At 46.5% G+C, this 144179-nt stretch overlaps 1 protein-coding gene across 1 annotated transcript; it reads right to left on the bottom strand.

Moving 5' to 3' along the window:
- Nucleotides 1-43617: 43617 nt before the first annotated feature.
- Nucleotides 43618-140295, bottom strand: LOC146024552 (BOS complex subunit NCLN-like). The gene is made up of 15 exons (XM_083155457.1): nt 139870-140295; nt 138726-138918; nt 97590-97734; nt 93364-93458; nt 90892-90975; nt 85800-85903; nt 81369-81457; nt 79208-79347; nt 77429-77610; nt 73341-73428; nt 68861-68899; nt 66989-67152; nt 62771-62824; nt 44747-44825; nt 43618-44655 (listed from the first exon to the last, which is right to left on the bottom strand). Exons 1-15 carry the CDS (start codon nt 139971-139973, stop codon nt 44596-44598), a joined length of 1620 nt encoding a protein of 539 aa, XP_083011583.1. The 5' UTR covers nt 139974-140295; the 3' UTR covers nt 43618-44595.
- Between the last annotated feature and the right edge of the window lie 3884 nt (nt 140296-144179).

Raw genomic sequence — 144179 nt, 5'->3', positions numbered from 1 at the left:
TCCTATGTTTTCTTTACGTTGAACCAAAGTTTTAATTGTTAGCCCCACCTTAGGGGTGTGTTGTATATGAATATGCATGTTTTTTGTACTAAGCACTCCTTTATGGGAGTAAAGGAACAGTATCTTTATGGTATAAAAAGGCAACGAGCTGATAATAAAACACATCTTCTTCTTGAACTTCTGTCTGACGGTCAGCGTAACTGTGTGGTGTGATGTCTAAAGTACTAAAACTCTCCGGGGGCTCAAATTACAAGCCATCAATTGGGGGCTCGTCCAGGATGGAAATTTGAAGGTATAGAACTGTGTATTGTTCTCTGCTGAAGTTACGTTACATATCTGAGTGAGTACAATCTGTTTTTAATTATAAGACTCGCTCAGATCTGTTAGTTACCTATGTAGTAAGCAGAGTATAAATGTACATTTCAGTTCTTCCTTGTAGACTTCATTATTATAGAACCAGAGGTACTTCGATATCGATATCACACAACATTAAGTATAGCTGTAATATTTTTGTACTGTGTTTGTACTGTGTTTGTATTGTCATTGTTTACTGTGTGTCAGTATCTGTATGTTTCATATTGAGTGATTGGAAAAAAAACAGTCATCTTCACGAGACTTGCAAGTGGAATAAACCAATCAGATATTACTTATGGTTAACGTCTGATCCGGAATTCCAAAGCGGATTTGTTTGTTTGTCTGGTAAACACAATATAAGTTATAAGGTGTATAAGGGTTCGGAAGAAATCAAAGACATTCCTTGGTATATGCTGTTATAGGCCTGGTCCTTGCCTTATGCCAACGGTTGCCCCTGGGGTAATTTTGAACCATATAGGATACAGCCCTTATGAAACTAAGAGGTGTTTACGTACATGTTATGTGTGCCTGAGTGTCTGTCTATTTGTAATTTAAACATCAATAAGCGTAAGGTGTAGTTGAAGACAGACCTGTCTTAAGACTTTTTTGTCAGTTTTTTCCTTTTTTTAGCCTCTTATGATAGTGTCTTGTGTTTATGTCTCTTGCTGTACCACGTAGAATATGTTTTAGAATATAAATGCAGCATAAAGTGTCATGTCCCCAACTTTGAATATATAGAGCCACATGTGCTTGCAGTAATACAGCAAGTACTTTTAGAGTAATAAGTGGAAGTATTGATCTAGATGACACAGAGTTTACTTTAAGAGTGGGGGGTCATATTGCAAGAGGCTCTGCAACAGTTAATTGGAGAACATTACCCAAGCTGCCTTGAATTAGTACCAATAGAGAAGTGTATTTTTCCAATAATTTGCCCAAACAGTTACTCTGGGTTGACACTCACACACGAGATAACATTGTGCAGACTTTGTTTAAGTGACCAAACAAACTCATACTTCAGCAATTGTTATAAGCAGTGGAGGAAGTGCTTAAATAGAAATAGACGACATCAGCACTTTGAATTAAGGACACAACACGCTCTAGATCATATTTAAACTGCTCAGAACAGGGTGCCTGCCCAAGTTATAAAAGTGGTATTATATTATTGTCCTGATAAGTGGTTATATTTTGGCTAAGATTGAAAACAGGGATCTGAAAGCCGCATCTATATTAAACTTCAGCCAATAGAAGCACATTTTTTTTTACCTTTCTGCACAACGTTACACGCCGCTTTACGCACATGGATAAAGGCCACACCCATAGGGGGTAATTGACCTATGGGAGTGAACGGTGGAAGGTTAATGGAGCACTTCCCCCTAGAGGTTGTGGCAGAAAGGGAAGGTAAGTAATCGATCAAATCGATCGGTTCGATTTTAAGAAGGGCTAATTTTCCGAAGGAAGCGATTCCAAGTGACGAACGCTCATTGGCTGCAGAAGAAGGGTTATATAGATACAGTTAATATATGGCTTACAGTGTCACAAGAATTAGATGATGAGAAAAGAAAAGTTAAGGAGTTGTCATTTGAGAGTCCACCACCATATCACTTACCAAGACCTAATGCACCACCACAAGCAGATAATCAGGTAGATAATGCACCATTTGTACACCAACCACCACAGGTAATTGAGCAACCCCAGGCAGTTGGGGGGCAGAACATAGAAGAACTAGACTTGTTCGCAGCAGGGGGCACCACACCCAAAACCACAATTACAACAGCAGGTAGAAACACAGCTGGTATAGCCAGGTCAGGCATAGGGACTGAGGAATTGTATCCAACTTCAGATTTGCAGGCCCTTAAAATTGAAAAGTATTGTCCACAGAGAAAGTGTCCATTATGTGTGTTTTGTATACCAGAAGGAGGCACAAAATTTCCTAACTGTGGGAATGGGGTAGGGTCAGAGGTTTCTTTTTTATCATGTGACCCAGAAGTAAGATCTGTAAAAAGGCTAAAAGATTATAACCAAAGTCCACCCAAAGATGGGTTATCTGAGGCTAGGACACGCAAGCCACTAAGAATAAAAATAAGTATCTTAAACAAAGACAGACAGGATAAAAATAATGGCAACTAAAGTAACTATAAAAAGAAATTAAAGTTTTGTTTTTTTATTTAAAAATCCTAGGAATAAATAAATATGTGCCCAGATCAAATAACTGATCTGAGAAAAAAAATAAAATGCTTTATGTTTGAAAATCTGCAAGTTGGTGATTTTGGAAAATATCCTGGCCAGGAGAATAAATGAATATCTTAATTTTCCCTATATTACCAATGAGCAAAATCAAATGTACAGTTTTGTGTTCAAAGTAATGAACTAAAATTACCAAGTTTGTGTCATTACATGTGTGTAATGTTTAATGTACATTTCAAATTCATATGTATGCAATTATGATCTTTGCATTTGGTGAATTTTAATACTAAAGTGTATTTGAACATTCAGTATTTAACATTTAAGCATGTTAAGGATTTAACTGACTGCATGACAGCCAAAGGTCACAAAGGTCACGTAGCTGCTCTATGTTTAACATGCAGTGTGTGTAACAGTGAATGTCTTTTTATGTTCAATGCATGTGAAGTCGACAACAGCTGCTATTGCAGTAGGCTAGTGCTAAAACTAAAATTGTTTTTTGTTATTTTTCTTTTAGAAATCTGATCAGTATTTAAGTTGTATGTTTTATTTTATTTTTTTTAAAACAATTATGTGACAGTAACATTTGTTTTTTTGTCTCCTTAGTAGAAAGTTAAAGATACAAGCTGACTGTTGCTATTTCTGTTCTCTTTTGTTGAAGCGTGTTGTTTTACCCCACATAGTGCTATTGCCATGCCCATGCAAGAAGGACATTTACCAGAAGTATTATAAAAGATATAAATATTTATTTATCATCATACACAAGAATGTAATTCAATACAATACCACATAACAAGACATCTTCATGTCTCGGCTTCCCCATCACAGCTTCACTCCTCTCCTTATGTGACACCCACGACCACCATACGACAATCTGAACCTTGGGTGCAGTTGTGACTAGTTTTATAAGTTGAGGATAAGGGTGGACACTCTCACAGCTATCTCGTCATAACTATCGTTTCCTAAGTCCAAGTATGGTATTCTAACTGCGTATTCTATTGGCACTTATTGTGGCTGGTCTTATGACTTTGTTTCAGTGTGTGTGTGAAGGGTCCTTTCCAAAGATTATTCTGGAAGGATCATTACATAACATATCCTGTTGTTTTCAACAGAACATCTGGTTTTCATTAGTTAACTAAAAGATGCATGTCATCTGGTCCACCAGGATCCTGGGCTGGGGAGATACATAATTATAGAATGGCTTGAATCATATACCTTTAACAATTCCACCCTTTGATCAGGGACATTATACTGTACATGTTCCCTATCACTATCAAAATTGGTATTTTATCACAAGAATAAACTTTGTCACTGAACATCATTATTCTATTCTTGGGAAACATGGCCTATGATCTACCCATGACTATCATGTATCATTTATAGTATTCTATCATTATCTATGTTTCTCCTTCATATCAGGAACTTGTAACATTATCAGTCAAATAGTTACAACAACATTTACTTTCAAACATTTAAACAATATTCTCCGGATTGTATTGTTAAATAGTCCATTGCTTTTAGCATTTAGATCATGTCCATCATATTTAAAAATGTCCTGTAAAGTTTAGTAACATTGTCCAGAAATTGTGCAAAGTCAATAATCTCTTGTTGATTGTCCAAATAACCACCATTTCCATACGTATAGATATTTGCCAAGGTGGTATCCATATGATTTTTACTTGAGAATCGATAAATGGAATATATTTCCTTATAGCCGGAATAAAGTCTTTTAAACTGTAGTATTAACCTGTGAAAAGACTCCTTTCAACTCATCATGGGTTATGGTATTAAAACTTTGGTACGTATTTCTTTTATTCCCAAATAGTAAAACCTTCAAACTTTATTGGTAATCATTTCAAAACACATTTCCCCCAATATGGTAAATATTGTTTTAGCATAAGGAAAAAAACATCAAACTTTAGAACTATGGTGTAAACCATTATTCCTAACTTATAAATTTGAACTCTGGAACATTTTATGTTGAGCCTTCATATGTAGTGTAAACTCAAATAATTTATCATTTCAATCTAGGGTGCATGTGATAAACTTAAAACCTTGAAAGTTAGTTGCACATTGTTCAGCGCATCGCGGAACATATGGCTTATGCATTGTGACAATTTTGTCGCAATATCCTACATCAGCTTTTATCTTGTATGGCTCTTCCTGATAGTGAAAGTGTATACATTCTGTTTACCTAAATCTGGTTTCATCTCACTTATGATTTTGCTGAAACAAAATAATGATATCTTATATCAATCACAATCATTTTTCACTAATTTTCTAAAGTAACTATTTAGTTTTTTCATTATATAAACATATGGTGACATAGGCATGTTATCACTCATCAATGGTGTGTTAATGCATACGCAACAATCAGTTGCATTTGTAACCTACAGTATCCCATCAGTGAATGATACTGTTGACTTACAAATTCTCTTGAATAATATACCACTTTATCCATACATCAGAGTATATCTTTTTTCTCCTCTGATACGATCACCACTTCATCTTTCAAAGGGTATTGTACCCTATTCCTTATAAACGTTATTAAATGTTCGTGTTGACCTGCTTAGAAGGGACAAAGGAATTGGACTTCGTGAAATAACCCCTATCCATGCTACTGGACAGGAACTCAGACCAATAACCTCGACTAGGCCTCTCTCCAAGGTAGATCATTATAAATGCTGCAATGATGTCCATGATTACTCCACTCAAATGACTTGAATATTTTCCTTAACATTGTCCCGTAAGTATACAGTCAGTTAAAAGTGATGCTTTCCATCTTGATTGAAGAACTCTTATTAATATCAAATAAGTCTCTGTTTAAGCACACAACATAGTCTCTGGTGATTTTGTAAACTGGAACACAACATAGCCTCTGGTGATTTTGTAAACTGGAACACAACATAGTCTCTGGTGATTTTTAAACTTGAACACAACATAGTCTCTGGTGATTTTGTAAACTGGAACACAACATAGTCTCTGGTGATTTTTAAACTTGAACACAACATAGTCTCTGGTGATTTTTAAACTTGAACACAACATAGTCTCTGGTGATTTTGTAAACTGGAACACAACATAGTCTCTGGTGATTTTTAAACTTGAACACAACATAGTCTCTGGTGATTTTTAAACTTGAATCTCTCACCGTCTTTCCATACGACCTGCGACTCCAGGTTGATGTCCTTCTCAATAACTTTTATAGCCGTATCTGTTGTCAGCAATACTTGTCAAGGACAGTCCCATCAATCTGCAAGGGAACCTGAATGCAAGAAACTTCTCACCATAACATGGTCTCCAGCCTGTGTATCGTGCTCTGGACCAAATGAAGAAGTAGAATGGATCTCCTGTTGACTCGACGAAGGACTTGTAACTGCATAACATGTTCTCCCAGCTGTGTATCGTGCTCTGGACCAAATGAAGAAGTGGAATGGATCTCCTGTTGACTTAACAAAGGTCTTGTAACTGCTTAGATAGGTGGATAACATATTGAACAGTAAAATTATGTTGCAATTTAAAAGTCAGTCTTTAGATTAGTACCATATCTGGTCTGCCATCCGACTTTATGTGGAGAGAGGTTAAGTGAAGGTACAGGTGTGGTATGAATACTATGAAGCACTATTGCAGTGCTTCCGGTCATGCCATTCCTTTCTCCATTGTAAGAAACCTTCCTAACCACCCTTGGATAATCCGATATCTTTATATTGATTCTATTCCCATCCTTTCACACATTCTTTGAAAAACATTTCCTATAGTTCCTTGGTCATTTTCTATGACACTTGATAAACCATATCTACATACCAATTCTTGTAAACTCTTTTTTTCTGTCAGTAAACTGCTTAGTTTCAGACGCTTTAGGTCACGCCTCTAACATATAAACACTTTCATATACATACAAAAACCTTCTTTTCTGTACTGAATAAAATCAATAATCTTGATCTGCAACCTCTACAAATGGGACAAAAATTTTAACTTAATAATTGAATTTCTCTTATTAAGTACCATTGTCTCTTAATTATTTCTTAAACAAATTGTACCTTTTATACATATACATTTATTCATTTTTATAACTCTTGGTAATTATTCTGGTAATTATTCTGATTATTCTTTTATTTTCTGTCTTTATCCCATATATGCACTTATAACACTGAATAAAGTATCAGATTTGTTAAGACAACTCATATTGATGTTGAATGTTGTATGTGTCATGACATGGGAGGGACCTCCCTCAATTTCAATCAACCAATCATTCGTTACCCCTAGAAACAAAAGTATGATTTTGGCATTTAATAACTGCAAACTATGTTTCAGACTCTTATGTTTCATCAATGCTATTACAGTTTGTGAATGTGCATTATGATGCTTCCAATCAACACCAAACTCTTGCACTACTACTTCTTATAATATTGTCTTAGCAAATTTATTTCAGCAATATGACATTTTTTATTTTATTTTTTTATTACTGCTGTTAATGACCTCATGTGGAGTGAACCCATTGATCTCTCTTCTTCCCATTCTATGAATATTTATATATATCCCCCATTTGGGAAGAAGAAAACAATGTACCCTTAAATGTTGTTTTCTGCTAAAAACTTGCTAAAACCATTCTTAAATGCATTGATAATACCTGCCAGTAGTACCTGTGGCAGAGAGATTTTTAAACCTTAATGATCCTCATTGTAATATATAATTTCCATAGGAATCACTCTGAGGATTCAAAATCAGCTTTTAATTACTGTTGTTCTTTGCTGGACAATTTCTAGTCTTATACTGTTATAACTCAGAGTTGCATCCTGAACTCTATTAGGCCTAACCGGTGTTTTATAAATTGGCACAATGCCTTACCTTGCTTCTATGCATGTGTGTATTATGGATTTGTTTAAAGGAATCATAAACAACACCTCCTACCAATCCTACCATGTTCTGTCTGTGCATTGTTTGGCATTTGTGTGACTGCATGCAGAATTTTTTTTAAATATAATTCTTGTTGTCTCCACAACAAATCTAAGGTAATATCAACCAATGGCAATGGCTCTCAGCCATGTATAGCAGATAATACTTTTCTCTTTTTTTTTCTCAAACTCCGTGCATATGTTTAAGTAAACATGTTATACATATGCTGGCTCGTTACACAAACCATCTATATACCCTGTCTCTGTAAATCCTATAACATCATTAGAACATCACATTAGAGCAGGCGATAATCTGGCACAGTTCCAAATAACAAAAACTTTTTTTTTTCTTTTAATATGAATGTAAATGTCTGTAACATATCAACAGATGTCCTGCAAACTTTTATCTAATACATATATATATATATTTATATATATATATATATCAAATCAACTTGGTTCTAGGGAGTCCACAGCGGCCATCCTGGCTGGTCCGTCCAACCCTAGAATCCCGTAAAATCACGGACGGGGTATTACTCCGTGTTTTATTTCAATCTGTTGATTTTTTTTTCCTTTACATGCAATAACTCTGCATTAAATCTTCAATGAATCTATGTTAAATGTTCCCTCGTACCACCGCACTGATGCCAAACTCAAGCATGATGGGTTTAACCCCTTTTTAACCATTTACAATACAGGCATTAGTATCAGCCGAGGAAGGGGGGGTGCACTGGCCAGATACACCATCCCTGCCAATGTATTTGCAGACCATTATGCCATATCACATTAGTTGAATTTGATAATATTTTTTTTCTATTACATGAAACAATGCTCTGGAGGTTTTGACACACATTGTGGCATTAGAGGGAATATATCCTTCTGACTTGCAGAAGACCAATAACTAATATGAGCTGTCAGGCAATGCACCTTAACTGTCAGTGAATATTCATATCAGTTACATAAACATTTCACGTGTGATTTCGATGGTCTGTCATATCTACTCCCTAGATCTTCTGTTTTAGCCAGATAAAACAGGATAAATCAATAACCCACCCCGAGGGTAATAATGCATCTGCTAATTTATCAATTCAACACTATGCATCATAGTATCGAACAAAACTAGAGTTTTGCATTATTCCAAATGCCCAATTGGCATACAATCTGCTTGCCCCCCCAAATGAAGATATATTCGATCATTGTGGCTGTATCAATAAAAACTTCACGGTACGTCTACCGAATTGGGCGGATAAACAAGCGTAATCAAAGATACTCCCAACAGCTAGAGTACCACTCTGTCTACACATCAGACAGAAATCTTATATAATACGATATCCTCTACCAATATCGTATTGGTGCACAGCTGCAGTTCTGTGCCCAACAAAGGTTGCCATACACAGGCAGATCCATCTGCAGATCTGTCCGGTCAGAACAAAAATCTGGCCATGGATGAGAGCAAATGACAGCTGACCATTTGCTTGGACCTTACCAGTGCATGGGCACCTTAAGACAGACACAAAATCACACGTTCAAATGTCAGAATATGAACTACAAAATGAGTATCTTTTATCCATTCTAAAATTGGAATTCATTCTTAATATAGCAGGATGCATATATAATATTTGTTTCTCTCATAAGACAATAAAATGAAACACAGAGATTCCTGTCTCTTGGCTGATTTGTCTCATACTGACAATACATTACATAATACACGTAGCACTTAAGGAGTTGCTACACTATCTTTCCCAAATACAACGGCATCAATTAATTTAAGCATGATAGCAATGTCATACTTTCCATGGTTCATGATTAATAATTTCACCAATTTACCTGATATATATATATATATATATATATATATATATATATATATATATATATATATATATATATATATATATATATATTTATATACCTAGTGTATTCACCTTATTTATTTTTGCAATCACCCATTTTGCTTTCCTAAGACTTATGGGATGGTGATCTATGTGATTTTACATTTTAACGATGGCGGTACTGTCTTAACTGACTTCACCTTGCCGCGTTAACCATAAGTAATACGGCAAAACTGAAGATTGAAACTTGCAGACCCCGTGAACGGCCGGTCCAAGACATACATTCAGTCACTCAAACCAAGCATACATATAAGGTGAACACAACAGGTACAGTATTTTCAATTTTAAATCATTTTTTTTTTTCTTCATGTTCCTTCCGACATGAGCCGTGAAACAGCACTTCGGTCCCTCAAGATTCTATTTGGCATCATCTGAATTCTCACAAAGCAACCCTCAAACTGGTATCACATTACTGTTGGTATACAGTATTTGCTTTAAAATTCCCCTCTTTGAGGAATGCTTTATAAGAATTCAATTTGCAAACTCCCACTTTCTTTTTCGAGCCCCCACTGTTGAAGCGTGTTGTTTTACCCCACATAGTGCTATTGCCATGCCCATGCAAGAAGGACATTTACCAGAAGTATTATAAAAGATATAAATATTTATTTATCATCATACACAAGAATATAATTCAATACAATACCACACAACAAGACATCTTCATGTCTCGGCTTCCCCATCACAGCTTCACTCCTCTCCTTATGTGACACCCACGACCACCATACGACAATCTGAACCTTGGGTGCAGTTGTGACTAGTTTTATAAGTTGAGGATAAGGGCTGACACTCCTAGTAATACGTCATAACCATTATTTCCTAAGTCCAAGTATGGTATTCTAACTGCGTATTCTATTGGCACTTATTGTGGCTGGTCTTATGACTTTGTTTCAGTGTGTGTGTGAAGGGTCCTTTCCAAAGATTATTCTGGAAGGATCATTACATAACATATCCTGTTGTTTTCAACAGAACATCTGGTTTTCATTAGTTAACTAAAAGATGCATGTCATCTGGTCCACCAGGATCCTGGGCTGGGGAGATACATAATTATAGAATGGCTTGAATCATATACCTTTAACACTTTTTATAGAATCATAGCAAACTTTTCAGTACAATGAAGTGTATTTTATTGCATATAAGATATTTCTTATTTTTCATTGGATATTACTACTTGAATTTTTCCTTAAAGTAAGAAAATATGTGGATATATGCACACATACTCAAACACATATGTGTGCATTTAATAAGAACATAGTATTTGAAGGGAACGTTATACTTCTTTACTATGACATTATTTGGAAATTTAGTTTTTCGTTAAAAATGTAGTGCTAAGATAAACACAGTTCCTATTGTTGTTCATGTGTGACTATGTTATCTTTCATAGCCTAATATGAACAATGATACTTTACTGGAACATTGTTGCAAGCCTCAGAGTGGCTCATTCCTGTTTTGGATATTTAGTTAAAAATTTTATGTTCTGTGTTTAGTTTGTATGGTGTCTCCGGATAAGCTTTCTAGGTTTTGCATTAGCTTTTGGGGGTTTGCCTTATTCACTCGTTCTTGTATCTGTGGGCACAACTGTTCCTGTGGATCTATAGCTTGAGTGTTCTCTTGCACAGGTGTAGCTTGTGTGCTCATTAGTGAACTTTATAGTCTGTTTTGTGTCATTTGTGGGTTTAAGCAGTTTCTCTCTTATCACCTAAAAGTCTCCATTGTTACTTTGTATCAAATATAAATCCAATATATCCAAGGACTTACTACCTCAAATAGAGGCAGCTGTGTATGTGTTTCTCTCCCAATCATCTATTACAGATTCTGCTGAAGTTATCCTCCCAGACTGGATCACATCCCAAGTACCGGACAAGCTGTGGTCTAAGGGGAAGATAGACACTGGCAAGCTGAACGTACAATCTGTCCAACTGCAACTAAAGCCAGGAGCAGTGCCAGTATCCGTAAAACAATATCCACTGAATCCTGATCAAAGAGTCGCCATCACCAAGCAACTACAAGCTTATCTACAGTCCGGCATCCTTGTTCAATGTAGATCCCCATGGTCGACGCTTTGTTTCATGAATGATTCATGACCTCAGAGAGGTCAACAAGAGACTGTTAATTAATTGTCCCATTGTGCCTAATCCACACACCTTGCTGAATCAGATCCCACCATCAGGGGCCTGGTTTATGGTGATAGATCTGGCAAATGCTGTGCCTATCACTAAAGACTCTCAAGAACTGTTAGCTTTTAAACACGATTGCAAACAATACTGCTGGACAAGATTGCCTCAAGGGGGCGCCACTAGCCCCAGTGACTACTCTGAAGCAATGTCACTGGTTCTCCAGGCTTGGAGACCCTTTTACTCAGAAGAAACTCAGCTTATCCAGTATGTTGATGACCTCTTGTTAACTACAACAACTCAAGACAAATGCCAGCAAGAAACAGTGTCTCTACTCAAGTTCCTGAGAGAACAAGACTGCAGGGCTTCAAAAGACAAACTACAGCTCTGTAAACAAAAAGCTGTCTTCCTTGGACATTGTATCTCTCAAGGCATCAAACACCTGACAGAAGACAGGAAGAAGCTAATACTACAAGCTAAAATACCAAAGACTGTGAAACAAGTCAGGTCATTTCTAGGCCTGGTGGGCTACTGCAGGGACTGGATACCTCTTGCATCAGTTTACATGCAAACACTATACAATGCAATCAAAACAGATGGTCCGCATCCAACAGATGAAGAAATGGCTCAAGCGGTTCAGCAATTAAAGTTGGCCATTGCCTCTTCACCTGCCCTAGGCCTACCAGACTATTCTAAACCTTTTACCTTGTATTGCCATGAGGAAAAAGGACATGCTTTGGGAGTGTTAACACAGATCCACGGAACAAGACAAAGACCTCTTGCTTACTATTCCAGCAGGCTTGACAATATCATTCAAGGATCACCTACATGTATTAAAGCTGTAGCAGCAGCTGCTGTATTGAAGGATAAGTGCATAGACATTGTTCTTAACCATGAACTAACCATACAAGTACCGCATGCTGTAACAGAAATCCTACAACAAGCAAGAACCAAACATCTTTCAGCAGCTAGACTCACCAAGTACGAAGTGTCCCTATTGAGTGCAACCAATGTGACAATCAAGAGGTGTCTCACTCTAAATCCCGCAATGCTCCTACCAGCCCTGTTGCCAGAACAGAAGGAATATGAACAAAATGTTCAAAAGGAGGGAGAATAAGGGAACAAACACCTTCTGTCAGCACAGTAACATCTACAGCAGCTCAGAGAATGGAAGTAGATCCAGAAGGTGAAGGTGAGGATAAAGATGAAAATACTTGTACTCAAAATTTTTCTCATGACTGTCTTGCTTTGATGGAACAAGAAACCCAGACATTGCCACACGTCCAAGATATGCCCATACCCAATGCTCATTACGAACTATATGTTGATGGGTCCAGATACTATGAAAATGGCACACCCTACACTGGATATGCCGTCACTACCGACACTGAAGTAGTAACTTCTGGAGCCCTACCAGCACACTTATCAGCACAAGCAGCTGAACTTGTGGCCCTTACTAAAGCATTGGAGCACGCAGAGCATACAACAGAGAACATTTATACAGATTCCAGATATAGCTGGGGAGTGACAATGGACTATGGGTTGATCTGGAAAAGCAGAGACTTTAAAACAGTTACAGGTAAACAGATACAGCATGCTGACCTCATTAAAAAACTTTTTCAAGCATTAATGAAGCCACACAAAGTTGCCATCATCAAGCTTCAAGCACACACAAAGAATCAAACAAAAGAAACAAGAGGAAACAATCTTGCAGAAGCTAAGAGAGCAGCAAAAGCCCAGCCAGTAGGAAAAAGACACAGATTCTACAGCAGAGAACAATCCTCATTATCTCCAGCCAGGAGATTGGGTGTATCTCAAAAGGCACGTTCGGAAATCACTTGAGCTCAGATATGATGGTCCCTTTCAGGTCCTACTGACTACACCAACATCAGTGAAGTTAGAAGGAAGGGATACTTTGGTACACTCATCCATCCCATTGTAATCAATTATGAGTTAAGTTTGAAGATGCAGTTTGCTGAAATGTTATTGGGGCCCAAATCAGATAAAAGTCTATGGGGATGTATTCTGTGTTTGGCAGCCGCAATAGTGGCAATAATATGGTTATGTACAGTACTAGAGACACCAGATTATGTTAATAACAATAGCACAGTACACAGCACCTCCATAGTCCATCCCAAACCACATTATGTGAGAAAAAGGGAAGTAGTAAACCCTAGCCATGAATGTAGAAATTTGACACATAATTCAAGGTGTATTTGTGAGTATTGTAGACAGTCACCTGAGGAAACATGTATAGAATGGTGTAAGGCCCCTACGGGAGAAAACCGAAATATGTTGTTGCAATTACATAATTTGGTAGGGAATGCCCTTAACACTACAAACTGTTGGATCTGTTCACATGGTCCTACTTCAGGAGGGGGAGGAGAGTGGTTATTTATCCCCATCACATTTGAAGAATGGCCACTATTTGAAGATAACCGTGAAGATAGTGAACCATTCAAAGCATCAGTAAGCCAATACTTACGCAAGGAATCCCCTAAACTGCTAGCACACCTAATTACTCCAAATGTATCTTTTTGCATTGAATTTTAAAAAACAAAGTGAAACCATACTTGGCTTTAATAAACAAAAGGTTCCCCCCTCAAACACCTACTTAAGAACATTTCATCCTTGCTCAAAGGCCCCTTTTAGAGTTGGTAGTGCCCCTGACACCTTCGAATCAGGAGTACCTCCATACCAAATGTTTTTAACACCATATGATGATAAACCTGCACTAAGGGAAATGTTAAATATTGGAGTGTGGCCAGGGCCAGGATTCCCTAGTTGGATGAATGAGACAGGAAGCAATCCTGACTAGTTCGTAGTTAATGGTACAGTAGCAGGAAAAGGATTGGTTAACCTAAAACAAATGTGGGATAGCATACCTCCAATTCTCCCAAATAATTTGTATTTTTTATGTGGGGAAATACGCCTACAAGTGGCTTGTTTATGGCGACTATGGAAATTGTACACTAGGACGCATAGTACCTGCAGCGCAAGTGATAGAGCATGAAGATCTAAAAAACATAATCAAAGGCCAAGAAGGCCAGGTAGGGAAGTATAATCCCATACACAGGGACAGAAGGGAAATAAAAGAAGCAGGGAAAAAGGCAAGAAAGCTAATCTACACACCCTGGCATGGGAGAATGGGATTTTTGGACCTATTTGGGTCAAAATCATATTATAGAGTTGAATCACTTGCAATGTTATTAGATAACATTACTGAAATATATGATAACACCTTTAGATATGTAGGTAGAGAAATCCAAGAAGTAAAAAAAGAACAGTTACAACACAGATTAGTTCTGGACCACTTAACGGCACAGACAGGAGGCTATTGTATGACCTTATATACTCAGACAGGAATATTGTGTTGTACATTTATTACCAATGAGACTGACAATGCTCAAGAGACAATAGAAAAACATATACAAGAGATAGAAGAGGATAAACGGATATATGCCACTGAGCATAATACACCTGACACTCTAAGGAAATTGGGGCTGGCTATCATTCTTGAATCCATCCACATGGTTTTCAGGAATCAGTGGATGGTTTACGGGAATTCTCATGTTCAGCCTAAAAATTATAGGATAATGCATACTGGTTTATATTGATGTCAAGATATTGATGTGTGTTTTCTCTGTCTGTTTGAAACAGTGCCAGTCTGCAATAACTACAACCAAGTTCAAGAAACTCATATCTGGAAGGACACAGAAAGCAGAGGATCAGTCTATTCCGATGGATGTGAGCCAACGGCCAGTTGCCCTCTGACGACAGGGAGAAGCTACCCTGTCTCAGGGATATAACCCACTAGACCCATCTGATGTGACTAATCCTTAGCATGTTTAGGCAGTTTGTATTGTAAGATGTCCAACCACTATGAGTTTTTTCTTACATTTATAATAATTTTTTTGTGTTTTGTTTACTACTGTATGTAAACAATGTAATCTCAATTGTAATGTTTAATTATTATAAAAAGGAGGGAGAATTATTATAAAAAGGAGGGAGAAATGTTAAAGTGAATCTTACTAAATACTATATTGTCTATATAAGCAGAAGATTCCTTTAAGTACAAAGTATTAAGGATTATGTGGTATGTGGTATAAGAATTAGAACAAATGTATGGTTCTATCTACAAGGAGTTGAAACAGTTAATATGAATGTATGGTCTGTATAAGTCTCTCTTTGTCCTGAGAATCCCAATTAATTTAGATTTAAGCCAGATGTGGAATGTATGCCACAACTGCAGAATAGACACATTGGGGGAAGAATATACATTCCCTTAAAAGGCAAGATTTCTAGAAGGATCTATACATTCTATGGGAGTTAACAGTGATAGATAGCATCATATAGAAGCTACTCCCAGTCTATAGAGGTTCACTCCCTTAATGATGTAAGAGATACCATTTATCCTACGTATTCCTACGTTTTCTTTACGTTGAACCAAAGTTTTAATTGTTAGCTCCACCTTAGGGGTGGGTTGTATATGAATATGCGTATTTTTTGTACTAAGCACTCCTTTATGGGAGTAAAGGAACAGTATCTTTATGGTCTAAAAAGGCAACGAGCTGATAATAAAACACATCTTCTTCTTGAACTTCTGTCTGACGGTCAGCGTAACTGTGTGGTGTGATGTCTAAAGTACTAAAACTCTCCGGGGGCTCAAATTACAAGCCATCATCTTTTACTCCTGACACAATACTAGAAACAAATCTAAATAATGCCCTTGCACATAAATATTTTGTAAAATAAAGTGATACTCATACAGAGGAAAAAATATAAAAATGCTCATACTCACACAAGCTGGAAATTGGTCCATTGACTAAGGCTTCAGTTCAGTTCAGATGTAAAGTCTTTGGCATTTTGCTATCCCAAATTCCCAAAATGTTTTTATTGGTCCAAATAAGAGGTCAAGACAAGCCATTGTCCACAGAATAGTCATAGATCCAGGAAGTAATTCACATAACTGAAGCAGGACCACTTTAAATATTATGTGTTTGAAATATAACTAAAGATTGAAAAGCTGAACTTTAACCTATTGGAAATATTACAGTGATGAAATAAACACAGAGTAATAGATATTTTTGCTTTGATTTTTCACGAAGATGTTGATGAACACTCTCTACACTTGTAGTATGTTGGTATCCTATTTCTCAGTGAAAGACAGGCTACATGGTACCAATTTCTACACAGGCAGCAAAGAATCATGCAGTCATCTGTGGAGTAGTTTCCTGGGCACATGGTTTCTTGGCATGTGGACCATCGACTGTTATCCTGGTTAACAATTGCTGTTAAACATTTCACCAGTGGCTTTTCATCCACGTTGACATCCATCTTCATTTTTAGCAGAGCGCTGTGCATTTTACTGTATGTACCGTTGCATGCTTCAAATGTTATTTTTTTTTTACAGTTGCACTGTTTGTGCTGAATGACATTACTCCCTATCCACATTCTAACACAATCACTTTTTATGTCTTGGTATTCTTTTCCAACAATTACAGAATAAGCATTTAGCACTGTATATACCCCACAGTCATATGAATTATTTTGCTGAATTGCGTCTTTGCATAATAATATCTTCCATTCTTCTTTATTAAAAGGTACATGTGCCAGCTGATGACAGACTGCTGCAATGGATAAAATAACCTCACCGTGGGTTTTTACTCTGTTTATCTGTTTCATTGAGTCGATTATGATTACTTCTCTGGTTTTAAAAATTAATGACACCAAGACACCAATGTATGCCAGGCCCATAGGCATCAGTGTTTAAAGGAAGTAGGAGAATGTCACAGTTTAGTGCACTGTTTTTCTCAAGGGAACTATAGAAAAGATCTGCCCGTCCTTTAAAAACACTCTGATATATGTAAGTTGGACAGGCTAATATTTGTTCCTTCAAACCTCTCTGGCATATTACATTACATATGGATTCCTCAATAACTTCATCACAAAGCCATTGACCCGATTCTAAAGTTTTTAGTTTATTCTTCTCAATGTCACTCAATAGTTCTATTTGCCATGGTACTAGTTCATTATTCCAAAGAGATGTGTCAGCGCCATCATTTTTTAATGACTCTTTTGGGTTTGGAGTAGAATGTTTAGGTGATGCAGTCATGTAGTCAGTCATGGCTAAAAAAACTATCATTATTTTTCCTTGGTGGGCTTAGCTCAGATTTGTCGAGTAGTAGAGTGGCTCTTTCTAATGAGGAGCTAAGAATTGAGTCTGGTGCCGGTGTGCAATTGTAATCAAAATCATCTCTTCTTGGTCTTTTCCGTCCAGATTTAGTTTTTTTTCACACCTTTTTTTATAGAGTCTTGATAATGAGTATGAGTGTTTATCCACATTTTCTTTGTAACCAACTGACAATTGTGCTGCTATAATATGATAGCATTTTCCTGTACTTGGGCAAGAGCATAAAGATGGTTCTGGCAGTAGTCTTACTGCCTCTGATTGTGTTCCCTTAACATTTCTTACCACAAAAGTTGCTGATTGTGGACATAGACCAACTCCACCAGTGTCTATACAGTACTTGGCTAAAGATGTTTGGCTCATTCTATAATATTTTCTTTTCTCCATTCCTTTGACAGGAAGGGGACTAAGGGACTTAATCTTATCAATTATTGACTCTAGTGGGAAAAATTCTGGAAAGGTCAAGTCAGTTACAGATTTTTTGAGATTGGAAAATTGGTCTTTCAGTTTGTAGTTTCCAAGCTGACAGTATGCTCGTTGAAATTCATACAGGTAGAAGCATTGCATATAGAACATTGCTAAGACAATAGCATCAACGGGAACTTCTTTCCAAGCTATCTCATCTTTTATTACTTTGTTGAGACTCTCGCTTATATTATTTGTTGCCTTACAACCATGTTGAAAAGCAGCATACTTTGAAGTAACAAATCTAGCTGAATTTCTAAGAATGCATCTCTTTAACTATTTGTCAAAGTAGCTTTTGAATGCTTGGCTCCACTGTATGCTGAAATGACTGTATGCTGTTTCCAAAGATTCAGGCTTGTCACTGTTAAGCAATTGTGCAACGTGATCTTTTAAAACCTTTTCGTCATCCTTTTTCCCACCATGCTTTTTTATCCAGATTCCAACATCTGACAAAATATGGTTAGTGCAAAAGATGTGTGGCATTCTTGGAAAGTAGGTTTGTAGAGGCTTCACAATACCCCACTCCCTGTCTGTGACAATGGGAACTCTTGTGATCCTTTGTCGATTTAAACACTGCATAAGTTTACACAAAAAGTCTTGATGGTAAGATTTGAATTTTTTTGCATGGAGAAGAAAAGCCACTGGGAAAATAGGATCATTGCATAGTTATCCACATTTGTAATGAGAAATGTTAAAGTAAAAATCACCTACATTAAAAGTGGTATCATAGGAGAGGAGCTGTGGTAAAGTTGTATTTTCATTTGATATGTAGAGAAGACAAAACAATTCATCATTGCAGATGCGGTTTTTCTTATTCTCTTGATATGATACATTTTGTACCTGTTTTAGATTCCTAGGACGGTTCACAGCCATATGTTGTACATTTCCAATAAGTGAGTGAGTGCTTTTTAGGGTTTTGTATGTTTTCATTGGTCCTTTATCCAGTTGAGCTGTTTCTTTTATTTCTTTAATGGCACTTTTCATTGTACCAACAAAAGTATTTGCATTTTTACTATTTCCGTGGCAAGAAGGTTGGAAGAGTGTTTCATCTCCTAAATAATGTAAAACATATAGCTGTTTATCCCCTGTGAATGTTCTTAAACAATATACATGTTTGCGAAAGCCATTAAGGGATTCTTTCTTTTTTCCACTGTGATCTTTTAAGTAGTAGTATCTCTTTAGTACAACAGGTGGATTTTTCCGATTAGCATGAAAATTGGAACCTTTCGATATCCATCTATACTGATCATAACGAAAATCAAGCTGTTGATCATGATCAGAAGAAGGTGGTGAATATAAAAATACTTCTCCACCCTTAGGTTGAACGGGTGGCAAAGAAATTATTTGATTTTCATTTAAGTCTGTCTTACAATCTGCTAGACTTCTGTCATAGGTAAGTCTGTGTGCTGGCCACTCAAATATGCTCCATTAGAGAGAGACATTTTTGTAGTTGATGTCTTTGGATATATTCAAATATTATATTTGGTCTTTAACCCCTTCACGACATTTGACGTATATATACGTCATGGCCGGGAAGTACTTCCCGACACATGACGTATATATACGTCATGACTTTAAACTGTCACTGCGTCTCGAGACGCAGTGACAGAGGGACGATGTCTGCTGTCCCTGACAGCAGACATGTCCCTGCGTGCCCAGGGGGGGCTGCGATGCCGCCCCCCCGTCGGCGATCGCTGTGATTGGCTGTTCAGTGTGAACAGCCATTCACAGCGTTTTCCTGTGTTACCAGCGAATCAGACGCTCGGTAACACAGGTGTCAATCACCGCCGGGCGTCAGGGGGCATGAGGGGGTCATCGGTGACGATGACACCTCACCCCACCCTCACCCCACCTGCCCCCAAGGCTGTGATTGGTCCGTGGGACCCACGGACCAATCACAGCCAAGGCGCGACATTTAAACTAACGGTGACTGCGCTGCAGACGCCATTCCGGTCTGGAATAGCGTGCAGAGCGGTCACCGTGCCTATCTGCCGTGATACTAACCTGATCCTTGCTAATACTTACCTGATCCTTGCAAATACCTTACCTGATCACTTGATCACTGCTTGTAGCGTGCTGGACGCTTCCTGGATCTGACTTCCTGAGACTTCCTGCTGCTGCTGCAGTGTGATAGAGAGATAGAGAGATAGAGAGAGAGAGAGAGATAGAGAGAGATAGAGAGATAGTGACAGAGAGAGCTATATTTTGTGTCTGCTACCCCCCCTTTTTGGGGGTGCAGGGGTTTTTTATATATAAATAACTGTCAGTGCTGCTGCTGCAGTGTCATAGAGTGATAGATAGTGATAGATAGTGATAGATAGTGATAGATAGTGATAGATAGTGATAGATAGTGATAGATAGTGATAGATAGTAAGAGATAGAGAGATTTGTGTCTGCTACCCCCCCTTTTTGGGGGTGCAGGTTTTTTTTTATATATATAACTGTCAGTGCTGCTGCTGCAGTGTCATAGAGTGATAGATAGTGATAGATAGTGAGAGATAGAGAGATAGAGAGAGATAGTGACAGAGAGTGATAGAGAGTGTATATTTTGTGTCTGCTACCCCCCCTTTTTGGGGGTGAAGTTTTTTTTTTTATACATATAACTGTCAGTGCTGCTGCTGCAGTGTCCTAGAGTGATAGATAGTGATAGATAGTGAGAGATAGTGAGAGATAGTGAGAGATAGTGAGAGATAGTGATAGATAGTGAGAGATAGAGAGAGATAGAGAGAGATAGAGAGAGATAGAGACAGATAGTGACAGAGAGTGATAGAGAGTGTATATTTTGTGTCTGCTACCCCCGCCTTTTGTGCTGATCACTATATCTGAGGTGATCAGCAACTTTTTGGGGGCGCAGAGGTTTTTTTTTTTTATATATACCTGTCAGTTGCTGCAAGTTGCACCAAAGGTTGTGCACCTGCTGCCCCTCACTGGTAATCAGTGTCGCATCACTGATCACCCTTTTTTTTTTTTTTGTGGGTGCTGTGTGGTCTTTTTTTAATTTTTTTTTTACACATTGTGATTGTGATTTTGTGGGTGTCCTGTGGCCACTGTGCGCTGATCAGTGACGTACATCACTGATCAGCTTTTTCGGCACAGGGTTGATCTATTTTTTTTTTTTTTGATCAAATTCCTGTTGCCTTTGAGCGCTGTTCAGTGACGGACGTTACTGACCAACATCTGTGCTCAATTTTTGGCGCAGGACCTTTTTTTTTGTTTTTTTAACCCCTTCAATTTTTTTTTTAACCCCTTCAATTTTTATTTTTTTTTAACCCCTTCAATTTTTTTTTTTTTTTGTATAAAGTATTTTTTTTTTCTGCACTACATACACACTACACACTACATACCCCCCGGGTTGAAATAAAGTTTGTACCCCCCCCTACACTATACACGTGTTGAAACATTTCACTACCAGTAACACAAAAATAAAAATGTCATCCCAAATGTCATCCCAAATGTCATCCCAGTCATCCAGAAGAATGTATTCAGTGGAGGAGGCATATGCCATGCTTGCTTCTGATTCTGACACAGCCAGTGAGGCAAGCGGGGAATTTGAAGGATTCGTCTTAAGCTCCTCTTCCTCCTCTGGTGATGAGGGACCCCCTCAAAGACGCCCCCGTAGAGCAGCTGAGACCCCCCCCCCCAATAATTGATCTCGTATGGACCCCACCACCAGACAATTTTGAGCCCCAGGTTCCTGAGTTTTTGGCCATGCCAGGAATCCAATTTGATTCCACAGAAATTGACTTTTTCAAATTATTTTTCTCTGATGATTTTATAAATTTAATGGTGGACCAAACTAATTTATATGCCCAGCAGTTTATTGCTCAAAACCCCACGTCATCATTTGCTAGGTGGACCCCTGTAGATGCAGTAGAGATGATGACGTTTTGGGGTCTGGTGTTTCATATGGGCATAGTAAAAAAGCCACAAATTAGGCAATATTGGAGTACAGATGTTCTGTACAGCACCCCATTTTACCGTATGGCCATGCCCCGGGCTCGTTTTGAGGCAATCCATAAATTTATACATTACACCGATAATGCACAGTGCCCACCCAGAGATGATCCCACCTTTGACAGGCTATTCAAAGTCAGGCCGGTCATTGATCATTTCAGTGCCAAATTTGCAGAGCTATACATCCCTGATAAATGTATTAGCATCGACGAGTCCCTTATACATTTTAAAGGAAGGGTTAAATTCCGCCAGTACCTTCCCAGTAAGAGGGCAAGGTATGGCATAAAAATGTATAAGCTGTGTGAAAGCACCACAGGGTACACCCACAAGTTTAGGGTATATGAAGGGAAGGATTCAAGAATTGAACCGCCAGAATGCCCCCCCTCCCTCGTAGGTGTTAGTGGAAAAATTGTCTGGGATTTAATGCACCCCTTCCTGGATAAGGGTTATCACCTCTATGTGGATAACTTTTACACCAGCATCCCCCTGTTTAAGGCCCTTGGTTCAAGAGGTACAGCAGCTTGCGGTACTGTGCGTAAGAACCAAAGAGGCCTCCCAAAAACGCACATTGCCCAAGTAATGAGAAGGGGTGAAAGCAGGGGAATATGCACCGAAAATATGTTGTTGGTCAAATATAAGGACAAGAGGGATGTCCTTATACTGACAACAATTCATGGAGACAGTACCACCTCCATCCCTGTACGAGGTACCAGTACCCACACCTCAAAACCAAATTGTATCCTAGATTACAATAAGTACATGGGAGGAGTGGATCTTTCAGATCAGGTACTGAAGCCGTACAGTGCCCTGCGGAAAATAAATATCTGGTACAAGAAGCTGGCCGTGTATATCATCCAGATGGCACTGTATAACGCTTACGTGCTATTCCGTTCCACCGGCCAGAGGGGGACATTTATGCACTTTCAAGAGGAAGTCATAAAGGGCCTAATATTTGGGAACCAGCAGGCAGAGGGCCCCAGTACTTCTAGTACTGGCCCCCGTATTGTACCAGGGCAGCATTTTCCCAACGAAATCCCCTCCACTGCAAGAAAGGGCAGGACACAAAAAAGGTGCAAAGTTTGCTATAAAAAGGGAATAAGAAAGGAAACTATTTTCCACTGTGAAACTTGCCCCGACAAACCCGGCCTATGTATAAAGGAGTGTTTCAAAATATACCACACATCTATGGATTATTAGGTTCATCATTTCACCGTGCTTCGGGGGTCTTGCTAATGCCACATAGCACCCACCATTCATTCCACCAGAATCTGAGCTGCAAAATCCAAAAATCACTCCTTCCCTTCTGAGTCCTGCCATGCACCCAACTGGTATTTTTTGGTCACATGTGAGGCATTGCCGTACTCTGTAGAAATGGGGGCACAGATTTTGGGGTGCTTTGTCTCCTTCATTCCTTGTGAAAATGAAAAATTTTGAGCCAGAAGTACATTTTTGTGTAAAAAAAATGTAATTTTTCATTTTCACAGCCCAGTTGTACCAAAATTGGTGAAACCCCTGGGGGTTTGAAATGTACACTATACCCCTAGATGAATTCCCTGAGGAGTGTAGTTTGCAAAATGGGGTCACTTGTGGGGGGGTTCCACTGTATTGGTAATGCAACATGGCACCCACCATTCATTCCACCAAAATCTGTGCTCCAAAATCCAAAAATCACTCCTTCCCTTCTGAGTCCTGCCATGCGCCCAACTGGTATTTTTTGGTCACATGTGAGGCATTGCCGTACTGTGAGAAATGGGGGCACAGATTTTGGGGTGCTTTGTCTCCTTCATTCCTTGTGAAAATGAAAAATTTTGAGCCAGAAGTACATTTTTGTGTAAAAAAATGTAATTTTTCATTTTCACAGCCCAGTTGTACCAAAATTGGTGAAACCCCTGGGGGTTTGAAATGTACACTATACCCCTAGATGAATTCCCTGAGGGGTGTACTTTGCAAAATGGGGTGACTTGTGGGGGGGTTCCACTGTATTGGTGCAACATAGCACCCACCATTCATTCCACCAAAATCTGTGCTGCAAAATCCAAAAATCACTCCTTCCCTTCTGAGTCCTGCCATGCGCCCAACTGGTATTTTTTGGTCACATGTGAGGCATTGCCGTACTCGGGAGAAATTGGGGCACAGACTTTGGGGTGCTTTGTCTCCTTCATTCCTTGTGAAAATGAAAAATTTTGAGCCAGAACTGCATGTTTGTGTAAAAAAATGTAATTTTCCATTTTCACATCCCAGTTGTACCAAAATTGGTGAAACCCCTGGGGGTTTGAAATGTACACTATACCCCTAGATGAATTCCCTGAGGGGTGTACTTTGCAAAATGGGGTGACTTGTGGGGGGGTTCCACTGTATTGGTGCTTTGGGAGTCTTGCTAATGCAACATGGCACCCACCATTCATTCCACCAAAATCTGTGCTGCCAAATCCAAAAATCACTCCTTCCCTTCTGAGTCCTGCCATGCGCCCAACTGGTATTTTTTGGTCACATGTGAGGCATTGCCGTACTCGGGAGAAATTGGGGCACAGATTTTGGGGTGCTTTGTCTCCTTCATTCCTTGTGAAAATGAAAAATTTTGAGCCAGAACTGCATGTTTGTGTAAAAAAATGTAATTTTCCATTTTCACATCCCAGTTGTACCAAAATTGGTGAAACCCCTGGGGGTTTGAAATGTACACTATACCCCTAGATGAATTCCCTGAGGGGTGTACTTTGCAAAATGGGGTGACTTGTGGGGGGGTTCCACTGTATTGGTGCTTTGGGAGTCTTGCTAATGCAACATGGCACCCACCATTCATTCCACCAAAATCTGTGCTGCCAAATCCAAAAATCACTCCTTCCCTTCTGAGTCCTGCCATGCGCCCAACTGGTATTTTTTGGTCACATGTGAGGCATTGCCGTACTCGGGAGAAATTGGGGCACAGATTTTGGGGTGCTTTGTCTCCTTCATTCCTTGTGAAAATGAAAAATTTTGAGCCAGAACTGCATTTTTGTGTAAAAAAATGTAATTTTCCATTTTCACATCCCAGTTGTACCAAAATTGGTGAAACCCCTGGGGGTTTGAAATGTACACTATACCCCTAGATGAATTCCCTGAGGGGTGTACTTTGCAAAATGGGGTGACTTGTGGGGGGGTTCCACTGTATTGGTGCTTGGGGAGTCTTGCTAATGCAACATGGCACCCACCATTCATTCCACCAAAATCTGTGCTGCCAAATCCAAAAATCACTCCTTCCCTTCTGAGTCCTGCCATGCGCCCAACTGGTATTTTTTGGTCACATGTGAGGCATTGCCGTACTCGGGAGAAATTGGGGCACAGATTTTGGGGTGCTTTGTCTCCTTCATTCCTTGTGAAAATGAAAAATGTTGAGCCAGAACTGCATTTTTGTGTAAAAAAATGTAATTTTTCATTTTCACTGCCCAGTTGTACCAAAATTGGTGAAACCCCTGGGGGTTTGAAATGTACACTATACCCCTAGATGAATTCCCTGAGGGGTGTACTTTGCAAAATGGGGTGACTTGTGGGGGGGTTCCACTGTATTGGTGCTTTGGGAGTCTTGCTAATGCAACATGGCACCCACCATTCATTCCACCAAAATCTGTGCTGCCAAATCCAAAAATCACTCCTTCCCTTCTGAGTCCTGCCATGCGCCCAACTGGTATTTTTTGGTCACATGTGAGGCATTGCCGTACTCGGGAGAAATTGGGGCACAGATTTTGGGGTGCTTTGTCTCCTTCATTCCTTGTGAAAATGAAAAATGTTGAGCCAGAACTGCATTTTTGTGTAAAAAAATGTAATTTTTCATTTTCACTGCCCAGTTGTACCAAAATTGGTGAAACCCCTGGGGGTTTGAAATGTACACTATACCCCTAGATGAATTCCCTGAGGGGTGTACTTTGCAAAATGGGGTGACTTGTGGGGGGTTCCACTGTATTGGTTCTTTGGGAGTCTTGCTAATGCAACATGGCACCCACCATTCATTCCACCAAAATCTGTGCTGCCAAATCCAAAAATCACTCCTTCCCTTCTGAGTCCTGCCATGCGCCCAACTGGTATTTTTTGGTCACATGTGAGGCATTGCCGTACTCGGGAGAAATTGGGGCACAGATTTTGGGGTGCTTTGTCTCCTTCATTCCTTGTGAAAATGAAAAATTTTGAGCCAGAACTGCATTTTTGTGTAAAAAAATGTAATTTTTCATTTTCACTGCCCAGTTGTATCAAAATTGGTGAAACCCCTGGGGGTTTGAAATGTACACTATACCCCTAGATGAATTCCCTGAGGGGTGTACTTTGCAAAATGGGGTGACTTGTGGGGGGGTTCCACTGTATTGGTGCAACATAGCACCCACCATTCATTCCACCAAAATCTGTGCTGCCAAATCCAAAAATCACTCCTTCCCTTCTGAGTCCTGCCATGCGCCCAACTGGTATTTTTTGGTCACATGTGAGGCATTGCCGTACTCGGGAGAAATTGGGGCACAGATTTTGGGGTGCTTTGTCTCCTTCATTCCTTGTGAAAATGAAAAATTTTGAGCCAGAACTGCATTTTTGTGTAAAAAAATGTAATTTTTCATTTTCACTGCCCAGTTGTATCAAAATTGGTGAAACCCCTGGGGGTTTGAAATGTACACTATACCCCTAGATGAATTCACTGAGGGGTGTACTTTGCAAAATGGGGTGACTTGTGGGGGTTTCCACTGTATTGGTGCAACATAGCACCCACCATTCATTCCACCAAAATCTGTGCTGCAAAATCCAAAAATCACTCCTTCCCTTCTGAGTCCTGCCATGCGCCCAACTGGTATTTTTTGGTCACATGTGAGGCATTGCCGTACTCTGGAGAAATGGGGGCACAGATTTTGGGGTGCTTTGTCTCCTTCATTCCTTGTGAAAATGAAAAATTTTGAGCCAGAAGTACATTTTTGTGTAAAAAAATGTAATTTTTCATTTTCACAGCCCAGTTGTACCAAAATTGGTGAAACCCCTGGGGGTTTGAAATGTACACTATACCCCTAGATGAATTCCCTGAGGGGTGTACTTTGCAAAATGGGGTGACTTGTGGGGGGGTTCCACTGTATTGGTGCAACATAGCACCCACCATTCATTCCACCAAAATCTGTGCTGCAAAATCCAAAAATCACTCCTTCCCTTCTGAGTCCTGCCATGCGCCCAACTGGTATTTTTTGGTCACATGTGAGGCATTGCCGTACTCGGGAGAAATTGGGGCACAGACTTTGGGGTGCTTTGTCTCCTTCATTCCTTGTGAAAATGAACAATTTTGAGCCAGAACTGCATGTTTGTGTAAAAAAATGTAATTTTCCATTTTCACATCCCAGTTGTACCAAAATTGGTGAAACCCCTGGGGGTTTGAAATGTACACTATACCCCTAGATGAATTCCCTGAGGGGTGTACTTTGCAAAATGGGGTGACTTGTGGGGGGGTTCCACTGTATTGGTGCTTTGGGAGTCTTGCTAATGCAACATGGCACCCACCATTCATTCCACCAAAATCTGTGCTGCCAAATCCAAAAATCACTCCTTCCCTTCTGAGTCCTGCCATGCGCCCAACTGGTATTTTTTGGTCACATGTGAGGCATTGCCGTACTCGGGAGAAATTGGGGCACAGATTTTGGGGTGCTTTGTCTCCTTCATTCCTTGTGAAAATGAAAAATGTTTAGCCAGAACTGCATTTTTGTGTAAAAAAATGTAATTTTTCATTTTCACTGCCCAGTTGTACCAAAATTGGTGAAACCCCTGGGGGTTTGAAATGTACACTATACCCCTAGATGAATTCCCTGAGGGGTGTACTTTGCAAAATGGGGTGACTTGTGGGGGGGTTCCACTGCATTGGTGCTTTAGGAGTCTTGCTAATGCAACATGGCACCCACCATTCATTCCACCAAAATCTGTGCTGCCAAATCCAAAAATCACTCCTTCCCTTCTGAGTCCTGCCATGCGCCCAACTGGTATTTTTTGGTCACATGTGAGGCATTGCCGTACTCGGGAGAAATTGGGGCACAGATTTTGGGGTGCTTTGTCTCCTTCATTCCTTGTGAAAATGAAAAATTTTGAGCCAGAACTGCATTTTTGTGTAAAAAAATGTAATTTTCCATTTTCACATCCCAGTTGTACCAAAATTGGTGAAACCCCTGGGGGTTTGAAATGTACACTATACCCCTAGATGAATTCCCTGAGGGGTGTACTTTGCAAAATGGGGTGACTTGTGGGGGGGTTCCACTGTATTGGTGCTTTGGGAGTCTTGCTAATGCAACATGGCACCCACCATTCATTCCACCAAAATCTGTGCTGCCAAATCCAAAAATCACTCCTTCCCTTCTGAGTCCTGCCATGCGCCCAACTGGTATTTTTTGGTCACATGTGAGGCATTGCCGTACTCGGGAGAAATTGGGGCACAGATTTTGGGGTGCTTTGTCTCCTTCATTCCTTGTGAAAATGAAAAATGTTGAGCCAGAACTGCATTTTTGTGTAAAAAAATGTAATTTTTCATTTTCACTGCCCAGTTGTACCAAAATTGGTGAAACCCCTGGGGGTTTGAAATGTACACTATACCCCTAGATGAATTCCCTGAGGGGTGTACTTTGCAAAATGGGGTGACTTGTGGGGGGGTTCCACTGTATTGGTGCTTTGGGAGTCTTGCTAATGCAACATGGCACCCACCATTCATTCCACCAAAATCTGTGCTGCCAAATCCAAAAATCACTCCTTCCCTTCTGAGTCCTGCCATGCGCCCAACTGGTATTTTTTGGTCACATGTGAGGCATTGCCGTACTCGGGAGAAATTGGGGCACAGATTTTGGGGTGCTTTGTCTCCTTCATTCCTTGTGAAAATGAAAAATTTTGAGCCAGAACTGCATGTTTGTGTAAAAAAATGTAATTTTCCATTTTCACATCCCAGTTGTACCAAAATTGGTGAAACCCCTGGGGGTTTGAAATGTACACTATACCCCTAGATGAATTCCCTGAGGGGTGTACTTTGCAAAATGGGGTGACTTGTGGGGGGGTTCCACTGTATTGGTGCTTTGGGAGTCTTGCTAATGCAACATGGCACCCACCATTCATTCCACCAAAATCTGTGCTGCCAAATCCAAAAATCACTCCTTCCCTTCTGAGTCCTGCCATGCGCCCAACTGGTATTTTTTGGTCACATGTGAGGCATTGCCGTACTCGGGAGAAATTGGGGCACAGATTTTGGGGTGCTTTGTCTCCTTCATTCCTTGTGAAAATGAAAAATTTTGAGCCAGAACTGCATTTTTGTGTAAAAAAATGTAATTTTCCATTTTCACATCCCAGTTGTACCAAAATTGGTGAAACCCCTGGGGGTTTGAAATGTACACTATACCCCTAGATGAATTCCCTGAGGGGTGTACTTTGCAAAATGGGGTGACTTGTGGGGGGGTTCCACTGTATTGGTGCTTTGGGAGTCTTGCTAATGCAACATGGCACCCACCATTCATTCCACCAAAATCTGTGCTGCCAAATCCAAAAATCACTCCTTCCCTTCTGAGTCCTGCCATGCGCCCAACTGGTATTTTTTGGTCACATGTGAGGCATTGCCGTACTCGGGAGAAATTGGGGCACAGATTTTGGGGTGCTTTGTCTCCTTCATTCCTTGTGAAAATGAAAAATGTTGAGCCAGAACTGCATTTTTGTGTAAAAAAATGTAATTTTTCATTTTCACTGCCCAGTTGTACCAAAATTGGTGAAACCCCTGGGGGTTTGAAATGTACACTATACCCCTAGATGAATTCCCTGATGGGGTGTACTTTGCAAAATGGGGTGACTTGTGGGGGGGTTCCACTGTATTGGTGCTTTGGGAGTCTTGCTAATGCAACATGGCACCCACCATTCATTCCACCAAAATCTGTGCTGCCAAATCCAAAAATCACTCCTTCCCTTCTGAGTCCTGCCATGCGCCCAACTGGTATTTTTTGGTCACATGTGAGGCATTGCCGTACTCGGGAGAAATTGGGGCACAGATTTTGGGGTGCTTTGTCTCCTTCATTCCTTGTGAAAATGAAAAATGTTGAGCCAGAACTGCATTTTTGTGTAAAAAAATGTAATTTTTCATTTTCACTGCCCAGTTGTACCAAAATTGGTGAAACCCCTGGGGGTTTGAAATGTACACTATACCCCTAGATGAATTCCCTGAGGGGTGTTCTTTGCAAAATGGGGTGACTTGTGGGGGGGTTCCACTGTATTGGTGCTTTGGGAGTCTTGCTAATGCCACATGGCACCCACCATTCATTCCACCAAAATCTGTGCTGCCAAATCCAAAAATCACTCCTTCCCTTCTGAGTCCTGCCATGCGCCCAACTGGTATTTTTTGGTCACATGTGAGGCATTGCCGTACTCGGGAGAAATTGGGGCACAGATTTTGGGGTGCTTTGTCTCCTTCATTCCTTGTGAAAATGAAAAATTTTGAGCCAGAACTGCATTTTTGTGTAAAAAAATGTAATTTTTCATTTTCACTGCCCAGTTGTATCAAAATTGGTGAAACCCCTGGGGGTTTGAAATGTACACTATACCCCTAGATGAATTCCCTGAGGGGTGTACTTTGCAAAATGGGGTGACTTGTGGGGGGGTTCCACTGTATTGGTGCAACATAGCACCCACCATTCATTCCACCAAAATCTGTGCTGCCAAATCCAAAAATCACTCCTTCCCTTCTGAGTCCTGCCATGCGCCCAACTGGTATTTTTTGGTCACATGTGAGGCATTGCCGTACTCGGGAGAAATTGGGGCAAAGATTTTGGGGTGCTTTGTCTCCTTCATTCCTTGTGAAAATGAAAAATTTTGAGCCAGAACTGCATTTTTGTGTAAAAAAATGTAATTTTTCATTTTCACTGCCCAGTTGTATCAAAATTGGTGAAACCCCTGGGGGTTTGAAATGTACACTATACCCCTAGATGAATTCCCTGAGGGGTGTACTTTGCAAAATGGGGTGACTTGTGGGGGGGTTCCACTGTATTGGTGCAACATAGCACCCACCATTCATTCCACCAAAATCTGTGCTGCAAAATCCAAAAATCACTCCTTCCCTTCTGAGTCCTGCCATGCGCCCAACTGGTATTTTTTGGTCACATGTGAGGCATTGCCATACTCGGGAGAAATTGGGGCACAGACTTTGGGGTGCTTTGTCTCCTTCATTCCTTGTGAAAATGAAAAATTTTGAGCCAGAACTGCATGTTTGTGTAAAAAAATGTAATTTTCCATTTTCACATCCCAGTTGTACCAAAATTGGTGAAACCCCTGGGGGTTTGAAATGTACACTATACCCCTAGATGAATTCCCTGAGGGGTGTACTTTGCAAAATGGGGTGACTTGTGGGGGGGTTCCACTGTATTGGTGCTTTGGGAGTCTTGCTAATGCAACATGGCACCCACCATTCATTCCACCAAAATCTGTGCTGCCAAATCCAAAAATCACTCCTTCCCTTCTGAGTCCTGCCATGCGCCCAACTGGTATTTTTTGGTCACATGTGAGGCATTGCCGTACTCGGGAGAAATTGGGGCACAGATTTTGGGGTGCTTTGTCTCCTTCATTCCTTGTGAAAATGAAAAATGTTGAGCCAGAACTGCATTTTTGTGTAAAAAAATGTAATTTTTCATTTTCACTGCCCAGTTGTACCAAAATTGGTGAAACCCCTGGGGGTTTGAAATGTACACTATACCCCTAGATGAATTCCCTGAGGGGTGTACTTTGCAAAATGGGGTGACTTGTGGGGGGGTTCCACTGTATTGGTGCTTTGGGAGTCTTGCTAATGCAACATGGCACCCACCATTCATTCCACCAAAATCTGTGCTGCCAAATCCAAAAATCACTCCTTCCCTTCTGAGTCCTGCCATGCGCCCAACTGGTATTTTTTGGTCACATGTGAGGCATTGCCGTACTCGGGAGAAATTGGGGCACAGATTTTGGGGTGCTTTGTCTCCTTCATTCCTTGTGAAAATGAAAAATTTTGAGCCAGAACTGCATTTTTGTGTAAAAAAATGTAATTTTCCATTTTCACATCCCAGTTGTACCAAAATTGGTGAAACCCCTGGGGGTTTGAAATGTACACTATACCCCTAGATGAATTCCCTGAGGGGTGTACTTTGCAAAATGGGGTGACTTGTGGGGGGGTTCCACTGTATTGGTGCTTTGGGAGTCTTGCTAATGCAACATGGCACCCACCATTCATTCCACCAAAATCTGTGCTGCCAAATCCAAAAATCACTCCTTCCCTTCTGAGTCCTGCCATGCGCCCAACTGGTATTTTTTGGTCACATGTGAGGCATTGCCGTACTCGGGAGAAATTGGGGCACAGATTTTGGGGTGCTTTGTCTCCTTCATTCCTTGTGAAAATGAAAAATGTTGAGCCAGAACTGCATTTTTGTGTAAAAAAATGTAATTTTTCATTTTCACTGCCCAGTTGTACCAAAATTGGTGAAACCCCTGGGGGTTTGAAATGTACACTATACCCCTAGATGAATTCCCTGAGGGGTGTACTTTGCAAAATGGGGTGACTTGTGGGGGGGTTCCACTGTATTGGTGCTTTGGGAGTCTTGCTAATGCAACATGGCACCCACCATTCATTCCACCAAAATCTGTGCTGCCAAATCCAAAAATCACTCCTTCCCTTCTGAGTCCTGCCATGCGCCCAACTGGTATTTTTTGGTCACATGTGAGGCATTGCCGTACTCGGGAGAAATTGGGGCACAGATTTTGGGGTGCTTTGTCTCCTTCATTCCTTGTGAAAAGGAAAAATGTTGAGCCAGAACTGCATTTTTGTGTAAAAAAATGTAATTTTTCATTTTCACTGCCCAGTTGTACCAAAATTGGTGAAACCCCTGGGGGTTTGAAATGTACACTATACCCCTAGATGAATTCCCTGAGGGGTGTACTTTGCAAAATGGGGTGACTTGTGGGGGGGTTCCACTGTATTGGTGCTTTGGGAGTCTTGCTAATGCAACATGGCACCCACCATTCATTCCACCAAAATCTGTGCTGCCAAATCCAAAAATCACTCCTTCCCTTCTGAGTCCTGCCATGCGCCCAACTGGTATTTTTTGGTCACATGTGAGGCATTGCCGTACTCGGGAGAAATTGGGGCACAGATTTTGGGGTGCTTTGTCTCCTTCATTCCTTGTGAAAATGAAAAATGTTGAGCCAGAACTGCATTTTTGTGTAAAAAAATGTAATTTTTCATTTTCACTGCCCAGTTGTACCAAAATTGGTGAAACCCCTGGGGGTTTGAAATGTACACTATACCCCTAGATGAATTCCCTGAGGGGTGTACTTTGCAAAATGGGGTGACTTGTGGGGGGGTTCCACTGTATTGGTGCTTTGGGAGTCTTGCTAATGCAACATGGCACCCACCATTCATTCCACCAAAATCTGTGCTGCCAAATCCAAAAATCACTCCTTCCCTTCTGAGTCCTGCCATGCGCCCAACTGGTATTTTTTGGTCACATGTGTGGCATTGCCGTACTCGGGAGAAATTGGGGCACAGATTTTGGGGTGCTTTGTCTCCTTCATTCCTTGTGAAAATGAAAAATTTTGAGCCAGAACTGCATGTTTGTGTAAAAAAATGTAATTTTCCATTTTCACATCCCAGTTGTACCAAAATTGGTGAAACCCCTGGGGGTTTGAAATGTACACTATACCCCTAGATGAATTCCCTGAGGGGTGTACTTTGCAAAATGGGGTGACTTGTGGGGGGGTTCCACTGTATTGGTGCTTTGGGAGTCTTGCTAATGCCACATGGCACCCACCATTCATTCCACCAAAATCTGTGCTGCCAAATCCAAAAATCACTCCTTCCCTTCTGAGTCCTGCCATGCGCCCAACTGGTATTTTTTGGTCACATGTGAGGCATTGCCGTACTCGGGAGAAATTGGGGCACAGATTTTGGGGTGCTTTGTCTCCTTCATTCCTTGTGAAAATGAAAAATTTTGAGCCAGAACTGCATTTTTGTGTAAAAAAATGTAATTTTCCATTTTCACATCCCAGTTGTACCAAAATTGGTGAAACCCCTGGGGGTTTGAAATGTACACTATACCCCTAGATGAATTCCCTGAGGGGTGTACTTTGCAAAATGGGGTGACTTGTGGGGGGGTTCCACTGTATTGGTGCTTTGGGAGTCTTGCTAATGCAACATGGCACCCACCATTCATTCCACCAAAATCTGTGCTGCCAAATCCAAAAATCACTCCTTCCCTTCTGAGTCCTGCCATGCGCCCAACTGGTATTTTTTGGTCACATGTGAGGCATTGCCGTACTCGGGAGAAATTGGGGCACAGATTTTGGGGTGCTTTGTCTCCTTCATTCCTTGTGAAAATGAAAAATGTTGAGCCAGAACTGCATTTTTGTGTAAAAAAATGTAATTTTTCATTTTCACATCCCAGTTGTACCAAAATTGGTGAAACCCCTGGGGGTTTGAAATGTACACTATACCCCTAGATGAATTCCCTGAGGGGTGTACTTTGCAAAATGGGGTGACTTGTGGGGGGGTTCCACTGTATTGGTGCTTTGGGAGTCTTGCTAATGCAACATGGCACCCACCATTCATTCCACCAAAATCTGTGCTGCCAAATCCAAAAATCACTCCTTCCCTTCTGAGTCCTGCCATGCGCCCAACTGGTATTTTTTGGTCACATGTGAGGCATTGCCGTACTCGGGAGAAATTGGGGCACAGATTTTGGGGTGCTTTGTCTCCTTCATTCCTTGTGAAAATGAAAAATTTTGAGCCAGAACTGCATTTTTGTGTAAAAAAATGTAATTTTTCATTTTCACTGCCCAGTTGTACCAAAATTGGTGAAACCCCTGGGGGTTTGAAATGTACACTATACCCCTAGATGAATTCCCTGAGGGGTGTACTTTGCAAAATGGGGTGACTTGTGGGGGAGGTTCCTAACTTTTAGCACTTATGGTGCCTAGAAACCTACATGGTGCCTAAAAAAAAATCTCATAAAAAGGAGGCTCCAAAATCAAGTAGGTGCTCCTTCTATTATGAAGCCTGTGGTTTGGTCAACGTGCACACTAGGGCCACATATAGGATATTTTTGAAAACAAAAGAATTGGGGGAATCAATTTTTAGTCACATTTCTCTAGTAAAATCTACTGTATTCGTTAGAAAAATGTATTAAAATTGAAACTCTGCAAAAAAAAAGAAATTTTGAAATTTCACCTACACTTTGTTTTAATTCCTGTGAAACACCTAAAGGGTTAACAAACTTCCAAAATGCTGTTTTGAATACTGTGAGGGGTGCAGTTTTTGAAATGGCATCATTTATGGGGGTGTCTCACATACAAGTCCCTCAAAGTCACATCAGAACTGAACTGGTCCCTAAAAAAATCAGTGTTTAGCAATTGCTAGTCATATTTGAAGCCTCCTAGTGTCCCAAAAAATGAAAAGGAGGTTGAAATAATGATTGCAACATAAAGTAGACATATGGTCTTTGTTAGTTATTAACTATTTTGAGTGGTATGATTATTTGTCTCACAAGCAGAAAATATGACATTTTGCATATTGTTAAATTTTCTATTTTTTTATGATATTTTGGTATTTTTCACAAAAAAACACAGACTGTATCGACCAAAATTTACCACTAACTTGAAGTACAATGTGTCACGAGAAAACAATCTCAAAATCACTGGGATAAGTAAAAGCAAAAAAAAGTTATCCCCACTTAAGTGAGACATGTCAGATTTGAAAAAAAGGGCTCTGTCATGAAGGCACAAACTGGCTCTGTCATGAAGGGGTTAAAAAAACAACAGATATGCTCTTTAAAGAAAGCTTTCTCAAATACATGTCATAATATTTGACCTCCAGGGATGCGAAGTAAGATAAATCAAGCATCTACCTTTTTCCAGAGTGAATTTTCTCTTCTGTTTCAATTAGCTTGCAGATGTACACTAAACTCTTGCCTTGGTGAAATTGAAAGTGTAGAGGTCGACTCCTCCCAAAACAAAATGATAAAAACTAACAAAAGAATCTAATTCAATTTCAGACCAATTACCAAAGCTTTTTTTTTTTTTTTTTTAAATGGGCGGAACCATACTGCACTAAAGGTGGGTCAGATGTAACATGTGCAGAGATAGTTATATAGTTATATTTGGGGGAGTTATATTGTTTCTGGCCAGGGTAAATACTCATTATTTTATTCTTAAGCTGCAATTTAGATTAAATTTTGACCCAAATCTAACTATTTCTGCACATGTTACATCTGCCCCACCTGCAGTGAACATGGTTTTGTCCATGTGATAAAAATGTTAATTGTTTTTTTTTTTAAAGGTCATAATAAGGCGCAAAGTTCTTCCCTATGCTGGTCAAGTCTTGAAAACTTGACGTGTTCACTAAATACAATTTCTAGTGGAGATTGGTCACTTGGTCATAAGGTCAACAGTGAAAAGGTTGACAGTCAAATGGTCGACCACTATTGGATGGAAGTCAAAAGGTTGACAGTCAGAAGGTCGACTACTGAAGGTCGACATATCAAAAGGTCAACATGGCAGTTTTTGGTAACCAGGTCGACCTTTTTGAAGTGTCGACCTAAGGCCTGTCAATCTAATGCATGTTGACCTTAAAACTGTCGACCCATGGCCAATCAGTCATTATGAAAACATTCAACCACTTCTGTTCGACAGACAAAATGTCGACACAGAAACAAGGTTTACATGGTCAAAAGGTTGACATGAAAATAGTCGACATGGGAAAATGACAACATGCAGCTTTTACATTTTTAAGTCTGTCAACATATGCCGACATGGACACCATATAAGTGGATTTCTTTCTCATTCTATGGTACCATTTGTGGAGGAGGAGTGTTTCATTTGGATTCAATCATACAGTGTCTATGAAAAGGATCTTATGGTGATATAACTTTTAGACATTCACCCAATCACTTTAATGGTGAGTCATCTGATGGGAACCGCCTGAGCGCTGGAGAACTGTTCTTTCTTCTTCTTGTATTATTGTTGTTAGGTGTTATTGAATGGCACCTTAAAGACTGTATATCCAGCTGCTGAACGGTGTTTATATAAGCGCACAAATTCACAAAAGTCACTCCTTTGCTATATTTTAGTACATCCCGCCTGTGCTCCGTCACCATGTAACCCACACACCACTATACAGACAGGTCACAAGCCAGCCATGGTCACACTCAGCCCGGTGCTGCGGGGTCCTGCTCTCCCTCCTCCTGAGCTTCTTGGTCGGGGCACTGGGCAGAGATCCCCCCCAGCTGAAGGACCGGGCGGCAGATGCTCTCCTATTCTTTCCTAAAGTTGCTGCTGCGGCTGGTAGGAGGAGGGGCTGGTGGGGGGATAACAAGTATAAGAGCTGCAGCTGTGGGAGCAGGACGTGTGGCTACTGACCGGGGGGTCCCAGGTGCCAGTGCCCACTCATCGTCCTCTCCGTTCCCGTTCCTCGGTATATGGTGGGTCAGGCTGCGGGGCTATTAATATGCTGCTGGCAGCTCTGGGTTTTGCTTAGTGTTTTTTCTGGATGCAACTAAATCTAGCTGCACAAAATCAGCCCACAAGGCCATCAGCCGTTCTGGCATTTGCCAGAAGTGCCAGATGGCCAGTCCGGCCCTGATAGGGCCCATAAGTGAGGTCAGTATCTGATCTTTTAGTAAGGCCCTATTTTCATATAAAAGGTTTCTTTCAAGATAACGACAAAAAATGATCTCATGGTTCCTCCCACTCCTGGCTCCCAAATGTACCACTCTGTACATTTGGGAGCCAGGAGTGGGAGGAACCTTGAGATCATTTTTGGTCGTTATCTTGAAAGAAACCTTTTATATAAAAATAGGGCCTTACTAAAAGACCAGTTGTAATTGTCTGTGGGAGTGACCCGAATAAAAACATCGGTGGATGAGGCCTTCACTTCTCTCCAGTAATTGAATATTGGTCAAGGATGGTCACGATTTATTAGAAACAGCGCCGGATGAAATTCTCCCTTTTGTGATAAATATTCTGTAGTGGGTTTGGTAAACCCAAGAGGACTTCATTAGGCTGCTGTTAAGGGGGCGCATTTCTCCTCCTATACTTTTCTTGTTATTGGCCTATAGTTGTGGAAAATACACTGGTGAGCTGGTTACTAGCACTTATCCTGATGGTGACGAGTCCCAGATGCTTAGCCTGCTTGTGCTAAATCCCAGATGCTTAGCCTGCTTGTGCTAAATCCCGGATGCTTAGCCTGCTTGTGCTAGATCCCGGATGCTTAGCCTGCTTGTGCTAGATCCCGGATGCTTAGCCTGCTTGTGCTAGATCCTGGGTGCTTAGCCTGCTTGTGCTAGATCCCGGGTGCTTAGCCTGCTTGTGCTAGATCCCGGATGCTTAGCCTGCTTGTGCTAGATCCCGGATGCTTAGCCACCTTTGGGTGGCGATACCCTATAGAAGCCTATGGGCTTCTTTTCGCTGCCTCCACCACAAACCCACCGACCCCCCTCCCCCTGGCTTATCTTCGTGCAGGTCCTCCTGGATCTCGAAAGGTAAACCCCTCCTCCCCCTAGCAATGTAGCCGGGGAGCAGGAGGCGGCAGGGAGGTGACGGAGACCCCCACACACCACAGTACAGGTATTGCAGGGGGCCTCTGTCACCACACTGCGATGCCAGCCGCATATGTTAGTACATATGCGCTGGTATTGCGGCGGCCAGGCGGCGATGTATATTAATACATCCTGCCCTTAGCCTGCTTGTGAAGCTGATGGTGTGGAGGGGCCTCTGCCTCCTGCACCCTGGCCCTGCCTCACAGGGTACAGATACACAAATTTCCAACCCAGAGCTTCTGCTTAAACCCATTTTATCCCTCAGTTCTGCGCAGGGATTGGCTGGCTCTTGAATCCCAGCAGATACCTTGAGTTCCTTGGTTCCCTGCAGGGCTGATGCCTGGGAGTCTGGAACGAGCACTGCTAGAACAAAGCCGTGTAATTGTACTGATAAGGGGTTTGACCTTCCTGCATATCCTTTACACAGGGCAGCTACTGTATCCTGATGGGCCCACACTGTCCCTTGTAAAGAAACATTACACCCATGCATTCAGCCGGGCAGTCCCATCACTGAGTGTCTGATTTGTCATTGGGCTATATTGAGGTTGCGTAGCCCTCATGTGTCTCATGGTTACAAGCCTGCATGGCTTAGGTGTGAGTAAATGGCTGTGATGATCCTCAGGGTGCCCGCACCAGGATCATCAGTGTGGAAATACATTGCTTTGAGCGAAATCATTTCTGTCCCTTTGTAACTTCCTCTTTCTATGATTGTTGTTTAAAAATGACCGATTTTTCTTATATATTTTTAGTTGTTTGCTGGAATTTATCTAAGTGTTCCTGCTCTTACAATTTCTTTCTCAGTGCTGTAATTTGTTGAAGTCGTAATAAGATTATGGATCAGTTCCTTAGATCATTGAATCAGTGTTTTCTCCCAGGGCTTCCATTAGGCCTACAAGAATCAAGTTTTGTTTTCGTGATTTTCAAAGGTAGCCTTATTCCACCATGTCTTTGTGTTCTAAGTCTATATTCCATGAAGGTGGTACTGTCTGACCCACTTCTGGAGCCACAATCAGGAGTGCCCAGATATTCTATTCATACTATAAAATAAAATGTACATTATAAACGTGTAAGTGCACCTACTATAGACTCCCTGGGTGACATTCTATGGGATGCGATTTTCGTTTTTTGGCGTTAATTAGACCACAAAATGGCGATATCGCATTTTTCCATTAAATCGCCAATTTAATGGGATGCGCTAAGGGACTGAAATCGCATCTTATGTGCGTTAAGGTATGCTGAGTAAAAGTGCGAGATTAATTCGCATTTTTATCACATCCAGATGTTTTCGTACAGAAAAGTATACAAATCGCTTATTTAATGCAATGCGCATTTGCACATCGCACTTTTTAGGTGCCTAATTATCGCACTTTTTAGGTGCCTAATTATCGCACTTATTTCAGACCAGGGTCTGTTTGGCGAATTAGCCAGAACCCTGCACAGATCGCAATGTTCTGTGCAGGGTTCTGGTGTAAAAAATAAAACAAAGGGTTAAAATAAAAAAAAACCGAGCGCGGGGTCCCCCGCCCGAGCATAACCAGCCCCCCCGGGCTCACTGAGCCGGTGCTGGTGACATAAAATCAGGGTCCCCGACAAATAGGGGTCCCCTTGATTTCATGAAACCAGCACTAGGCTCAAGGTCCGGCGCTGGTTCCCAAAATACAGGGGACAAAATGACTAGGGGTCCCCCGTATTTTAAGAACCAGCACCGGACACAACCAGCCAGCAGGGTAATGCCACAGCCGGGGGAAACTTATTATATAAGCTCACGCGGCCAAAGCATTAACCCCCTGGCTGGTCAGCATGGGCAGGGGTCCTGGGGAAGTGGGGACCCCCCCCAAATGAAGGGGTCCCCCCCCTCCAGGACTTACCAGCCCATGCTGATAGTCCGGGGCTGTCCCCGATGCCCCTGGGCGGTGGGCATCGGGCTGATGGCTTGTGTAAAAAAAAGAATAAAAGCTATTGTTTTGTACTGGCGAACTATGAGTCCCAGCAAGCCTACCCTGCGTGCTGGGACTTGGAGAACCACAAGTCCCAGCATGTGGGGCATTAAAGGGCCCGCTGGCACTTGTAGTTCTGCAGTACAAAAAATAGTTAACAAAAACACACTGACACACTGTAAAATAAAAGTTTAATACACACAAAACACACACACACTGATACTTACCTACCTTGAGCCCGTAGGTCGGTCCCTGGATCCTGGGTCCGGGCTCCAGGGCAGAAGAGTCCGGTTCCGGGGCCTTGGTCCTGGTTCCGGGGCTGGTCCTGGGGTTCTGGGGCTCCTGGGCTGCAGAATCCGGGGTCCGGGATCCGAGGTAGTCCCCAGGGGTACCTAAGGAAGGAAATCCAACTCACCTGGTCCCCGGCGACGACCTCGCCATCCTCTCCGGTGACAGCGCTGCTCCCATCTGGTACCCGGCTCGCAGGACTTTGACAGGCGCAGAGATGTTTCCTCCTCGGCGTCTCGACACAGAATGATTTCTGGCCAATCAGGAGCCGAGAAAGTCGGCTTCTGATTGGCCAGAAATCATTCTGAATACAGACGCCGAGGAGGAAACATCTCTGCGCCTGTCAAAGTCCTGCGAGCCGGGTACCAGATGGGAGCAGCGCTGTCACCGGAGAGGATGGCGAGGTCGTCGCCGGGGACCAGGTGAGTTGGATTTCCTTCCTTAGGTACCCCTGGGGACTACCTCGGATCCCGGACCCTGCAGCCCAGGAGCCCCGGAACCCCAGGACCAGCCCCGGAACCAGGACCAAGGCCCCGGAACCGGACTCTTCTGCCCTGGAGCCCCGGAGCCCGGACCCAGGGACCGACCTACGGGCTCAAGGTAGGTAAGTATCAGTGTGTGTGTGTTTTGTGTGTATTAAACTTTTATTTTACAGTGTGTCAGTGTGTTTTTGTTAACTATTTTTTGTACTGCAGAACTACAAGTGCCAGCGGGCCCTTTAATGCCCCGCATGCTGGGACTTGTGGTTCTCCAAGTCCCAGCATGCGGGGTAGGCTTGCTGGGACTCATAGTTCGCCAGTACAAAACAATAGCTTTTATTCTTTTTTTTACACAAACCATCAGCCCGATGCCCACCGCCCAGGGGCATCGGGGACAGCCCCGGACTATCAGCATGGGCTGGTAAGTCCTGGAGGGGGGGACCCCTTCATTTGGGGGGGTCCCCACTTCCCCAGGACCCCTGCCCATGCTGACCAGCCAGGGGGTTAATGCTTTGGCTGCGGGAGCTTATATAATAAGTTTCCCCCGGCTGTGGCATTACCCTGCTGGCTGGTTGTGTCCGGTGCTGGTTCTTAAAATACGGGGGACCCCTAGTCATTTTGTCCCCCTTATTTTGGGAACCAGCGCCGGACCTTGAGCCTGGTGCTGGTTTCATGAAATCAAGGGGACCCCTATTTGTCGAGGACCCTGATTTTATGTCACCAGCACCGGCTCAGTGAGCCCGGGGTTGGTTATGCTCGGGCGGGGGACCCCGCGCTCGTTTTTTTTTTTTTAGTTTGCGCTGTCCTGCAAACGTGCGATTTTCAGACATGAAAATCGCACATTTTCAGGACTAAAGACAGCGCACCTTTTCGCACTTTTAAGCCTCCAATGCGCATCACATTAAATATGCGAATTTTTACTGAAAAGTGCGATTTGAAAAAGGGCGATTTGCGGCGATGTGGTGCGCGAAAAAAACATGCGCATTTAGCGCATCCCATAGAATGTCACCCCCTGTGTTTCTTTGTATCTTATATAGTTCCAAAATTGAAGTCAATTATAGCACCGCCTATTATATTTTTGATACATAAGACTTCTTGTCAGTCCACACTATGGATACGTGTTCTGTAATCTTACCTGTGCAATGGGCTTCTATAGAAGTTACCATGTAACCTGGTCCTGTGTGTGATTATGGGTAAGCGTTGGGATTGGGGGAACCCCAGGATTATGACTGAGGGGAGGATCTGGAGGTCTGTTCTCCTGCTCCTGGGAGAAGTTGGGTGGATCTGGACCTCGTTATATAGTCTGTGGAAATAGATCGTTAAATGGGTGGTTCTGGTTGGTAGAACTAAATTCGGTCTACCCCAATACTTCAACGGGGTCAAAGTAGTATAGTGACGGGGTGGTACAAGGGGGTTGATTTGGTAAGCTGTGAACATCCTAGTTTACCGAGTGCCAGAGAGCCCGCCCCGCTGCCCCACAGAAATTCTGCCAGTCCCCCGCCGGCGTTTCCCTTCACAGCCATGTGAGACGATATGTACCGAACACACTTCTCCTGCAGCAGAGACATGCGAGGGGATATCATTGGTTGGTCGCCGATCATCGAATGATTCCTCCTGGGATCGCGAATAAGTCAGCGGAAACAGACTTTTAGTTGTGCGTGCCAGTACAAAGGCAGAGCAGGCAGCTGACGTCATATGATGTCAGCCGCCCACCCCCGGCGCACACAGGCCCACATTTACATGCCCATGGTTATGGGGATGCCCCCTACACCACACACGCCTGGCCTGCCCTGCATGCACATGTGCGTAAAAGACCAACCATCGGACTGGGGCTCGAATTCACCCCATTCTGAAGGGACTAGAATGACCCCCAAAGTGCGCTCTTGCTATGACTTGTGTAAGAGGAAGAGCCTCGGTGTGAGCAGTGATCCAATGTTCCGGTTCTGCCAGTTTCCGGCTTTTCTTCGCCTGACTCCGGCTGTGATTGGTTGTTTAAAAAACAGCTTTTATTGGCTGGCTGTCACATATAACATGATTACATCCCCCAATGAACTTGTTCTTTGGCATCATGTGTGAAAAACCCGGGTCTGTGCTGTTCACACTGCCGTACACCCGTGTATTACCCAGGAAAAACCCTGCAAAAAAACAGTGTCTAATTCCCAGGGCATAACACCTGGGAATTTCACAAAGACCCTTTCACACTGAGACAGGACACGGGAAATTACTGCTTGCCCTGGCAAATACCCGGGTTTTTGCGGCAATGAGAACGGGGTATTAGTAAATTTCCCCCTGTCTGTCTAATAATCCACACCCTTTACATGAGTGTTGCTGGTGGAGATGGCAATCGGAACACACTCCTCAGAGATAACGGTTTTGACAGCGGATCAGTCTCAACACACAAATATTTTTATTGCTTTCTGCATGTACATGGGCCCTCACCCCAGAGGCAGATGTGCGCGTGGGCCCTCACCCCAGAGGCAGATGTGCACGTGGGCCCTCACCCCAGAGGTAGATGTGCGCATGGCCCTCACCCCAGAGGTAGATGTGCGCATGGGCCCTCACCCCAGAGGTAGATGTGCGCGTGGGCCCTCACCCCAGAGGTAGATGTGCGCATGGCCCTCACCCCAGAGGTAGATGTGCGCGTGGGCCCTCACCCCAGAGGTAGATGTGCGCGTGGGCCCTCACCCCAGAGGTAGATGTGCGCATGGCCCTCACCCCAGAGGTAGATGTGCGCATGGGCCCTCACCCCAGAGGTAGATGTGCGCATGGCCCTCACCCCAGATGTAGATGTGCGCATGGCCCTCACCCCAGATGTAGATGTGCGCATGGCCCTCACCCCAGAGGTAGATGTGCGCATGATCCCTCACCCCAGAGGTAGATGTGCACGTGGGCCCTCACCCCAGAGGTAGATGTGCACGTGGGTCCTCACCCCAGAGGTAGATGTGCGCATGACCCCTCACCCCAGAGGTAGATGTGCGCGTGGGCCCTCACCCCAGAGGCAGATGTGCGCATGGCCCTCACCCCAGAGGTAGATGTGCACGTGGGCCCTCACCCCAGAGGCAGATATGCGCATGGCCCTCACCCCAGAGGTAGATGTGCGCACATCTGGAGGTGGAATGCATGCAGTCATTGTTATACATGTATCAGTTTTGCTATTTGGCCATGCTATATCTGATGCAGAGCATGCTGGGATGTGTAGTTCAACAACAGCTGGAGTGTCAAGGTTAGCCATCAAGGTCCTGTAGCATCGGTTATGGAGTAGGTGGCGGAGGGTCCAGTCTTTAGTACATTTCAGTCTATTTCCTCTTCTGCTTTGTAACCAGCTGAATAAATGTTCTGTACATGGAGCTGAAGTTCTGGGAGACAAGAAGATGACACGTTAGTCGTATCGCGCTCGGTGCAGTAAGAGTTTGGTTATGGTTCAGCTCTCTGGTGTCCGCCCCTCACCTGGATGGCTTTGTGAATAACGCCCAGGTATGCAGCAATTACCATTGCCATAAACAGGTCAAACACTGCAGGTTTAACCCTGTAAGAGAAGAGAATGATCTGAGGAATGGACCACGCGTTTCACAGTTATCCTACGGTCTCTTATACCCAGATTATTTACATGTACTCCTTGTGCAGTATGGGTGGAGCTTATTATTTACATGTACTCCTTGTACAGTATAGGCGGAGCTTATTATTTACATGTACTCCTTGTACAGTATGGGCGGAGCTTACAGGGACAGGTGACATAACCGGACTTTCATAACATGAGACATTCATTCTACTTTAGCACTAAGTTACTATAGTAGTTGACTGATGAGTGATGGCTTTTACTTTGTCTAGTACGTACTTTTGGTGCAGACGAAGTTCCGTAACAAACACCTGCAGCTAATTTTTGCTATTCAATTACATACTTTTGGTGCAGACGAAGTTCCGTAACAAACACCTGCAGCTAATTTTTGCTATTCAATTACATAATTATTAAGTCAAAGTGAAGAAACTGCTTTTAGTGTGCACCTCCAGAATACAGAAAGGGGGAACTTTGTCAAAGTCCTAATTTTCATTTAAATAAATCCGCACCTGGCTCCCTAGGCTGCCCTGATGTCTGCTCCCTCCCTCCTACGCTGCCCTTATGCCTGCTCCCTCCCTCCTATGCTGCCCTTATGCCCCCTCCCTCCTATGCTGCCCTGATGCCCCCTCCCATCTATGCTGCCCTTATGCCCACTCGCTCCTTCCTACGCTGCCCTTATGCCTGCTCCCTTCTATGTTACCCTTATGCCTGCTCCCTTCTACGCTGCCCTTATGCCTGCTCCTTCCCTCCTACGCTGCCCTTATGCCCGCTCCCTCCCTCCCTCCTACGCTGCCCTTATGCCCGCTCCCTCCCTCCTATGCTGCCCTTATGCCCGCTCCCTCCTATGCTGCCTTTATGCCCGCTCCCTCCCTCCTACGCTGCCCTTATGCCCGCTCCCTCCCTCCTACGCTGCCTTTATGCCCGCTCCCTCCCTCCTACGCTGCCCTTATGCCTGCTCCTTCCCTCCTACGCTGCCCTTATGCCTGCTCCTTCCCTCCCTCCCTCCTACGCTGCCCTTATGCCCGCTCCCTCCCTCCCTCCCTCCTACGCTGCCCTTATGCCCGCTCCCTCCTATGCTGCCTTTATGCCCGCTCCCTCCCTCCTATGCTGCCCTTATGCCCGCTCCCTCCTACGGTGCCCTTGCGGCCGCTCCCTCCCTCCTATGCTGCCCTTATGCCCGCTCCCTCCTATGCTGCCCTTATGCGCTCTCCCTCCCTCCTACGCTGCCCTTGCGGCCCGCTCTCTCCCTCCTACGCTGCCCTTGCGGCCCGCTCTCTCCCTCCTACGCTGCCCTTGCGGCCCGCACTCTCCCTCCTACGCTGCCCTTGCGGCCGCTCCCTCCCTCCTACGCTGCCCTTGCGGCCGCTCCCTCCCTCCTACGCTGCCCTTGCAGCTGCTTCCAGTCTCCGTTTCTCTTTCAATCTTCTGCAGGTAGATAAATGTTCTGCAACCCCCTTTAAATCACAACAACTCCTCCCCATTCAGTGACCTCTTCTCTGATACTGATATACATAACCCAGTCTTATTAAATATTCTTTTTTCTATATGTTCTGACAGGAACTTTCAAGGGGTGCAGTTGTGTTCTAGCACAATAATGAGTCAATATATTCAAAAATCAATATTTTTATTTTAAAAAATAGTAACAATATCAAAAAGCGAAGTGCACTTCAATATAAAAACAAGACAATACAAGACTTACAACATAAAGACAACAGAGGCTACTAAGTTTCTATATCCAATATGAGGCTTAAATCAATCTGGCATCCTTTATAGGAAAAAACACCTGCAGCATATATATAATTACCAGTCCCGTCGTAATGAGAATGCCTGCTGTTAAGGGAAACTTCAACCTCCTTAAATGGACAGTCCAACCTCTGATTAGATAGAGGTATTCCCCTAATGTATGGGGGATAGGAGGGAATTCCTCAGATGTCCAGCAGTGGCCGTTTTTCCTTTTAATCTGTTATAAGGTTTTTGCTCCGGCACTTTCTTCAGCAATCTCTGGGTGTAGATACACATGCAGGTGCAGGGTTTCTGGCACAGCAAACAAAACGCGTTTCTCCGCCTAAACAGACATCAGCGGCTTCCTCAGTTGTGCTGTTACCCTGTACAGGTTGCCTTTTTATAGTAGTCCCGTTCGCGGGGTTTCTTTCCACCGCGCTTCCGGGTTTGTGTTCCAAGCCTCGTTTTGGATAGCTCATATTTATACGTTTCCGCGGCCATCTTTCTTTTTGCGTGTCAAGCCTCGTTTTCGACATCGTGGGCTGATGGTCTCTCGCGGCCATTTTTAAAAAGCATTCCAAGCCTCGTTCTCATGGATAGTATTCCGCGGTGTTTACACGGCCATATAGATACTCCAAGCCTCCATTTCAATCTAAATATATGCCGATCTCCGCAGCCATACTTTTTATATATATTCCAAGCCTCGTTTTTTATATATATATATTCCAAGCCTCGTTTTAACATCTATGGAATAAGTTTTACATTATTAGTAATATATATTTTTCAAGCCTTATTTTTAGAGCGGCTGTTCTGCCATAGCTCCACCCACATATATCAATATACAACAAATGGTGTCTGTAGATGGCGCTGCAGTCCCTCCTTCCAAAGTTGATAAATTCTATCACCAATATGGGAACAGTCCACCAATCTTCCGTCCAGTCGTGTAATAAAGATATTGGACTGACCTGGGGAAAATTCCCTATGTGCATGTAGCAGTTTCTTTATACTCCTCCCGACCTCTGCATACACAATGTTCAGACAGAATCCCACCAAACAGGAAACCCTTAGAGATGTGCACTCACCAGAATCAAGTGCCCTATGTGCACTGAAAGGTTTCTTTATGGACGACCCTTCCTCTCACAGGACACAGGGGGACAGCTGACTTCAAAAGTACTTGTAAGGATCCAAATTTATTTAAAAAACAATAGGTAAAAACAGATAAAAAAGTGGGAAGGGAATCCCAGGGTGAGTGGTGGTCTGGGTACTTTCCAATCCGGATGGAAGGCCACCCAGTTGCTGAAGATCACACACAGCACCAACCAACAAACCTTTTGGGATATTACCTTACTCCTCCAACCACCAACGCGTTTCGGGCTCTTTTGAATAAGCCCTTTTTCAAGGTGTGGAGGACACAACCACCTAGCCGGTATATATACCGGTTACAAGTATCACATGTATAGGGCTATTACCAAAACATGGAAAAACATGAAATTATACAAAGTTAAAATCAATTAACAATAAATCCAAAAAACATATACATTCCATATACATATCAGAAGGTTTAGACATCCAGCGAAAAAACTAATAAAGAGCGGACTTACAAGTTACTCAAACATCGATATTGCATATGTATTAGATCTTAGTCCATTTGCGGTTTTACCGCTAGCTCAACGGGTCACAGCTGACTCGTTTGTTAGTACGGTGTTCACCGCGCTTCCGGGTATGTGAGACGCATATCGCGTCATGATGCGTCACTTCCGGTGACGTTTGGAACGCAACGTAATGTTGTAAGACGCTTCCTGGTTCGTAATGCGTATCACACGCTGGATGGAGATAGTTGATGGGCTTAGTAGAAAACACAGAGCTTTCAGAACGGAAGTGGGAGCTCCCTTTATATTCATCTCTATGGCATATTTTACTGCCACTTTGGTTCCGCTCAGTTTCCATCGTCCATATGTATGATCCAAAACGTACAGACAAATAGATAAAAGACAGTTTTAGTATTATGCCCATTTAATGTCAGTTGGTAACAACAAGTTAATATATATGAAACCATCATAATTTCATGTAGATACAAAACTTTAAAAAGACAATAATTGTATATAATAAAAAGACAATAAATATATATAATAAAAATATATATATTAAAAACCAATCATTTCATAATGAGACATAAAAGAGGTTTTTAGAAAAGGTGGTAAACATAGACTTTATAAAAAGCATTTTAGCTCGAATCCCACATTTAGACCATCTGGTTCGATGGTTTTTAATGCATATATGGTGCGCATTTCTTCTTGTGATAATTTTTTATCTCTATCATTGACTCTCCAATGATCTGACACAAGTTTGATGCCACAAAAATTCACCAGATGCTTAATGTCACTGCCGTGTACATTCTTAAAATGCAGGGACACATTGTGAGACTCCACCCCCTTAGCAATATTGCGGACATGCTCGGCCCACCTTACTTTTAATTGCCGTGTGGTCTTACCAATATATACCTTTTTACATGAACATTCTAACAGATAAACGCAGAACTTGGTATCACCGGAAGTGACGCATCATGACGCGATATGCGTCTCACATACCCGGAAGCGCGGTGAACACCGTACTAACAAACGAGTCAGCTGTGACCCGTTGAGCTAGCGGTAAAACCGCAAATGGACTAAGATCTAATACATATGCAATATCGATGTTTGAGTAACTTGTAAGTCCGCTCTTTATTAGTTTTTTCGCTGGATGTCTAAACCTTCTGATATGTATATGGAATGTATATGTTTTTTGGATTTATTGTTAATTGATTTTAACTTTGTATAATTTCATGTTTTTCCATGTTTTGGTAATAGCCCTATACATGTGATACTTGTAACCGGTATATATACCGGCTAGGTGGTTGTGTCCTCCACACCTTGAAAAAGGGCTTATTCAAAAGAGCCCGAAACGCGTTGGTGGTTGGAGGAGTAAGGTAATATCCCAAAAGGTTTGTTGGTTGGTGCTGTGTGTGATCTTCAGCAACTGGGTGGCCTTCCATCCGGATTGGAAAGTACCCAGACCACCACTCACCCTGGGATTCCCTTCCCACTTTTTTATCTGTTTTTACCTATTGTTTTTTAAATAAATTTGGATCCTTACAAGTACTTTTGAAGTCAGCTGTCCCCCTGTGTCCTGTGAGAGGAAGGGTCGTCCATAAAGAAACCTTTCAGTGCACATAGGGCACTTGATTCTGGTGAGTGCACATCTCTAAGGGTTTCCTGTTTGGTGGGATTCTGTCTGAACATTGTGTATGCAGAGGTCGGGAGGAGTATAAAGAAACTGCTACATGCACATAGGGAATTTTCCCCAGGTCAGTCCAATATCTTTATTACACGACTGGACGGAAGATTGGTGGACTGTTCCCATATTGGTGATAGAATTTATCAACTTTGGAAGGAGGGACTGCAGCGCCATCTACAGACACCATTTGTTGTATATTGTTGTATGGTAGAGATTCAGGAATCTCTAGGTGTTGTGTCAGGCTGCAGCAGTTCAGGCGCTATCATTACTTTCTTATTGTACCCAAGTATTGTATTTTCCTGTGTTGGAAGTAGATTAGCTGCCTCTCAGTATGTTTGCCCATAGAGGGCGGAGGAACATCTGTGCTAATGATGTATTTAATCAAACAGACGATATTGAAGTAGCCGATCATAATGTGGAAAGCGTTATGTATAAATTAGAAAAGGCACTTTTACAGGAGGGGAAAATCTGGTGGGAATTAGCATCCCTTGAAAAATATATTTTGAATAAAATTGTACCACGGGGACTGAGAATAGATAAGGTCCCATCTTTTGACTGTGAATCAGTCACATTCAGGACCAATTGGTTCAAAATATTGGACGATTGTTCCACAAAACTAATGGAACTTATCATTAGTCAGAAAAAGGAGGAGTTGAGTAGAGTGGAACATGACATCAGTACCTATAGGTCCCTGATAGAACCCTATACTAAGACTAAAGAATATGAGAAATTAGAGGAAGACATTACAAATAGAGTAAATAAAAGTGAAAAGGAACTGATGTTTAAGAAAAAGAAAAAATTTATAAGGGATACTAATGACTACAAAGAAGGTACAGAACATTTAATAACCAAAAAGGAAACCCGGTTTAATGGTCCCAAACCCACTCCAAAAAGACCTGAGAGAAATAGGTCCCAGGTTAAATATAATAAAAATAAAAATCCTAGAAATACTGAAAATATGCAAATTGGTCCTAATATCCAAAATAAGAAAGATAGGAATAGGGAAGATCAACAACAGTATAACCCTATAATCCGTAATAAATACAGGAAACACACCCATTATAGAACCTGGAGAGAAAATTCAAATGACAATTGGAGGGACAGACAAGCCACACCCCAAAAAGATCCCTATGTTGAAACATCCGATTATAACAATCATAGCCGTACTAACCATTTCACCCCTAATCGGGAGAGAGATGGGAGGAGGGATGAGTCCCAGTCCAACCATCGGCATTTTTTAGACAGGCGACCAACCCACAACATTCACAGATAAAACATAAAAAGGAACATAGACCCAGAGGAAAACGGGGTAAGGGGAGTAAGAAACCCTATAAAAAAAGCAAAAATGAGTGCATGCAAAACGATACTAACACTAATGTTGAGACGCCCGTAAGTATTGACCAAACAGAGAAAGATGAAAATCATAAAACAAAAATAGTCAATCTCAGTAAACATATTTTAACTGCGGATGAAGCCAGTGTACTGGAAAAAGGCCTTAAATTTGCACCTTCAAATAAAGTAGACAAGTTTGAGGTGTTCTTGGACTTACAGAAATTTGTTCGTAAATTAACCCTCAAGAGATATTTTGAGGAAGAAAGCACCAATACTGTTAATGAAATTCCCAGTAATTTTTCTGTATTTAAAAAACAATCCACTTTCTACCCTGCACACAAGAAGGGGTGTTTCGTTGAGTCTTTTGAAAAATTAGTCCGGGAGGATTTGGATAAGGTTCAGCTAAAACCCAACAAAAATGTAAATTTGTCTAAAGGGCAGCGTGAGGCTATAAAATCTTTACAAGGAAATAAAGAGATTGTAATAAAGCCAGCCGACAAGGGGGTCAGTATTGTCATCCTGTCGGCTGACGACTATAATGCTGAAATTGTGAGACAACTAGCAGATAGTGTCACATATAAGAAACTAAGGGGAAATCCCACGGATAAAATTCAAGAGAAATTGTCAGTTTTCCTTGCTCTATATACATCTAAAGGAACTATAACTAAGAGTGTAGGGGAGTACATACACATCGAAAAACCATCTATACCGGTGGTGTATGTGCTTCCCAAGATACACAAGTCGGCAACTAATCCACCAGGCCGCCCTATAGTTGCAGGGACCAATTCTGTATTGTCAAACCTGTCCCACTATATTGACTCTTTGCTGCAGCCGATGGTGCTTAAGACTAAATCTTACCTTAAAGACACCATCAACACCATACAATTACTTAAGGAGGTGAGGTGGGAGTCGGGGTGTACGTTGGTAACTTCCGACGTCACCTCGCTCTACACCATAATTGATCATGATTTAGGCCTTCAGGCTGTTGGTTTCTTTTTTGGACAGGGAAGATACATCCACGGACCTTAAGGATTTTATATTAGAAGGTATATCCCTTATTTTAAAGAACAATTACTTTTGGTTCGATGGTCAATTTTTCCTGCAGCTTAGAGGGACGGCGATGGGGACCAGGCTGGCGCCCAGTTATGCCAATCTTTTTATGGCATGGTGGGAGGAAGTTAACATCTGGAGTAAGCCCCACCTGGACGCCAGCCTGGTCACTTATCGCCGTTATATCGACGATATTTTGTTCGTGTGGAAGGGTGATACTGTGTCCCTCACCAATTTTTGCGAAAATTTGAATAATAATCAGCTTAATATACTCTTGTCATTTCAAGTAAGTCAGAAAGAGCTAAGTTTTTTGGACCTCCTAATCTATGTAGATAATGGTTGTTTGAAAACTAGGAATTATGAAAAACCAACAGATAGTAATTCCTACATAGACTTTAGTAGCAACCATCACAATAATTGGTTGCGAAGTATTCCGAATGGCCAATTCAACCGTATCAGTAGAAATTGCACTGATTTGGAGATCTATCAGGTACATGCTAAAAAACTCAGCCACCAGTTTAAACAAAAGGGCTATCGTACTGATATGGTTGAAGAGGCCATGATTAAAGGTTCGGAAGCCATTCTACAAAGAGGTGACGTAACCACTATGGCTCCTACTAAGAAACAAAAAGATTTAGGAGTATGCTTCGTCACCAAGTTCACTAGCCAGTCTAGACAAATTGAACAAATTTTCAGAAAACATTGGGGTATTTTGAGAAATGACCCCATTCTCAAAAAAGTGGTTAAAGAAAGACCTACCTTTATTTATCGTAGGGCACAGAACCTCAAGAACAAGTTGGTGAGGAGTGCAATTAATACGCCTACCCCACTAAATCACATTAAAACTAAAGGTTTTTTCCGCTGCGGTACGTGCAGCATGTGCCGTGCATGTAAGGGTACAATAAAGGCTGTTCAACAATATCGTGCACCGCATACTAATGAGATGCACGATATCGTGGATTTTATTACATGCAATACCAAGTTCTGCGTTTATCTGTTAGAATGTTCATGTAAAAAGGTATATATTGGTAAGACCACACGGCAATTAAAAGTAAGGTGGGCCGAGCATGTCCGCAATATTGCTAAGGGGGTGGAGTCTCACAATGTGTCCCTGCATTTTAAGAATGTACACGGCAGTGACATTAAGCATCTGGTGAATTTTTGTGGCATCAAACTTGTGTCAGATCATTGGAGAGTCAATGATAGAGATAAAAAATTATCACAAGAAGAAATGCGCACCATATATGCATTAAAAACCATCGAACCAGATGGTCTAAATGTGGGATTCGAGCTAAAATGCTTTTTATAAAGTCTATGTTTACCACCTTTTCTAAAAACCTCTTTTATGTCTCATTATGAAATGATTGGTTTTTAATATATATATTTTTATTATATATATTTATTGTCTTTTTATTATATACAATTATTGTCTTTTTAAAGTTTTGTATCTACATGAAATTATGATGGTTTCATATATATTAACTTGTTGTTACCAACTGACATTAAATGGGCATAATACTAAAACTGTCTTTTATCTATTTGTCTGTACGTTTTGGATCATACATATGGACGATGGAAACTGAGCGGAACCAAAGTGGCAGTAAAATATGCCATAGAGATGAATATAAAGGGAGCTCCCACTTCCGTTCTGAAAGCTCTGTGTTTTCTACTAAGCCCATCAACTATCTCCATCCAGCGTGTGATACGCATTACGAACCAGGAAGCGTCTTACAACATTACGTTGCGTTCCAAACGTCACCGGAAGTGACGCATCATGACGCGATATGCGTCTCACATACCCGGAAGCGCGGTGAACACCGTACTAACAAACGAGTCAGCTGTGACCCGTTGAGCTAGCGGTAAAACCGCAAATGGACTAAGATCTAATACATATGCAATATCGATGTTTGAGTAACTTGTAAGTCCGCTCTTTATTAGTTTTTTCGCTGGATGTCTAAACCTTCTGATATGTATATGGAATGTATATGTTTTTTGGATTTATTGTTAATTGATTTTAACTTTGTATAATTTCATGTTTTTCCATGTTTTGGTAATAGCCCTATACATGTGATACTTGTAACCGGTATATATACCGGCTAGGTGGTTGTGTCCTCCACACCTTGAAAAAGGGCTTATTCAAAAGAGCCCGAAACGCGTTGGTGGTTGGAGGAGTAAGGTAATATCCCAAAAGGTTTGTTGGTTGGTGCTGTGTGTGATCTTCAGCAACTGGGTGGCCTTCCATCCGGATTGGAAAGTACCCAGACCACCACTCACCCTGGGATTCCCTTCCCACTTTTTTATCTGTTTTTACCTATTGTTTTTTAAATAAATTTGGATCCTTACAAGTACTTTTGAAGTCAGCTGTCCCCCTGTGTCCTGTGAGAGGAAGGGTCGTCCATAAAGAAACCTTTCAGTGCACATAGGGCACTTGATTCTGGTGAGTGCACATCTCTAAGGGTTTCCTGTTTGGTGGGATTCTGTCTGAACATTGTGTATGCAGAGGTCGGGAGGAGTATAAAGAAACTGCTACATGCACATAGGGAATTTTCCCCAGGTCAGTCCAATATCTTTATTACACGACTGGACGGAAGATTGGTGGACTGTTCCCATATTGGTGATAGAATTTATCAACTTTGGAAGGAGGGACTGCAGCGCCATCTACAGACACCATTTGTTGTATATTGTTGTATGGTAGAGATTCAGGAATCTCTAGGTGTTGTGTCAGGCTGCAGCAGTTCAGGCGCTATCATTACTTTCTTATTGTACCCACCCACATATATGTTCAGATGTTCGTCCCAGATGTCAATCAATTCAAGCCACATATCGGATCAGCCTCACATATAACATATAACATAGAACGTATATTACATATAATAATCCATAATTATCAATTTTTACCTGAACCTATAATATTAAGGCAAAATTACCATAGTTAATAAAGAATCATAAAAAGTAATACTAATAATAATAATAATAATAATAATAAAAACAAATAATAACAAATAATAATAATATCTTTACAATTCATATTAAAACATCAGTATTGATTATTTTGGATTCTTCCTTTTTGGATTTTTTCTCTCTTCTTCTTTTCTTCTTTCAATGTAGACAATCTGTGTATGGTGCTTTACTTCTATTAAATACATTTTATTGTACTATACTCTCCCTACTTCTAAACTACGGATAATAATGCCACAATATACATTCCCTTAATGATTATACACATTTTATTGCTCCCAATAGATTGGAACATATACATATATATCAATTTATTAGATCCGTTCAACCGTTGGATAATAAACACTTGACGCACATAACCAAATATATATATAAACTCCCTCCCTTATCCCACCTTTTTAAATTAATTTTTAAGAAATTGTATAAAAAGATGAACTAAAATAATTTTTTATGTGTAATCTATACATGAATTTTACTTTTTCAGTTCTCTATTTACCACCCCTTATCCCACCCCCTTTCCCTCCCTCATAACGATGGTATGTACTATACATAGACATAAGTATATGATTTCATCCACCTCAATACGGACCTTATTGCAACAAATGTATATAAAGGAAAAAAACTACACATCCAAAAGATTTACAATAATATCAAGTTTCTAGGGTCATAATTATAGTGAAGAAGGTCATAATCAAGGTATATGGTGCTAAACATTATTGAGTTCAATAGTATCGTTTAGGCCCAGTGGGTTTAGTGTTCTTAAGCAGAAGATCCAGTAAGCCTCCCTTTTGCATAATCTCACATACCTGTCTCCTCCCCTTGGCGTATTTTTTACATGTTCAATCCCTATCATTCGGATACCTTTTAATTCTCCTTTTTGGCAACTTGCCATGTGTCTATATAGACTGTTAGTTTTGCTCATTTTTACTATATTTCGTTTATGCTCCATGAATCTTACATGCAGTGTTCTAATTGTACGGCCCACATACTGTAGACCGCACCCGCATGTAAGTAAATAATGAACTTGGTTTTACAATTGATGAACTCCTTAATGTTAAATAACTCCCCTGTAACATAAGAGGAGAATTCTACAGTTTTCCTCTCTATGAGAGCGCAAGAGGCACATCCCCCCCCCCCCCTCCACATACATGGAAGCCCACCCGTTTCTCGGGCAACCAGCTGGTATTAGGAATAACCGTTTTTTTCTCTCTGTAGAAACTCGGTGCCATTTTTTCTTTTAAATTTTGTGCTTTACGAAATACCACTGTGCTATCCATATCCACCTCTTTATTTAAAATTTCATCTGCTTGAAGGAGGTGCATATTTTTCTTTATTATACTCTTAATTTCCATAGCTTTAGTGTTATATTGGGTCACAAATACAGTTTTTTTCTTCCTTTCTTCTTTTTTCCTATTTTCACTTTCTTTCTCAACTTCTTCCTTCTCTTTAAGCAGATCCTCCCTTTTCATTTCTTTTACTGATTTTAGGGCGGTATCTAAGATCTTTTTTGGGTAACCCTGTTCTTGAAATGATTGATACAATACTTTACTTTGTTTTTCAAAGGCTATTGTGGTAGAGCAGTTCCTCTTAATTCGCATAAATTGGCTTTTTGGAATATTATTTTTCCACTTATTTATCGCTCTGATAATTAAGATAACGGTTTTGATCTACGCTTTTTATATAGGTTTCAGTGTGTATACGTCCGTCTTCTACTGTGAGGGCAATATCCAAGAAATTAATCCCATTTTTGTGATAATTACTAGTGAATTTTAAACCAAAATCATTATTATTTAAACTATTTGTGAAATTAACAACAGAATCGTGATCCCCATCCCAAACGAAAATCAAATCATCAATATACCTCCCATAGAGGACCAGGTTCTCCCCGAGGTCGCGCCCCCATATATGTTCCTCTTCATACTTTCCCATAAATAGGTTAGCGAAACTCGGGGCGAACCTGGTCCCCATAGCTGTACCAAGTGATTGTAAATAAAAATTAGAATCAAATAAAGGTCTAAGCCAAAAAAGGTATTTTGCAATGAAAAATAATCAAATGAAAGCAGGAACCAATGAGGATAAAATGGCTACCCTTGAATCTGAGGATAATATAGCCTTGGAAATATTAGAATCCCTTTCAATAGAGAGCGCTATAGATGAATTAGAAATCCCCATTTTTGATATAAAAGAAAACTCCACAAAGAAAAAATTTTTCAAAAAAAAGTCTGATTTTTATCCCCTACAATATAGGGGTCCTTATGTGGAAAGCTTTTACAAAATCACCCTAGAACAGTTCAGAGAGCTATGTGGTAGAGCAGAGAAAATTCCCCTAAAAGATAACCTTTCAAAAAAAGAAAGACCTGCTTTGAAATTAATTTGTAAAGATCCAAATTTAACCATAAAACAAGCAGATAAAGGGGGGGGGGGTCGTAATCATGGAAACAACTGCATATTTAGAGGAAGCATATAGACAATTAACAAATCAAATCTATTATAAAAAACTCACAAGCGACCCCACCCAAAGATACTTAAAAGAACTTAGTTATTTGTTGGATGAAGGTCTGTCTGTGGGGGCAATATCCAAGGAAACACATGGTTTCCTTTCAGTTCACTATCCAGTCACTCCCACTTTTTACTTTTTACCTAAAATTCACAAGGCACTCACTAACCCACCAGGTCGTCCGATCATCTCGGGAATCGGATCAATGACAAACAACTTGTCTTTCTTTGTAGATAGCCATCTACAAAAATATGTACATCCATCTACAAAAATATGTACATGTATTACAATCTCACATCAAAGATACTACGCATTTTTTGCAACAAATAAACAAAATTACATGGAAAGAGAGCTACTATATAATTACCAGCGATGTGGAAGCTCTATATTCAAACATCGACCACGAATTGGGTATAAAAGCGGTTGAAAATTATTTGTTGAACGATCCCGAGATGTCGGACGACCTTTGCACTTTAATTTTACAGGCTATTAGATTTATTTTGACACACAATTATTTTTTATTTGATTCTAATTTTTATTTACAATCACTTGGTACAGCTATGGGGACCAGGTTCGCCCCGAGTTTCGCTAACCTATTTATGGGAAAGTATGAAGAGGAACATATATGGGGGCGCGACCTCGGGGAGAACCTGGTCCTCTATGGGAGGTATATTGATGATTTGATTTTCGTTTGGGATGGGGATCACGATTCTGTTGTTAATTTCACAAATAGTTTAAATAATAATGATTTCGGTTTAAAATTCACTAGTAATTATCACAAAAATGGGATTAATTTCTTGGATATTGCCCTCACAGTAGAAGACGGACGTATACACACTGAAACCTATATAAAAAGCGTAGATCAAAACCGTTATCTTAATTATCAGAGCAACCATTACAATAAGTGGAAAAATAATATTCCAAAAAGCCAATTTATGCGAATTAAGAGGAACTGCTCTACCACAATAGCCTTTGAAAAACAAAGTAAAGTATTGTATCAATCATTTCAAGAACAGGGTTACCCAAAAAAGATCTTAGATACTGCCCTAAAATCAGTAAAAGAAATGAAAAGGGAGGATCTGCTTAAAGAGAAGGAAGAAGTTGAGAAAGAAAGTGAAAATAGGAAAAAAGAAGAAAGGAAGAAAAAAACTGTATTTGTGACCCAATATAACACAAAAGCTATGGAAATTAAGAGTATAATAAAGAAAAATATGCACCTCCTTCAAGCAGATGAAATTTAAAATAAAGAGGTGGATATGGATAGCACAGTGGTATTTCGTAAAGCACAAAATTTAAAAGAAAAAATAGCACCGAGTTTCTACAGAGAGAAAAAAACGGTTATTCCTAATACCAGCTGGTTGCCCGAGAAACCGGTGGGCTTCCATGTATGTGGAGGGGGGGGGGGGGGGATGTGCCTCTTGCGCTCTCATAGAGAGGAAAACTGTAGAATTCTCCTCTTATGTTACAGGGGAGTTATTTAACATTAAGGAGTTCATCAATTGTAAAACCAAGTTCATTATTTACTTACTTACATGCGGGTGCGGTCTACAGTATGTGGACCGTACAATTAGAACACTGCATGTAAGATTCATGGAGCATAAACGAAATATAGTAAAAATGAGCAAAACTAACAGTCTATATAGACACATGGCAAGTTGCCAAAAAGGAGAATTAAAAGGTATCCGATTGATAGGGATTGAACATGTAAAAAATACGCCAAGGGGAGGAGACAGGTATGTGAGATTATGCAAAAGGGAGGCTTACTGGATCTTCTGCTTAAGAACACTAAACCCACTGGGCCTAAACGATACTATTGAACTCAATAATGTTTAGCACCATATACCTTGATTATGACCTTCTTCACTATAATTATGACCCTAGAAACTTGATATTATTGTAAATCTTTTGGATGTGTAGTTTTTTTCCTTTATATACATTTGTTGCAATAAGGTCCGTATTGAGGTGGATGAAATCATATACTTATGTCTATGTATAGTACATACCATCGTTATGAGGGAGGGAAAGGGGGTGGGATAAGGGGTGGTAAATAGAGAACTGAAAAAGTAAAATTCATGTATAGATTACACATAAAAAATTATTTTAGTTCATCTTTTTATACAATTTCTTAAAAATTAATTTAAAAAGGTGGGATAAGGGAGGGAGTTTATATACAGAGGCGTAGGGAGGGCGGAGCCACCGGAGCTCATGCTCCGGGCGCAGATTGGTGGAATGGCGCCGCCGGCCCGCCCCCCCTCCGCAAATGATCCCCTGCAAGTATAACTTACTACACTAATGGCGGGCAGTGTGTGCCGGCAGCTGCCCTGCCCGACGCCTAGCTGCTGGTCCTACTCAGCGTACCTACAGCCTGATGTCTGTTGCTGGACGCTGCTTGAGATCAGACAGGGCTGCAGGTCCGAGCACAGCACACAGACACAGGCATGACGCTGGTGCAGGCTGCTTGTGTTCTCCGGGGCTGCAGACAGAGGATCAGAGGCTCACAGTCCCGGGGAAGCAGCTTGCGTCTGGCACTTCTCACCTGCCAGCTCCGACAGCAAGCGTCTCCCTCCGTAACTGTAAAGTATTAACTTTAACCTTTGACTTGTGCACACACATCAGCGGACCCCCGTTATTGCCGCTGATGAGTGCACACGGATGGGAGGGAGGAGGGGGAGTGAGGGGAGGAAGCTACAAATCTCTGTCCCTTAATTAAAGTAAGCATTCCCCCAAATACAGAAGTAAGAGACACAGGATAATGTGGTGGTGTTATCATCACTAGGCTGCCTAGACATTACAGTGTCTTATATAGCGCAGTAGATTGCGTTACAGTGTCTTATATTGTGCAGCAGATTCTGTTACAGTGTCTTATATAGCGCAGCAGATTCCGTTTCAGTGTTTTATATAGCGCAGCAGACTCCGTTACAGCGTCTTATATAGCGCAGCAGATTCCGTTTCAGTGTCTTATATGGCGCAGCAGATTCCGTTACAGCGTCTTATATATTTCAAATGTAACATGTCACCACATGTTAGCCACGCCCCCAATTCATTACCGGGAGGAGTGGGGGGGGGGCACGAAATATGCCCTTGCTCCGGGCACCATGGCACCTAGCTACACCGCTGTTTATATATATATTTGGTTATGTGTGTCAAGTGTTTATTATCCAACGGTTGAACGGATCTAATAAATTGATATATATGTATATGTTCCAATCTATTGGGAGCAATAAAATGTGTATAATCATTAAGGGAATGTATATTGTGGCATTATTATCCGTAGTTTAGAAGTAGGGAGAGTATAGTACAATAAAATGTATTTAATAGAAGTAAACCACCATACACAGATTGTCTACATTGAAAGAAGAAAAGAAGAAGAGAGAAAAAATCCAAAAAGGAAGAATCCAAAATAATCAATACTGATGTTTTAATATGAATTGTAAAGATATTATTATTATTTGTTATTATTTGTTTTTATTATTATTATTATTATTATTATTATTATTATTATTATTATTATTATTACTTTTTATGATTCTTTATTAACTATGGTAATTTTGCCTTAATATTATAGGTTCAGGTAAAAATTGATAATTATGGATTATTATATGTAATATACGTTCTATGTTATATGTTATATGTGAGGCTGATCCGATATGTGGCTTGAATTGATTGACATCTGGGACGAACATCTGAACATATATGTGGGTGGAGCTATGGCAGAACAGCCGCTCTAAAAATGAGGCTTGAAAAATATATATTACTAATAATGTAAAACTTATTCCATAGATGTGAAAACGAGGCTTGGAATATATATATATAAAAAACGAGGCTTGGAATATATATAAAAAGTATGGCTGCGGAGATCGGCATATATTTAGATTGAAATGGAGGCTTGGAGTATCTATATGGCCGTGTAAACACCGCGGAATACTATCCATGAGAACGAGGCTTGGAATGCTTTTTAAAAATGGCCGCGAGAGACCATCAGCCCACGATGTCGAAAACGAGGCTTGACATGCAAAAAGAAAGATGGCTGCGGAAACGTATAAATATGAGCTATCCAAAACGAGGCTTGGAACACAAACCCGGAAGCGCGGTGGAAAGAAACCCCGCGAACGGGACTACTATAAAAAGGCAACCTGTACAGGGTAACAGCACAACTGAGGAAGCCGCTGATGTCTGTTTAGGCGGAGAAACACGTTTTGTTTGCTGTGCCAGAAACCCTGCACCTGCATGTGTATCTACACCCAGAGATTGCTGAAGAAAGTGCCGGAGCAAAAACCTTATAACAGATTAAAAGGAAAAACGGCCACTGCTGGACATCTGAGGAATTCCCTCCTATCCCCCATACATTAGGGGAATACCTCTATCTAATCCAGGCATGTCCAACGTTGGCCCTCCAGATGTTTTGAAACTACACATCCCAGCATGCTTTGCCAAAGTTTTGCTATTACAGAATGCTAAAACTATTGCAAAGCATGCTGGGATGTGTAGTTTCAAAACATCTGGAGGGCCAACGTTGGACATGCCTGATCTAATCAGAGGTTGGACTGTCCATTTAAGGAGGTTGAAGTTTCCCTTAACAGCAGGCATTCTCATTACGACGGGACTGGTAATTATATATATGCTGCAGGTGTTTTTTCCTATAAAGGATGCCAGATTGATTTAAGCCTCATATTGGATATAGAAACTTAGTAGCCTCTGTTGTCTTTATGTTGTAAGTCTTGTATTGTCTTGTTTTTATATTGAAGTGCACTTCGCTTTTTGATATTGTTACTATTTTTTAAAATAAAAATATTGATTTTTGAATATATTGACTCATTATTGTGCTAGAACACAACTGCGCCCCTTGAAAGTTCCTGTCAGTGCAAACTGCAGGAACTTTACTCCTTTCCCTGCTTTGTTTGAGGTACACACCCTCTAACAAAGGGCTGCAAACGTGTATAGCAACAAGGGATCTTGGTTACATATTACCAGCGCTTCTATTTTAGCCTTCGGGCTAATTGTTGTTGTTGTTTTTCTATATGTAGCTTCAAATCTGTGATGGCAAACACACATGTAACGTTTTAAAACATATATGTAGATTTACCTGTGTGATGTCATTGTCTGTTTCATCTGATCATAGAACACAAACTCTGGGTTTCTGCGAAGAGAGAATGATATGATGAGAGCATTAATCGAAGCACCCCCTTTAAAAACGTCTGAACCTCCGGAATTAGAGCTAATCTTCTATTAAAGAAAATTGATAAGGCAGACACCTGGACCTTTAATGTACTCAGACTTAGACCTGCTGTGAATCCAGACTGTAAAAAATGAAGAAGCCGTGCCAAAGAAAAAACCGCCTTTGGCAATTGATGTCTTTCACACCATATTATATATGCCTTCCAGATCCGATGGTAATGTGCTGACGTGACTTCCTTCCTTGCTCTCACCATGGTAGGAATCGCCACCACTGGAATACCTCGTCTTCTTAACAATTCAACTTCAACAGCCATGCCGTCAAACGAGGACAAAGCAAGTCTGGGTAAACGCACAGCCCTTGAAGAAGCACATCTTGTCATAAAGGAAGCTTCCATGGGTCGTCCACCAACAGCTGTCTGAGATCTGTATACCATGACCTCCTCGGCCATCAGAATCACCATGGCGGATTCCTCTTGATTGGTTTGAGAAGCTGGAGCAGAAGAGGAAATGGTGGAAAGGCATATGCCAGCCGGAACTGCCACTGAACGGAAAACACATCCGTTGCCACTGCACGATTGAGAGACCCGGCAGCAAAGTATAGAGGCAGTTTGTTGTTTCTTCTGGACGCCATCAGGTCCAACTGAAGCATGCCCCACCTGAGCGTCAACTGCTTAAACACCTCTGGATTCAATGCTGGGTGGAGATCCTGATGACTCAAGTAGTCTGCCTCCCAATTGTCTACCCCAGGCAGGTACACTGCTGACAGACTCAAGGCATTGCACTCTGCCCAAAGAAAAATTGGATGAACTTCTCTCATTGCAGCTCGACTCTTTGTGCCTCCCTGTCTGTTGAGATAGGCCACTGCCGGGGCATTGTCCGACTGGATCTGGATTGCTCTTCCTTGCAGCAGATATGATGCTTGGACCAACACCAGCCGAATCGCCGTTCGTTCCAGCAAATTGATATGCAGACGGGACTCCTATCGGGACCATCGACCCTGAAATGACTGTCCTAGAGTCACTGCTCCCCAACCTCGGGGACTGGCATCTGTCGTTACTAATGTCCAGTTCATGAGACCGAATCGACGCCCCTCCAGGAGATGATCCGTGCAAAGCCACCACATCAAAGAGAGTCTTGTATGCGGTTTTAGTTTTATGCGTTTGTGCATCTGAAGGTGAGACCCCGACCATTGGGAAAGGATGTCCAATTGAAAAGTCCTAGACTGGAACCTCCCATACTGAAGGGCCTCGAAAGTGGCCACCATCTTCCCTAATAATTTTATGCACAGGTGAACTGTCAGCTGTCTTGTTACCCGTTGTTGGACTGTGTCGGACAGCAGCCCTAGGAAAACCAATCTCTGAGCCGGTAGTAACTGTGATTTTGGAAGATTGATTATCCACCCATGTTGAATCAGAAACTGATGTGTGTGGCAAGCATCTGAAATCAACCTCTCCTTGGACGGAGACTTGAGAAGAAGGTCGTCCAGTAATGGGATGATTGTGACTCCCTATTGCCGTAGAGCCACCACCATACATGCCATTAATTTGGTAAAAATCCAGGGAGCTGATGACAGACCGAAGGGGAGCGCTCTAAACTGAAAATGAGCCTCCTGCACCGCAAATTGGGAGCCACATCAGCAGTTTCTGCAAATAGGAACATGAAGATACGCCTATCTTATGTCCAGAGACATTAGAAACTCTACTGGCTCGAGACTTGCTACCACTGAACGTACCAATTCCATTCTGAATCTGTGGTAGACAATAAAGTGGTTCAATCCTTTGAGATTGAGGATTGGTCAAAACGTGCCATTTGGCTTGGGCACCAAAAACAGATTTGAATAAAAACCTTGTCGTCTTTGTTCCACTGGCACTGTTACAATTACTCCCGATTGCAACAGTTTTTGGATTGAGAACCGGAGGGCTTCCCGTTTTGACTCGGGAATCCTGTTGAAAAAAATTTTCTTGGAGGAATAGCCGTAAACTCCAGCTGGTATCCTCTTGACACCACCTGTTGAGCCCAAGTATCCTTGCAAATCTGTCGCCATGCCTCCGCAAAGGCCAACAGCCTTGCACCCACCTGGGCACTTCCCAGGTGGCCGGGGAGCCCGTCATGCCACGGGTTTGTCAGGGGCCTTTTGCTCCTGGCGGCGAGTGGTAGAAGCTGCAGGGACTGATGTGGCTGCCCCTCTGCCACGCTTTCCTCTAAGTTCCGAAAATGCCCCTCTGGCTCTACCTCTGCCTCCTGATGTTCCTCGAAAGGACGGCCTTCCATACAGTCTTTTTGAAACTGGCACCATGGATGGCAGAAAAGTTGATTTACCACCATTAGCTTGGGATATTAACCTATCCAGCTCTGGTCCAAACAATATTTCACCATTGAATGGCAGGGCTTCCACTGCCTTTTTGATTTCCGTCTCTGCCTGCCAGGACCAAAGCCATATAATCCCCTGGTGGCAGAGCCCAGGAGGTGATGAATCACCTAGTATATATGTGTGTGTGTGTGTGTGTGTTTGTGTGTATATAACCTCTGTAACCCATAACCTCTTGTGACTGGATACACTCTCGCTGCCCACGCCAAGTCTCATGGGACATCAGTAATCGCCTGTAACTGACTCCACCCATTGTGCAATGGGTGGATAATGCTGCCACCACCATTCTCCCCCAACGTGATGCATGGAACCATGTTTACTTGCTCAGGCTCCTACCCTCGGCCCCTGAATACCGCTTACTGCTATGTACACATTGACACACTGCTGCCTCCTGTATGCGACGCTCCGTGCTCCCCCTTCCTGGCCTCCTACCACCACTGTGCTCTGGGGGTTAACATACAGACTCACTGCGGCCCCTGAAGGTGACCCAGTGCACTGGGGGTTAACATACAGACTCGATGTGGCCCCTGAAGGTGATCCAGTTCACTGGAGGTTGACAGACTCACTGTGGCCCCTGAAGGTGATCCAGTACACTGGGGGTTAAAATACAGATTCACTGTGGCCCCTGAATGTGATCCACTGGGAATTAACATAAAGACTCACTGCGGCCCCTGAAGGTGATCCAGTGTGCTGGGGGTTAACATACAGACTCACTGCAGCCCCTGAAGGTGATCCAGTGTGCTGGGGGTGAACATATAGACTCACTGCGGTCCCTGAAGGTGACTCGGTGCGCTGGGGATGAACATATAGACTCACTGCGGCCCCTGAAGGTGATCCAGTGTGCCTGGGAGTTAACATACAGACTCACTGCAGCCCCTGAAGGTGATCCAGTGTGCTGGGGGTGAACATATAGACTCACTGCGGTCCCTGAAGGTGACTCGTGCGCTGGGGGTGAACATACAGACTCACTGCAGTCTCTGGAGGTGAACCGGAGCTACGACACAGCAGAAGATTGAAAATCCATATTCCTGCAACGCTCGCCACCTACTGTAGCTCCATTTTTGCATTTGAATTTGGAGCTTAGCGCTCATTGACCATGTAAGAGATGGCGCCACAGCGCAGGGATTAACCCCTTCTATGCTATGGTCCCATATTGTGCACATATATATATATATATATATATATATATACATACACATATATATATATATATATATATATACACACATATATATATATATATATATATATATATATATATATATATATATAGCGCAAGGTTTGTCCGGCACTCTCATCAAAAGGGTTAATGCTGGGGTGCCTTCCTCATAGTAGGGATAGCAGTGATCAAATGTCCGTTTAGGATCCTGGTGGGGACCCCGAAAGAACAGGCGGCACTCGCAGCTTAAAGGAAAAATCCTGTATTTATTTAATCCACAGTATTTATATATATATATATATATATACACATATATGGTCTCTCCCTCCTATACTCGCAGATCCCACTGACCCCCGGCAATGTCCAAAGTGTGGCCCTCCAGCTGTTGTGAAACTACACATCCCAGCATGCCTTGCCATAGTTTTAGCTTTCCTTTATAGTAACACTGTGGCAAGGCATGATGGGACTTGTAGTTTCACAACAGCTGGAGGGCCCTAGTTTGGACATGCCTGGATTAGATCATACAGTCCACCAAAAGCCACTGCTATGGGTCCAGGAGGATTTGTAATGTGATCCAGAACATGGGGGCAGCTCCGTACCTGTCATCTGGCTTGAACACGTGGCGCTTCACCTCCCTCAGGTGCCTTCTGAAGAGCTGCTCTAAGGTGGACAGTATTGGGTGGTTCCTCTCAATTAGCTGGGCGGCACGCGGGCGGGACACCAGCCAGTCCAAAATGGCCGTCAGCCGCTCCTCCTGTACACCCTGTAATCACCAATAGTCAGGGACAAAGATGGCAAATCCTTGGAAAGAATTATTGGTACTTATGTAATATCTGGACTCCCGGTTTTCTTATGAGACCGTGTCCCCTCGCGGGGCTCGCTGCGCTCGCCACACTATATAAAATCAACTCCATGCGTAGTTGGATAGTAGGGGTATGAAAAAATGGGGTGCATTTAACATGGGAGCCCAGATAATACATAAGTACCGAATTATTTGATACAGAAGAAAGTCCAAAACTTCCCCACCACAAATACAACGTTCCATGCTTTTTTATATATTGTAGAAAATTTACTGCATTTTTATTATTTATATGGCACCACCAACTGTGCAGCACTGTACAGAGTGAATGTCTGTCATTCACATCAGTTACTGCCGCAATGGAGCTGGTTCCCGGGATGCGCCATCTCCTAGCAACACCCTTACTAGCGCAGTTGCTAGGGCCGGTAAGCCATGCAGTAGCACTGTGGCCATAGCGGCTGTCTGATTCACACACCATTCTATGTGCTCTGGACCTCTGCATTAAATATCTGTTGAAAATGTCCCACACAAAATGGTAGTCACTTAAGAGAAGCAGGTTGTGTGGGCATTATTGGGGTCATTATAACGTGAGGAATACTGTATAATATGGCCCCAGGGGTATAATTGTCTTGGGGATACATTTGTGCAAGGGGCATAATATGGTGCAATGGGCAGTACTGTGTAGGGCATAATATGGTGCAAGGGGCAGTACTGTGTAGGGCATAATATGGTGCAAGGGGCAGTACTGTGTAGGGCATAATATGGTGCAATGGGCAGTACTGTGTAGGGCATAATATGGTGCAAGGGGCAGTACTGTGTAGGGCATAATATGGTGCAAGGGGCATTACTATCTGGGGCATAATATGGTGCAAGGGGCATTACTATCTGGGGCATAATATGGTGCAAGGGGCATTACTATCTGGGGCATAATATGGTGCAAGGGGCATTACTATCTGGGGCATAATATGGTGCAAGGGGCATTACTATCTGGGGCATAATATGGTGCAAGGGGCATTACTATCTGGGGCATAATATGGTGCAAGGGGCATTACTATCTGGGGCATAATATGGTGCAATGGGCAGTACTGTGTAGGGCATAATATGGTGTAAAGGTAGGCTTATCATGTTATCCCTTTAAACTAAGATGCCCCTAGAGCAGGGTTCCCAATCTTTTTTGAATCACGACAGTAGAGTATCAGATTTTTTTTACAAAGGTCTTGTCCATAAATAAATAGTTTGAATTGGTCCAGGATCACCAACCTGTGGCACACCTGCAGGTATCCTGAGGCTCCCCAGGGAGCTGCGGCACACAGTTTGGGAACCATTGCCCTAGAGGTGAAATGCAGGCCAGAACCTGTGTAATGCATTAGTGTCCGGAGTTAAAGGGACGCAGTGGTAAGTCTGTGCAGGGGGCACTATTGTGTCAGTATAACTAAGCAGAGTTTTGCTGCTAGGCCACGCCCTTTTTTGGAGTGTGTGCAAATATTTGTATTTTTACAATGTCATGGGGGAAATAATTTGCACTGGGAGCCAAATTGTCTACAAACAGCCCTGATCCTTAGTATTTGTGGGTACTCCAGATATAGCTGTATAAAGCCCATATTCTAGTGGTTACTGTGTTGTACAGTATGTATCATATTGGTTAATATCCCTCTGTGTGCACAACACGTACCAGTTCTCCTTGGAATAGTTGTAGGTTCTCTGGCATTTTCTGAAACGAGAGCGCAGCGGTCACTGTCATGCATACTGGGAAACAAACACTAGGGGGCGGCATTAGACTGGGATAAAGGCATCCAATTGTCACCAGTGTAATCTTATGCTAGAAAGATATTTCCACCATTAATAACAGTCGTCCCCGGCTTTACAAACTGCTGCACATGTGCTCATGAGATTCTAGGATATTTCAGGGTGATAACAGCCAGGAATACATACAGGACTGCAGCGATATGATGCATGGAAAACACTATACACCCCAAATATACTTCTCTCCAACTGATTTACATGTTTCATTAATTGTATTCCTAGGTGTGTTGTTATATTCATTTATTAATTTACAGCATCTTATATAGCAGCAGATTCCGTTACACCGTCTTATATAGCGCAGCAGATTCCGTTAGTGTCTTATATAGCGCAGCAGATTCCGTTACAGCGTTTTATATAGCGCAGCAGATTCTGTTACAGTGTCTTATATAGCGCAGCAGATTCCGTTACAGCGTCATATAGCGCAGCAGATTCCGTTAGTGTCTTATATAGCGCAGCAGATTCCGTTACAGTGTCTTATATAGAGCAGCAGATTCCGTTACAGTGTCTTATATAGCGCAGCAGATTCCGTTACAGCGTCTTATATAGCGCAGCAGATTCTGTTACAGCGTCTTATATAGTGCAGCAGATTCCGTTACAGCGTCTTATATAGCGCAGCAGATTCCGTTACAGTGTCTTATATAGCGCAGCAGATTCCGTTACAGTGTCTTATATAGTGCAGCAGATTCCGTTACAGTGTCTTATATAGTGCAGCAGATTCCGTTACAGCGTCTTATATAGTGCAGCAGATTCCGTTAGTGTCTTATATAGCGCAGCAGATTCTGTTACAGCGTCTTATATAGCGCAGCAGATTCCGTTACAGTGTCTTATATAGCGCAGCAGATTCCGTTACAGTGTCTTATATAGTGCAGCAGATTCCGTTACAGTGTCTTATATAGTGCAGCAGATTCCGTTACAGTGTCTTATATAGTGCAGCAGATTCCGTTACAGTGTCTTATATAGTGCAGCAGATTCCGTTACAGTGTCTTATATAGTGCAGCAGATTCCGTTACAGTGTCTTATATAGTGCAGCAGATTCCGTTACAGTGTCTTATATAGTGCAGCAGATTCCGTTACAGTGTCTTATATAGTGCAGCAGATTCCGTTACAGTGTCTTATATAGCGCAGCAGGTTCCGTTACAGTGTCTTATATAGCGCAGCAGGTTCCGTTACAGTGTCTTATATAGTGCAGCAGATTCCGTTACAGTGTCTTATATAGTGCAGCAGATTCCGTTAGTGTCTTATATAGCGCAGCAGATTCCGTTAGTGTCTTATATAGCGCAGCAGATTCCGTTACAGTGTCTTATATAGTGCAGCAGATTCCGTTACAGTGTCTTATATAGTGCAGCAGATTCCGTTACAGTGTCTTATATAGTGCAGCAGATTCCGTTACAGTGTCTTATATAGTGCAGCAGATTCCGTTACAGTGTCTTATATAGTGCAGCAGATTCCGTTACAGTGTCTTATATAGTGCAGCAGATTCCGTTAGTGTCTTATATAGCGCAGCAGATTCCGTTACAGTGTCTTATATAGTGCAGCAGATTCCGTTACTGTAACGGAATCTGCTGCGCTATATAAGACACTGTAACGGAATCTGCTGCGCTATATAAGACACTGTAACGGATTCTGCTGCGCTATATAAGACACTGTAACGGAATCTGCTGCACTATATAAGACACTGTAACGGAATCTGCTGCGCTATATAAGACACTGTGTCTTATATAGTGCAGCAGATTCCGTTACAGTGTCTTATATAGCGCAGCAGAATCCGTTACAGTGTCTTATATAGTGCAGCAGAATCCGTTACAGTGTCTTATATAGCGCAGCAGATTCCGTTACAGTGTCTTATATAGCGCAGCAGATTCCGTTACAGTGTCTTATATAGTGCAGCAGATTCCGTTACAGTGTCTTATATAGTGCAGCAGATTCCGTTACAGTGTCTTATATAGTGCAGCAGATTCCGTTACAGTGTCTTATATAGTGCAGCAGATTCCGTTACAGTGTCTTATATAGTGCAGCAGATTCCGTTACAGTGTCTTATATAGTGCAGCAGATTCCGTTAGTGTCTTATATAGCGCAGCAGATTCCGTTACAGTGTCTTATATAGTGCAGCAGATTCCGTTACAGTGTCTTATATAGCGCAGCAGAATCCGTTACAGTGTCTTATATAGTGCAGCAGATTCCGTTACAGTGTCTTATATAGCGCAGCAGAATCCGTTACAGTGTCTTATATAGTGCAGCAGATTCCGTTACAGTGTCTTATATAGTGCAGCAGATTCCGTTACAGTGTCTTATATAGTGCAGCAGATTCCGTTAGTGTCTTATATAGTGCAGCAGATTCCGTTACAGTGTCTTATATAGCGCAGCAGAATCCGTTACAGTGTCTTATATAGTGCAGCAGATTCCGTTACAGTGTCTTATATAGCGCAGCAGATTCCGTTACAGTGTCTTACATAGCGCAGCAGATTCCGTTACAGCGTCTTATATAGCGCAGCAGATTCCGTTACAGTGTCTTATATAGTGCAGCAGATTCCGTTACAGTGTCTTATATAGCGCAGCAGATTCCGTTACAGTGTCTTATATAGCGCAGCAGATTCCGTTACAGTGTCTTATATAGAGCAGCAGATCCCGTTAGTGTCTTATATAGCGCAGCAGATTCCGTTACAGGTTCTTATATAGCGCAGCAGATTCCGTTACAGCGTCTTATATTGCGCAGCAGATTTCGTTACATTATCTTGTAAAGCGCAACGGAATCCGCTGTGCTATATAATTAAAAAAAAAAACCCGACATAGCGGTAGGAGGGTCTTGCTTACAATCTATGTAGCCTCAGTTAATTCATCAGGACTCGGCTTTCTACTCTCGTTAATGCAAAGCATTCAGATGGTTCCGTATACGATACCTTTATTGTATTTGAGGCTGTACTGTGGGGTGATTTGCCCATGGAATTTTGCTCTCTGCCGGCTGCTATATATAATCATATGTCCATCCCGTGATACAATACTGCGCGCTCGGAGAAATATCTCAGACTGCGCAGCTTTAGATCACAGCAAATATAGTGAGTCATCCGTGTACCAGTCCTAATGTAGCGGCGTACACTGTAATGCCCACAAAGCAAAATCTGCCATCTGCCCCAGAGCTGGGATAGGGGTGTGGGGGATCCGGGGATCTGCTCCAGAGCCGGGATAGGGGTGTGGGGGACCCGGGGATCTGCCCCAGAGTTGGGATAGGGGTGTGGGGGACCCGGGGATCTGCCACAGAGTTGGGATAGGGGTGTGGGTGACCGGTAATCTGCCCTAGAGCTGGGATAGGGGTGTGGGGGATCTGGGTATCTGCCCCAGAGCTGGGATAGGGGGTGTGTGGGCATCTGCCCCAGAGCCGGGATAGGGGTGTGGGGGATCCGGGGACCTGCCCCAGAGCCGGGATAGGGGTGTGGGGGATCCGGGGATCTGCCCCAGAGCCGGGATAGGGGTGTGGGAGATCCGGGGACCTGCCCCAGAGCCGGGATAGGGCTGTGGGGGATCCGGGGACCTGCCCCAGAGCCAGGATAGGGCTGTGGGGGATCCGGGGACCTGCCCCAGAGCCGAGATAGGGGTGTGGGGGATCCGGGGATCTGTCCCAGAGCCGGGATAGGGGTGTGGGGGATCCGGGGATCTGCCCCAGAGCCGGGATAGGGGTGTGGGGGATCCGGGGATCTGCCCCAGAGCCGGTATAGGGGTGTGGGGGGGATGTATCATTTCAATGCACAGTCTGGAACCTGATCCTTAGGGGAGGATGTGTGGCCAGATTGGGGTTCCCCTGTACCCCAGTCCAACCCTGGCTGCACACTCTTTATCCATACACGTCATTAATAGCCGCACACACCCCATGTATGCCCATAGCCGGCCGCTGTGATAACGCTGCTCATTTACATCTTCAGAAGACTGACAGAGATAATGACAGAAGGTCCTGGTGTCGCGGCGTCTGCTCGTTACTCTGCGGCCACTAATATAGCACAAAGCGGCTTTATACCGAGAAATATCTGACAGTATAAATAACTGCGGATCTCTAGATGGAAGATTCAGGCTGGAAACTTTGCTCATTTGTAATTAGCTGAAATACAGGCAGATTTCCCCGGCAGACGGGCTTTGTCCTATCAAGTGTCCTGAGCTGGGCCATTAGTAATATTACTATTATCGCTATTATACTGTATAGCTCCAACTTATAATAGCAGAGTAACAGAGGTTGCACGGGGACGTGTAGAAATGCGGGTTATGTTCTGTGGCCCTTAGTCCCGCAGCAGCTCAGGGGTCACAGAGCCCCATGTGGAGTTGTGGCTGTTGGGTGCTTGTCTAGAACACACTGAGGGTCTCACCTTCATAGTGTCCTTATATAGGAACCTGGCCAGGGCTTCACACAGGATCTCCGTGTTCCTCCTGAGCTTCCTTATATCTACCTGGGATCTGTAACCCAGAATATAAGGATTATCTCGGGCACATTTCTTCTGCTCCCTCAGGATCTGCTAGCAGCGCACGACTTCAGTATATCCTTGTTTACTGCACACACCTGAATCCGAATCATTGGTTAGGCCAGCTGCCACAGGTTCCACATGTAGCAGATCATAGATGCAGAGTCACACGTGCAAATCAAGATCTGCTCTAACCATGACAAAACCACCCATACCTCCCTCAGATCTGCTCCAACCATGACATATCCACTCAGATCTGCTCCAACCATGCCCTATCCACTCAGATCTGCTCCAACCATGTCCAATCCACTCAGATTGCCTCCAACCATGCCCTATCCACTCAGATCTGCTCCAACCATGCCCTATCCACTCAGATTGCCTCCAACCATGCCCTATCCACTCAGATCTGCTCCAACCATGCCCTATCCACTCAGATTGCCTCCAACCATGCCCTATCCACTCAGATCTGCTCCAACCATGCCCTATCCACTCAGATCTGCTCCAACCATGCCCTATCCACTCAGATCTGCTCCAACCATGCCCTATCCACTCAGATCTGCTCCAACCATACCCAATCCACTCAGATCTGCTCCAACCATGCCCAATCCACTCAGATTGCCTCCAACCATGCCCTATCCACTCAGATCTGCTCCAACCATGCCCCATCCACTCAGATCTGCTCCAACCATGCCCTATCCACTCAGATTGCCTCCAACCATGCCCTATCCACTCAGATCTGCTCCAACCATGCCCTATCCACTCAGATCTGCTCCAACCATGCCCTATCCACTCAGATCTGCTCCAACCATGCCCTATCCACTCAGATCTGCTCCAACCATACCCAATCCACTCAGATCTGCTCCAACCATGCCCAATCCACTCAGATTGCCTCCAACCATGCCCTATCCACTCAGATCTGCTCCAACCATGCCCCATCCACTCAGATCTGCTCCAACCATGCCCTATCCACTCAGATTGCCTCCAACCATGCCCTATCCACTCAGATCTGCTCCAACCATGCCCTATCCACTCAGATCTGCTCCAACCATGCCCTATCCACTCAGATCGGCTCCAACCATGCCCTATCCACTCAGATCTGCTCCAACCATGCCCTATCCACTCAGATCGGCTCCAACCATGCCCAATCCACTCCGATCTCCTCCAACTATGCCCAATCCACTCAGATTGCCTCCAACCATGCCTAATCCACTCAGATCTGCTTCAACCATGCCCAACCCACTCAGATTAGCTCCAAACATGCCCGATCCACTCAGATCTGCTCCAACCATGCCCAATCCACTCAGATTGCCTCCAACCATGCCCAATCCACTCAGATCTGCTCCAACCATGCCCAATCCACTCAGATCTGCTCCAACCATGCCCTATCCACTCAGATCTGCTCCAACCATACCCAATCCACTCAGATCTGCTCCAACCATGCCCAATCCACTCAGATTGCCTCCAACCATGCCCTATCCACTCAGATCTGCTCCAACCATGCCCCATCCACTCAGATCTGCTCCAACCATGCCCTATCCACTCAGATTGCCTCCAACCATGCCCTATCCACTCAGATCTGCTCCAACCATGCCCTATCCACTCAGATCTGCTCCAACCATGCCCTATCCACTCAGATCTGCTCCAACCATGCCCTATCCACTCAGATCTGCTCCAACCATACCCAATCCACTCAGATCTGCTCCAACCATGCCCAATCCACTCAGATTGCCTCCAACCATGCCCTATCCACTCAGATCTGCTCCAACCATGCCCCATCCACTCAGATCTGCTCCAACCATGCCCTATCCACTCAGATTGCCTCCAACCATGCCCTATCCACTCAGATCTGCTCCAACCATGCCCTATCCACTCAGATCTGCTCCAACCATGCCCTATCCACTCAGATCGGCTCCAACCATGCCCTATCCACTCAGATCTGCTCCAACCATGCCCTATCCACTCAGATCGGCTCCAACCATGCCCAATCCACTCCGATCTCCTCCAACTATGCCCAATCCACTCAGATTGCCTCCAACCATGCCTAATCCACTCAGATCTGCTTCAACCATGCCCAACCCACTCAGATTAGCTCCAACCATGCCCGATCCACTCAGATCTGCTCCAACCATGCCCAATCCACTCAGATTGCCTCCAACCATGCCCAATCCACTCAGATCTGCTCCAACCATGCCCAATTCACTCAGATTGCCTCCAACCATACCCAATCCACTCAGATCTGCTTCAACCATGCCCAACCCACTCAGATTAGCTCCAACCATGCCCGATCCACTCAGATCTGCTGCAACCATGCCCAGTCGCCTCAGATCTGCTCTAACCATGCCCAATCACCTCAGATCTGCTCCAACCATGCCCAATCCACTCCGATCTGCTCCAACCATGTCTAATCCACTCCAATCTGCTCCAACCATGAACAATCACCTCAGATTGCCTCCAACCATGCCCAATCCACTCCAATCTGCTCCAACCATGCCTAATCCACTCAGATTGGTTCCAATCATGTCCAAACCACCCAAACCTAACTCTGATCTGTTGTGACCATGCCCAATCCAAACAAATCACTCCCAGGTCTACTGTAATCTCCACAAGTAATGAGCATGCATTACATGGAGGAGCTTCTGTGGTTGAATCTCTCTTCTTAGCCCCATGTTACTGAATTTGTGTAGTGTAACGTGGGGTCTCTATTCACCTACTCATTGGCCAGTCTAGTTTCTTAAAGAACTTGAGGCTTATTCCCAAAACTAAGCTCCTCTGTGTTCCTCCCATAAACAGACGGTATGAAGTTACAGGAGACACTTCTGTCATTTACATTGTTCTTACAGACAAAAGATGATACAAATGGAAACACAAATAAGTGCTTCAATATTGCTTCAGTTTGTATTTATATTTGTACTATCACTATTGTCAGCACTTATTTGTGTTTCCATTTGTATCTTGTTTACATACTTTAGTCAATGCGCCTTATTGTTTGAACAGCTTTTATCTGTATGCTATATTTTGGGGCCTTGGTGAAGACCCCTTGGCTCTAACTTAGTGCTGCCAGTCAGAGGCATACCTAGATATTAGTAGGCCCCATAGCAAAAGTTTGTAAGGGCCCCCTATTTAGCAAGTGATGGTGATAAATGTATGTAAGACATAGTTAGACAGCAAAGATGGCACCCCTTCAGCCCTGGGCCCCATAGCAACTGCACCCCTTGCACCTATGGTAGTTACGCCCTTGCTTCCAGTGACTAATTAATTGCGCAATTTGCACATTTGCTTAATTTAATAAGAATTACATTGTTCTCACATTCTCTCAATCTGAGTATTTTGGTTCCAGAATGTGCCTTAGTCCATCAGAGCCTAAGAAAGAACCACTGCAAAACTTCCTGCAGTAGCTGTGAGTGTTGCATCCGGGGAAGCTCTTGTCTGACGGAAGGGGCTGGTGCACGTTGAATTATGGGCTTGTGGCTGTGAATATATATAGCCAGTGGGCAGAGCCACTTCCTGCTAAGTTAGTGTGCGTTACAGAGCAAAAGTTGTGCTGCGCAAATGGGACCGGCCATATCAGAAATGAAAATGGGCAGTGGTGGGGAACGCAGGAGGCTGTGGTCAGTTGGCGACACGGTGAAGGGGATAGTTTAGTTTTAATGGTCCGAGAGATGGTGGGGTCTAAGGATGCAGCAATTGGTATGACAGTGGTAATCCTCTGCCTGTGCTCTATTTTCTATTTGATAATTCATTCGATGTGCATTCCATTTGCTATGAGATCAACAATGGCTTCAGGCAGGAGATGGACATCGATTCGAATGCTACAGTAAACACATTCGATTTGCCCTATATTGTATCTACTATTAGATTTCCACTATATACTGTAGGCTGCCAAGACAATTTTTCTATTCGATTGACACTACACGGGGCTGCGCATTGGGATTGAATCCCCTCCTCCCCCCCAGTGTACAGGGGGTAATACGAGAACCCCTCTCACCACCGCCTACCTGGTGTCTAGGATGGAGTTCTTCAAGCGGTGGCGGTGGTTGTCCAGGTGCGACACGGTGAAGGCCGGGAGGCGGCGCAGACAAAACTGCTCATGTTCCCATGCCAGCAGGTTTTCCCCCAAATTAATCTTCTTGTGGATCAGTGAGAAATTAACACCACGGAACGGGGGCGACTCTGTGACCTGGAACGCAGCAGGTGGTCAGAACACAATAACTCTACTGCCAGCAGTCTGTATCATTTGTGACACACTACTCAAGGATAAGCTGTACCGTACCCGACACTCGGGGATACGCTATACCGCACCCGACACTCGGGGATACGCTATACCGCACCCGACACTCGGGGATACGCTATACCGCACCCGACACTCGGGGATACGCTATAGCGCACCCGACACTCGGGGATACGCTATAGCGCACCCGACACTCGGGGATACGCTATACCGCACCCGACACTCGGGGATACGCTATACCGCACCCGACACTCGGGGATACGCTATACCGCACCTGACACTCGGGGATACGCTATACCGCACCCGACACTCGGGGATAACTATACCGCACCTGACACTCGGGGATACGCTATACCGCACCCGACACTCGGGGATACGCTATACCGCACCCGACACTCGGGGATACGCTATACCGCACCCGACACTCGGGGATACGCTATACCGCACCCGACACTCGGGGATACGCTATACCGCACCCGACACTCGGGGATACGCTATACCGCACCCGACACTCGGGGATACGCTATACCGCACCCGACACTCGGGGATACGCTATACCGCACCCGACACTCGGGGATACGCTATACCGCACCCGACACTCGGGGATACGCTATACCGCACCCGACACTCGGGGATACGCTATACCGCACCCGACACTCGGGGATACGCTATACCGCACCCGACACTCGGGGATACGCTATACCGCACCTGACACTCGGGGATACGCTATACCGCACCCGACACTCGGGGATAACTATACCACACCTGACACTCGGGGATACGCTATACCGCACCCGACACTCGGGGATAACTATACCACACCCGACACTCGGGGATACGCTATACCGCACCCGACACTCGGGGATACGCTATACCGCACCCGACACTCGGGGATACGCTATACCACACCCGACACTCTGGGATACGCTATACCGCACCCGACACTCGGGGATACGCTATACCGCACCCGACACTCGGGGATACGCTATACCGCACCCGACACTCTGGGATACGCTATACCGCACCCGACACTCGGGGATACGCTATACCGCACCCGACACTCGGGGACACTCAGTACAGTAAAGTTGTGTTGCAAATATTCACATACAGTATATTTCTATTAAAGGTAAAGGGGGAGGTACACATTCACATACAGTATATTTCTATTAAAGGTAAAGGGGGAGGTACACAAACATCCTCCGCCACACATCGCCGGATTTCTCATTGTTAATAATAATCTCATATGTTAGTGAGATTATTCGGCGCTGGAGTTACGGGTCTGAAATCCAGGAGACCAAGTCCCTCTGTGCATGCGCAGTGACAGCGCTGGCTGCAGGGCATGCTGGGAGGGCTGGGTGAGCACATGAGGGTCACATCCTAGTGGGCTGGCGTGCGTACGAGGGTCCCGTCCTAGTGGCTGGTGTGTGCGATATGAGGGATATAGACACACACACCTTGTTTTGTGCATATATAGTATTACACGTAGAAGTCATACTTCACAATGGACCTGCCAGAGCAGACAGGAAGAGCATTAGTGACCACGTACCACCTGCAGCTGCCGCATGAATTCCCACTGTGTGGTTCCTTCCAGTGGTGGCCGGGACACGTGGAGGTGGAGAGCGCCACCATTGGCTAATGTGTCTAGGCACAGGACGAAGGCCACGTTCTCATGGAGGACACTTGTTTCTGCAATGAGAGTTGTACAGAAGTCTGGTGACACAGGATCAATCTGTATCTACTATGTGTATGGCGCCACAAGGTATCTGCAGCGCCGCGCATGGATTATCAATACAGCTGTACATCAATAAATATAACAATAGCAACATGATATTCACAAATGCCAGGGGAACAGAGGTGCACCGGTGGGGGAGGGGGGGACGGGGGAACAGAGGTGGACCGGTGGGGAATGGGGAGACGGGGGAACAGAGGTGGACCGATGGGGGGATGGGGGGGTGGTGAGATGGGGGAACAGAGGAGCACTGATGGGGAGATGGGGGAACAGATGTGCAATGGTGGGGAATGGGGAGATGGGGGAACAAAGGAGCACTGGTGGGGGATGTGGGAACAGAGGAGCACTGGTGGGGGATGGGGAGACGGGGGAACAGAGGAGCATTGGTGGGGGATGTGGGAACAGAGGGGCACTGGTGGGGGATGTGGGAACAGAGGAGCACTGGTGGGGGATGGGGGGACGGGGGAACATAGGTGCACTGGTGGGGAATGGGGAGACGGAGGAACAGAGGAGCACTGGTGGGGGATATGGGAACTGAGGAGCACTGGTGGGGGATGGGGAGACGGGAGAATAGAGGAGCACTGGTGGGGGATGGGGAGACGGGAGAACAGAGGAGCACTGGTGGGGGATGGGGAGACGGGAGAACAGAGGAGCACTGGTGGGGGATGGGGAGACGGGGGAACAGAGGAGCACTGGTGGGGGATGGGGAGATGGGGACACAGAGGAGCACTGGTGGGGGATGGGGAGATGGGGGATCGGAGGAGCACTGGTGGGGGATGTGGGAACAGAGGAGCAATGGTGGGGGATGAGGAGACAGGGGAACAGAGGAGCACTGGTGGGGGATGGGGAGACGGGGGAACAGAGGAGCACTGGTGGGGGATAGGGAGACGGGGGAACAGAGGACTACTGGTGGAGGATGGGGAGATGGGGGAACAGAGGAGAACTGATGGGGGGATGGGGAGACGGGGGAACAGAGGAGCACTGGTGGGGGATGTGGGAACAGAGGAGCACTGGTAGGGGATGGGAGACGGGAGAATAGAGGAGCACTGGTGGGGGATGGGGAGACGGGGGAACAGAGGAGCACTGGTGGGGGATGTGGGAACAGAGGAGCACTGGTAGGGGATGGGAGATGGGAGAATAGAGGAGCACTGGTGGGGGATGGGAGATGGGAGAATAGAGGAGCACTGGTGGGGGATGGGGAGACAGGAGAACAGAGGAGCACTGGTAGGGGATGGGAGATGGGAGAATAGAGGAGCACTGGTGGGGGATGGGGAGACGGGAGAATAGAGGAGCACTGGTGGGGGATGGGGAGACAGGAGAACAGAGGAGCACTGGTGGGTGATGGGGAGACGGGGGATAAGAGGAGCACTGATGGGTGAAGGGGGGACGGAGGACCAGAGGAGCACTGATGGGTGATGGAGGAAGGAGGGTGACAGGAAAGTATGTGTGACGTGTGGTGTCTATATGTGACCTCAGTCATGTTAAGCCTATGCGTGACCACAAGCTTGTGCAGTACATGACCTAAGTTGGTGGCATGTTTCATCTCAGGCATGCGAGACTGTGTGAGACCTCTGATCTCAGGCGGTGATACCGATACCACCGACCTGGTGATATTATATGGTACCTCGGATTTGGGCTTTAGGTCTCAAAAAAAATACAAATATTTAAATGTAATTAAACCTTGAAAATATTCTTTATTCGGAGACTGAAACAGCGGAATATGTAATATTGAGGTGGAACATTTACAGCCATGCTCCATGTAAAATCAGATTTGCCAGATGCCTCCAAATCCTTGTTAGTCACAACTTTCAGTGGGCTCCTGCAAACATTGTCCCTCTACTTTATCTCTCCCCACTTTATCCCTCTCAGAGACTGAGTACACCTCCCTTACTGGCATATAAACCACAGTGTGTCTTATTGGGTGTATCTGCTGCAGTAGCGGTCACGTTGCTGGTAGCGGTCACTATATTCTCCTTACCAGAATGGTCGAGGTGTTCTTCTATCCAGCGCTTGCTGCCTGCGTAGTTAAACTTCCCTCCTCCGGTGAGTGAGAACAGAAGGTTATATCTGTAACAGAACATAAAAATATATCACGTGTGTCATACAGATGTCCCCTCACTCTCAGGACACGTGTAATACAGACAGTCCCGGCGTCCCCTCACTCTCAGGACACGTGTCATACAGACAGTCCCGGCGTCCCCTCACTCTCAGGACACGTGTAATACAGACAGTCCCGGTATCCCCTCACTCTCAGGACACGTGTAATACAGACAGTCCCGGCGTCCCCTCACTCTCAGGACACGTGTAATACAGACAGTCCCGGCGTCCCCTCACTCTCAGGACACGTGTAATACAGACAGTCCCGGCGTCCACTCACTCTCAGGACACGTGTAATACAGACAGTCCCGGCGTCCCCTCACTCTCAGGACACGTGTAATACAGACAGTCCCGGCGTCCCCTCACTCTCAGGACACGTGTCATACAGACAGTCCCGGCCTCCCCTCACTCTCAGGACACATGTAATACAGACAGTCCCGGCGTCCCCTCACTCTCAGGACACGTGTAATACAGACAGTCCCAGCGTCCCCTCACTCTCAGGACACGTGTAATACAGACAGTCCCAGCGTCCCCTCACTCTCAGGACAAGTGTAATACAGACAGTCCCGGTGTCTTCTCACTCTCAGGACACGTGTAATACAGACAGTCCCGGCGTCCCCTCACTCTCAGGACAGGTGTAATACAGACAGTCCCGGCGTCCCCTCACTCTCAGGACACGTGTAATACAGACAGTCCCGGTGTCCCCTCACTCTCAGGACACGTGTAATACAGACAGTCCCGGCGTCCCCTCACTCTCAGGACACGTGTAATACAGACAGTCCCGGCGTCCCCTCACTCTCAGGACACGTGTAATACAGACAGTCCCGGTGTCCCCTCACTCTCAGGACACGTGTAATACAGACAGTCCCGGCGTCCCCTCACTCTCAGGACATGTGTAATACAGACAGTCCCGGCGTCCCCTCACTCTCAGGACACGTGTAATACAGACAGTCAAGATGTCCCTTCACTCTCAGGACACGTGTAATACAGACAGTCCCAGCGTCCCTCACTCTCAGGACACGTGTGATACAGACAGTCCCGGAGTCCCCTCACTCCCAGGACACGTGTAATACAGACAGTCCCGGTGTCCCTTCAATCTCAGGGCACGTGTAATACAGACAGTCCCGGCGTCCCCTCACTCTCAGGACACGTGTGATACAGACAGTCCCGGCGTCCCCTCACTCTCAGGACACGTGTAATACAGACCGTCCCGGCGTCCCTTCACTCTCAGGGCACGTGTAATACAGACAGTCCCGGCATCCCCTCACTCTCAGGACACGTGTAATACAGTCAGTCCCGGCGTCCCCTCACTCTCAGGACGCGTGTAATACAGACAGTCCCGGCGTCCCCTCACTCTCAGGACACATGTAATACAGACAGTCCCGGCGTCCCCTCACTCTCAGGACACGTGTAATACAGACAGTCCAGACGTCTTTTCACTCTCAGGACACGTGTCATACAGACAGTCCCGGCGTCCCCTCACTCTCAGGACACGTGTAATACAGACAGTCCAGACGTCCCTTCACTCTCAGGACACGTGTAGTACAGACAGTCCAGATGTCCCTTCACTCTCAGGACACGTGTAATTAGGGTTACCACCTTTTTGTTGAGAGATTCCCGGACAGTGGCCCGCCCCTTGACACACCCACAGCCCCGCCCCCACCACGCCCCCAGCTCCGCCCTTTGACCCGCCTAATGTTGATTTTTTTTTTTTTAACCTTTGCTTCAATTTCATTCTTGATTTTGCATACCATAATGCCAGTTACATGATACATCATACACAGTAATGCCCATTACACGTTATGCCACACACCGCGATGCCCATTACATGTTACGCCATACACTGCAATGCCCATTACATGATATGCCAGGACTAAAAACGTTCTTTTGTAAAGGAGGAACAATATAGACAGTGCGCGCCGTAGGCGCGCGCAAAAAATTTTCAACATAATACTGATTACACGTCACACACCCATTACATGGTATACAAAATGCCATAGTATACCACATGCCATAATGCCCATTACATGTTATGCCACACACCATGATGCCCATTATACATTATGCTTATTATTTGTTATGCCAGGACTAAAAAATAATTCTGAGATAGGGACAACACAGGCACAGTAATGCTGATTACACATCATACACCTATTACATAGTATACCACATGCCATAATGCCCATTACATGTTACGCTATACACTGCAATGCCCATTACACGATATGCCAGGACTGAAAAAGGTTTTCGTAAAGGAAGAAAAATAGACAGTGCGCGCCGCAGGCGCGCATCAAAAATTTTCAACATAATGCCGATTACATGTCACACACCCATTACATAGTATACAAAATGCCATAGTATACCACATGCCATAATGCCCATTACATGTTATGCCACACACTGTGATGCCCATTACACGTTATGCCCATTACTCGTTATGCCAGGACTGACATTTTTTTAAAGTAGGGATAACATAAACTGTGCGCAGCAAAAAAAATCACCATAATGCCGATTAAAGGTCGTATACCCATTACATTGTATACAGTATACCACATGTAATATTGCCCATTACACGTTATATCAAACATTGTACCGCCCATTACATGTTATAGCAAACACCATGATGCCCATTAAACATATGCCACACACAGTTATGCCCATTAAACATATGCCACACACCATTATGCCCATTACACGCTATGCCACACACTCTATGTACCCCACTATTGCCAGGGAGGGGGCAGATGATAGGTACCCCAATACTGTCACATGATTCCCCCCCCCCCCCCCCCACCCCATCACCATTACCTTTTAGGATCAGCTCCTGCGTGACCTTGTTAAAGCCCTCCTGCTGGCAGTTGTGGAGTTGAAGCAACAGCTGCACTGGGAGTCTCCAGCCAGGTAGGGACGAGGGCAGCCTGGGTGCCCGTGGGTGGCTCCTCTCCATGGCTCACCCCAGGGTCCCTCACTCTAGAGACACATTGCAGCTTGCCTTGCAGTCCCCTGTGCTGGAAATCTGAAATGTGCACAAACTGCACGTTTCCCCCCCCAGGTAGCAGCGCCGACTCCCAGTCCCACCCGCGGACGGCCCTGCTCAGTCAGGATGCCCGGGCGTTATTTCAAAACAGGTTTCTGTGCAGAGTCAGGCGTTGACCGGACACTCTCTCCCCGCCACGCCGCGGGCCGCCCTCCCGCCACTAACTTCCTCCTCCCGGAGCAATCACCCCGCTCTCACCACAGACACGAGCGCGACCTCGGTCACACACCGTCACCTGGCTCCGGATCTCCGACGTCCTGTCACTCACTCCGCATCTCCGGCTGCTCCTCACCCGGCAAAACGAGATTTGTAAAAGCCGCGGACTGTCCTGCACATCACACACAGCGCTGCCGGTATCTAGCTGGCTTTCTCCGGCAGCGCTGCGCAGGATCTCCCTCAGGTCTTTAGTTCCCGGACATTGTATAGTCCGGGAACGCCACCCCTCCGGACTCCGGACACCCGGTCTAATTACCGGACTGTCCGGAGTAATCCCGGACGGGTGGTAACCCTAACCGTGTAATACAGAGAGTCCCGGCGTCCCCTCACTCTCAGGACACGTGTAATACAGACAGTCCCCTCACTCTCAGGACACATGTAATACAGACAGTCCCAGTGTCCCCTCACTCTCAGGACACGTGTAATACAGACAGTCCCGGCATCCCCTCACTCTCAGGACACGTGTAATACAGACAGTCCCGGTGTCCCCTCACTCTCAGGACACGTGTAATACAGACAGTCCCAGTGTCCCCTCACTCTCAGGACACATGTAATACAGACAGTACCGGCTTCCCCTCACTCTCAGGGCACGTATAATACAGACAGTCCCAGTGTCCCCTCACTCTCAGGACACATGTAATACAGACAGTCCCAGCATCCCTTCACTCTCAGGACACATGTAATACAGACAGTCCCGGCGTCCCCTCACTCTCAGGGCACGTGTCATACAGACAGTCCCAGCATCCCTTCACTCTCAGGACACGTGTAATACAGACAGTCCCGGCGTCCCCTCACTCTCAGGGCACGTATAATACAGACAGTCCCGGCGTCCCCTCACTCTCAGGACACATGTAATACAGACAGTACCGGCTTCCTCTCACTCTCAGGGCACGTATAATACAGACAGTCCCAGTGTCCCCTCACTCTCAGGACACATGTAATACAGACAGTCCCAGCATCCCCTCACTCTCAGGACACATGTAATACAGACAGTCCCTGCGAAGGGACATTGCTTCTCATTACAGTTATATAGATTCTGTTCTATATGATTTCACTCACCTGGCCTGACTCTGCGGGTTATTATACAGCATGTGAAAGAGACGAACCATTTCCAGAAGCACAGAGACCCCGCTACCATTAGAATCGGCCCCATAAGCCAGCCACTGCAGGGGACACAGGAGAGGGGGTTAGATACAGCCACTGCAGGTGATACAGGAGAGTGGGTTAGATACAGCCACTGCAGGGGATACAGGAGAGTGGGTTAGATACAGCCACTGCAGGTGATACAGGAGAGTGGGTTAGATACAGCCACTGCAGGTGATACAGGAGAGGGGGTTAGATACAGCCACTGCAGGGGGGACACAGGAGAGGGGGTTAGATACAGCCACTGCAGGTGATACAGGAGAGTGGGTTAGATACAGCCACTGCAGGGGATACAGGAGAGGGGGTTAGATACAGCCACTGCAGGTGATACAGGAGAGGGTGTTAGATACAGCCACTGCAGGGGATATAGGAGAGGGGGTTAGATACAGCCACTGCAGGTGATACAGGAGAGGGGGTTAGATACAGCCACTGCAGGTGATACAGGAGAGTGGGTTAGATACAGCCACTGCAGGGGATACAGGAGAGGGGGTTAGATACAGCCACTGTAGGTGATACAGGAGAGGGGGTTAGATACAGCCACTGCAGGGGATACAGGAGAGGGGGTTAGATACAGCCACTGCAGGTGATACAGGAGAGGGGGTTAGATACAGCCACTGCAGGGGATACAGGAGAGGGGGTTAGATACAGCCACTGTAGGTGATACAGGAGAGGGGGTTAGATACAGCCACTGCAGGGGATACAGGAGAGGGGGTTAGATACAGCCACTGCAGGTGATACAGGAGAGGGGGTTAGATACAGCCACTGCAGGGGATACAGGAGAGGGGGTTAGATACAGCCACTGCAGGGGATACAGGAGAGTGGGTTAGATACAGCTGTGAGGTTAGCAGACTGACAGTAAGACTGTAATTATGATATTTTATTATTTGTAGTGATGAATGTAACTTTAGTCAGTCTGTACCCTCTCGTACTCTATAGATATGTCTGTTCCCCATATATGTGTCTGTATTTCCAGATCATATAGTATTAGGCTGTAGAACTCCACAGTAATTAATGTACATTTTAGCTCTCTTGTTCTCTGCAGATGTTTCTATTCCCCATATCTGTGTGTACCATAGTATTAGACTGTATATTGCCCAATATGATCAGACAGGAAAGGTCCACAGGGGGTGATCCAATTCCCCTGCTATTTACAGGAAGGTTATGTCCACAGGGGGTAATCAGGACATAACCAAATTACCTTAATTGTATTTACACTCCTTTGTGCCTCTCTGGACTCTAGTAGACTCTTTGGAGCCAGACCCAGCAGAGGGACAGCTGCAGCGTGAGGGGGGGGGGAGGGGGGGGGGGGTAGACCTGACTCTTGAATCCACCAATCGAGATCCAGTGCAAGCCCACTGATGGTATGGGCACGCGTGGGAATTTAGAAGGTGTTAAAATGACTTGTACACAGGCCGGCTCCTCATGTTAGTCGCAATCCTAGCTCAGGGGTCATACCCTCCACTGGATCTTGTGGAACACATCGTTTGCCCGGGGGGGGCATCCTAGTAAGCTCTGGTGTGGAGCGTCCGGTGCTGTGTGGATTTACACAGGTTTCGGCTATCACTGCTGTGTGGAATAAGTGATAGTTTTGTGATTTGGAACTGCTGCTACAAGGACTGCCATTTTGGACTGCTACCCGATAACGTTTATATGCTACATTTGCCTCGTGTTCCTGTGTTTGTCTACTTGTGTGTGCTGTGATAAAGGAACCTCGTATCCTCACAACAGCCACTGCAGGGGATACAGGAGAGTGGGTTAGATACAGCCACTGCAGGGGACACAGGAGAGGGGGTTAGATACAGCCACTGCAGGGGATACAGGAGAGGGGGTTAGATACAGCCACTGCAGGGGATACAGGAGAGGGGGTTAGATACAGCCATGTAGGGGATACAGGAGAGTGGGTTAGATACAGCCACTGCAGGGGATACAGGAGAGGGGTTTAGATACAGCCACTGCAGGGGGTACAGGAGAGTGGGTTAGATACAGCCACTGCAGGGGATACAGGAGAGGGGGTTAGATACAGCCACTGCAGGGGATACAGGAGAGGTGGTTAGATACAGCCACTGCAGGGGATACAGGAGAGGGGGTTAGATACAGCCACTGCAGGGGATACAGGAAAGGGGGTTAGATACAGCCACTGCAGGGGATACAGGAGAGGGGGTTAGATACAGCCACTGCAGGGGATACAGGAGAGGGGGTTAGATACAGCCACTGCAGGGGATACAGGAGAGGGGGTAAGATACAGCCACTGCAGGGGATACAGGAGAGGGGGTTACATACAGCCACTGCAGGGGATACAGGAGAGGGTGTTAGATACAGCCACTGCAGGGGATACAGGAGAGGGGGTTAGATACAGCCACTGCAGGGGATACAGGAGAGGGGGTTAGATACAGCCACTGCAGGGGATACAGGAGAGGGGGTAAGATACAGCCACTGCAGGGGATACAGGAGAGGGGGTTAGATACAGCCACTGCAGGGGATACAGGAGAGGGGGTTAGATACAGCCACTGCAGGGGATACAGGAGAGGGTGTTAGATACAGCCACTGCAGGGGATACAGGAGAGGGGTTTAGATACAGCCACTGCAGGGGATACAGGAGAGGGGTTTAGATACAGACACTGCAGGGGATACAGGAGAGGGGTTTAGATACAGCCACTGCAGGGGATACAGGAGAGGAGGTTAGATACAGCCACTGCAGGGGATACAGGAGAAGGGGTTAGATACAGCCACTGCAGGGGATACAGGAGAGGAGGTTAGATAAAGCCACTGCAGGGGATACAGGAGAGGGGGTTAGATACAGCCACTGCAGGGGATACAGGAGAGGGGGTTAGATACAGCCACTGCAGGGGATACAGGAGAGGTGGTTAGATACAGCCACTGCAGGGGATACAGGAGAGGGGGTTAGATACAGCCACTGCAGGGGATACAGGAGAGGGGGTTAGATACAGCCACTGCAGGGTATACAGGAGAGGGGGTTAGATACAGCCACTGCAGGGGATACAGGAAAGGGGGTTAGATACAGCCACTGCAGGGGATACAGGAGAGGGGGTTAGATACAGCCACTGTAGGGGATACAGGAGAGGGGGTTAGATACAGCCACTGCAGGGGATACAGGAGAGGGGGTAAGATACAGCCACTGCAGGGGATACAGGAGAGGGGGTTACATACAGCCACTGCAGGGGATACAGGAGAGGGTGTTAGATACAGCCACTGCAGGGGATACAGGAGAGGGGGTAAGATACAGCCACTGCAGGGGATACAGGAGAGGGTGTTAGATACAGCCACTGCAGGGGATACAGGAGAGGGGGTAAGATACAGCCACTGCAGGGGATACAGGAGAGGGGGTTACATACAGCCACTGCAGGGGATACAGGAGAGGGTGTTAGATACAGCCACTGCAGGGGATACAGGAGAGGGGGTTAGATACAGCCACTGCAGGGGATACAGGAGAGGGGGTAAGATACAGCCACTGCAGGGGATACAGGAGAGGGGGTTAGATACAGCCACTGCAGGGGATACAGGAGAGGGGGTTAGATACAGCCACTGCAGGGGATACAGGAGAGGGTGTTAGATACAGCCACTGCAGGGGATACAGGAGAGGGGTTTAGATACAGCCACTGCAGGGGATACAGGAGAGGGGTTTAGATACAGACACTGCAGGGGATACAGGAGAGGGGTTTAGATACAGCCACTGCAGGGGATACAGGAGAGGAGGTTAGATACAGCCACTGCAGGGGATACAGGAGAAGGGGTTAGATACAGCCACTGCAGGGGATACAGGAGAGGAGGTTAGATAAAGCCACTGCAGGGGATACAGGAGAGGGGGTAAGATACAGCCACTGCAGGGGATACAGGAGAGGGGGTTACATACAGCCACTGCAGGGGATACAGGAGAGGGGGTTAGATACAGCCACTGCAGGGGATACAGGAGAGGGGGTAAGATACAGCCACTGCAGGGGATACAGGAGAGGGGGTTAGATACAGCCACTGCAGGGGATACAGGAGAGGGGGTTAGATACAGCCACTGCAGGGGATACAGGAGAGGGTGTTAGATACAGCCACTGCAGGGGATACAGGAGAGGGGTTTAGATACAGCCACTGCAGGGGATACAGGAGAGGGGTTTAGATACAGACACTGCAGGGGATACAGGAGAGGGGTTTAGATACAGCCACTGCAGGGGATACAGGAGAGGAGGTTAGATACAGCCACTGCAGGGGATACAGGAGAAGGGGTTAGATACAGCCACTGCAGGGGATACAGGAGAGGAGGTTAGATAAAGCCACTGCAGGGGATACAGGAGAGGGGGTTAGATACAGCCACTGCAGGGGATACAGGAGAAGGGGTTAGATACATCCATTGCAGGGGATACAGGAGAGGAGGTTAGATACAGCCACTGCAGGGGATACAGGAGAGGGTGTTAGGTACAGCCACTGCAGGGGATACAGGAGAGGGGTTTAGATACAGACACTGCAGGGGATACAGGAGAGGAGGTTAGATACAGCCACTGCAGGGGATACAGGAGAAGGGGTTAGATACAGCCACTGCAGGGGATACAGGAGAGGAGGTTAGATACAGCCACTGCAGGGGATACAGGAGAAGGGGTTAGATACAGCCACTGCAGGGGATACAGGAGAGGAGGTTAGATAAAGCCACTGCAGGGGATACAGGAGAGGGGGTTAGATACAGCCACTGCAGGGGATACAGGAGAAGGGGTTAGATACAGCCTCTTTCAGGATTGTCTCAGCTGACAGCCGCCAGTGAGTGTCTCAATCCATCTGGAAGCCATGGCAGCCTAGCATTCTGCGTGTGTTACCTGCATCGCAGCTGCGGGCGCATTGTCTATGCAGCCGTACTATCCTTGGATGTTCATAGCTGATCACATTTTGCTAATTTAGTAACTCTTTGATTGAAGCTTCTTTGCTCAGTCATGGACATCCTGAAAACCTGGTTTGTTAGGGTGCCTATGGCACCTATAGTTTATATAGTAGAAAATAATTGATAACTTACCGGAGCTGCCCCAAAAGAGTCATAATGAGCGACAACAACAACTGTGGGGAGCTGGCCAACCTCCCCTCGTCCTGGCAGATGCCCCTGTGTAAGAGAAGATGCTGCTGAGCTCTCACAGGACTGCCCCCTCTATCTGCCCCAGCACTGGACAGATGAGAATGTATGTACGGGTACAGTACCCACTACACCTATATGGGCGAAGACAGAGCCATCCCTCCTCATTAGTGACATTGTACCTCAGCCGGCTCTGAGGACACTATGATAATATACTGTACAATGTCACCAGTACACACATGGTGCCATCCCTCCTCATTAGTGACATTGTACAGTATATTATCATAGTGTCCTCAGAGCCGGCTGAGGTACAATGTCACTAATGAGGAGGGATGGCACCATGTGTGTACTGGTGACATTGTACAGTATATTATCATAGTGTCCTCAGAGCCGGCTGAGGTACAATGTCACTAATGAGGAGGGATGGCACCATGTGTGTACTGGTGACATTGTACAGTATATTATCATAGTGTCCTCAGAGCCGGCTGAGATACAATGTCACCAGGACACACATTGGGGCTGTTGTGCCCATATCTGAATCAGGCACAGTGTACCGACCAAGGATACTGAAATAAAAAAATGAACATTGAATTAATAAGGAAACCACACTTGGCTCAGATGTAGTTGTCACACGTGCTAATTGTTGTGGGGTGATTAGTGATAATACACAAGAAGTTATACTTCCATCATCCCCCTCTGTATAGTGTGAGTAAAATAAAAGGAGAGCCTGTGAGCTACGGAACTCAGTACTTCTACCTGTATCTGTATGCTGATCCTCTAGCAACAGGGGGGCTGCGGGGGTATTGTAATTCCCCCCCGCCCCGCAGCTTTACCTGTATCTGTACGCTGATCCTCTAGCAATAGGGGGCTGCGGGGCTATTGTAATGCCCCCCCCCAGCTTTACCTGTACACCGATCCTCTAGCCATGGGGGGGTTGCGGGGCTATTGTAATGCCCCCCCGCCCCGCAGCTTTACCTGTATCTGTACGCTGATCCTCTAGCAATAGGGGGCTGCGGGGCTATTGTAATGCCCCCCCCCCAGCTTTACCTGTACACCGATCCTCTAGCCATGGGGGGGTTGCGGGGCTATTGTAATGCCCCCCCCCCCCCCCCCCCCGACGCCCCACAGGTTTACATTTATCTGTACACTGATCCTCTAACAATAGGGGGGCTGCGGGGCTATTGTAATGCCCCCCCCCCCCCCAGCTTTACCTGTACACCGATCCTCTAGCCATGGGGGGGTTGCGGGGCTATTGTAATGCCCCCCCCCCCCCCCCCCCCGACGCCCCACAGGTTTACATTTATCTGTACACTGATCCTCTAACAATAGGGGGGCTGCGGGGCTATTGTAATGCCCCCCCCCCCCCCCCCCCCCAGCTTTACCTGTATCTGTACACTGATCCTCTAGCCATGGGGGGGTTGCGGGGCTATTGTAATTCCCCCTCCCCCCCCCCACCCCGCAGCTTTACCTGTATCTGTACACTGATCCTCTAGCCATGGGGGGGCTGCGGGGCTATTGTAATGCCCCCCCCACCCTGCAGCTTTACCTGTATCTGTACACTGATCCTCTAGCCATGGGGGGGCCGCAGGGCTATTGTAATGCCCCCCCCCCCCCCCCCAGCTTTACCTATTCACTGATCCTCTAACAATAGGGGGGCTGCGGGGCTATTGTAATGCCCCCCTCCACCAGATTTACCTGTATCTGTACACTGATCCTCTAGCCATGGGGGGGCTGCGGGGCTATTGTAATGCCCCCCCACCCCCCCCCCCCTCCCCCAGATTTACCTGTATCTGTACACTGATCCTCTAGCCATGGGGGGGGGCGCAGGGCTATTGTAATTCTAGCCCGTCTATTAAAGGCTCATTGAGAACTGCAGTATCACTGACCTTCTGGTACAACCTCGAGGCTCCCACCCCTCTGATTACATTATATGACCTGTGTGTTTCCCGAAGATATATATACAGTAATACATTTATTCTGATATTGCCAAATGTTTTGTAGATTTCTTAAAGCATTGACTACATGCACATTTTAAAAAAAAATTATTCCTTTATAGCTACTTGTATAATTGTGTATTGCAGAGAACAGTATTCGGATCACATCTTGTACTGTATTTGTAATCCTATAATAAAATATGTTTGGAAAAAAATGAACATTACAGTTGGAAGTATCTGCCATCATGGCTGCACCTCGCCCGGTCACGTCTGCACCTTCCCTGATCACATCTGCACCTCGCCCGGTCGCGTCTGCACCTCGCCCCGTCGCGTCTGCACCTCGCCCGGTCGCGTCTGCACCTTCCCTGATCACATCTGCACCTCCTTGTGTAACCCCTCTTTCCCTGTTGTCTTAGTTTATTTCCCATGACCGCACAGAACAATTCCCAGACACCAGACAAAGACAAACATGGACACTTCTTACCTCCAGCGTGGCAATAACCGGTTTACGGATGGGTTTACTCTGCACCTCACTGGTTGTCATCTGGAAGCCGCTTCCCATCACCATGCCAAATATGACTAGACGTGGACAGAGATCACACCGCCATTAGCAATGAGTCACAGACACGGCTGTACACCGGGGGAAGGGCTGATACCGGCATTAGTACACAGTCACAGACACACGGCTGTACACCGGGGGAAGGGCTGATACCGGCATTAGTACACAGTCACATGGCTGTACACCGGGGGAAGGGCTGATACCGGCATTAGTACACAGTCACATGGCTGTACACCGGGGGAAGGGCTGATACCGGCATTAGCACACAGTCACACACACACGGCTGTACACCGGGGGAAGGGCTGATACCGGCATTAGTACACAGTCACATGGCTGTACACCGGGGGAAGGGCTGATACCGGCATTAGCACACAGTCACACACACACGGCTGTACACCGGGGGAAGGGCTGATACCGGCATTAGTACACAGTCACAGACACACGGCTGTATACCGGGGGAAGGGCTGATACCGGCATTAGTACACAGTCACAGACACACGGCTGTACACCGGGGGAAGGGCTGATACCGGCATTAGTACACAGTCACATGGCTGTACACCGGGGGAAGGGCTGATACCGGCATTAGCACACAGTCACACACACACGGCTGTACACCAGGGGAAGGGCTGATACCGGCATTAGTACACAGTCACATGGCTGTACACCGGGGGAAGGGCTGATACCGGCATTAGTACACAGTCACATGGCTGTACACCGGGGGAAGGGCTGATACCGGCATTGGCTGTACACCGGGGGAAGGGCTGATACCGGCATTAGCACACAGTCACACACACACGGCTGTACACCGGGTAGGGTTACCACCTAGGCCCTTTAATTCCGGACACATGTTAATTACACAGGTTCTGTGGTAGTTTAAAATCAGGTGAAGTGGAGTCTTGAAGTCAGCCAGCCACAGAACCTGTGTAATTAATATGTGTCCGGAATTAAAGTGACTAGGTGGTAACCCTAACACCGGGGGAAGGGCTGATACCGGCATTAGCACACAGTCACACACACACGGCTGTACACCGGGGGAAGGGCTGATACCAGCATTAGCACACAGTCACACACACACGGCTGTACACTGGGGGAAGGGCTGATACCGGCATTAGTACACTGGGGGAAGGGCTGATACCGGCATTAGTACACAGTCACATGGCTGTACACCGGGGAAGGGCTGATACTGGCATTAGTACACAGTCACAGACACACGGCTGTACACCGGGGGGAAGGGCTGATACCGGCATTAGCGCACAGTCACAGACACACGGCTGTACGCCGGGGGAAGGGCTGATACCGGCATTAGTACACAGTCACATGGCTGTACACCGGGGGAAGGGCTGATACCGGCATTAGTACACAGTCACAGACACACGGCTGTACACCGGGGGAAGGGCTGATACCGGCATTAGTACACAGTCACATGGCTGTACACCGGGGGAAGGGCTGATACTGGCATTAGTACACAGTCACAGACACACGGCTGTACGCCGGGGGAAGGGCTGATACCGGCATTAGTACACAGTCACATGGCTGTACACTGGGGAAGGGCTGATACCGGCATTAGCGCACAGTCACACACACACGGCTGTACACTGGGGGAAGGGCTGATACCGGCATTAGTACACAGTCACACACACACGGCTGTACACCGGGGGAAGGGCTGATACAAGCATTAGCACACAGTCACACACACACGGCTGTACACTGGGGGAAGGGCTGATACCGGCATTAGTACACAGTCACAGACACACGGCTGTACGCCGGGGGAAGGGCTGATACCGGCATTAGCACACAGTCACATGGCTGTACACCGGGGGAAGGGCTGATACCGGCATTAGTACACAGACACACGGCTGTACACCGGGGGAAGGGCTGATAGTGGCATTAGTACACAGTCACAGACACACGGCTGTACGCCGGGGGAAGGGCTGATACCGGCATTAGTACACAGTCACACGGCTGTACACCGGGGGAAGGGCTGATACCGGCATTAGTACACAGTCACATGGCTGTACACCGGGGGAAGGGCTGATACCGGCATTAGTACACAGTCACATGGCTGTACACCGGGGGAAGGGCTGATACCGGCATTAGTACACAGTCACATGGCTGTACACCGGGGGAAGGGCTGATACTGGCATTAGTACACAGTCACAGACACACGGCTGTACGCCGGGGGAAGGGCTGATACCGGCATTAGTACACAGTCACATGGCTGTACACTGGGGAAGGGCTGATACCGGCATTAGCGCACAGTCACACACACACGGCTGTACACTGGGGGAAGGGCTGATACCGGCATTAGTACACAGTCACACACACACGGCTGTACACCGGGGGAAGGGCTGATACCGGCATTAGTACACAGTCACAGACACACGGCTGTACGCCGGGGGAAGGGCTGATAGCGGCATTAGCACACAGTCACACACACACGGCTGTACACTGGGGGAAGGGCTGATACCGGCATTAGTACACAGTCACAGACACACGGCTGTACGCCGGGGGAAGGGCTGATAGCGGCATTAGTACACAGTCACACACACACGGCTGTACACTGGGGGAAGGACTGATACCGGCATTAGTACACAGTCACAGACACATGGCTGTACGCCGGGGGAAGGGCTGATACCGGCATTAGTACACAGTCACATGGCTGTACACCGGGGGAAGGGCTGATACCGGCATTAGTACACAGTCACAGACACACGGCTGTACACCGGGGGAAGGGCTGATAGCGGCATTAGCACACAGTCACACACACACGGCTGTACACTGGGGGAAGGTCTGATACCGGCATTAGTACACAGTCACAGACACACGGCTGTACACCGGGGGAAGGGCTGATACCGGAATTAGCGCACAGTCACATGGCTGTACAACGGGGGAAGGGCTGATACCGGCATTAGCGCACAGTCACACACACACGGCTGTACACCGGGGAAAGGGCTGATACTGGCATTAGCGCACAGTCACATGGCTGTACACCGGGGGAAGGGCTGATACCAGCATTAGAGCACAGACACGGCTGTACACTGTGTGCTAATGCCGGTATCAGCCCCTCCCCCGGTGTACAGCCGTGTGTGTGTGACTGTGTGCTAATGCCAGTATCAGCCCTTTCCCCAGTGTACAGCCGTGTCTGTGCTCTAATGCTGGTATCAGCCCTTCCCCCGGTGTACAGCCATGTGACTGTGTGCTAATGCCAGTATCAGCCCTTTCCCCAGTCACACACACACGGCTGTACACCGGGGGAAGGGCTGATACCGGCATTAGAGCACAGACACGGCTGTACACTGGGGAAAGGGCTGATACTGGCATTAGCACACAGTCACACACACACGGCTGTACACCGGGGGAGGGGCTGATACCGGCATTAGCGCACAGACACAGCCACATGGCTATACAGCGGGGGAAGGGCTGATACCATCATTAGCACACAGTCACAGACGCACAGCTGTACACCGGGGAAGGGCTGATACCGGCATTCGAGCACAGACACGGCTGTACACTGGGGAAAGGGCTGATACCGGCATTAAAGCACAGACACACGGCTGTACACCAGGGGAAGGGCTGATACCGGCATTAGAGCACAGACACAGACACACGGCTGTACACCAGGGGAAGCCCTTCTCCCAGAGTACAGCCGCGCTCCTGTGACTGTGCGCACTGTCAGCCCTTCTCCCAGAGTACAGCCGCGCGCCTGTGACTGTGCGCACTGTCAGCCCTTCTCCCAGAGTACAGCCGCGCGCCTGTGACTGTGCGCACTGTCAGCCCTTCTCCCAGAGTCCAGCCGCGTGCCTGTGACTGTGCGCACTGTCAGCCCTTCTCCCAGAGTACAGCCGCGCGCCTGTGACTGTGCGCACTGTCAGCCCTTCTCCCAGAGTACAACCGCGTGCCTGTGACTGCGCACTGTCAGCCCTTCGCGCCACACTCTGCTGGTATATGTGTTTTCATTATGGGGCCTATTCACTACATGCTGCTGCAATGCTCTGTTAGCACCAAGTCAGGTCTGGTTGGATCTTTGTTGCGGTGTAGACCTGTTGCATGCATGGCTGTACCTGAGTGAGTCCCACCGGGAATGAGGGACAGGAGGCACCTGAGGTATATGGTATAACAGCACAGTATACAGTAGTTAGCACTGGTCTCACCATCCAGGGCGGATGCTGATGTCATAGACAGAGACGCTGATCTGCTTTCCTCATACATCTCCAGAAGAGCTTTATCCTCCATAGCAAAGTACACAGGGAGGAGGATTTCTTTCCTCAGGATCTCCATCTCTCCATCCATGAAACACTGCACAGGAGAAAGCAGGGGACAGGCTGAAACGGACAACGTTCTCTGTGTATACAGTGTGATATACTAGGAACTTTATTCTAATGCTTGACTACCTTTTGCAGGTTACGTCTTCTTGTCTCGTCCACGACGATGACTGTTTCCTTATCGGTAAGTATAGACGATTGCTTTTACAATTTGTATTTATTTATAAATAAAGATAATAGTTTTGCAAAGACTGTAACAAATTTCAACTTTAAATATTATGTCACAATGAATGACGTCTGGCAAATGTAATGACTTTCTTAAAACACAGTTAAACACATTTGAATATGACAATATTCAATTATATGTATGTAATTGACGTGTTATATGTATGTAATTGATGTGTTATATGTATATAATTGTCGTGTTATAACACATCAATTCTATACATATAACACGTCAATTATATACATATAACACATCAATTACATACATATAACACATCAATTCTATACATATATGTATGTAATTGATGTGTTATATGTATATAATTGACGTGTTATATGTATATAACACATCAATTCTATACATATAACACGGCAATTACATACATATAACACATCAATTCTATACATATAACACGTCAATTACATACATATAACACATCAATTCTATACATATAACACGTCAATTATATACATATAACACGTCAATTATATACATATAACACATCAATTACATACATATAACACGCCAATTATATACATATAACACGTCAATTATATACATATAACACGTCAATTATATACATATAACACGTCAATTACATATATATATAACACATCAATTATATACATATATGTATATAATTGACGTGTTATATGTATATAATTGATGTGTTATATATATGTAATTGACGTGTTATATATATAGAATTGACGTGTTATATGTATATAATTGACGTGTTATAACACGTCAATTACATACATATAACACGTCAATTACATACATATAACACATCAATTATATACATATAACACATCAATTACAGTATTAAACCCCAACGAATATTCAGTAGTCATCTCTGTAAGTTTAAACCACACACTTTACCATTTTCCTAAATAGCCATATTCCATGGGTTTCAGATAATGTACATAGATGTTGCCAAAAGACCTATTAACAGGAAAGTTTTGAATTTGATCCTGTTCTCTGGGGCTTTCAGTAACTCTCTCGTTAATGTTGAAGCGTTTTTGATACAATGTATAATCCTGTATAACAAGTCTCTAGTCTTTAATGAGATAGTTACACTATTAGCTCATTGTTTGTAACCCTGCGCTGAATGAAATACTTAGCTTGGTCCTGTCTGACTGTAGCTGCAGAATCTGTGATGACTATCACTGTTAGATAATAGGGTACTTATGTAGTATCTGGGCGTCCGATTTAGAAATCGGATCGCATCGCATCTCATCGCATGCGACCAAATCATATGCGATGCGATGGTCAAGATTTTTCCATAGGATTCAATGTTAAAATGGTCTGAGTCCATTTTAACATAGAATTCAATGGGAAAAGGGGTCCTTTTCCTTTCCCCACTATCCAAGTGGGCATGGAGTTGGATATAAACCTGTGGCGAGCCACCGAGCCCGAAGCGTGGCGAGCGTAGCGAGCCCCGCGAGGGGACACAGAATACTTTTTAAGAAATATGCGTCCGCTCGCCACGCTATATAAAATCAACTGTATGCCCACTTGGATAGTGGGGAAATGAACAGGACCTTCTTAACATTGAATCCTATGCAAAATCGCATCGAATCGCATCGCATCTGATTGTATGCCTTAAGGTAAGGCATACAATCACAAAATCCGATGCCCAGATACTACATAAGTACCGATAATAGCCTATCCTTCCAGGCAAATATACTTGTAAAACCAATAGAAACTCATTTTAGCAGGGGCGGATTGGGAATTAAAATCAGCCCGGGAAATATCTCGAAGCAGCCCTAGGGGGGGGGGGGGATGGTGTTGCGCGCCAATTTTTTTGGGGTGTGTGGCCTATCAGTATGGGGCGTGGCCTATTTCACCAAGGCCCATTATACATATACCTCACACTGATGCCATTATACATATGCCACACACCCTGATGCTCCATTACACATATGCCACACAGCGTGATGCCATTATACATATGCCACCCACCGTTATGCCATTATACATATGCCGCACACCCTGATGCCATTATACATATGTCACACACCGTGATGCCCATTATACATATGCTACACACCGTGATGCCCATTATACATATGCCGCACACCGTGATGCCCATTATACATATGCCGCACACGCTGATGCCATTATACCCATGCCGCACACCCTGATGCCATTATACATGTGCCGCACACCGTGATGCCCATTATACATATGCCGCACACGCTGATGCCATTATACCCATGCCGCACACCCTGATGCCATTATACATATGCCGCACACCCTGATGCCATTATACATATGCCACACACCGTGATGCTCCATTATACATATGCCGCACACCGTGATGCTCCATTATACATATGCCGCACACCGTGATGCCCATTATACATATGTATAATGGGCATCACGGTGTGTGGTATATGTATAATGGGCATCACGGTGTGTGGCATATGTATAATGGGAATCACGGTGTGGGGTATATGTATAATGGAGCATCACAGTGTGCGACATATGTATAATGGGCATCACGGTGTGTGGCATATGTATAATGGAGCATCACTGTGTGTGGCATATGTATAATGGGCATCACGGTGTGTGGCATATGTATAATGGCATCACGGTGTGCGGCATATGTATAATGAGCATCACGGTGTGTGACATATGTATAATGGGCATCACGGTGTGCGGCATATGTATAATGGCATCACGGTGTGTGGAATATGTATAATGGGCATCACGGTGTGTGGCATATGTATAATGGGCATCACGGTGTGCGGCATATGTATAATGGGCATCAGGGTGTGCGGCATATGTATAATGGCATCACGGTGTGTGGCATATGTATAATGGACATCACGGTGTGTGGCATATGTATAATGGGCATCACGGTGTGCGGCATATGTATAATGGAGCATCACGGTGGTTGGCATATGTATAATGGAGCATCACGGTGTGTGGCATATGTATAATGGACATCACGGTGTGTGGCATATGTATAATGGGCATCAGAGTGTGTGACATATGTATAATGGGCATCACGGTGTGTGGCATATGTCACACACTCTGATGCCCATTATACATATGCCACACACCGTGATGTCCATTATACATATGCCACACACCGTGATGCTCCATTATACATATGCCAACCACCGTGATGCTCCATTATACATATGCCGCACACCGTGATGCCCATTATACATATGCCACACACCGTGATGTCCATTATACATATGCCACACACCGTGATGCCATTATACATATGCCGCACACCCTGATGCCCATTATACATATGCCGCACACCGTGATGCCCATTATACATATGCCACACACCGTGATGCCCATTATACATATTCCACACACCGTGATGCCATTATACATATGCCGCACACCGTGATGCCCATTATACATATGTCACACACCGTGATGCTCATTATACATATGCCGCACACCGTGATGCCATTATACATATGCCACACACCGTGATGCCCATTATACATATGCCACACACAGTGATGCTCCATTATACATATGTCACACACCGTGATGCTCATTATACATATGCCGCACACCGTGATGCCATTATACATATGCCACACACCGTGATGCCCATTATACATATGCCACACACTGTGATGCTCCATTATACATATACCCCACACCGTGATTCCCATTATACATATGCCACACACCGTGATGCCCATTATACATATACCACACACCGTGATGCTCCATTATACATATGCCACACACCGTGATGCCCATTATACATATGTCGCACACTGTGATGCTCCATTATACATATACCCCACACCGTGATTCCCATTATACATATGCCACACACCGTGATGCCCATTATACATATACCACACACCGTGATGCTCCATTATACATATGCCACACACCGTGATGCCCATTATACATATACCGCACACCGTGATGCCCATTATACATATTCCACACACCGTGATGCCATTATACATATGCCACACACCGTGATGCCCATTATACATACTGTATGCCGCACACCCTGATGCCCATTATACATATGCCACACACCGTGATGCCCATTATACATATACCGCACACCGTGATGCCCATTATACATATTCCACACACCGTGATGCCCATTATACATATGCCACACACCGTGATGCCCATTATACACAGGGGCGGATCCAGGATAAAATGACAGGGGGGGCACCATGAAAAAAAAGGGTTTGGGTGGGGGAGGGGCGGTGTTAGTGGTGCCAGTGTACATGCTAAGAGAGCGGCAGGAGAGGGTGGGAATGGAATTAAAAATAGGCCCTGGCATTTAAAGTACGCAGGCCCACCATGGCGACAAAAGTGAAGGATGTAGTTGTGCGCGCTCCGGAAAAGGGTGTGTGGCCACTCAACAGGGTGCGTGTCAACACCATATACAACTTCTACACATTATGCAACAAAATACTAGACCCCATTATACTTGCCCCTTACAGATGATGCCAAATGGAATGAGCCAAAATTCAAATTATGCCACATGGATTGTGTCAAAATTCACATAATGCCACATGGATTGAGCCAAAATTTGCATAATAACACACACAGAATTGAGCCAAAATTCACATAATGCCAAATGGATTGTGTCAAAATTCACATAATGCCACACGGATTGAGCCAAATGCATAAAATGCCGTACGGATTGAGCCAAAATTCACATAATGCCACACGGATTGAGCCAAAATTCACATAATGCCACACGGATTGGGAAAAAATTCACATAATGCCACACGGATTGAGCCAAAATTCCCATAATGCCACATGGATTGAGCCAAAATTCACATAATGCCACACGGATTGAGACAAAATTCACATAATGCCACATGGATTGAGCCAGAATTCACATAATGCCACACGGATTAAGCCAACATTCACAATACACTTCATAAACAGGGACATTGTCCACCAAAGGCTCGCATTAAACATTTACACCATAATGTCCATTACACGTTAAGTTACACGCCATTATGTGTTATGCCAAACACCATAATGCCTATTAAAAATTATGCTACATAAGTGCTGCTTCTCTACATGCTCATTGCCAAGGGTTCTATGCTCATTGCCAGAGGTTCCATGCTTGTTGCCATGTGGGATTACATGCTCATTGCCATGTGGGATTACATGCTCATTGCCAAGGGGGAATACATGCTCGTGGTAAATGGGGGACAGCCGCCGCCAGGCAGAAGTGATAGCCACTGACAGTGGCAGAGCCTGGCTGTATTCAGAGCACTGCAGGTCCCGGCTATTTGAAATAATACCCATTTCACACCAGAAAATGCATTCCCAGGTTGGCCCCTTTTACACCAGCCTAGTCCCTGCATTTTCTGGTGTGAGGGGTAGAGAAAACCACCCCTCCCCCCTTTAACCAGTTATCTCATTTAACCGGCTATATCTTCGGAACCAACTGACCCATTTACATGAGACAAGTATTATATTGAAGAACTTTTGAGTGGGCTTTGAATGATTTTGGTCCAGTGAAACTGGATCGTTTTATTCCAGAGTAATCTGCCCTCAAAGAACACGAACAGCCATGAAATTACATTTCAAAAATAAAAAAATTGGTTTACACGCAATATCTCTGGAAATGATTGACCGATTTATACATATGCCGCACACCGTGATGCCCATTATACATATGTCACACACCGTGATGCCCATTATACATATGCCACACACCGTGATGTTCATTATACATATGCCACACACCGTGATGCCATTATACATACTGTATGCCACACACCTTGATGCCATTATACATATGTCACACACCGTGATGCCCATTATACATATGCCACACACCCTGATGCCATTATACATACTGTATGCCACACACCTTGATGCCATTATACATATGCCACACACATGATGCCCATTATACATATGCCGCACACCGTTATGCCATTATACATATGCCGCACACCCTGATCCCATTATACATATGCCACACACATGATGCCCATTATACATATGCCACCCACCGTTATGCCATTATACATATATGTATAATGGCATCAGGGTGTGCGGCATATGTATAATGGCATAACAGTGTGCGGCATATGTATAATGGGCATCAGGGTGTGCGGCACATGTATAATGGCATCAGGGTGTGCGGCATGGGTATAATGGCATCAGCGTGTGCGGCATATGTATAATGGGCATCACGGTGTGCGGCATATGTATAATGGGCATCACGGTGTGCGACATATGTATAATGGGCATCACGGTGTGCGACATATGTATAATGGCATCAGGGTGTGCGGCACATGTATAATGGCATCAGGGTGTGCGGCATGGGTATAATGGCATCAGCGTGTGCGGCATATGTATAATGGGCATCACGGTGTGCGGCATATGTATAATGGCATCAAGGTGTGTGGCATACAGTATGTATAATGGCATCACGGTGTGCGGCATATGTATAATGGCATCACGGTGTGTGGCATATGTATAATGGGCATCACGGTGTGTGGCATATGTATAATGGGCATCACGGTATGTGGCATATGTATAATGGGCATCACGGTGTGTGGCATATGTATAATGGCATCACGGTGTGCGGCATATGTATAATGGCATCACGGTGTGTGGCATATGTATAATGGGCATCACGGTGTGCGACATATGTATAATGGCATCACGGTGTGCGACATGTCGCACACCGTGATGCCCATTATACATATGTCGCACACCCTGATGCCATTATACATATGTCGCACACCGTGATGCCCATTATACATATGTCGCACACCGTGATGCCCATTATACATATGCCACACACCGTGATGCCCATTATACATATGCCGCACACGTGATGCCCATTATACATATGCCGCACACGCTGATGCCATTATACCCATGCCGCACACCCTGATGCCATTATACATGTGCCGCACACCCTGATGCCCATTATACATATGCCGCACACCGTGATGCCCATTATACATATGCCACACACCGTGATGCCCATTATACATATGCCACACACCGTGATGCCATTATACATATGCCGCACACCGTGATGCCATTATACATATGCCACACACCGTGATGCCCATTATACATATGCCACATACCGTGATGCCCATTATACATATGCCACACACCGTGATGCCCATTATACATATGCCACACACCGTGATGCCAATTTACATATGCCGCACACCGTGATGCCATTATACATATGCCACACACCGTGATGCTCCATTATGCATAGGCCACACACCGTGATGCACCATTATACCCATGCCGCACACCCTGATGCCATTATACATATGCCGCACACCCTGATGCCATTATACATATGCCGCACACCCTGATCCCATTATACATATGCCGCACACCCTGATCCCATTATACATACTGTATGCCACACACCTTGATGCCATGACAGGGTATTGTCTAATCGCTGTGCCCAACTATCCCCCCACAAATGACATAACTCTCTTGTTGGATAAAATTGGCCACAGCAGCCATCTTTATTGAACAATACAATTTTAAACAATAATCCAAAAACATTCCCACGGAAGGTGGTCCCCGAGGCCCTCAATAAATATATATCCACACCTCTAAGCACTTCCAGGAGCTCTTACCCCCAGCCGATAGCGATTGGCTCGAGGGCACCAATTGTACACACCCAGTGCTCATTAATTAACCTCACCCAGGGGAGTCCAGCCCCCTCATGGGGCCCTCCCGCCGCATAATTAAGCCTCAATGCCACCAACCTCGAGGACCCCCCTCCGCACAGGCCACTGTGACAAAAAGACATCCTAGCAAATATTCTACCTAAACTATAAAAAATAGGGAAGGGTGGGTGGGAGCTGTTGAGAAAATCTCCCAGTGACCCCTATTTCCTGTCTGAACCCTGCTTATAAACCCATCCAACACCCCGTTAAGCCCCTCCCCCTATGACCCTCTCCTTAAGCACTCCTCCTATGACTAACTGCTAGTCAGCTCCCTACAAACCCTGTCAGGGGAGCCTACCCCCAGGCTTTGCCTCCAGTCCGGCTCCTACATGACAGGGTATTGTCTAATCGCTGTGCCCAACTATCCCCCCACAAATGACATAACTCTCTTGTTGGATAAAATTGGCCACAGCAGCCATCTTTATTGAACAATACAATTTTAAACAATAATCCAAAAACATTCCCACGGAAGGTGGTCCCCGAGGCCCTCAATAAATATATATCCACACCTCTAAGCACTTCCAGGAGCTCTTACCCCCAGCCGATAGCGATTGGCTCGAGGGCACCAATTGTACACACCCAGTGCTCATTAATTAACCTCACCCAGGGGAGTCCAGCCCCCTCATGGGGCCCTCCCCGCCGCATAATTAAGCCTCAATGCCACCAACCTCGAGGACCCCCCTCCGCCACAAAGCACGAGGTTAAACCCTTAACCCCGTGCGCCCCCCCCACATCCGGAACGCTGTTTCTATTCCCTCTTGTAGTCCCAAAGACCAAACATCTATCCCCACAGCATTCAGGTGCACACCGTCACCTCTCCAAAATGCCCCGGCACCAGACTCAAGTTCCCTGTGCCTCACCACAACAGCCCCGTTCCTGGCCATAAAACGCCCAATCGCCCTGTTGACTTTAATCCGTGCCTTATTGAGCTTGTCAGCCGACCTCGCATCCCTCCAATAATGGCGTGGCACGATATCCGACCAAACCGTGATCAATTCCGGAAACATTGCCCATAAACGTAGGAGATCAAACTTGATATCCCGTATCAACTCCCTAAATGGTCTGCTCCCAAGGTCATTCCCGCCTACATGCAGAACTAATATGTCGGGAACCCTATCGAGCCGAACAAAACGGTGAAATTCCTGCAGCACTCCACTCCATACCATACCGCGTTTTCCCAGCCAGCGAACCACTGCCTCCTCTCTATCCAAACCCAGCTGGCGGCCGTTCGGTCTGACATCCGCCCGTAAAGCTCCCCAAAAGACATAGGAATGTCCTAAAATCCAAATCAGGCACGGAGGCTGCCCTAAAACAGAAAAACACGGTCAACCTCAACAATCCCCTAAACGAACATAAGACCGAAAGCGAGACGATTCCCACCGCCCAATACGCTTAATCAACTCATCCCCAAATCCCATTCTAGCAGCCTCAGTTGCGGCCCCAATGCGGAAAGAGTGACCCGCGTATTCCTCCCCCTTGAGGCCCAACGTCCGCAGGACTGCTCTAAACACACTTGTGAACTGAAACCGTGATAAAAAGGGTCCATTCGCATGCATCAGCAAAGGATCCCTTTCCCTGCCCACTCTGACCTCCTTAAATATCCTCAGCCGTGCCACCGGGCACATAACCGACCCTGGTACAGAGAAGAGAACTACCTTCTTCCCCCTCCCTAACTGATCCGTCTTAGACCTCCTCACCACTAGCTCCACCCTATCCGAGTGTAAATCCACATCCTCTCCTAACAAACCTCCTGGCCTGGACACGCTTGGACTCACGAGCTCCCCAATCCGCAGTGCCCCGAAGAAGGCAAGCGAAAAAGCTACCCCAAACAACCTTTCCTCGAAATTGGAACTACAGACCTCCCCTAACTTCATGCCCATATTCTGTAACAACTGGAAAGACACCGGCCTTCTCTGATCCTGTACGACATGGCCTCTCCTCCAACCTTTCAAAGCCTGCGCAATCAGGAAATTCTTAGTGACGTCAGGCCTGCCGCCTGCACGAAACCCAAAAGCCAATCCCGCCATGCAGCGCGTGATTTTTGCCACTGACCAACCAATCTCCTTACAATGGCCTATATATAGCAAGACAGCCAACTCGTCATCATCCTCCTTCAGACCTACTACCTCACGCCATTCTGACCAGCTCCGCCATTCCTGATTGTATGCCGACCACGTATTCGGGGCCAAGGATTCCCTGATGAGCTGGTCGACTACCCGTCCAGCAGAGCCCAGAGCCGACTCGGGAACCCGGTCCCCTCCCTGTCCACCTCTGGTGCCAACTCCCGAAAACGCTCCCACTGTGAACGAGATAAAGCATCCGCAATGCCGTTAGAGACACCAGGAACGTGCTTAGCCACAACCCACAAATTCAAAGCCAGACATTCCAACACTAACTGCTGCAAAATGGTGACCACTGGCGGTGAAGATGCCGACAACTGGTTGATAGCCATGACAACCCCCAAATTGTCGCAGTGAAAACAAATCTTCCTATTCCGGAATAGCTCCCCCCAAACAACTACCGCAACCAAGATAGGAAACAACTCCAACAATGCCAAGTTTTTTACCATGCCTCTCTGCACCCAAGACTCCGGCCACCGGCCCACACACCAATGTCCCTGGCAATATGCCCCGAACCCAACACTCCCGGCCGCGTCTGTGAAAAGGTCTAGCTCAGTAGCGACGCACGTGTCTGACATCCACAAGGCTCTGCCGTTAAAAGCTTCCAAGAAAGTTGCCCACACCCGCAAGTCCCCTTTCAATTCCCTACCTAATCTGACGAAATGATGAGGAAGAACCACCCCTGCCGTCGCTGCTGCCAGCCTCCTGCTGAAAATGCGGCCCATAGGCATAATGTGACACGCAAAATTCAATTTGCCCAGCAAGGATTGCAATTCCCTCAATCTAATCTTCTTCAACAGCAATGCCCTCCCTACCTCGGCCTTCAAACCCAGCAATTTCTCCTCAGGCAAGCGGCACTCGATATTCTCGGTATCAATGACAATACCCAAAAAACTGATCACCGTTGCAGGGCCCTCCGTCTTACCTGGAGCAAGCGGGACCCCAAAGTCTGCCGACACCCTTTCAACAGTCCTCAACAATAAGTCACATACTACTGTCCCCCCAGGACCAATACATAAGAAGTCATCTAGGTAATGAATAACTGAACTACACCCAGAGACATCCTTAACCACCCACTCCAAAAAAGAACTAAAGGCCTCAAAATAAGCACATGACAAAGAACAGCCCATCGGTAAACAACGATCAACAAAAAACTTCCCGTCCCAACAACATCCCAACAAACGCAAACTGGTTGGGTGAACCGGCAGCAAACGGAATGCCGATTCAATATCAGTCTTTGCCAACCTGGCCCCTTTCCCAAACCGCTTCCCCCACTGAACAGCCGCGTCAAATGATGTATAAACCACCGAGCAGATGTCGGGATCAATGCCATCATTGACCGACGCCCCTTTTGGAAACGATAAATGGTGGATAAGGCGAAATTTGCTCGCCTCCTTTTTAGGTACCACCCCCAATGGAGAGACTATCAAATCTGGCCATGGTGCTGACCCAAAAGGTCCGGCCATACGACCCAGCTGCACCTCCTTAAGCAGTTTTTCCTGCACCACCTCTGGATGCTCCCTCGCAGACTTCAAATTCCTCCTAAAGCTCCCTGAAAACTGCACGTCAGAGGGTATCCTAAAACCTTCCCTAAACCCCTCCTCCAACAACACGGCTGTCTGCTGGTCAGGATACCTATGCAGATAGCCCAGCATCTTTTCCAGTCGAACTGGTGTCTCCCCCTTTTGAATTACCGTCCCGTGACTTCCCTCTGAAGCATTTATTTGCACCATGGGTCCCTCCACACGAGGAACATTCATGTTTAAATTTGCATTTTGCCCCAAACCGACATGACCCGTCATTAAAGGCAAAGCAGAGTCCCTTCTGCATGGCCGTCCCATTTGTGGCCTCCCTCGCCCCCCCCCCCCCCCCCCCCCCCCGTCCCCACGAAAGGGCTGCCCACTTTTTGTGGGAGCCGTCACCTTTAACCATAAAGCAATATCCTTATGGTCCCAACGTATGTTAGGGCGAACCGCCTTCCTCTGCCTAAACTGCTCATCGTACCTGAGCCAAGCCAAGCCCCCATACACACGGTATGCCTCTCCTATCGCATCCATGTAACAAAACAAGCCTGAACAATTGTCAGGTGCCTTTTCCCCAATCACACTAGCCAAAATAGCAAATGCTTGCAACCAGTTCGTGAATGACCGCGGTATCAGCCGATACCGCCGCCGTTCCTCCTCCTCCTTCTTCTCCTCCTTACGGGGCCTATCCAGATTAAAACGCTCTAAAGGGAGCAATGAAAATATATCGACGTACTCCCCTTTCCAAATCTTCTCCCTCACCTCCTGCTTCAGGTGGGCCCCCAAAGGTCCCTCAAAGCATACATACACCTCCCCTTTCGCAGTGTCACTGAGCCTCCCACTCTCCTCCTGCGTCCCAACACTGCCCCCTTCTGCCCCTGCACTACTGCTACCTTGCTCGCCGCCGGATACCGGCACCCCGCTGCTCACCGGCACCCCACTGCTAACCGGCACCCCGCTGCTCACCGGCACCCCACTGCTAACCGGCACCCCACTGCTAACCGACACACCATTACTGACTGGCACATTAATGCTAGCTGGTGTGCCTGCATTCTGCGGCACCCATGCTGCCGCCGGGGACGGCCCCGCCCCCTGCCGCAAACCCACCAACCAATCTGCAAACCCACTCAATAATTCAGTAAAACCTCTACTCATTTCCCCTTGGAGGGCTAACCCTCCCCCCCCCCCCCCTGACTCTGCGCTAAAGCATTAACAGACATAGAGACAGACTCACCAGGCTGCCTGGGGGCTGTGAACCCAGCAGCCGCAGGTCCAGTGTCCTGACGAACTCCAGCCAATGGGGAAGGACCAGGTATTTCTCCATCATCTGCTGACGCTGCCATCTCTCTTCTCCTGTCATCCCGACCCTCAGGTACAGCACCAGCCGGCGTGACCTCGTTGGAGGCAGAGCCAGCTGTGCGCCTCTCGCTCCGTGTACCAGGCCTGCGGTCCTCAGCCTGTACTTCTGCCTCCCTGGCACGACTCACCCCGCGCTGGGCAGCAGCATGCCCCGCATGCCCCACCGCACCAGGTCCAGTACCACGCGACGCCGGATCTTCTTGCACGTGGGGGGGATCCCCCCCGCGCGGAGGGTTCCGCCTGCTGGTTGGATTCCTCCCAGACCTGGTCCTGCGGGCGGAAGGTGCCCGGCCCGCAGCCTGGCCTGGAGGGTCCCTAACGGGGCTCCGTGAACGGCGCTGAACCCTGGGGGACACAGATGGGCTAAAGCGCTCCGGAGGCCTGGACATCCGAGGCCGTGCACCCGCTGGAGCAGCCTCTTGCGTTGCTGCTCCCAGTCCCCCCAGCAGACCTGACATCTGCTGCTGCAGCCACTCAGTCCCTCTGGTGCCAGCTGCCTCCCTGAGGGCAGCAATCGCAGCGGATACCTCTGCATCAGCGTTGCCTGGGGAAGCCATGGGAGATGTCACGCTGCTTAGCTGTTGAGAAAATCTCCCAGTGACCCCTATTTCCTGTCTGAACCCTGCTTATAAACCCCTCCAACACCCCGTTAAGCCCCTCCCCCTATGACCCTCTCCTTAAGCACTCCTCCTATGACTAACTGCTAGTCAGCTCCCTACAAACCCTGTCAGGGGAGCCTACCCCCAGGCTTTGCCTCCAGTCCGGCTCCTACATTATACATATGCCGCAACCCGTAATGCCCATTGTACATATGCCGCACACCCTGATGCCCATTATACATATTTCACACACCCTGATGCCATTATACATATGCCACACACCGTGATGCCCATTATACATATGCCGCACACCGTAATGCCCATTATACATATGCCGCACACCCTGATCCCATTATACATATGGCGCACACCCTGATGCCATTATACATATGCCGCACACCCTGATCCCATTATACATATGCCGCACACCGTGATGCCCATTATACATATGCCACACACCCTGATCCCATTATACATATGCCGCACACCGTGATGCCCATTATACATATGCCACACACCTTGATGCCATTATACATATGCCACACACCTTGATGCCATTATACATATGCCACACACCTTGATGCCATTATACATATGCCCCACCCCGTGATGCCATTATACATATGCCACACACCGTGATGCCCATTATACATATGCCACACACCTTGATGCCATTATACATATGCCACACACCTTGATGCCATTATACATATGCCACACACCTTGATGCCATTATACATATGCCACACACCTTGATGCCATTATACATATGCCACACACCTTGATGCCATTATACATATGCCGCACACCCTGATGCCATTATACATACTGTATGCCACACACCTTGATGCCATTATACATATGCCGCACACCGTGATGCCCATTATACATATGCCGCACACCCTGATGCCATTATACATACTGTATGCCGCACACCCTGATCCCATTATACATATGCCGCACACCGTGATGCCCATTATACATATGCCGCACACCGTGATGCCCATTATACATATGCCACATACCTTGATGCCATTATACATATGCCACACACCTTGATGCCATTATACATATGCCGCAGACACTGATGCATTATACATATGCCACACACACTGATGCATTATACATATGTCACACACCGTGATGCACCAATATACCCATGCCGCACACCCTGATGCCATTACACATACAGATGGGGCCGGTTTTATCTTTGCTGGCGAACCGCCAGCAGCATGCTGCTGGCGATCCGCCAGCAACACGGCGCTCCATCTGACTGAGACGCGCGTGCATCTCAGTATCCGGGTGGCGGGGCGGCGAGGCGGACACAATACTGTCCGCCTCCCGCTCGATAGTGCTGGGGGGGGATCCGAGGAGGCTGCGGGGGGTGCGGCCGCCCGGTGTGGGCACCGGGCGACCGAGGGCAGAACTGTCGGAAGGGGACGCGCACACACACCTCGTGCGCGCGCGTCCCTTTCCGGCATACAGATGGCGGGAATGCAGGTGATGGCGATGGCGACGCCATCGCCATCACCTGCAAAGATGAATCCCGATACATCTGTATGCCGCACACCCTGATGCCATTATACATATGCCACACACCTTGATGCCATTATACATATGCCGCACACCCTGATGCCATTATACATATGCCGCACACCGTGATGTCATTATACATATGCCACACACCTTGATGCCATTATACATATGCCGCACACCCTGATGCCCATTATATATATGCCGCACACCCTGATGCCCATTATACATATGCCGCACACCCTGATGCCCATTATACATATGCCGCACACCCTGATGCCCATTATACATATGCCGCACACCCTGATGGAGTTTTGTGCCCCTTTAAAAAAATATATATATACACACACATAAGGGGGGCACAAAACTTCATCACATGCAGCAACTTATATGCACTTACACTTGTGAAGAGACCCCATCACACACACTCCCTCCGCATAATAACAGCAAAAATAACCCTCCTCCCACATGCAGTACATATACATATATTATATTAAACCCAGATATATAAAAAAAAAATTATAACAGAGCTCAAATCCCAAAGAAAAGATGCCAGTCCCTTACATTTTATGCTGCTTCCCCCTCTTCAGTTGCTCAGCCGTCCCACCCACGCTGCAGCCGCTCACACTTGACGCTGAGACTTTGCAGTGTAGTGGCCGACTGGCCGGGTGCGCGGTGACGTCACCCGCGATCGATGTTCTGGCCACCTCTGCATAGAGCCGCGGGAGGAGCAGCGTGGAGCTGCGCATGCGCAGCTGCCCTCCCGCGGCCATCTTTAAATTTCTCAGTGCCGCAGACAGCCGCGGCCATATTTGTTATGGTCATGTGATGGATGCTGCGGCCGCTAAACGCTGTAGTCGTGCAGTCCGCGGCCCAGCCAGGGGGGTGAGCGGCCTGTTCTGGTCACTTATGGACCGGCCCACCAGGAAATTACCCGGTTTCCCGGTGGGCCAATCAGCCCCTGCATTTTAGCAAGCAGAAGTCACTAACTGAAGTACCGTTCACAGGGAGAAAGAGAAACAATTGTCTCTTTGTTGGCGCACTTGAAGAGAGAAGAAATATTATTTTTAAAATTTACATTTTATTGATATTCATTAAAAAGAATTTGTTACGTGAAAATATTCAAAAATGTATCAAAGAATTTATTAAAATGAGTATTAAATTTGTTGTAGCTGTGTGTGTTGTTTTATTCGTTATTTTGTTAGTGTTTATTTAGATACAGTGTTAAAGTGAGTCCCTTATTTGTTATTTACTGATAGTTTCACATGACAGGGAGTTGTCTAATCGCTGTGCCCAATTATCCCCCCACAAATGACATAACTCTCTTGTTGGATAAAATTGGCCACAGCAGCCATCTTTATTGAAACAATACAAAATTAACAATAATCAAAAACATTCCCCACGGAAGGTGGTCCCCGAGGCCCTCAATAAATCAATCCACACCTCTAAGCACTTCCAGGAGTTGTTACCCCCAGCCGATAGCGATTGGCTCGAGGGCACCAATTGTCAACACCCAGTGCTCATTAATTAGCCTCACCCAGGGGAGTCCAGCCCCCTCATGGGGCCCTCCCCGCCGCATAATTAAGCCTCAATGCCACCAACCTCGAGGACCCCCCTCCGCACAGGCCACTGTGACAAAAGACAACCTATCAATAATTCTTCCTAAAAATTATAAAATTAGGGAGGGTGGGTGGGAGCTGTTCAGAAAAATCTCCCAGTGACCCCTATTTCCTGCCTGCACTCTGCTTATATACCCTTACTACACCCCGTTAAGCCCCTCCCCCTATGACCCTCTCCTTAGACACCCCTTCTATGACTGTCCAGCTAGTCAGCTCCCTACAAACCCTGTCAGGGGAGCCTACCCCCAGGCTTTGCCTCCAGTCCGGCTCCTACATGACAGGGTATTGTCTAATCGCTGTGCCCAATTATCCCCCCACAAATGACATAATTCTCTTGTTGGATAAAATTGGCCACAGCAGCCATCTTTATTGAAACAATACAAAATTAACAATAATCAAAAACATTCCCCACGGAAGGTGGTCCCCGAGGCCCTCAATAAATCAATCCACACCTCTAAGCACTTCCAGGAGTTGTTACCCCCAGCCGATAGCGATTGGCTCGAGGGCACCAATTGTCAACACCCAGTGCTCATTAATTAGCCTCACCCAGGGGAGTCCAGCCCCCTCATGGGGCCCTCCCCGCCGCATAATTAAGCCTCAATGCCACCAACCTCGAGGACCCCCCTCCGCCACCAAGCACGGGGTTAAGCCCTTGACCCCGGGCGACCCCCCCACATCCCTTCCTGTAGTCCCAAGGACCAAACATCGATCCCTACAGCGTTCAAATGCACCCCGTCTCCTCTCCAGAAAGCACCGGCACCAGACTCAAGTTCCCTGTGCCTCACCACCACCGCGCCGTTTCTAGCCATAAAACGCCCAATTGCCCTGTTGACTTTTATCCGTGCCTTATTGATCTTGTCAGCCGACCTTGCATCCCTCCAATAATGGCGCGGCACAATATCCGACCAAACTGTGATCACCTCTGGAAACATTGCCCATAAACGTAGGAGATCAAACTTGATATCCCGTATCAACTCCCTAAATGGTCTGCTCCCAAGGTCATTCCCTCCCACGTGCAACACTAATATGTCGGGAGCCCTATCGAGCCGAACAAAATGGTGAAATTCCTGTAACATTCCACTCCATACCATACCGCGCTTCCCCAGCCATCGAACCACTGCCTCCTCTCTATCCAAACCTAGCTGGCGGCCGTTCGGTCTGACATCAGCCCGCAAAGCTCCCCAAAAGACATATGAATGTCCTAAAATCCAAATCAGGCACGGGGGATGCCCTAAAATTAGAAAGAACACAATCAGCCTCAACAATCCCCTAAACGAACATATGAACGAAAACGAGACGATTCCCATCGCCCAATGCGCTTAATCAGCTCATCTCCCAAACCCATCCTAGCAGCCTCAGTTGCGGCCCCGATGCGGAAAGAGTGACCCGCGTATTCCTCCCCCTTGAGGCCCAACGTCCGCAGGACTGCTCTAAACACGCTTGTGAACTGGAACCGTGATAAAAAGGACCCATTCGCATGCATCAGCAAAGGATCCCTTTCTCTGCCCACTCTGACTTCCTTAAATATCCTCAGCAGTGCTACCGGGCACATATCTGAGCCCGGTACAGAGAAGAGAACTACCTTCTTCCCCCTCCCTAATTGATCCGTCTTAGACCTCCTCACCACTAGCTCCACCCTATCCGAGTATAAATCCACATCCTCCCCTAACAAACCTCCCGGCCTGGAGACGCTTGGACTCACGAGTTCACCAATCCGCAGTGCCCCGAAGAAGGCAAGCGAAAAGGCTACCCCGAACAACCTTTCCTCGAAATTGGAACTACAGACCTCACCCAACTTCCTGCCCATATTCTGCAACAACTGGAAGGACACCGGCCTTCTCTGATCCTGTACTAGATGTCCTTTTCTCCAGCCTTTTAAAGCCTGCGCAATCAGGAAATTCTTTGTGACATCAGGCCTCCCACCTGCACGAAACCCAAAAGCTAAGCCCGCCATACAGCGCGTGATCTTAGCCACTGACCAACCAATCTCCTTACAATGGCCTATGTATAGCAAGACAGCCAACTCGTCATCATCCTCTTTCAAACCTACTACCTCACGCCATTCTAACCAGCTCCGCCATTCCTGGTTGTATGCCGACCATGTATTTGGGGCCAAGGATTCCCTGATGAGCTGATCGACTACCCGTCCAGCAGAGCCCAGAGCCGACTCGGGAACCCGGTCCCCTCCCTGTCCGCCTCTGGCGCCAACTCCCGGAATCGTTCCCACTGTGAACGAGATAAAGAATCCGCAATGCCGTTAGAGACACCGGGAACGTGCCTAGCCACAACCCACAAATTCAAAGCCAGACATTCCAATACCAACTGCTGCAAAATAGTAACCACCGGAGGTGAAGATGCCGACAATTGATTAATAGCCATGACCACCCCCAAATTATCGCAGTAAAAACAAATCTTCCTATCGCGGAACAGCTCACCCCAAACAACAACTGCAACCAAAATAGGAAACAATTCCAACAATGCTAAATTTTTAACCAAGCCTCTCTGCACCCAAGACTCCGGCCACCGGCCCACACACCAATGTCCCTGGCAATTACCCCCAAAACCGCCACTCCCAGCGGCGTCTGTGAAAAGGTCTAGCTCTGTAGCCACGCACGTGTCTGACATCCACAACGCCCTGCCATTAAAGGTTTCCAGAAAAGATGCCCACACCCGCAAGTCCCCTTTCAACTCTCTACCTAATCTGACAAAATGATGAGGAAGAACCACCCCTGCTGTCGCTGCTGCCAGCCTCCTGCTGAAAATGCGGCCCATCGGCATAATGCGACACGCAAAATTCAACTTACCCAGCAAGGACTGTAATTCCCTCAATCTGATTTTCTTCAACAGCAACGCCCTCCCTACCTCGGCCTTCAAACCCAGTAACTTTTCTTCAGGCAAGCGACACTCCATATTCACAGTATCAATGACAATACCCAAAAAACTGATCACAGTCGCAGGGCCCTCCGTCTTTCCCGGAGCAAGCGGGACCCCAAAGTCTGCCGACACCCTTTCAACAGTCCTCAACAATAAGTCACATACACCGGTCCCCCCGGGACCAATACATAAAAAATCATCTAGGTAATGAATAACTGAACTGCACCCAGAGACATCCTTAACCACCCACTCCAAAAAGGAACTAAAGGCCTCAAAATAAGCACACGACAAGGAGCACCCCATCGGTAAACAACGATCAACAAAAAACTCCCCATCCCAACAACATCCCAACAAGCGCAAACTGGTTGGATGAACAGGCAGCAACCGGAATGCCGATTCAATATCAGTCTTTGCCAACATGGCCCCTTTCCCAAACCGCTTCACCCACTTAACGGCCGCATCAAAGGATGTATAAACCACCGAGCAGATGTCGGGGTCAATGCCATCATTGACCGACGCCCCTTTTGGGAAGGATAAATGGTGTATCAGACGAAACTTGTTCGCCTCCTTTTTTGGCACCACCCCCAACGGAGAGACTATCAAATCTGGCCACGGTGCCGCCCTAAACGGTCCAGCCATACGACCCAGCTGCACCTCCTTAAACAGTTTTTCCTGCACCACTTCAGGATGCTCCCTAGCAGACTTCAAATTCCTCCTAAAACTTCCTGACACCTGCACGTCAGAAGGTATCTTAAAACCTTCCCTAAACCCCTCCTCCAACAAGGCGGCTGTCCGCTGGTCAGGATACCTACGCAGATAACCCAGCATCCTTTCCAGCCGAACTGGTGTTGCCCCCTTTTGAACTACTGTCTCGGGACTTCCCTCTGATGCATTTATTTGCCCCATGGTTCCCTCCACATGATGAACATTCATGCTTGAATTTGCATTTTGCTCCAAACCGGCATGACCCGTCGTTGAAGGCAAAGCAGAGTCCCTTCTGCATGGCCGTCCCGCTTGTGGCCTCTCTCGGCCCCCCCCCATCCCCACGAAAGGGCTGCCCACTTTTTATGGGGGCCGTTACCTTTAACCATAAAGCAATATCCTTATGATCCCAACGAATGTTGGGGCGAACCGCCTTCCTCTGCCTAAACTGCTCATCATACCTGAGCCAGGCCATGCCCCCGTACACACGGTATGCCTCTCCTATCGCATCCATGTAACAGAATAAGCCTGAACAATTGTCAGGTGCCTTCTCCCCAATCACACTAGCTAAAATAGCAAATGCCTGTAACCAATTTGTGAATGACCGCGGTATCAGCCGATACCGCCGCCGTTCCTCCTCCTCCTTTTTCTCCTCCTTGCGGGGCCTATCCAGGTTAAAACGCTCTAAGGGTAGTAATGAAAATATATCCACATATTCCCCTTTCCAAATCTTCTCCCTCACCTCCTGCTTCAGGTGGGCCCCCAATGGCCCCTCAAAACATACATACACCTCCCCTTTCGCAGTGTCACTAAGCCTCCCACTCTCATCCTGCGTCACCACACTGCCCCCTTCAGCCCCTGCCCTGCTGCTGCTTTGCTCCCCGCCGGATACCAGCACCACGCTGCTCCCCGGCACCCCACTGCTAACCGGCACCCCACTGCTAACCGTCACCCCACTGCTAACCGGCACCCCACTGCTAACAGGCACACTATTACTGACCGGCACACTAATGCTAGCTGGTGTGCCCGAATTCTGCGGTGCCCATGCTGCCGCCGGGGCCGGCCCCGCCCCCTGCCGCAAACCCACCAGCCAATCTGCAAAACCACTCAATAATTCGGTAAAGCCCCTACTCATTTCCCCCTGGGGGGCTAACCCTCCCCCTCCCCTGACTTTGTGCTAAAGCATTAATAGACATAGAGACAGACTCACCAGGCTGCCTGGGGGCTGTGAACCCAGCAGCCGCAGGTCCAGTGTCCTGACGGGTCCCAGATGAAGAAGGACCAGGTATCTCTCCATCGTCTGCTGACGCTGCCATCTCTCTTCTCCTGTCCTCCCGACCTTCAGGTATAGCACCAGCCGGCGTGACCGCATTGGAGGCGGAGCCAGCTGTGCGTCTCTCGCTCCGTGTACCAGGCCTGCGGTCCGCAGCCTGTACTTCTGCCCCCCTGGCACGACTCACCCCGCGCTGGGCAGCAGCATGCCCCGCATGCCCCGCCGCTCCAGGTCCAGACCCACGTGACGCCGGATCTTCTTGCACGTGGGGGGGGGTTCCCCCCGCGCGGAGGGTTCCGCCTGCATGTTGGATTCCTCCCAGACCTGGTTCTGCGGGCGGAAGGTGCCCGGCCCGCAGCCTGGCCTGGAGGGTCCCTGACGGGGCTCCTAGAACGGCGCTGAACCCTGGGGGACACGGATGGGCTGAAGCGCTCCGGAGGCCTGGACCTCCGAGGCCGTGCGCCCGCTGGAGCAGCCTCCTGCGTTGCTGCTCCCAGTCCCCCCAGCAGACCTGACATCTGCTGCTGCAGCCACTCTGTCCCTCTGGTGCCTGCTGCCTCCCTGAGGGCAGCCAGCGCTGCAGATACCTCAGCATCAGCGTTTGGGGAAGCCATGGGAGATGCAGTGCTGCTTAGCTGTTCAGAAAAATCTCCCAGTGACCCCTATTTCCTGCCTGCACTCTGCTTATATACCCTTACTACACCCCGTTAAGCCCCTCCCCCTATGACCCTCTCCTTAGACACCCCTTCTATGACTGTCCAGCTAGTCAGCTCCCTACAAACCCTGTCAGGGGAGCCTACCCCCAGGCTTTGCCTCCAGTCCGGCTCCTACATTATGGGTGACATTCTATGGGATGCGGTTTTGGTTTTTTTTACGATTTTTTTTAAAAAAAAACGGCCGAAATCGCATGCTTTTCCATTTTCGCATATTTAATGAGCTGCGAAAATGTGAAAAAAGTGCGATTTTGGCCAACAAATTTGACATTCTGGAAATGCGATGGCTGTTTTTCGCAGCACATCACATCCAGATGTTTTCACAATGAAAAGTATACAAATCGCATATTTAATGGTATGCGAAAGTCGGCTCCTGATTGGCCGCTAGGCGGCCAATAGAATCAGTCTGAGGAGAGGCGCAGAAGATGAAAATCTCTGCGTCTCTCCAGTCCGTGAGCGGGTACCAGCCGGGAGCAGCGCGTCTGGAGCTGAAGATGCCGGGGTCATCGCCGGGGACCAGGTGAGTAGGATTTCCTTCCTCAGGTACCCTTTAGGATAAATACGGATCCAGGACCCCGGAATCTTCAGCCCAGGAGCCCCGGACCCGCCCCGGAACCAGGACCAAGGCCCCGGAACCGGACTCTTCAGCCCTGAAGCCCTGGACCAGCCCCGGAACCGGACTCTTCAGCCCTGAAGCCCCGGACCAGCCCCGGAACCAGGACCAAGGCCCCGGAACCGGACTCTTCAGCCCTGGAGCCCCGGATCCCGGATCCAGGGACCGACCCACGGGCTCAAGGTAGGTAAGTATCAGTATGTGTGGGCTGTGGATGTAGTAAACGTTTATTTTTCAGGGTGTCAGTGTGTGTTTTATTTAACTATTTCTTGTACTGTGGAACTACAAGTGCCAGCGGGCCCTTTAATGCCCCGCATGCTGGGACTTGTGGTTCTCCAAGTCCCAGCATGCAGGGTATTCTTGCTGGGGCTCATAGTTCAACAGTATAAGACAATAGTTTTTATTCTTTTTTTACACTTTTCATCAGCCCGATGCCCACCACCCAGGGGCATCGAGGACAGCCCCAGACTTTCAGCATGGGCTGGTAAGTCCTGGAGGGGGGGGGGCCTTCTTTGGGGGGTCCCCACTTCCCCAGGACCCCTGCCCATGCTGACCAGCCAGGGGGATAATGCTTTGGCCGTGGGACCTTATATAATAAGTGTCCCCCGGCTGTGGCATTACCCTGCTGGCTGGTTGGGTCTGGTACTGGTTCTTGAAATGCAGGGGACCCCTAGTCATTTTGTCCCTCGTATTTTGGGAACCAGTGCCGGACCTTGAGCCTGGTGCTGGTTTCATTAAATCAAGGAGACCCCTATTTGTCGGGGACCGTGATTTTATGTCACCAGCACCGTCTCAATGGTTATGCTCTGGCGGGGGGAACCCGCACAGTTTTTTTTTATATTTTAAATTGCGATTTCCTGCAAATGTGCGATTTTCAGACCTGAAAATCGCACATTTTCAGGACTAAAGAAATTGCATCAAATCGCACCTATTCGCACTATTTGGGCCGTTTTTCGCATCTCATTAAATATGCAAAAAACGGGCCAATCTTGCGATTTTCAAAAGTGCGATTAGGTGCGATAAAAAACATGCGGATTTTACCGCATCCCATAGAATGTCACCCAATGTTTCAGTTTCTTATAATATAAGCACCTTAACACGAATCATTCACTATATGGAGCCGCTAGAAATTAATGCCCACCAGCCTCAATAATAATAAAAATTCCTTGAGGAAATAATTGGCTCAGGCAACCATGTGGTCCATTAGCTACACAGAGAGATTAGACAGGCCAACCAATAAGTCAGACATTGTTTAATGTGGAGCTTCCGAACTACTGCCTGCTCCAACAATCAGTTACACTGTTATAATATTGATTCCCTCAAAGAAACTGAAACATAATGTGAAACTATCAGTAAATAACAAATAAGGGACTCACTTTAACACTGTATCTAAATAAACACTAACAAAATAACAAATAAAACAACACACAGCTACAACAAATTTAATACTCATTTTAATAAATTCTTTAACCAATTTTTGAATATTTTCACGTAACAAATTATTTTGAATGAATATCAATAAAATGTAAATTTTAAAAATATTATTTCTTCTCTCTTCAAGTGCACCAACAAAGAGACAATCCTTTCTCTTTCTCCCTGTCCTACTGCATTCATTCCTACTATAGATCCACAGGTTGCCTGGAAAACATGCACCATTGGTAGATCTTGAGGACAGGTTCGGCCACCCCTGCTATAGACTGTAGGTCTAGCTGCTTATTAATGTGCTTTTGGTCACTGGCTTGAATACAAGGTGGGTGTACCTAAATGCATCACACCTCCGGATCTCTGTATCAACTTAGTGTACTGCAGGCTCACAGGCATCGCCACCGCTGACCTACTCCTGCAAGCACTAGTTTATGGGGCAGGCAACCTTCCAGTTGCAGCAGCCGTCACTCACTGTATTAGGCCGCACCTCTATCACCGCCCACTTCCAGCCTGGCTCTCTTCTAGTATCTGCTGGAGACTTAGCTGCGCCTTCCTGCGTCCTTCTGACAGCCTCCTTTTATGTTGGACACTCCTCCCGGCCTGAAGATCACCACCCAGCGCCAGCCTCCGTAATCACTCCCTACCTCGATCCAAGCAAGCGTGGCTCCGGGACCGCCCGGTGGGCGGGGTCACACCTCCAGGCGGATCGGTGCCCCGATGATGATTATTCAGCACCTGATCACCGGAGCCCAGCATCTCTACCTCTTTTCACAGCGCTGTGTAGCAATGACGCCGTTTCTCTCCAGCTCTCTCCCTGCGCAGCCAGGTACTACCCTGTACTTTCTCCAACTGTCAACAACCACAACATCTCCAACGGGCAAACTGGGATCTCACACTCCTTGCCATGCGCTCCCCAACTTTATTTGTATTGAACATTTTAGGTGGTGCTCAAGAGGTTTTCCCCTATACTGCAGGAGAAATGGGTTAAATGAAGGGGTGTATCAGTTCACCTAACAATATTTGTAAAACATAAGTCGTTTTCTATGAAAAGTCTTTTCCTTATGGAATATTATTCCCTCTATGAGGGAGAACAGTTAATTTATTCACTTAGTATACCGTACACACACATAACATCCCTCCATTACTGGGTTATTACACAGCCACATGTTATACAGGGTCTGGCCAGAAAGTAATGAGACGCAGAACAGGTGCATGGCAGCGCTGTAGGGCCGGGATGGGAGTGAGAGGTGTCGACACATTTCCGTCAGCTGCATTTGCCTGTGAGCCTTTACAGCGTATGGATCGAACTGTAAACCAAGTGTCCTGTCTTTACCTCGGTTGAGGCTTGAGAAGGATCCTACCATCGAGCAACGATATGCGATCAAGTTTTGTGCTAAACTCGGAAAATCGGGTATCGAGACACACGCCCTGCTCCAAAAGGCCTTTGGGGATGAATCCTTTCCCAGGCGCAAACTTCCCGCTGGTTCACATTCTTGGAGGAGGGCAGCAAAGACGATAAGGACAAACCAAGCTCTGGACAACCTTCAACAAGTCGAGATGTGGACAGAGGGATGTTTTGAACACTGAGCGCCCTTTGAGTGTTAGAATGGAAGCAGAAAGGATGGGACTTCCAAAAACCTAAGAAGATGTGGCCGCAACAAGGACATTCTGGTTAATGACTTCCAGATGGCGTACCAAGCTGGACAGACATGTTGGTAATGGTGTATCGCTGCTCCCAGGTCACACAGTACTATGAAGATTATCAACCCTTTATATCTGACAGTTTAATCATTTGTTTTTCCCAGATTTAGTTTTATTACCGCTGCCTTCCACCGTATACCTGTACCTGGCTGTTAGGATAAAATGGGGTGTACTCAGGGTTAACCCTTGCTCTGACTGTCAGGTCTGCAAGATGTGATTACAGTCTAAGGTGCACATTTATCAAGATCGCATTTACAATGCGATCTGGGCAGAATATTACCAGCCAGGATCGCATTGGACAGAGCTCCGAAAGGGTGGTCTGCGCATACGCGGTTATGCGCTGACCCCCCGCGACCCCGCTGACCGCACTGCCGCTCAGGCAGTTGCGATGTGTAGCCATAGGCTACAATAGGCTATCGCCATATCAGAATGGTGATAGCCCAGGGGTGCGAAGCCGGGCTGCCCGATGTTGATACATCTGGCAGCTTTGCATCCCCCATTGAAACCTATGGGGGATGAGGCCGGCGGCTCTGCAGGGGGGATCACAGCAGGGATCAGAGATTCCTGCTGCGGTCCCCCTATGATACATTTCAGTGCTACTTAATATTTCCGGTTAACCCCTGAAAACTGATGTTTTCGGGGATTTAGCCGCAAATATTGCTTGATAAATGGGCCCCTATGTGCCTCTGTGGCCGAGATGGTGAAGCTACAGCAGCACCTGAGCCTGACTCTATTACTATACTCTGAGTCAGCTGGCACCTGCGCTGGTCTTAGACTTCACCACTAACAGCCGCCATTCCAGGGCAGACTAGCTCCACCCTGTACCCGGATGCCACCTGGTCTTTTGCGGTGACACAAATCCCAACTGAGTCAGGGTACTAGTAAGAGGATAAACTGACTAAATGATGCAACCTCGCAGACAAGGACTGAACACAGGATTTGCGGTCTTTACCGCTATAATACAAATCCGTAGCAACAAACCAAACAAAACTATAACCAAGGTATTGGGGACACCGTCGTAAGGCTAGTCGAGCGTCTGCGGCATCTGCCGTGAGACAAATGAGAAACACACACAAGACACGTAGTCATGCGATTAGGCCAGAACCCTAACTGCCTCCATGACTCAGGAAAGAGCGATGGCTCCAGCTGGCGCTGTGAGAATACCAATGGCAGATATAAATGAAAGGTGCGACCTCCACCACAATGTGTGGGGAAGCCGCTGGTACTCACAGACGCTGGACACGGCCATTGTCTACACACTGGAAGCAGTGGTTCTATGACACAGGCAGGATATCACAGGACACCCAGCAGGAGTGCTTGCTGGAATACTCAGACTGTAACACACTGGAAGCAGTGGTTCTCTGACACTGGCAGGATTTCACAGGACACCCAGCAGGAGCGCTTGCTGGAATACTCAGACTGTAACACACTGGAAGCAGCGGTTCTCTGACACAGGCAGGATCTCACAGGACACCAAGCAGGAGCACTTGCTGGAATACTCAGACTGTAACACACTGGAAGCAGCGGTTCTCTGACACGGGCAGGATCTCACAGGACACCCAGCAGGAGCGCTTGCTGGAATACTCAGACTGTAACACACTGGAAGCAGCGGTTCTCTGACACGGGCAGGATCTCACAGGACACCCAGCAGGAGCGCTTGCTGGAATACTCAGACTGTAACACACTGGAAGCAGCGGTTCTCTGACACTGGCAGGATCGCTCAGGACACCCAGCAGGAGCGCTTGCTGGAATACTCAGACTGTGACACACTGGAAGCAGTGGTTCTCTGACACGGGCAAGATCTCTCAGGACACCCAGCAGGAGCGCTTGCTGGAATACTCAGACTGTGACACACTGGAAGCAGTGGTTCTCTGACACGGGCAAGATCTCTCAGGACACCCAGCAGGAGCGCTTGCTGGAATACTCAGACTGTAACACACTGGAAGCAGCGGTTCTCTGACACTGGCAGGATCGCTCAGGACACCCAGCAGGAGCGCTTGCTGGAATACTCAGACTGTAACACACTGGAAGCAGTGGTTCTCTGACACGGGCAGGATCTCACAGTACACCCAGCAGGAGCGCTTGCTGGAATACTCAGACACAGACTGGAACACACTGGAAGCAGCGGTTCTCTGACACAGGCAGGATCTCACAGGACACCCAGCAGGAGCGCTTGCTGGAATACTCAGACTGTAACACACTGGAAGCAGTGGTTCTCTGACACGGGCAGGATCTCTCAGGACACCCAGCAGGAGCGCTTGCTGGAATACTCAGACTGTAACACACTGGAAGCACTGGTTCTCTGACACAGGCAGGATCTCACAGGACACCCAGCAGGAGCACTTGCTGGAATACTCAGACTGTGACACACTGGAAGCAGTGGTTCTCTGACACGGGCAGGATCGCTCAGGACACCCAGCAGGAGCGCTTGCTGGAATACTCAGACTGTAACACACTGGAAGCAGTGGTTCTCTGACACGGGCAGGATCTCACAGGACACCCAGCAGGAGCGCTTGCTGGAATACTCAGACTGTAACACACTGGAAGCAGTGGTTCTCTGACACGGGCAGGATCTCACAGGACACCAAGCAGGAGCGCTTGCTGGAATACTCAGACTGTAACACACTGGAAGCAGTGGTTCTCTGACACTGGCAGGATCTCACAGGACACCCAGCAGGAGCGCTTGCTGGAATACTCAGACTGTAACACACTGGAAGCAGTGGTTCTCTGACACGGGCAGGATCTCTCAGGACACCCAGCAGGAGCGCTTGCTGGAATACTCAGACTGTAACACACTGGAAGCAGCGGTTCTCTGACACTGGCAGGATCGCTCAGGACACCCAGCAGGAGCGCTTGCTGGAATACTCAGACTGTAACACACTGAAAGCAGTGGTTCTCTGACACGGGCAGGATCTCACAGGACACCCGGCAGGAGCGCTTGCTGGAATACTCAGACTGTAACACACTGGAAGCAGTGGTTCTCTGACACAGGCAGGATCTCACAGGACACCCAGCAGGAGCGCTTGCTGGAATACTCAGACTGTGACACACTGGAAGCAGCGGTTCTCTGACACGGGCAGGATCTCTCAGGACACCCAGCAGGAGCGCTTGCTGGAATACTCAGACTGTAACACACTGGAAGCAGCGGTTCTCTGACACGGGCAGGATCTCTCAGGACACCCAGCAGGAGCGCTTGCTGGAATACTCAGACTGTAACACACTGGAAGCAGTGGTTCTCTGACACGGGCAGGATTTCACAGGACACCCAGCAGGAGCGCTTGCTGGAATACTCAGACTGTAACACACTGGAAGCAGTGGTTCTCTGACACGGGCAGGATCTCACAGGACACCCAGCAGGAGCGCTTGCTGGAATACTCAGACTGTAACACACTGGAAGCAGCGGTTCTCTGACACAGGCAGGATCTCTCAGGACACCCAGCAGGAGCGCTTGCTGGAATACTCAGACACAGACTGGAACACACTGGAAGCAGCGGTTCTCTGACACAGGCAGGATCTCACAGGACACCCAGCAGGAGCGCTTGCTGGAATACTCAGACTGTAACACACTGGAAGCAGTGGTTCTCTGACACGGGCAGGATCTCACAGGACACCCAGCAGGAGCGCTTGCTGGAATACTCAGACTGTGACACACTGGAAGCAGTGGTTCTCTGACACGGGCAAGATCTCTCAGGACACCCAGCAGGAGCGCTTGCTGGAATACTCAGACTGTAACACACTGGAAGCAGCGGTTCTCTGACACTGGCAGGATCGCTCAGGACACCCAGCAGGAGCGCTTGCTGGAATACTCAGACTGTAACACACTGGAAGCAGTGGTTCTCTGACACGGGCAGGATCTCACAGGACACCCAGCAGGAGCGCTTGCTGGAATACTCAGACTGTAACACACTGGAAGCAGCGGTTCTCTGACACGGGCAGGATCTCACAGGACACCCAGCAGGAGCGCTTGCTGGAATACTCAGACTGTGACACACTGGAAGCAGTGGTTCTCTGACACGGGCAAGATCTCTCAGGACACCCAGCAGGAGCGCTTGCTGGAATACTCAGACTGTAACACACTGGAAGCAGCGGTTCTCTGACACTGGCAGGATCGCTCAGGACACCCAGCAGGAGTGCTTGCTGGAATACTCAGACACAGACTGGAACACACTATACTCTCAGACAACAGCTAGCTAGGAACTCTGAGAATCTCTAGGAACATGGAAATTACCAGGAATATAATGTACTAAGGCCCTTATTCTAGTTGAATCGGACGTATGCGTATTTCGGACAGGAACCGAGTGTTCTTAGCCCCGCCTACCGTACGGATCGCTCACTCCGTCCGAATGTGGTAAGACACCGACCGAACGGACCGCGAGTGGATGTTTTATGTGAACACTTCCCCCATCTGTGGGAACCTCCCCATCCTCCGATGGTGCTCCAGATCACTCGGACATGTTTCCGTATGAAAGCAGGGATATGGGCGGCCAGCTGGCATCCGGCTATGTCAGCTGTCCGCCCCCACACGTGCGTCACGGCCGCATTACCATACGTACACCCATGAAACGCGTGGCGTACGCATATGGTAGTGAGCCTAAGCAGCCCTTCACGCCCCTCTCCACCCCCTGCTCGGATGGTTCCGTACGATCATTTTCTGCACGAATCTCACGCCGTGTTCGTACGTGTGAGGCGTTCGCACATTCGGAGCCATCCGACTCAATTAGAATAAGGGCCTAACAGAAATATACAGGACAAAACAGAAATATACAGGACTATAAACACCAGGCTCTCAGTGCGGGGATCATACCTAAATACCCAGTGGCTTAGGAGACAGCCACACCCAAAGACCAAGGTATGCATGGAAACAAGGCAAGATGGATCAGCAAAAAACCTGGAGTACTGATCCAGTGAGTACATAGAAACTCCACAAAGAACATAGTGACTGCTGCATTAACAATGACCCGCCAGAGGCGACTCATAACACGGTCTGTGTCCTGACCCCCGCCATTCCCTGCGTCACCGCGTCTCTGTATATACAGTCACATGTTATATTACACTGTATACCTGTACCGGGCTGTGTCCTGACCCCTGCCATTCCCTGTGTCACCGTGTCTCTGTATATACAGTCACATGTTATATTACACTGTATACGTGTACCGGGCTGTGTCCTGACCCCCGCCATTCCCTGCGTCACTGCGTCTCTGTATATACAGTCACATGTTATATTACACTGTATACCTGTACCGGGCTGTGTCCTGACCCCCGCCATTCCCTGCGTCTCCGCGTCTCTGTATATACAGTCACATGTTATATTACACCGTATACCTGTACCGGGCTGTGTCCTGGCCCCCGCCATTCCCTGTGTCACCGAGTCTCTGTATATACAGTCACATGTTATATCACACCGTATACCTGTACCGGGCTGTGTCCTGGCCCCCGCCATTCCCTGTGTCACCGCGTCTCTGTATATACAGTCACATGTTATATTACACCGTATACCTGTACCAGGCTGTGTCCTGACCCCCGCCATTCCCTGTGTCACCACGTCTCTGTATATACAGTCACATGTTATATTACACCGTATACCTGTACCAGGCTGTGTACTGACCCCCACCATTCCCTGCGTCACCGCGTCTCTGTATATACAGTCACATGTTATATTACACCGTATACCTGTACTGGGCTGTGTCCTGACCCCCGCCATTCCCTGCGTCACCGCGTCTCTGTATATACAGTCACATGTTATATTACACCGTATACCTGTTCCGGGCTGTGTCCTCACACCCGCCATTCCCTGTGTCACTGCGTCTCTGTATATACAGTCACATGTTATATTACACCGTATACCTGTACCGGGCTGTGTCCTGACCCCCGCCATTCCCTGCGTCACCGCGTCTCTGTATATACAGTCACATGTTATATTACACCGTATACCTGTACCGGGCTGTGTCCTGACCCCCGCCATTCCCTGTGTCACCGCGTCTCTGTATATACAGTCACATGTTATATTACACCATATACCTGTACCGGGCTGTGTCCTCACACCCGCCATTCCCTGCATCACCGCGTCTCTGTATATACAGTCACATGTTATATTACACTGTATACCTGTACCGGGCTGTGTCCTGACCCCCGCCATTCCCTGTGTCACCGCGTCTCTGTATATACAGTCACATGTTGTATTACACCGTATACCTGTACCGGGCAGTGTCCTGACCCCCACCATTCCCTGCGTCACCGCGTCTCTGTATATACAGTCACATGTTATATTACACTGTATACCTGTACCGGGCTGTGTCCTGACCCCCGCCATTCCCTGTGTCACCGCGTCTCTGTATATACAGTCACATGTTATATTACACCGTATACCTGTACCAGGCTGTGTCCTGACCCCCGCCATTCCCTGTGTCACCGCGTCTCTGTATATACAGTCACATGTTATATCACACCGTATACCTGTACTGGGCTGTGTCCTGACCCCCGCCATTCCCTGTGTCACTGCGTCTCTGTATATACAGTCACATGTTATATTACACCGTATACCTGTACCAGGCTGTGTCCTGACCCCCGCCATTCCCTGTGTCACCACGTCTCTGTATATACAGTCACATGTTATATTACACCGTATACCTGTACCAGGCTGTGTCCTGACCCCCGCCATTCCCTGCGTCACCGCGTCTCTGTATATACAGTCACATGTTATATTACACCGTATACCTGTACCAGGCTGTGTCCTGACCCCCGCCATTCCCTGCGTCACCGCGTCTCTGTATATACAGTCACATGTTATATTACACCGTATACCTGTACCAGGCTGTGTCCTGACCCCCGCAATTCCCTGTGTCACCGCGTCTCTGTATATACAGTCACATGTTATATCACACCGTATACCTGTACTGGGCTGTGTCCTGACCCCCGCCATTCCCTGTGTCACTGCGTCTCTGTATATACAGTCACATGTTATATTACACCGTATACCTGTACCAGGCTGTGTCCTGACCCCCGCCATTCCCTGTGTCACCGCGTCTCTGTATATACAGTCACATGTTATATTACACCGTATACCTGTACCGGGCTGTGTCCTGACCCCCGGCATTCCCTGTGTCACCGCGTATCTGTATATACAGTCACATGTTATATTACACCGTATACCTGTACCAGGCTGTGTCCTGACCCCCGCCATTCCCTGTGTCACCGCGTCTCTGTATATACAGTCACATGTTATATTATACTGTATACCTGTACCGGGCTGTGTCCTGACACCCGCCATTCCCTGCGTCACCACGTCTCTGTATATACAGTCACATGTTATATTACACTCTATACCTGTACCGGGCTGTGTCCTGACCCCCGCCATTCCCTGCGTCACCGCGTCTCTGTATATACAGTCACATGTTATATTACACCGTATACCTGTACCAGGCTGTGTCCTGACCCCCGCCATTCCCTGTGTCACCGCGTCTCTGTATATACAGTCACATGTTATATTCCACCATATACCTGTACCGGGCTGTGTCCTGACCCCCGCCATTCCCTGCGTCACCGCGTCTCTGTATATACAGTCACATGTTATATTACACCGTATACCTGTACCGGGCTGTGTCCTGACTCCCGCCATTCCCTGTGTCACCGCGTCTCTGTATATACAGTCACATGTTATATTACACTGTATACCTGTACCGGGCTGTGTCCTGACCCCCGCCATTCCCTGTGTCACCGCGTCTCTGTATATACAGTCACATGTTATATTACACTCTATACCTGTACCGGGCTGTGTCCTGACCCCCGCCATTCCCTGCGTCACCGCGTCTCTGTATATACAGTCACATGTTATATTACACCGTATACCTGTACCGGGCTGTGTCCTGACCCCCGCCATTCCCTGTGTCACCGCGTCTCTGTATATACAGTCACATGTTATATTACACCGTATACCTGTACCGGGCTGTGTCCTGACCCCCGCCATTCCCTGTGTCACCGCGTCTCTGTATATACAGTCACATGTTATATTACACCGTATACCTGTACCGGGCTGTGTCCTGACCCCTGCCATTCCCTGTGTCACCGTGTCTCTGTATATACAGTCACATGTTATATTACACTGTATACCTGTACCGGGCTGTGTACTGACCCCCGCCATTCCCTGCGTCACTGCGTCTCTGTATATACAGTCACATGTTATATTACACCGTATACCTGTACCGGGCTGTGTCCTGACCCCCGCCATTCCCTGTGTCACCGCGTCTCTGTATATACAGTCACATGTTATATTACACCGTATACCTGTACCGGGCTGTGTCCTGACCCCCGCCATTCCCTGTGTCACCGCGTCTCTGTATATACAGTCACATGTTATATTACACCGTATACCTGTACCGGGCTGTGTCCTGACCCCTGCCATTCCCTGTGTCACCGTGTCTCTGTATATACAGTCACATGTTATATTACACTGTATACCTGTACCGGGCTGTGTACTGACCCCCGCCATTCCCTGCGTCACTGCGTCTCTGTATATACAGTCACATGTTATATTACACCGTATACCTGTACCAGGCTGTGTCCTGACCCCCGCCATTCCCTGTGTCACCGCGTCTCTGTATATACAGTCACATGTTATATTATACTGTATACCTGTACCGGGCTGTGTCCTGACACCCGCCATTCCCTGCGTCACCGCGTCTCTGTATATACAGTCACATGTTATATTACACCGTATACCTGTACCGGGCTGTGTCCTGACCCCCGCCATTCCCTGTGTCACCGCGTCTCTGTATATACAGTCACATGTTATATTACACCGTATACCTGTACCGGGCTGTGTCCTGACCCCCGACATTCCCTGTGTCACCGCGTCTCTGTATATACAGTCACATGTTATATTACACCAAATACCTGTACTGGGCTGTGTCCTCACACCCGCCATTCCCTGTGTCACCGCGTCTCTGTATATACAGTCACATGTTATATTACACTGTATACCTGTACCGGTCTGTGTCCTGACCCCCGACATTCCCTGTGTCACCGCGTCTCTGTATATACAGTCACATGTTATATTACACCATATACCTGTACTGGGCTGTGTCCTCACACCCGCCATTCCCTGCGTCACTGCGTCTCTGTATATACAGTCACATGTTATATTATACTGTATACCTGTACCGGGCTGTGTCCTGACCGCCGCGTCTCTGTATATACAGTCACATGTTATATTACACTGTATACCTGTACCGGGCTGTGTCCTGACCCCCGCCATTCCCTGTGTCACCGCGTCTCTGTATATACAGTCACATGTTATATTACACCGTATACCTGTACCGGGCTGTGTCCTGACCCCCGCCATTCCCTGAGTCACCGCGTCTCTGTATATACAGTCACATGTTATATTACACTGTATACCTGTACCGGGCTGTGTCCTGACCCCCACCATTCCCTGTGTCACCGCGTCTCTGTATATACAGTCACATGTTATATTACACCGTATACCTATACCGGGCTGTGTCCTGACCCCTGCCATTCCCTGCGTCACCGCGTCTCTGTATATACAGTCACATGTTATATTACACTGTATACCTGTACCGGGCTGTGTCCTGACCCCCGCCATTTCCTGCACCACCGCGTCTCTGTATATACAGTCACATGTTATATTACACTGTATACCTGTACCGGGCTGTGTCCTGACCCCCGCCATTCCCTGTGTCACCGCGTCTCTTTATATACAGTCACATGTTATATTACACCGTATACCTGTACCGGTCTGTGTCCTGACCCCCGACATTCCCTGTGTCACCGCGTCTCTGTATATACAGTCACATGTTATATTACACCATATACCTGTACTGGGCTGTGTCCTCACACCCGCCATTCCCTGTGTCACCGCGTCTCTGTATATACAGTCACATGTTATATTACACTGTATACCTGTACCGGTCTGTGTCCTGACCCCCGACATTCCCTGTGTCACCGCGTCTCTGTATATACAGTCACATGTTATATTACACCATATACCTGTACTGGGCTGTGTCCTCACACCCGCCATTCCCTGCGTCACTGCGTCTCTGTATATACAGTCACATGTTATATTATACTGTATACCTGTACCGGGCTGTGTCCTGACCAGGGCTTAAAGTGGTCCTGGAGAGGTGGTGGAACTAATTTCCCATGCGCATACCCCCCCCCCTCCCACGCGCGCGCCCCCAACTGAGATCAGGCCAGTGCCAGGGTTTTCAGCACCCCCCTACAAACAGCAAATTTGTACTTTACCTGCCATGCTTTATAAAGGGACAGTAGTCTCACAATAGTGTCCCAATTCCAATTATGCCACATGTAGTGTCCCTGATTCATATTACACCACATAGTAATCACATTATGACACACAGCAGTGTCCCTTATTCAAGTTACGCTACACAGTAGTACTCTTTATACATGTACTGTATGACACACATACATGTATAAGGAGAACATATTGTCTTCAGCATGCACAAATCCTGCTTCTTTTAGTGGCTTTTCTTCACGTCAGTGTCAGTGACAGGATGACATCACATACGCCTTGACAGAAAAGGAAGTCGTTGGGACAGGTTTTCTGTTGGAATTACTATGCAGGACTGTGGTGGAGGGGGAACTTAGTTCCCCCTACCATTAGAGGTGGTGGAACTCAGTTCCACCCAGTTCCCCCCCACTTTAACCACTGGTCCTGACCCCCGCCATTCCCTGAGTCACCGCGTCTCTGTATATACAGTCACATGTTATATTACACTGTATACCTGTACCGGGCTGTGTCCTGACCCCTGCCATTCCCTGTGTCACCGCGTCTCTGTATATACAGTCACATGTTATATCACACCGTATACCTGTACCAGGCTGTGTCCTGACCCCAGCCATTCCCTGCGTCACCTTGTCTGTATATACAGTCACATGTTATATTACACCATATACCTGTACCAGGCTGTGTACTGACCCCCGCCATTCCCTACGTCACCGCGTCTCTGTATATACAGTCACATGTTATATTACACTGTATACCTGTACCGGGCTGTGTCCTGACCCCCCGCCATTCCCTGTGTCACTGCATCTCTGTATATACAGTCACATGTTATATTAAACTGTACACCTGTACCAGGCTGTGTCCTGACGCCCGCCATTCCCTGCGTCACCGCGTCTCTGTATATACAGTCACATGTTATATTACACCGTATACCTGTACTGGGCTGTGTACTGACCCCCGCCATTCCCTGTGTCACTGCGTCTCTGTATATACAGTCACATGTTATATTACACCGTATACCTGTACTGGGCTGTGTCCTGACCCCCGCCATTCCCTGCGTCACTGCGTCTCTGTATATACAGTCACATGTTATATTACACTGTATACCTGTACCGGGCTGTGTCCTGACCCCCGCCATTCCCTGCACCACCGCGTCTCTGTACATACATTCACATGTTATATTACACCGTATACCTGTACCGGGGATGCGGTCATTTGGTCTACTGCATTATGGTAGAAAGTCATTAGGTCGAATCCATTAGGTCGACATGCTAAAAGGTCGACATGACTCTAGGTCGACATGGGAAAAGGTTGACATGATTCTAGTTCGAAAGGTCATTAGTTCGACAAGGTCATTAGTTCGACAAGGTCATTAGTTCGACATTGTCTATGTCGACATTCACAAGGTCGACATGGAGTTTTTCACTGTTTTTTGAGCCAACATGTGCCGACAGGCGGTATTTCATGCCCTACCATCCACTAGGGCGTGGTGGGAGAATAAAATAGTGTGCCCGACGCATTGCGAGCGCAGCGAGCGATGCGAGGGGATGCAGTGCACTTTAAACTGTGTCCATGTCGACTGTGTTGACATTCAGGTAAAAAAACAGTGAAAAACCCCATGTCGACCTTGTGAATGTCGACATAGACAATGTCGAACTAATGACCTTGTCGAACTAATGACCTGTCGAACTAATGACCTTTCGACCTAGAATCATGTCGACCTTTTCCCATGTCGACCTAGAATCATGTCGACCTTTTAGCATGTCGACCTAATGGATTCGACCTAATGACTTTCTACCATAATGCAATAGACCAAATGATCCCAACCCCTGTACCGGTCTGTGTCCTGACCCCCGCCATTCCCTGTGTCACCGCGTCTCTGTATATACAGTCACATGTTATATTACACCGTATACCTGTACCAGGCTGTGTCCTGACCCCCGCCATTCCCTGCGTCACCGCGTCTCTGTATATACAGTCACATGTTATATTACACCGTATACCTGTACCAGGCTGTGTACTGACCCCCGCCATTCCCTGTGTCACCACGTCTCTGTATATACAGTCACATGTTATATTATACTGTATACCTGTACCGGGCTGTGTCCTGACCCCCGCCATTCCCTGCGTCACCTCGTCTCTGTATATACAGTCACATGTTATATTACACTGTATACCTGTACCGGGCTGTATCCTGACCCCCGCCATTCCCTGTGTCACCGAGTCTCTGTATATACAGTCACATGTTATATTACACTGTATACCTGTACCGGGCTGTGTCCTGACCCCCGTCATTCCCTGAGTCACCGCGTCTCTGTATATACAGTCACATGTTATATTACACCGTATACCTGTACCAGGCTGTGTCCTGACCCCCGCCTTTCCCTGCGTCACCGCGTCTCTGTATATACAGTCACATGTTATATTACACCGTATACCTGTACCGGGCTGTGTCCTGACCGCCGCGTCTCTGTATATACAGTCACATGTTATATTACACTGTATACCTGTACCGGGCTGTGTCCTGACCCCCGCCATTCCCTGTGTCACCGCGTCTATGTATATACAGTCACATGTTATATTACACCGTATACCTGTACCGGGCTGTGTCCTGACCCCCGCCATTCCCTGTGTCACCGCGTCTCTGTATATACAGTCACATGTTATATTACACCGTATACCTGTACCGGGCTGTGTCCTGACCCTCGCCATTCCCTGCGTCAACGCGTCTCTGTATATACAGTCACATGTTATATTACACCGTATACCTGTACTGGGCTGTGTCCTGACCCCCGCCATTCCCTGTGTCACCGCGTCTCTGTATATACAGTCACATGTTATATTACACCGTATACCTGTACCGGGCTGTGTCCTGACCCCCGCCATTCCCTGTGTCACCGCGTCTCTGTATATACAGTCACATGTTATATTACACTGTATACCTGTACCGGGCTGTGTCCTGACCCCCGCTATTCCCTGCGTCACCGCGTCTCTGTATATACAGTCACATGTTATATCACACAGTATACCTGTACCGGGCTGTGTCCTGACCCCCGCCATTCCCTGCGTCACCGCGTCTCTGTATATACAGTCACATGTTATATTACACCGTATACCTGTACCGGGCTGTGTCCTGACCCCCGCCATTCCCTGTGTCACCGCGTCTCTGTATATACAGTCACATGTTATATTACAATGTATACCTGTACTGGGCTGTGTACTGACCCCCGCCATTCCCTGTGTCACCGCGTCTCTGTATATACAGTCACATGTTATATTACACCGTATACCTGTACCGGGCTGTGTCCTGACCCCCGCCATTCCCTGTGTCACCGCGTCTCTGTATATACAGTCACATGTTATATTACACCGTATACCTGTACCAGGCTGTGTCCTGACCCCCGCCATTCCCTGCGTCACCGCGTCTCTGTATATACAGTCACATGTTATATTACACCGTATACCTGTACCGGGCTGTGTCCTTACCCCCGCCATTCCCTGCGTCACCGCGTCTCTGTATATACAGTCACATGTTATATTACACCGTATACCTGTACCAGGCTGTGTCCTGACTCCCGCCATTCCCTGCGTCACCGCGTCTCTGTATATACAGTCACATGTTATATTATACTGTATACCTGTACAGGGCTGTGTCCTGACCCCCGCCATTCCCTGTGTCACCGCGTCTCTGTATATACAGTCACATGTTATATTACACCGTATACCTGTACCGGGCTGTGTCCTGACCCCCGCCATTCCCTGTGTCACCGCGTCTCTGTATATACAGTCACATGTTATATTACACTGTATACCTGTACCGGGCTGTGTCCTGACCCCCGCTATTCCCTGCGTCACCGCGTCTCTGTATATACAGTCACATGTTATATCACACAGTATACCTGTACCGGGCTGTGTCCTGACCCCCGCCATTCCCTGCGTCACCGCGTCTCTGTATATACAGTCACATGTTATATTACACCGTATACCTGTACCGGGCTGTGTCCTGACCCCCGCCATTCCCTGTGTCACCGCGTCTCTGTATATACAGTCACATGTTATATTACAATGTATACCTGTACTGGGCTGTGTACTGACCCCCGCCATTCCCTGTGTCACCGCGTCTCTGTATATACAGTCACATGTTATATTACACCGTATACCTGTACCGGGCTGTGTCCTGACCCCCGCCATTCCCTGTGTCACCGCGTCTCTGTATATACAGTCACATGTTATATTACACCGTATACCTGTACCAGGCTGTGTCCTGACCCCCGCCATTCCCTGCGTCACCGCGTCTCTGTATATACAGTCACATGTTATATTACACCGTATACCTGTACCGGGCTGTGTCCTTACCCCCGCCATTCCCTGCGTCACCGCGTCTCTGTATATACAGTCACATGTTATATTACACCGTATACCTGTACCAGGCTGTGTCCTGACCCCCGCCATTCCCTGCGTCACCGCGTCTCTGTATATACAGTCACATGTTATATTATACTGTATACCTGTACAGGGCTGTGTCCTGACCCCCGCCATTCCCTGTGTCACCGCGTCTCTGTATATACAGTCACATGTTATATTACACCGTATACCTGTACCGGGCTGTGTCCTGACCCCCGCCATTCCCTGTGTCACCGCGTCTCTGTATATACAGTCACATGTTATATTACACCGTATACCTGTACCGGGCTGTGTACTGACCCCCGCCATTCCCTGCGTCACTGCGTCTCTGTATATACAGTCACATGTTATATTACACCGTATACCTGTTCCTCTTATCTCACCTGCTCTGGACCTTGCAGCACACTGGAGACATTTAATGGGACCAGTATGAGCACAGCGGCTGCGGACTGGGAGAGGATTCGCGCCCATTTCTCCATAGAGAAGTCTGTGAGTCTCATGATAATACAGCGACGGGTCAGTATGTCAGCGTCCAGGGTCCTGCTCTCTGCGTTCACCTGCGCCGCCCTGCACCCTGTTGGGTATAACACGGGGGCTCAGTCATCAGATACTGCCTCATTATACAAACCGGACACTCGGGTAATGCTATTATTACAGGGCTGCGCCCTCCGCTATCTCCCGCTTCCATTACACAGACTCACCAGTCAGTATAACAGCACCCCGATTATATCTGTTATATAGGGAACCCAGGGGCCCCCGGAATGCTGCACAATGAGCAATAGATGCAGCGCTAGGGTTTTTCTGAAAATAATTTATTACAATATCTGAATATATTTAATAAAAATATCACACATAATACATTTTATAAGAGAATTCTCTTGAAATAGGACCAGTTTAACTTCCACAAGATCTTGGTCACATATTTGAGGTACACTCTGCAGCCACTAAAGTCAGGTATTGCCTTAAGGACTGCATCATTCCACCATTGTGTGACGTTTGGGAAACCACCACTGGGAAATCTCCGGGACTCTGTATAGTTCTTCTCCAAAACAAGGATATCCATATTAGATGGTAAATATATGCAAACCGGTGTTGATTTGGGTATAAAATTATATATTAAAACCATGATACTGAATACTTGCTGGAAAATCCACATTTCATCAATTTTTATATATTCCTTATTTCAAGAGAATTCTCATATAAAATGTACTATGTGTGATATTTTTTTATCTATTTTTTTATTTATTAAATATATTCAGATATTGTAATAAATTCTTTTCAGAAAAACCCTAGCGCTGTATCATATATATTCTTTCTAGTTCTGCATTGTTTGGGATCCTTCCCGATACAGCAGCTTTAGCACCACTGGTGGTTCCCTCTCTTTTGGTACAATGAGCAATAGACTCTGCGGTTTCTGTGTAGTCTGTGTGGGATAGGAAGGCCCCTGACACTCGGCCTGTGGGACCCAGAGCACTACCTGGTCCAGCTGGGAGGACAGGACATGGGTGTTCCCAATACACTCACCATGGGGGGTGCCCCTCCAGGCTGTACTGCTGCATCCGATACACAGGGAACTCGAGCAGAGAGACGCCGGCTGGGAGAACCAGTAATAGGAGTACAACTTCCATCATCCTCCGCACAGATGAGCTACAGTGGGGTCTGGAATACCGCAGTCCTCACACACAGAAGACAGTGTCAGCTCATCTCATCGTCTCACTGTCCTGCTGACACCATCTGTCTAATCTGTCTGGATCTAGCGGAGATAATCTGTCACCCTCTCCTTAATGCACAGAGCAAGCTCAGTAATTAATGCTCATGTACAGGAGGATCCGAGTGTTACAGAGCACCTGGATACTCCATGCTGCACTGCAGGGGGCAGATGTAACATGTACAGGAGTATCCGAGTGTTACTGAGCACCTGGGTAACACCATGCTGCACTGCAGGGGGCAGATGTAACATGTACAGGAGTTCCCGAGTGTTACTGAGCACCTGGGTGACACCATGCTGCACTGCAGGGGGCAGATGTAACATGTACAGGAGTATCCGAGTGTTACAGAGCACCTGGATACACCCTGCTGTGCTGCAGGGGGCAGATGTAACATGCACAGGAGTATCCGAGTGTTACTGAGCACCTTGGTAACACCATGCTGCACTGCAGGGGGTAGATGTAACATGTACAGGAGTTCCAGAGTGTTACTGAGCACCTGGGTAACACCATGCTGCACTGCAGGGGGCAGATGTAACATGTACAGGAGTATCCGAGTGGTACTGAGCACCTGGATACACCCTGCTGTGCTGCAGGGGGCAGACGTAACATGTACAGGAGTTCCCGTGTGTTACTAAGCACCTGGGTGACACCATGCTGTGCTGCTTGGGGCAGATGTAACATGTACAGGAGTATCCGAGTGTTACTGAGCACCTGGGTAACACCATGCTGCACTGCAGGGGGCAGATGTAACATGTATAGGAGGATCCGAGTGTTACAGAGCACCTGGATACACCATGCTGCACTGCAGGGGGCAGATGTAACATGTACAGGAGTTCCCGTGTGTTACTGAGCACCTGAGTGACACCATGCTGTGCTGCTTGGGGCAGATGTAACATGTACAGGAGTATCCGAGTGTTACTGAGCACCTGGGTAACACCATGCTGCACTGCAGGGGGCAAATGTAACATGTACAGGAGTTCCCGTGTGTTACAGAGCACCTGGATACACCCTGCTGTGCTGCAGGGGGCAGATGTAACATGTACAGGAGTATCCGGGTGTTACTGAGCACCTGGGTAACACCATGCTGTGCTGCAGGGGGCAGATGTAACATGTACAGGAGTTCCCGTGTGTTACTGAGCACCTGGGTAACGCCATGCTGCACTGCAGGGGGCAGATGTAACATGTACAGGAGTTCCCGGGTGTTACTGAGCACCTGGGTAACACCATGCTGTGCTGCAGGGGGCAGATGTAACATGTACAGGAGTATCTGAGTGTTACAGAGCACCTGGGTGACACTCTGCTGTGCTGCAGGGGGCAGATGTAACATGTACAGGAGTTCCCAAGTGTTACAGAGCACCTGGGTAACTCCATGCTGTGCTGCAGGGGGCAGATGTAACATGTACAGGAGTATCCGAGTGTTACAGAGCACCTGGATACACCCTGCTGTGCTGCAGGGGGCAGATGTAACATGTACAGGAGTATCCGAGTGTTACTGAGCACCTGGATACACCCTGCTGTGCTGCAGGGGGCAGATGTAACATGTACAGGAGTATCCGAGTGTTACTGAGCACCTGGGTGACACCATGCTGTGCTCCCAGGAGTAGCGAATTGACACCGGCCACATGACTAGGATCGGCCAGTCAGACATCATCGCCCTTCCAGTGACCTGCAGGAGTCGTCCAACGCAAGTATTCCCTAAGGGGCAGAGTGACTGTGTAGGGCCAGGAGTTCTGGAGCTTAGTGTGGTTCTTGGTATAGTAGTCATAACTGTGTTCAATGTTCATGCTACGTGTGTGTGTGTGTGTGTGTGCTACGTGTGTGCTACGTGTGTGTGTGTATATATGGTTTACATGTACAGTATAATCAGTGTGTATGTAATAAAGGTGCCGTTGTACCTTGCTATTGCGGGTACTTGTGTATTATCACGGCGCCCCCGATTTCCATCGCAGGGCATTGTACGATGAAAAAAATTGCATCGCATCGAATGCGATGTGATTGCATGAGATGTGATTCGACGTGATTTTACCCGATTTCTAATTGTACAGGCACCCATATGCCTTATTACCATGTTAAATGCCCCCCCAGACCCGATTTTTAATTGTATACCCAACCTCATGGGTCATGAGTATGTGAAATGCCCCCCCATTGTTAACGCCACCCCACTATGAACGCCAACCCGAAGCGTGGCCATCGCAGCGAGCCCGCGAGGGGCGGCGGTACGCGTCCTCCCAACTTTTCATACCCCCACTATCCACGTCGGTGTGGAGTTGATTTTATAAAGTGTGGCGAGCGCACGCGTATACCTGTGAAGTAATGCGCTTCCCCGCGCGGGGCTCGCTGCGCTCGCCACGCTTCGGGCTCGGTGGCTCGCCACACTTTATAAAATCAACTCCACGCCGACGTGGATAGTGGGGGTATGAAAATGTCGGACGACGCGTACCGCTGCCCCTCGCGGGGTGGGGGGACGTTAACAATGTGGGGGCATTTTACATATTTATTACCCATCAGGGTGGGTAAACAATTAAAAATCGGGTCTGGGGGTGCCATTTAACATGGCACTCAATGGGAATTCGCGTCGCATCGCATGCCGTTGTAATGACATGCGATGTGACCTGATTTTAAAATTGTATACTTAGCCCGGGAAAAGGCTGAAATCGGGTCCATCGCATACCTTAGTTAGTAGTATGCGATGCGCACCGTGATAATACACAAGTACCCTATTGCGTGCTTACTGTGTGATCTGAGAACCGTATGACCCGGGGCCCCGTGCACAGCTGTAAATCCCTGTACGCACGCTTAGATTTGCTTTAGATTTGATGTTAGATTCGATTTTCTATTAGATCTGGCATCAGATCTTCCCATTGGATTTGGCATTAGATCTGTACGTTTGCATTCGATTCGATTTCACAAAGTAGGCACAATGTACTCATTCGATTTACTGGGTCGAATTTGAGATTTCCTTGGCTGCACAGTAGATTTTTCTATTCGATTTCGAGAAAACGGGAGCGCGCATCGAATCGAATGCAAATCGAACGTGTCCTAAAAACCATTCGATGTGGATTTGATTTTGCTTCTATAAGCAAAATCAAATCGAAAACAGGGAAAAATCGGTACTTGTTTCCTAGCACGGCCACAATCGCGGGCATTGTGTACCTTTAAGTTAAGGTACACGATGCCCGCGATGGACCCGATTTCCTTTGAAATCAGGTCCATTTTGCCGGCAAAGGGAAAATCGCGGGCATCGCGTCGGTCGCGACCATTAACATTGGCCCCGACGCGACCGACGCGATGCCCCCGATTTTGCCATAGGCTTCAATGTTAAAATATTTTTTAACATTGAAATCGGGAGCATCGCGTCGGTCTTGTGCCATTATAATGGCACAAGATGAGATGGACTTGATTAAGTCCATCTCACATAGGAAACAATGTCAAATGGGCCAATATGACCCATTTCACATTATATATGGCCCCGTCGTCACCCCACTATTGACGTGAACCCAAACCATGGCGAGCGCAACAAGCCCGCGAGGGCGGCGGTGCGCGTCCTCTGACCTTTTCATTCCCCTACTATCCACGTCGGCGTGGAGTTGAGAATATAAAGTGTGGCGAGCACCGAGCCCGCGTATACCTGTGAAGTTATACGAGTACGCTCGCCACGCTTCGGGCTCGGTGGCTCGCTGCGCTTGCCACACTTTATATTCTCAACTCCACGCCGACGTGGATAGTAGGGGAATGAAAAGGTCGGAGGAAGCGCACCGCCGCCGCTCGCCACGCTTCGGGTTGTCGTCAATCGTCGGGTGGGGTTTACGCTGCAAAACTGGGGGTCTAGGGAATATTTTACATTGAATCAAATGTAAAATCGGGTCCCAGGGACCCTATTCACATTTGATTCAAATAATCGCGACCAACGCGATTTTTCCGAAACGACCACCCCGATGGAAATCGGTGTGGCCGTGCTAGGAAACAAGTACCGAAAAATCTAAGCGTGTGTACATAGCTTTACGCTGCCTTTCTCAGGGCAGAAACGAGCAGGTGAAAATAAATGCACATATGAAGCCGGGGTCCTCACATTAACTGCCCTAGTAATTACTGCACCTGTGCACCATCTAACACATTCCACAAATCCCC

Source organism: Crinia signifera, chromosome 1 (genome assembly GCF_055691185.1).
Source record: "Crinia signifera chromosome 1, ASM5569118v1, whole genome shotgun sequence".
NCBI lineage: Eukaryota > Metazoa > Chordata > Amphibia > Anura > Myobatrachidae > Crinia > Crinia signifera.
This window is presented reverse-complemented; position numbering and strand designations above follow the sequence as displayed.

Excerpts from the sequence above, each read along its gene's own strand:
- LOC146024552 (XM_083155457.1), bottom strand. The coding sequence starts at position 139,973 with ATGATGGAAGTTGTACTCCTATTACTGGTTCTCCCAGCCGGCGTCTCT. Across the intron at positions 97,735-138,725 it reads TGCTGCAAGGTCCAGAGCAG|TGTTTCATGGATGGAGAGAT; the intron begins GTGAGATAAGAG and ends TCTCCTGTGCAG. Across the intron at positions 79,348-81,368 it reads AGAACACCTCGACCATTCTG|AAACAAGTGTCCTCCATGAG; the intron begins GTAAGGAGAATA and ends CTCTCATTGCAG.